We start from the raw sequence: 144179 nt of genomic DNA, 5'->3' as shown, positions 1-144179 counted from the left end.
GAACTCTGAACTTAAACTATTTCCACAAATTGTTAAACAGAAAACATCACAAATTTTCTTTGTAGACTGTCTCCAGTATTAATCAAGAAAAACAGGGGGGAAAGTACAAATTTTATAAAAAGGAAAAATCTCAAAAGGGAATAGAGGATAAAAGTTATTTTTTCTCTTAGTCATGCAATTGCCTGGCAAATGGACCTTCTTTGATTCTCTGTAACATAGAAAACAATAGTTTTACTCTGGGAGTTGCAACGGTCATGGTCTTGAATCTTGAGGTTTAATTGAATTTTTCATGTGTCCAATTTTTTATTTTATACGTTTTCAGGTTTTAAAACAAATATATAACAAATTTCCTATAACAGATGTGGGCTCAGAAAAGATTAAAGCAAATTTTAGACATGGAAAAATATAAGAACATGATAGGAAGTTCTAAAAAAATAATGTGGGGAAGGCAAGATAAGAAGATTTCATTGAAATTTAATTCATCATTGAAAGGGAATCCAATGATGGTAAGAAGATGAAATAATGATAATAATAATAACTTTAAAATAACAGTTTTACTTATTAACCACAGTCTTTAGCCTAACTTAAAACCTGCAAGAAAACATATGTTTAAAGATTTTAGATATGAAATATTTGAGAAATCATTGTGTTCATCCTCAGAGTGAACCTGATGAGGTGTTGGTCTGAGAGATTACGAACAGTATGTAAGTAAACAGAAATTTAAAATTATATTTCTCAAACAGTTAATTCAGTCTAAAAATTCTTTTGCTATGTATTTAAATCGTGTATGAAAACACGCCAAACTGCTTTAGATTCAGTGGCCCCCTTTAAGCTTAAGCAAGTTAAAGCCAAATCTGAACCCTGGCTGAATGAAGACACCCGGGCTGCCAGAAGAAAGTGCAGGAGAGCTGAACGTAAATGGAAGAAGGATCAACTTCAGGTGTCATACCAAATGTTACAAGATTACTGGAATTCTTACCAGAAAACTGTAAAAGATGCTAAGAGGAAACATTTCGCTACTATTATTCAGGCAAATTGTCGTAAGCCTCATGTCTTATTTAAGACTATTGACATGGTCCTTCATGCTCCACAGTCTTCTGTCGAGTCTTCTCAGGAAATTTGTGAAAACTTCCTACACTTTTTTATTGATAAAGTGCTATCTGTCAAAGCACAGACTTCCCAGTCCGTTCCCGACCCTTCTACCCCTGTCCCTAGTTCTGCTGTCTTTGACAGGTTCGAGCCAGTTTCCATGCTCTGCCTGCAGGAGTTGGTTGCTCACATGAAGCCCTCAGGTTCCCCTTATGATGCTCTCCCTCCTCGATTTTTCAAAGAGGTTTTTCTCACTATAGCATCAGCTGTACAATCCATTGTAAATAGTAGTCTGTCCTCTGGTGTTGTACCTGTCAATCTCAAACATGCAGTGATTCAGCCTCTACTCAAAAAACCTGCTCTTGATCCTGATATAATTGCGAATTACAGACCTATTTCCAAACTGCCTTTTATCTCAAAGATTCTTGAAAAGGTAGTTTACAAGCAATTAATGTCCTTCCTAGAAGAACACGGTATTTTAGAAGTTTTCCAATCTGGTTTTAAAGCTTTACATAGTACTGAATCTGCCCTTTTACGAGTTTTTAATGATGTGTTTTTGGCAAATGACTCAGGTGACTGTGTTATTATTGTGCTGTTAGATTTAACTGCTGCTTTTGATACAGTGGATCATAATATTTTAATTTCCCGTTTAGAGCAGTTGGTGGGTATGCGGAGTACCGCACTGCAGTGGCTCAGATCCTATTTGGCAGAGCGAACTTTCTCTGTGAAACTAGGGGAGTTTGTATCCTCTACTGCTTCTCTTCAATGTGGGGTTCCACAGGGTTCAGTTTTAGGCCCGCTTCTTTTCTCTCTATATCTCCTACCCCTTGGGTCTATTTTCAGGAAACATGGGATTTCTTTCCACTGCTACGCCGATGACTCCCAGATTTATTTCCCACTTAAAAAGATAAATGGCTTCTCAGTAGACCCGCTGCTCAGATGCCTTGATGAAATAAGGACTTGGATGGCTTTGAACTTTTTACATTTTAATGAACAGAAAACAGAAGTGATGGTTTTTGGTGGCGCTTCTGAGGCCACTATTATAGATCTTGGTTCACTGGCACAGTATGTTAAACCAGTCATCACTAATCTGGGAGTTAAAATAGAGGCAAATCTTAAACTTGAAAGCCAGGTCAGAGCTGTTGTAAGATCTAGCTTTTTTCATTTGAGGGAATTAGCCAAAATAAAGCCTATCTTATCGAAACAGCATTTTCAGACAGTAATCCATGCCTTTGTTACTTCTAGGCTGGATTATTGTAACGCACTTTATTTTGGGGTTAGTGATGCGTCCATTAGGCGCCTGCAGGTTGTGCAAAATGCTGCAGCACGTCTTTTAACTGGAACAAAAAAGTTTGAGCACATTACCCCTATTTTAATTTCACTCCACTGGCTACCTGTACATTTTAGGATTGTTTTTAAAATTCTCTTATTTGCTTTTAAATCTCTTAATGGCCTGGCCCCCCCCTACCTCTCGGAGCTACTACAACCATATACACCTGCCCGTTCCCTTAGGTCCGCCAATCAGCAGCTCCTTAAGGTACCGAAAACTAAGTATAAATTTAAAGGTGATCGTGCTTTTGCTGTAGCTGCTCCAAAGTTGTGGAATGATCTACCCTTGCATGTAAGGCAGGCCTCTTCTCTCTCTGAATTTAAAAGTCTTCTTAAAACATATTTATTCGCTGAAGCCTTTGGCATTGATTAGAGGGGTTGACTCAATTTGTTTTAACATGTTTCAATTTATTGTATCTATTTATTTTATCGTATCTCATTTTAATTTTCTTTACGTATGCTATTAACATGTACAGCACTTTGTGAAACTCTGGTTTTATGTTAAAGTGCTTTAGAAATAAAGTTGGTATGGTATGGTATGGTATGTTAATTTATCGTGTAATTATTTTGAGCTTCATTATATCGCTGTTTAAAGTGATATGGCAAAAACGGCTGTTCATAAACACCAAACAAACAAATGAGACAAACATATATTTATTCTTCAACTTCTGTGCAGGTTACATATCCATGTGTGTGTACCCATAAATGTACATATAACATGTATTGTGAAGTACACAGAATGTTCATAATGTTGTCAATTGTTTAGTGATCAACTACTACACATAATTTAATTAAGTTGTATGGATTTCTTGTAAAAAGTTAGATAGATGTTGACAATCCTTGTACCCTAGGCAGTTTACATAGTAAGTATCAACCAGACTGACTGACACATCTTGGAGGAGTTAGGGAGTAGACATACACAAGAACATAAGCTGCTATCATTATAGTGAGAACCTGCAATTTTGCCTAACCAGGTTGTGCCCCACCTTTCAGCCAACAACCAAACCACCAAAATCATAAATTGTAGAGAACCTTCTAGATCCTGAGTCAGCTTCAACAGTTTCTTGGAGCCACAGGAGAGTTGGGTAAGCGCTACATCTGCTATATGTGGCTGAAACTAAATTGCTATCCCAGCTATTACACACCAGCACCTTGTTATCAAATTAATTTGAAAAAATAAAAATAAAAGTTTGAATCTGAAACAAGGAAACTTCTGAGTAATTTCAGGTTTCTGAGGCCAACTCCTGCATGGTCAAACAAGTATGATTTCACATGGTGATTGTTCAAAAACGACAACGTTTTAATAAATGCTGACATTTTTTTTTCTTACTGGAGTCCCCAGACCCCTTGAAAATGGCCACCATGTTCTATTTTCAAAGGTTAATGGGACTAATAACCTAATAACCATATAAAATAGTATATGTGCTGAGTTGGGTACTTGGAGCCTTTTATGAAAGGTTCACCTGCAATGTTATCTGCACTGTTGATATAAGAGAGACAGAAAGAGACAGAGAATGCTGGTTCAGGATCTGTTGGGGTGCCTTAATAGAACAAGTGAAAAGTTAGAAACTGGATGGAAATTTGTATTGTAGTGTTTTCTGTTAGGAAGCAAAACTCTATAGGGCCTTGAATTAGACCAAGCGTAATCAAAGTTTTTGATACTTCCTTGCCACCTGAGAGACAATGGGTGCCAGAACCAGTGAATAGGTGACTAATGTGGACATAACTTATACATCATAAAAGCTCACAGCTGAAAACCATTTCTAAGAGCCAAATGCCTTCTTCTAGCATCTCAGCACAGGAAGTGGGTTTAAACTACCCCAACCCCCAGCAAACCAGCAAAATAAACTGACAAAGGGGAGTCTGTTTCCATGTCGTACTCCATCAGACAGACAGAAGGAGACAGACTGACAGAGAATACTGTGTGTATGTAAGATGATAGCCTGGTATTCAGTCAGGGGAGATGGGCAGATGGGTCGTCTATCTACACCCTAGCATTACAGACGGAGATACCAACAGAGGGGAAATGTTGGATTAGACAGCCTAACTCCATTTCATGAAATAAAAGTTTTTATCTGCAGGAATTTTTAGGAACAAGGTTGTCGGGGAGGATAATAATATCTCCTGAAAAAGGTGGATAAACTAATTTAACATGAAATTCACTACACTTATACATGATCTAAAGCATCAAAATGGTGCAAGCTGAGCAAGCCTTATCTCAAAGGCCCTGAAACCCTATTTTCTCAGTCAGCACCTTACGATGAGCGATGAGTCCTGTTAGATCACAAATGTTTCTGCATAAGCAAAAACACTTATGTGTGTTTTATGTGACAGATTCTGTATTTGTGGTTGTGCCTCAGAATCTCTAAGTGAGGAGAAACATCTAGGGGAGAAAAAAGTGGCCACATATTTCTGTACACAAGTACAATTGTATCACCATTTGAATCATCACAATCAGCTGGAATTTAGGCTGAAACTGCTAATATTTATAAGTATGACAAATTTAATGTTTAATAAACCTCTTTTACCTTTAAGAAGGGGCTGTTCCTAATAAGCTAATAAACATTTAGTTTGAGAGAGAGCTATTTAAAAATTCAGACTCAGATTTCAGGGCTTGTAATATCTGATTTACTCACCTTACATATTTTAGCCTGCAGAGAAAATAACTCAAGGTTTCTCTAATCTGGACAAGGCCACTCTTAATTCAAACCACTTAACCAGTCTCTTTAAAATGAGCAGGATAAGGGGGGCTATTATTCTGTTTTTCTGCTCACATTCAACTGACAGAAGTCCCAGGGATAGGGCAACACCTTCTGGGGTTGTGCTACAATGACTGTGAATGCCCAAGGATCCCCCAGGAAAAGTTAGAGGAAGTACCTGAAGAGACAAACAGGGTTTTCTCTATAACCCCATTCAAGATTATTTGAATAGAATTCATGCTGATACAGACCCTCCACAGTTCACAGATGGAGAGGGAGTATTAAACTGGAAATATGAGCAACACTGGTTGCACAAGGAATGAGCTTTGTGTATGAAAAGAAAAGTAGGCAGCTTTTTGATGATTTATTGGAAAAGTTTAGCCTGATTTCTCATACTGTAAAAAAAAAAAATTTGAGTTGTGTGTAACATGCTATGTAAATGGTCCAGTGTGAACAGTACTCCTAAGAAATGTCTGTTCTGTTCATCAGTATGATTAATGCTGTGTTCAATTTACCTCGGAAGTTGGATGTCCGTTTAAGGTTTACTGATGATAAGTTAAATGCCACCATCTTGGATTGTTAAGTTAGGGTTGGTGGGGCTACTCTGATATTCCGAGTTGGAAATCTGCCCTGAGGGGCCATTCTTCTTGAACATTCTCATTGAGAACGTCCAACTTCAGCTGGAACACAGTATTAGGTAGAGAATGAAACTAGTTCTTGTGAGATTTAACTCTTCTTAGTTTTTCAATTTTACAGTTTCTCCATGAAATAGAAGTCTGCATAGACAAGTGAAAGATGTTTGTCAATAGGACGCAGCACAGAATCTCTCTGTGTGACTTGTATTTTATTTTGAATCACATTAACTGTTCCCACGAAATCTTTTCATTTTCAAGTGTTGACAGACTGGGAGAGAGCACAAGTTTGGCTGACACTGCATGTCAGCATTTTCAAAATATTCTCTCCAAAGAGCATTTTTAAGATGCTTCCTTGCAGTGCACTTATAATTTAGTGAAAAAACATTCAGTAAAAGAAGTTTGGCTCTGTATTTCTGCCTTTACAGAAAGTGTGAACGCAAGGTTGTGGCTTGAAAACACATAGACAGTGCTACAGCATGGACATGCTGTTCTCCACTTTGGATGTCCCCTGTGACCTGAAACCCTAATGGACAAGTGAACTTTGGGAAGTATATGTGAGCATGTGTCTGTGTATGTGGGGTGAGGGTTAAGGGGTGTGCTGAGTTACACTGTCAGGGTCACCTCTGCAGCCCCTGGTGAACACCCTCCACAATAGGCCACCTTGAGGTAACAATGACTCCATTGTTTGTCCAGACAATGCTGTCTGAAGGACAGGGTTAAAGGGGTGGATGGGAGAGGAGGGCTGACTGGGCCAAGGGGACAGTACGGGGGCTCAGCACCTGGTAAAGCTGTGTGGATGGGAGTTGGAATTGAAGGGGGGAGGCAGGGTGGTCACACTCCGTCAGTCGGCAATGGCGGTTGGTGTTCAGGAGCCTTGGGGGGAAATGTGGCACTGACAAGATTGCTGGATAGGAAATCATGAGGATAAACTCTCTCAGAGCTTCTGTAGGCTTAATACTGTGGGTCAGCTGTGGTTGGTTGTGAAGAAGATGCTACATTGATATTTTGAACAGCAAATTTTGCTTTCAAGAGTAAATGAAATTAGCTACAAGTATTAGAAACTTGAAAGGGTTTGTGCCAAAAGTATATTGAATTAACTTACCAACTTTTAAAGGGCATTTTACAGCATGGTCTCACAGGTAAACTCAGAAAATGGGAAAAGGAAAATTCTAGCTTTCTTTTACAACAGGTGTTTTGCAACAGCTAAAAACATGTTGCATTTACAAATGAGTCTGAGTTAACCACATTCTGTCTTCATCCTTACAGTTGTTCCATGCTTTCATGGCTCTGAACAAAGCCCAAGTGTGTCATGGCTACTGAACGGACCCACGCGCAGACAGTTCTTTCAAGGAAACAAAAGGGGATTTATTTACAATAGGGATCACCTTAGTGCAAAATATATGTACAGTGAGTTGGGAGGGGGTCCAGGGCTCCAGGGAGAGAAGGGGGGGGGAATCCACACACACGCTTCCTCTTCCACTCAGTCACCGCCACCGCTCCTCCGCACACACGCACTCCTCTTCAGCCGCACTCGCTCCAACACTCCACACACTGCCCCACTTGGACAGGTCCGGTGATTCGGTCCAGAATCTACAGACAGAAGGTCAAAGGTTAGTTCCACAACATAAAACACGTGTAAGCGATTCTTCTTTGAATATGCCGCGAGCACGAACTCAGGTGGTTTGACGTTCCAGCGGTGAGCTGCTCTGTGCCACTGCCTTAAATAGCAGCTGGGGAAATCAGCCAGATCAGCCGCAGGTGGACACCATCCACAGGGGTGCGTGGGCCAAGAGTGAGAGCCTGTAATGAGCTCCACCCAGGCAGAGAGGAGGAGGAGAGACAAAAAACTAAAACTAACAACAACAAAACCTGTAGCCAGCGTGGGCCAACCAGAGAGACACGGGGACCGTGACACAAAGTGAGTCTCTGATGCAATGTGGGGATCTTGCTAGGGATCTTAATAATATACCAGGAGACCGTTTTGTATTTAGAGTTAAATTACATTTATGTAAGATTCTGTAATCATTCCATCTATCCATCCATTTTCTTAAGCACTTATCAGTTGGGCAGTGGTGCCGGAGCCTGTCCCAGCTGACAATGGGCAAGACATTGGGCAGGTCCCCAATCTGTCACATAGCTAAAGCAGATAGCAGTGACTTTTACAGAAAGGCAAGCATGAACAATGATTGAAGCTTAGCTCAGTTTAAATACTTTAGATTCAGTTAAATTTCCCATAATAGTTTATATTTTGTAAAATGATGTTTGCCTTTGATGTCCTATGAGAATATAGCTTAAAAAATACATTTTTAATTACCTCAGAAAAACAGGCTTACACCTTGATTTTAAAAAATGTATTGAATATATAAATAACAAAAAGAAAATTTAGCTGAATTAAAGGGCCTAACCACTGTGTGATATGGTTAAGTGTCAACGTTGATGACAGGATTAAAATTATTATATTTATTTATTTATTTTACTACCCCATGCAAACACTTTTCAGTGTATAATTAAGCCCAGGTGAGGGTTCAAACACACATTCAGCATAGCCTTCAGCTGACTGCATGATTTATAGGAAGGTCTGAGGATGTTATGTACTGTATGTGACTCACACATACACATGTATACAAACTCACTAAAATCCTACACTCAGGGCTGGAAAACAAATATATCCCATTATTGTTTGGAAATAATAGGCCTATTTTTCTCCCACACAGTGGTCTTTATGAATAGTGTATAAACCTGGCCACGCGTTGGATCCTTGGGGGGGGTTGACATTGCCACGGGAGGAGGAAAAAGAATTTCTGCTTTTTATCCCCACCCACCCCCTGATGAAGAACTCCCACTTATACAAACATACAGTAAGACACACAGGCGCAATCAACAAATACACTCAAACACACACATGCTGTTTGATTTCTCTTTTTTTCTTCTTCTTTTTGTAGTCAACACAAGACATCCGAGTGCTTAAAAGCTCTGTCTAAACATAGACCCAAGGCCAACAGTGAGTGCTGTGGTCCTGAATGGGGCTCCACCATTGGAGCACTCTGCTGCCTGCATGGCAGTAGAATTAGCCACAATAGCTTTCCCGTGTGCTGGGAGAAAAAGCACTTTCTTCCATTTCCTTTGAAATAACACTAATGGCTGAATATGCCTTGAAAGCAGACTCTTAGTTTTATGATATAAAAAAAAATGCCGAAATTCCATCACGTTTTATTGCTCCACTCCTGTTGGCAGTGGCATAGGAAGAGCATGTGGTGGTGAGTGTAAGGATTACTGAAGGTCTCGGTGTCTCTTGCTTTCTCTCTCCTCATCTTGTCCACTGTGTTGTAAAAGAAAAAAGAAGAAAAAAAGCCCCTTGTTGTGCTCTGCACTATAAATCATTTACAGGCTTTGCATAAATTTGTGTAATCTCCTTCGTGGGGGCTGGGTAGCCTATCTGATTCACTTAAAACCAGGGAGGAAGAGTTCATGTTGTGTGCATCACAAATATGCTTTTGGTGTGGAAACTGAAACCTGAGTACAGTTAGTTACAGTTACACCATCATCCTGTTTCTGCGCAACATGTGTGAAGAGATGGTCAAAAACCATTCCAGCAAATTAAAATACAATCATGAAATACATAAAGCATGTGAAGTGTTTGCTTCAGTGTTATATACCACACTAAATATACCATATATCACAATGGTTTTTATAGATCATAGGCTGTATATGAATGTGAGTACATGCTGTGAAAAGTAAAGCCAGTGTGGCTTAAAATTACATACTTTCCAATAGCCAGTAGGGGGAGATTCATGTGTTCACATTGCGTAGAAGTTCATGGGCAAAAATACCTCCTACAGCTTGCTTGATCTATGACCTCAATAAATTATTTCCTGACATCATTATTGTCTCAGTCACTTGTTTCAAGTCATACTCAATGAAACCTAATGTTTGTATTGTAAATTATGGTTCTGTCATGTGAAGGCTGTGTGCAGGCAGGAAAAGGACCCAAAATGCAGACTCACAGAAACCAAAGGTGAACTTAAATACAGCTTTAATGCTGAACTCAAAAAGTAGCAAACATCCAAATAAACGTACGCAGACAGACAGAACACACAACATGAATGAGAGCAGATTGTGACATGGACACAGAGAAACACAGGGCCTAAATACACAGAGGGAAACATAGCTGGGACAAATCAGGGCTGATGAGACAAAGGAAGCAAAACCAGACACATTAACATGAGACACAGACTTTCAAAGTAAAACAGGAAACACAGACTCACCTTTCACATTACTATGTGATGCCTATAGGCGTGACAAATTGTCGGTATGTTATGTGTTCAAGACACCAAGGTGGTGATCACTAAAAGGGTCAAGATGAAACTTCATGAAACAATTTGTGGTTAGTGTTTGGTTTAAAACTTGCTAGCCTTTGTCAGTGCAAATGTTACACTCAGTTTTTAAATGTATAAATGACAAATTCATAAATAAAAAAAGTAAACAGAGATATGCTTTGTTGAAAAGCACATTTAATGGATCAATTTACAAAGTGCTCATCTGTTGAGCAGGATAGAACCCGATAAAAAAAGACAAATGTTTTACATCCAATAGGTCACAGAGCAAAACAGCAAATACTTCAGCTTAAATAAGTATGAGAAAGTCATCTGTCTTCTCTAAAAAGGTTGACTTTTGTTTTATAATTGAAGGAGTTGTGTGTTTCTGAAATTATGCTGCCAGTGTAAGACTTGTGTATAGGCTTCATCCATGAGGTTCATTACCTGTACCTTTCAGTTCTGCAGGCATTTAGAAGGTAGTGGTGTTGTGGACATAAGAGGACAGTAATACCTAATCATCCAGTAGCTGGATCACCGGGAACATTTCAAACATTGTAAATTTAAACTCTCAGTGCATAGGTTGTGAGGTATTTGCGGTCTGTTCACCAACTTGTGTTTCTTTATGCAATTATATTATTGACCGGTTGCCAGTTACATTCATTCATTCATTCATTGTAAAATCCTCCTGCTGTTTATTTTAGTGCCATTCCATCCTTTTGTTGTCCCTTGCATTGATTTTTTTTTTCATTTTACATAGAAAGCAAACACAAAGATTTTATATTTTTAGTGATATTTAAGTAAATAGCTATTTTATATGAAACTGGTAAAAGATGTGCTATGTAAGGTACATTCACATACATAAAAAAGACGTTAAAAGCAAATGCAGACAAAAAGTGGTGGGGCATTTATGTGATTTGTTGTGAAACTTTGGCAGTAGATCATATATCCTTTAATTTTCCATTTGCTTATTTTTAATTATGGATTGTGTGACATATAATTTTATACTGTAGCTTGTTTAAACCTTTTGAGGGGAAAAAAAACTAATACCGGTAATGAACGAATGAATTGAAGAGTGTTTGAGCTGTGAAAAAGTATTACTGTCTCTGGAAAAATTAAAGTGGGCCTTTACTCTCTGAACCCTGGCTGGTTGATACAGCTCTGCCCTTCCCTCTTTTCCCTTAGCCAATTTTATTTTATTTGAATGGAGGGGATATTCCAGTAGAACCACTATGTCTGCAGTCACAGTGTCCTTGTAATTGTTCCATTATTCACTGTCCACAGAGGAGCTCCTGGATTTTTGTCTCTGGGTGACATCATTGCTACAGCCTGTCCCTCCGTCCTTCAGTCTAATTTCAAATCCATTAATTATACAGTAACGTACAAGTTGTACTATATTATGGAAATGAGATGAGAATTTTTTGTTGGGGGTTGGGGGGATGCTTTTAATAGCATGAAATCAAATTAAATTCTAGGGCTGTATGAAGACCGGTTTACTTAATTTGGCGAAATAATGCTGTCAACAAATAGATAGTTAATATCGGGGAAAGATTTCAATTAAATTACATTTTTGAGACACTTTTTTTATTATGTTCTCACGTATGTGTTCTCGTACCGTCAGTTTCTTTTGGTGCTGGGAAATACACACTCAAAGAAATGCACACACTCCGTCAGTGCAGTGCCAGGGCTGCTGTACGACAGTAAATCACTGAAAGGCGGAGCGCAGCGCTGAAAGCTCAGTGACAGAAGATAAACCACGCACTCTCAGACTCTCCACAGTGAACTGTGAGCACCTAGACCAGCTCCCTCCCTCTCTCCTCCGGGAAACACTGATGATATTTAACCAAGTAAAAACACCGCCATACTGTGTGACAATTTGAGTCACACATTATTTCCATCATATGTTAAAACAGAAAAGTGTTGACAAACGAATGCAGGATTATAAAATGTGTCCAATTAAGAGAGCCCTGTATTCAGATTAACCAACTCTCTTTAATACCATGAAAGTTCAGTGCATCCTCATCACTGTAAGAGAGAAAAAGGGAAGTTTTTCAAGTCGAGACAGAGAGTATAAGCATCAAAGTACTTACACAAATGGCTTAGCCTCCTGCTACTCTTTTTGACTGCTGTTGCTCTTGCTAATTGGCAGCTCATCACCCTGTTGCCAGTTCTGGTGCTCTCTCTATATTTGGGTCATTTGATATTGGGGGTAATTATCCTGTTGGTCTGTTTCAAGCTAGCTCTGTCCTCAGGTCACTTTCAGATGATGTTTGCATTGCTTTGCCCATTTTAATTAATTTATGCAGTTCGGGCAGGTTTTTCCACAAGCCTGTTTTAAGATCTTGCCCAAAAGTATGGAATAAAGACCTCAAGCCCAGATCAAATGAGATCACTACTGCAGGGTGGCTGAGGGAGCTGCCTCTTCATGTAATCCCACAATGTTGAGAACTGGGCTCTGTGTCGCTAATACCAGGATCATTCCTGTTGATGAAGACAGTTCTTGGACACTGACTGTTTGCTGGATTTCATTTCATGATTACTTACGAATTCAGGACCAGTCAGTTGCCTCTCTGGTGGTATCATGTGATAAATGGGAATCTGAACAAATAAAATGCCCTGAAGTCTTGCACAATACCTTATAACGCTGATAGAAAAACATGTACATGGAGATAATATAAGCCAATAATATTTAATAAATTGACTTATTAACAAACTAACCACAGTCTAATCTCTCATCACTCACCCAGACTGACACTTAGCACAGGTACTCCTCAGGGCAGCATTCTAAGCCCACTTCGCTACTCCCTGTCTCTACTACCTGTACACCCACCATTCCACAACACCAACACCAGCCAGTGCCCACAGGAATGAAGTATGCAAACTATCACTTTGGTGCTCCATCAAAAACTTGACACTCAGTACCTGCAAAACAAAAGAGCTGATCTCTCTTCATCTGGACGTATCGTTTTCAGTGGGAGAAACGTTTCGTCAACAGCATTCCGAGGGAGACTGGGGACATTGAGTCCGAATGGACCATGTTCAGCGTCTCCATTGCCGAAGCTGCTGCATTGAGCTGCGGCCGCAAGGTGGTTGGTGCCTGCCGTGGTGGTAATCCCCGAACCAAATGGTGGACACCAGAGGTGAAGGGAGCCACCAGGCTGAAGAAGGAGTCCTATCGGGCTTGGTTAGCCTGTGGGACTCCGGAGGCAGCCGACAGGTATCAACAGGCCAAGCGGAATGCGGCTCGGGCAGTGGCTGAAGCAAAAACTCGGGTGTGGGAGGAGTTCGGAGAGGCCATGGAAAAAGACTTTCGGACTGCCTCGAAGAGATTCTGGCAAACCGTCAGACGTCTCAGGAGGGGAAAGCGGTGCTCTACCTGCACTGTGTATAGTGCTGGCGGAGCGCTGCTGACGTCGACTGAGAAAATTGTCAGGCGGTGGAAGGAATACTTCGAGGACCTCCTTAATCCCACTGACACGTCTTCCGAGGAGGAAGCAGAGTCTGGGGAGGAGGGGAATGACCCGCCAATTTCCGGGGGCGAGGTCACTGAGGCAGTTAAACAACTCCTTGGTGGCAGAGCCCCTGGTGTTGATGAGGTCCGCCCCGAGTTCCTGAAGGCTCTGGACGTTGTAGGGCTGTCCTGGTTGACACGCCTCTGCAATGTTGCGTGGAGATCAGGGGCAGTACCTGTGGACTGGCAGACCGGGGTGGTGGTCCCCATCTTTAATAAGAAAGGGGACCGGAGGGTGTGTTCCAACTACAGGGGGATCACACTCCTCAGCCTCCCTGGGAAAGTCTATGCCAGGGTGCTGGAAAGGAGAGTTCGTCCGTTAGTCGAACCTCGGATACAGGAGGAACAATGCGGTTTTCGTCCTGGTCGCAGAACACTGGACCAGCTCTTTATCCTCTCCAGGGTGCATGAGGGTGCATGGGAGTTTGCCCAACCAGTCTACATGTGTTTTGTGGACTTGGAGAAGGCATTCGACCGTGTCCCTCGGTGTGTCCTGTGGGAGGTGTTGCGGGAATATGGGGTGTCTGGCCCATTGCTACGGGCCATTCGATCCCTATACAACCGTTGCAAGAGCTTGGTTCGCATTGCCGGCAATAAGTCGGACTCGTTCCTGGTGGGTGATGGGCTCCGCCAGGGCTGCCCTTTGTCTCCGGTTCTGTTCATAATTTTTATGGACAGGATTTCTAGGCGCAGCCAAGTGGCGGAGGGCTTTCGCTTTGGTGGCCTCAGAATCTCATCTCTGATTTTTGCAGATGATGTGGTTCTGTTGGCTTCATCGGGTGAGGGCCTCCAGCTCGCACTGGAACGGTTCGCAGCCGAGTGTGAAGCAGCGGGAATGAGGATCAGCACCTCCAAATCTGAGGCCATGGTTCTCAGCCGGAAAAGGGTGGAGTGCCCACTCCGGGTTGGGGATGAGTTCCTGCCCCAAGTGGAGGAGTTCAAGTATCTCGGGGTCTTGTTCGCGAGTGATGGGAGAAGGGAGCCGGAGATCGACAGATGGATTGGGGCTGCAGCTGCAGTAATGCGGACGCTGCACCGGTCCGTCGTGTTGAAGAGGGAGCTGAGTGTAAAAGCGAAGCTCTCAATTTACCGGTCGATCTACGTCCCTACCCTCACCTATGGCCACGAGCTGTGGGTAGTGACCAAAAGAACGAGATCGCGGATACAAGCGGCAGAAATGAGCTTCCTCCGAAGGGTGGCTGGCCTCTCCCTTAGAGATAGGGTGAGAAGTTCGGCTATCCGGGAGGGGCTCAGAGTAGAGCAGCTGCTGCTCCACATCGAAAGGAGCCAGCTGAGGTGGTTTGGGCATCTGACAAGGATGCCCCCTGGGTGCCTCCTGGGTGAGGTGTTCCAGGCATGTCCCACCGGGAGGAGGACCCGGGGCAGACCCAGGACACGCTGGAGAGATTATATCTCTCGGCTGGCCTGGGAACGCCTTGGTATTCCCCCGGATAAGCTGGAGGAGGTGGCTGGGGAGAGGGAGGTCTGGGCCTCTTTGCTTAGGCTGCTGCCCCCGCGACCCGGCCCCGGACAAAGCGGATGAAGATGGATGGATGGATGGATGGATGGATGGATGGATGGATGGAATTTGCCCTTTTGCATCTTAGGTTGATGTGGCTGAGCTCTCTCAACCAGCTCACATATCAGGCAGAGGAAGCACGTCTGACCAGACGAAGGAGAGTTCAGAAAATTGACAGCCACTGAAACGAGTCACACAGCAACAATCAAATAGGTTTCCCATCGGTTGTGAGGTAAAATGAGAGCTACAGCATGACACCTCATCGCCTGGGTTTTCAATCAGACTCACTTCCTATCTTACCTGTTCGCACATAATTGTAACACAGGCACGCACACACACACACGCAACACACAATGACTATCAGAATACACCATCAACCCTACCTGTCTTTCTCCCTTCCTTTCTCACACACACGCGCACAATCACACAGAAGCATGCGCAAATCACTTGCCAGGATCATTTTGCACGTCCTCAGTGGGAAACCCCATCAACTTTCACAGCAGGGAACAGCACAATGAAACACATCCCAGGCTGCCGTGACTAGCTCTCTCTCACACACACACGCGCGCGCACACACACTGCAGATGTAGTTACTCAGAGAACTACGGGGAGCCCAACACTGTGGCCGCACTCATGCACATGCACACCACGTAGAGATGTAGCATGCTGTGGGAGGCTCTTGTGAGGTCTGAAACAAGGAATGCCAAATGGCTCCCTCAGGTAACACTCATTCAGTCTGCCTCCAACAGAAATTACTGAACGCACATATGGCTTCAGTGTGCTGTAAAATAAAAATCAGACCTTAAAAATGTGCATGCACTGAGGAAACTTCTCATATGTGATGTTGAGTTGACGCTGTTAAATACCGCTTTCTTTATAAGTAAGCATCTACTGATCAGATTATGACAGAGCCTAATCCCCTTCTAGTATCTTCCTAAAGTCTGAAATCATTATGTGGTGTTAACTGGAACTACACTTTTACCATAAAATGCTGCTTCTGTGCGCAGTTTTTCTACACTGTCAGACAAACTGGAAGCATATGTTCCCTTGATTTAGTGTGTAGTTCAGCATCCTCCAGGAACACATGGCTGTATTAAAGAATAAATCAGTCTTGCATCCACTCTGACACAGAAATGGTGCTACCATGTAGCACCATAACAACAACATCTATAACTCTGTACACTTTAAATGATTTCATCATTTATTTTGTTAAAGTTAACACACATCATATGGCCCAAAATGCTCTTAGCAGCTGACACCCTAGTTGGACTCCTGGTCTGCTTGACCTGGATGTTTAGGTGTGGCACATCGTTCTAACATAAAGAGCAATGAATGAACCATTCAGAGACAGAGCCATTTAAACAAAGTCTGCTTACAAAAATATGTTTACATACTACTAAATTGGTTTATCTTTTATATTTTGGATGAGATGGATTTGCTATAAGGATTGTATTCAATGTAAACAATATTTCTGCTCTGTATTCTTGCGGCACATTAAAGAGATCGGTGCCCAGCTTCAGAGAGAGGTTTGAACAACAGGTGCAACAACATGTTGGTTATTCCTACCCCATAAATTCAAGAGCACCATCTCTGACTTATTGCCTAAAACTGAAGCAGTAAATATAGCACATGCATTTTTCAAAGGTTTGGTTAAAAACTCAGACCCCATCTCTCCTTACATTCTGCTTACAAAGTATAGGGAATGTAACATTTAACCATAACGTGTGTGTTTGTGTGTGTGTGTGTGTGTGTGTGTGTGTGTGTGTGTGTGTGTGTGTGTGTGTATTGTATAATCTATGGTTAAAACACAGATATATTTAAAATCCAGGTATCAAGTCCCCAAAGACCTCATGTATGTGTGGCACTCAACTGTTACCTCTTAAATACCCCAAAAAGATGCTCAACTTTTTGGGGTATTTAAGAGGTATTTTTACTGACATGTTCAATATTCACATTTCTGACAACCTCATAAAAGTTAATTAACAACATTTCCTCGTTACATTAGTAGAAATCATGATCCAGGTGGTGTCCTTCAGCATCTATTCACTGCAGCAAATTAGTTCTATATAAACATAATTTTCAGTAAACGAGGCCGACTGTTGTGTCCATCATCCCCAGATGCACATGTGTTTTGTGCCAAACTGCACAGAATAAAAGATGCATTTGCATGTGTAGGATAAATAAAAAACAGCCCTTCTTTCAGTACTATGGACCATATTCTCTTAAGGAGATGCAGCTGGAGCTTTCAGGTGTGAGTGTATGACTGTGCAAGAGAGAACCGATTTCTTTAAATATGACTTTCCTGAAAAAAGGTTTGTTGCAGTTGATGAAATCCCTCTTCATTGGCATGATCCACTTTAAATCCAGCTATTTTAGTTGAGTTCTTTGTGTGACACCTGTGACCCCCAGAAAACTCTGTAACATACATATTAGTTATTGCTCAAAATTCCACTAAATACTCCTTAACCCTTGTTAGAGTCATAGATACTGTCAGTGTGAAAATAGTTATGCGGTGCTACATCTGTTATTGATGATTCATAAGTGCCAGAAATCCTATTTTATTTACACACTGTAGAACAAACTGTTTTTAAATAAAAAATGAGTAACTAAGCATTGCTTTCAGACACAATGCACTTTTAATGATGCAGCCACAACAGAAACACAACTTGATGATCTCAAAACTCCATTACATTCTGCTCCATTCAACATGACCTATTATGCTTTTCCTTACTTGCAATGAATGGTGAGTGTTCATAATAAACATGGCCACAGATTCAAATAATTGAGGTATGTACAAGAAAGCCCCGTGAGCCAAACTCTAAGGCTTCTGGCTGCTCTAAACACTCCGTTTCCTCCTCTTGGATGACATCAAAGTCATACGGCTCAAACTGTAAGCACAGAACATGAATAAGGATTATTGTCTTTGAATTGTGAATCATACAAAGCTACACCAGTGGAGTCCAAGAAAAAAAAACATGGAGCTGGAAACAGGCCTACAGGCATACCCTTTAGGACTAGAGTCTCTGGAAAAGAAAGAAAAGTGGCAGCTGTAGACAGAAGTCCTGTCTAATTGTGCTAATGTCAAACTCTGCAGTGGCTCTAGAAAAATCTAATATACAGCCAACTGATTTTGACCAAGAAAACAACAAAGTAGACCGCAAGATATGCAGGGAAGACAAACTATTTGACTTAAAGCCCACTTGGGTGCCATGTGTGCGGAGTGATGAAATTTGTATTCCCTGGTTGTGTGTGGTTTCTGGAGGGTGCTGGCCGTTGATACTGTAGGTGAAAGAGGGAGCTGTGCTGAAAACGTCCCTGTGATTGCTTTGGCCATTAGCAGATTGCCACAGTTGCTGCACTTTGCATGGAAGACGCCAAGTGGTCTGCAAACACTCACTATCTACTCATGAGCGGTAGTAAAACTTGAGGAAGTATGACGCACACCCAAAGCATCACATTCAAAGTAAAACTTATACCTAATTGGTGCAGCCAGCATGTATCAAAATGTGCAGCTTATACAGTCTGTTTCTGTTTTATGTTGCACTTCTCACAGATTCACAGCCTCTTGGAGAGTAGTTGGCAGCTGTTTGCAGACAAGTGGACATCTCCCACAAAACTATGGGCAGCTGTGGCTTGCGGTTTGCATGGAAGATGTCGAAGGAGGTTTTCACAGCAAAACGCAGAAAGGTACTGTCAGATATTAGAATGGTCCAAAAAATTTTCTTGCCTCCTAGCTGCACACCAGCAGTCAATATGAATAAGCATTTCAACTCAACAACATGTACCTCTTTGCCAACAATTTTAACCCAAACCTGTGCATCAGCACTGGTATGGCAATAGAGGAAGCTGAAACTAGAAGCAAAGAAAAGAAATGTGAGCATCTGGGTTTTTTTCTCCAGAAAGTTTAGTTTTTTTAAGTTGATGCATCATTGAAACGAAGGCAGATGGAACACTGGAGTCTGCAACTCAGCCGTGCCCTCTGCATCAAGAGCTTAGCAAAGCTGAGAGGTGCAAAGCCAGCTGAAACAGAGTATGGTATGCTTCCAGGGATAATTTTAACATTGTTTAAGTGTGCATATTTCCTTTAATCTTATGTTCACAGGAATCATCCTCCTCTCTCTGCTTCTCTCTCTCCCTCTCTGCTGTTTTTGAGTTCATTGGCTTTCATCTGCAGTCTCTGCCCTCTTTCTGTCGCTCTGTTTTCTGGGTGAGTCTCTGCATTTGGAAGATCAGCCCTCACTGTCTGACCAGCTGACCTGCTGACATGCTTTTATCCCGTTGTTATTTGCTCCTTTCCCTCTCACTCGCCTGATCCTTAGAAGCAAGTGTAATGGTGAACCTTTGCACCCACAAATACACACAAGCACACAGAGAAGTGCTGTGTTTTCAACCCTTTTACATACAGCAGACAGAACACTGAAAACAGCATTTCAATATTAGCATTTTATTGTACAACAAGAGCAAAAACAAGTTAAAAGTCTAACCCCTTCCTGCCATTTATCTGCCCAACAAGAGGCTTAAAGTGAATTTCAAAAGAAGGAAGGATAAGTGGCTCTCATGCCAAATGACTGCTGAAAGACATCATAAATATTACTGGAATTTTTTTTAAATCAGTTTGTTCAGGCCATTGAATATGTAATGCACTGTCTGGTTTCCACAATACTAAGTGCGCCACATGCATATACCACACACTGGAATACATCATGTGGACTTACAGGCTTTGACTCATAAAACTGTGCATGGAAAATGCAGTCAGAGGACGGAAACAAAGTTATCACCGTGAAAGACTAAATAGTGGATTAATTGTGAATGTGCCTGCTCAGGTCATCACCTGAGGAGAACAGGAGCCACTTCAGCAGAGCAGCTGAGGACTGAGTGCAGCCCAGTGTTGTCCTCCTCTGAACTTCATCCAGTCAATTAACGTAATTTAATACACGCTCACTCCACGTGGATCACAGCGTGCCTCAGAGTTCTCCTAATTTATACGGTATTGACCATTTTCACACACGTGTGGGGAGAGATGGAGAGATGGAGCGGAGGCACACTGATTGTGTTGAATGGTTGCGAGTAAAGCTGGATCTCAGGGGTGGTGGGGCGGGAAATGAAGTGATTGTTTTATTTTTGCAGTTTACCACTGCTAAAGTTGAAAGGGGCTTGGGAAGAAAGAGACGGAGAGGAGGCAAAAAGAGAGAGACTGACTCACAGAGTCCTCTTGAGTGAGCCTCCGTCTAGCCTTTGGCACAGAAAGTGAGCCTGCATATTACTCAGTCTATCACAACACAGCAGGAGAATGGGAGGGGAATTAATACACTTGGCTTTCATGCCAGTATGCTCTCTTTTTGCCTTTCTTCTGTCCTACACTTCTGCTCCTCGCTTTCTCTTCAAGCTCCACTGGACAAAAGCACTTTATGTGCTAATAAAATTAGCTGGTATGTAGATTTCAGTTCCTCTCCCCTACTTTTTTTTTTTTTTTTTTATCAGTCCTATAACACCAGGCTGAGGAAAAGTGAGAAAAAGAAAACTTGAATCTTGAGATAGTATTCATTTTTGTGTGTTCATTTCTAAACACAAGGCTGGTGCCAGAAGAGTGCTGCTGCTGCTGCAGTGGCTCAGGGGCAAACATTTTTTTTGTCTGTGTGCATTTCAATGACATAAACAGTATCTAGCCTGCCATACCCTCAGCAACCATCTATCTGCCTCCCATAAATCTGAATGACATTAACATTTGAAAAACCTCAACTCCTGCCTATGTGTGGATGGGCCTCTCAGACAGACAGGCTTTTCGTTTTATTTATCCGCAAGGTGGGCAGTGAAGACAGACAGTGCCACAGACGGGCATAAATCTGTGCAGGTTAGAGCCGGTGAACCGCCGCGGCCGGTAGGTTAAGTGAATATCACCCTGTGCCTCCCGCAAGAAGCTTGCACTCCTATTTCCTTCTCCCATTAAATATGTGTTCCATTTCTTTTTGCCTTATTTGGATGGAAAGTCATTTTACCCTCTTTTATAGAAGGTCATAAAATATATAGTGTGGGGTTTTTTTTAGCACTCTGCATAACATTTACATTTTCTATTGTATAAATGTGATTGGCGCGGCACGGGGCTGAATAAAACATTCACAGCAAAAGCCATTTCTTTCTCTGACATTTGGTCCCGTATCTATCATCAGTTTTCTATATGCAGTCAGGAGAACAAACGCTGGTCAAATGTTTAAATGTGGCCTCTCCACATAAAATTTAAACCCTGCTTTCACATTAACACCCCCCGGCTAGTAGATGGAAATGCTTTTTTTTTTCTTTTTTTGCGCAGATAAGAGAAAAGTCAAATGGAAATGACTTGCAGGGCTGTTGTGGCAGTGGGGGGATGCGCTGATGGTCCTGGGAAATTGAAGCATGTCAGTAAAATTAGAAAAAAGCCAGCCCTGCCTCAACTGGCAGACATGTAAATGTGGTGGAGCCTCTCAGATGGGCCCATTATGGATAGTCCCACGCAGCCTTTTCTCATCAAAAATCCCATCAGTATATTAAAAGGTATAGCCTTGGCACTAACAAATTAATGCTTTATTATTATATATATTTTTTTTAGTCTTGAATGCTTTAAATTGCTGTTGAACTCAGTGATAGACAGCAATTGCAAAATAATAATTTCCCTTCATTTTGATTTGCTCTACCTTACGTATAATGATTTTCACCTCAAGATCCTCTGTGGTCACTGAGGTGAGGTGGAGACTGATTCAAAGATTCAGAGAAGGCTGCAAACATGGAGGTCAACCATAATATTTCAAAGAAAGGCTTTATGGGATCAAAGAATAAGCTGCAATAAGCAGTGAAGGAAAGAGGTGGCAGCATTTAAATTATCATCAATTATTTAAAGTTTGTCTGTAGGCAGTTTAACTCATGACCCACAACACACACTCTAGTCTAATAAAGACCAAAGAAAAAATATATAGTGATTTATTGTTTCATCTTTTTAATGTTGCCTAAAGCTGAGACTTTTAATAGCCTTCAATTTGCTATGAAAATGTTCACTTTATCCTCAATACTCTCTTCTTTCTTACAGGCTGTGCAGGTAACTTTTCTGAGTAGATTACATAGTTTGCTGCAAGAGGTTTCCCTTCACAGACACATGATAACTCCGCACTAACGTTAGTTTAATGAGACTATAGTTGAATGACTATGAGTAACACTGAAGGTCTACAATAACAGCGAATTAAGTCAAGGTGAACGGCCAGAAAACGAGACGTGAAGAGAACGTGAACATCGCGTGGCAGCAGCACCCTTACAAACAACAGCTTTAACAATATAATTCAGAACTTTTGGGGGGGGTCATTCTGTGCATATGTGGTGTACATGTGGTGCCGAGCTGTGAATATCCTGTAGATGTGATGCATCATTAACTATGATGGAAGTAGTTGGGCACCTCCATTTTTCAGAAGTGGACAATAACTTACAGCTGGCATGTTTACATTATTTGAAATGAGATTGATTGCAAGACAGAAAATGATTAATGCAGTTATCAGTTCACACTGAGTTACCAGTCAAAGCTACAGTCAAACTCAACAGCACAAACCCTTCGTCCATAAAGCTCTGTGCTGCTGCGCCCTGGAGACAGGGCCTCACCTGGAGGAGAAACTTGTAGTAAGGATTGCAAATGAACAATGAACACTTAGCAAACAGTGCAAAACACAGCACGCCATTCATTGTGCTTGAGCAGTGGATGTTTGTTGTAAACATGTCAGTATGTGGAAGCTTGGATTCAACACCACAAATTGCAAAAGACTAAAGGTGCTTTAAGACACTGATCGATTACCACTGTAGAGCGTTCACTGTTTTCTGATTGGGGTGGTTTCAATTGGCAAAATCAGTTTTTCAAAGTTAGTATGGATCATTATCTGGGGACAAAAAATACATTACCTTTCAAACCACTAAGGAAAGATTACAGAGTGATTATAAAATGTGGACCTCACATTGATTGATTTATTAAGCACTGTTTTTTTTTATTTTGTTTTGTTTTAAAGCAGGATATGACTAAAGGATACCCTGCAGTGTTGAACATTTGTGTCATCATGTGTCATGATTTATAAACTTTACAGAATATTGTATGAAATAAGATTGATAATACAACTAAATAAGAGAAAAGATCAAATTACACAAGAACCCAACAAAAAAATCAAAGCAACAGGTCTTCAGGAGAGATTAATCTAAATCGAGAGTACAATGCGTTTTTACAAAGAGTCATCTGTAACAACACGGTGGTGGCGCTGTCATGGTTTGGGACTACATTTTAGAGAGTGGTGTATGGGATTTTGTTAAATCTGACAGAATTATAAAAATAGAAATGTACCATCAGATTTTAGAATTGTACAAAATCTGTTCTTGCCTTATCTACTGCGCCTCTGTCAGTGCGCCCCAGGGCAGCTGTGGCTACAATGTAGCTTGCCATTGCCAGTATGTGAATGTGTGTGTGAATGGGTGAATGACTGAATGTAGTGTAAAGCGCTTTGGGGTCCTTAGGGACTGAGTAAAGCGCTATACAAATGCAGGCCATTTACCATTTTACCATTTACTGTATTTCCAAAAATACAGTAGATAAAAATATAAAAAATGAGAGGTGACTGAAGACTTTTGCACAGTATTATATGTTAGTTATATGATACAAGAGCAGGGGTGGACATAAGTGGTCCGCAGGTGCGCACGCGCTGTCAAAATAAAAAACACGCACCAGATAAGAAGTTGTCTGCTAAAGTGGGATTTTCATGGCACATTCTGCACCACATCTCCGTGCGTTCATCATTTGTTTGAAGCCAGCTCACCTCCTGCAACCACTTTTCCGAGAATACACGCTTGTTTTGCGGTTCGGACTCCTTCTGACATTTCTTTAGAGGTGGAGGAACACCAAAGTAATTGCTTAAAGGAGCTTGCTTCTTCGACATCTTTAAGAGTTCTAAACAAATGTCTGTCTTCCTCCAGAAAATCTTATGTATGCAAACGCGCGTTGCAACTTCTTATCTGGTGCGGGTCTTTTATTTTGAGAGCGCATGCGCACCTGCGGACCACTTATGTGCACCCATGTACAAGAGTATAGTTTGAATAATTGTGTTAATTCCCACTGAGCCAAACTTGATTTTTTTAAGATGGCAGATACCCTGCTTTGCTCAGGTGATGACAATAGAGTCTGTACCATGCACTGAAAAAGAGTATAATTCAAAGCTGATGGCACCCAGACCTTGAGATCAGATTATTTCTCTACACGAATGCGATATCTGATGCTTTATACCTTGAATACTGAAAATGTGACATCAGTTTCATGTGGAAATACATTTTAAACAAACAGATCATAGTAAAGGCTGCACACCATGAGAGAGAAACACAAAAAAAATCAAGATCAATCAAAAAATTGTGTTTGAAGAAAATCAAGACAAGCCTTTTTCCTAGACTTCACTTATACTTCAGAGAAGTGATAGTCGGTGAGTTAAACCCTGGTGATCAGGAAGCTGCTTTTACAACCAGTCAGCCAAGTTTCAGGATTTTCCCAGTTTGGAAACTGTGCTGCCCCATTTCAGGTTGTGTGATGGACTCCCACAGGTACTCATTAGTATTGTTTACTTGTGTACCCAAAGGGGCCATGCTGTCTTCTAATCATTGATTTTACAACACCTTCTACACTCTGGCACCATTTCCCACACATCTGTGATCTTATGAAAAAAATATTCCAGGTCAACATTTCCACTGATCTATGTTTCAGTGTGAGAATGTGCATGCTAGCTGATGCTCAAATACAAGGAAAGAGTGAGGCATACAGGTATCCAGTTTACCCATAAAAGATAAAGTGCATTCCTCTCAGTACTTTCCTGTCTGTCACTGCCAGGACAATCAGTTAGCTTCAGTATATATGCTTGTTACAAACAAGTTCAAGGTACAGCTACCAAAAGTATTGATTACTGCATATTTCAAGGAATAAAATCAACAACCTTCTTATTAGACCATGCCTGATATCCAAAAGCAAACCTTCCAGTCCACAGCTTTCTTCATGGCCAACTGAAGACACAGAGGGAGAACAGTAAATTTCGGAACCTGGATGGATGCTTCTTAGTATTTCAAGGTTTAGGTTTTCATGTTATGAAATATTCCTCAGATGAGTGTTTGTCATGGTGTTACTCTGTAACTAAAGGCTGTTTGGTAATCTGCCAAGTCTATTGTTAATGTTCTCAAAAGACACTGAATGAACTATTATAGATATTTGGATTTGTCCTCTAGATAATAAAAGACAAAGCATGATAATAGCAGAAGCTATATGTTAAGACAAAAACTTTGATCCAGCTTAATAAGCATGCATTCTATGACTTATAAATCATTAATTAAGTCATTAGGTATACTTACAGACTCTTTGTAATGTTCTTTAAAAAACAAAAAAAGTTCTATTTAATAATTTAGAATTTAGCTTTTTTCCAGGTAACAATCTTCTGTGCCACAAAAATGCATTAATTTAGATTTTAAATATTAATACTATCAGCCAATACTTGGAAACTTATATTTATTAAAAGCTAACTCACTTGACAACTCTTTATAAATAACGTATTTGCTACTACTTGTAATCCCTTTTATAAAGATCACATCATTAATAAGTTGTAGCATTTATACCAGACATACTTGTTTTCTTCCCCACAGACATGTATTCCCAGCATCTTTTGGTCGCCACATAAACGACTGATCAATCTTCAATAAATCAATTGAATATTACAACATATCACATTTTTGCAGTCTAGGCTCTATAAATACTTATATAGTTTGTAAATTAGCTGGCAGTTTAGAAACATGGGCTTAAAATAATAATTATGTAAATATACATTGTGGTTTAATAAAGTATTATTTATTCCAAAGCAACGTTGTTGTTACCACACACAAAAAAATACTCATCCTGTCTAATCATCTTTACTCATTTCATTCATTTGACAAGACTTGCCATTTCCGAAAGTAAGTGAATGCAGCATAGAGCGGGACTGCGCGAGCACCCTCCTCCTTCCCCGCCCTCCCCTTCACTTCTCCTGCCTCTTGCGTGTGCCCGCCGGTAAGGGCACGCGCACGGGAGGTGGCGGGGGGTTGTGCTTGCTCCTGCTCTCTGACCCCAGTGGCAGCTTCGACTCACTGCACTCCGGCTCCCCCTCCGTCAGACCCAAGCTGTTCTCGCGCTCTCTCTATCTCTCTCTCTCTCTTGTCTGTCAGTGTCTCTCGTCCTTCTCTCTGGCTTTTACCCCCTCCGCTCTCTTCTTGTCTGGTTTCTTTCCACAGGAGCCAGCAGAGGTCCCGTCGGGTCGAAGGTTCTGCCCTATCTGCCGCAACCCCCGGACGGTCGTGTACGAACCTGCCCGCTCTACTGCTGCTGCTGCCGCATGGACCCACGTCTCTCCGCCGCCGCTGCCGCCGCCTCCTCCGCCGCCGCTGCGTAGAGGGCGACCCCGACCCGACACTATTTTCTCCGGCCACAAAAAACACGCACAAAAAAAACCCACACGACGAAGGTAGAACAACCTTTCCGCTTTTCTTTGAGAACCGAAAAGGGAAGGGAATAAGGGGGGAAAGAGAGGAGACTAGGAGGGGGAAAAAAGCAACCCCTGACACAAAGCTGTCGGTTATAAGGTGGCTTGTCATTTACGAGGAAGAGCCAGAGGTTAGCGCGACGGTGTTGTGACACTGACCACCTTTGGGTGCTTTTAGTATCTCAGAAGCAGAGTTCAGGATTGCACGGACCTTTCTTTTTGTGTACGTTCCTGCAAGCGGCGGTGTTAATAGCGAGCGGCGCATAGAACGCATCGTTGTGTGAGCGTGTGATCAGAAAGGGTCAATTTATTCGCCTTCAACCCCTCCTCTGCTTACCGGAGTGATTTCTACTCCTGAAGTTAGCTATATGCTGGCGTACGAGCGCGCTACATATCCAAGGACTGCACCGACCATGTGTGCGCGCACCGACGTTACAGAAAAGCAGCTCAACGCGAAGCTACAGCGTGCATAATAATAATAAAAAAATCTATTGCCAGGGCAGGTTTAGCAGGCTAAGCTAGAGTGCTAGTTGCTACTACTGTAGCCATAAGGTAGAGACAGACAGGCGAGTTTCGGCAGCCCAACACACACATAGAAACACACACACACAAAATCAGAAGACTGTGGAGCATGCTGCACACAGATTTTCGGCCTACATTTGCAGAGAAAAAGCACATTTTCCGAGTAACTGCAGCAGAAGCAGTACTAGGTTCAGATTTTTTAATGATTGCAGAGGAGGTGAAGTGCAGGACATCCGATAGGGCAGTTTTGTACAGAAGTGCATTTTCTTTTCTTTTTTAAAATTTAAGGCCCAGGAAGATCAATACACTTGTTTCATGTGTAACAAGGATTTTAATGTGACTCTTTTTTTCCACACTTTGAAATGTAAAGAGTTGAGTGTGCAGTGGAGCTGCTTAGATTTTGCTCATGCATTTTTAATTTTTATTTATTTATTTTATTTTAAAAGTCTAGTTTAACCAGCTTTTTCTCGGCTGGCATATATCTTTTTGACTTAAATTTATAACGTGCATAATAGGAAGCAGGATGCAGCCGACCCAGAAAACATAAATCAATGCTTTAGTGAAAATAGGACATTTTCTTTAAAAAACAAACAAACAAAACAAAGTTTAAATTGGAGTCTTGTTTATCCAGCAGCCGCTTTCTTTGTTTTTATCTCACTTCTCCATCCAAGGATTTAACCATCATGTGAACTCTCGAGCTTTGTTGATTTCCCTCCAAAAGATATGACAGACTTGTTAAATTGAGGGCATTTTTTTCTCCCTCTTTCTTTTCTTTTCTTCTCTTGCTCATGGCTGCATCAGGAGGTCTGGTATAAAACGGCTGTCAAAGCCCACAGTGGCCACTCTACTATCAGTTAGGGAGGTCAGACAGGAGGGAGGCTCAGGGTGCAAGGAGACTCACAGCGGATCTGGTGAGTGAGCTCCAGGGATGCATCATAGCAGCATTTTCTTTTTTAAGTCTTTGTTGTACAGTGGAGCAGAGATGCCATAGCATCTCATTAATTGCTATTGGATCCTTTCAAAATTGGAGCATGGATATGTTTTTGTGCTTGGCTTACAGTCAGTGGGGAAGGAGACCTCTTTGATGCATGCATGCATTGTGAAGAATTTCTCATTTTATAGAAGCAATTGCAGCAATTCCTCACCAGCAGACATTCTGCCTGCAGCCTTTCTTTTTGTTTTTGTTTTTTTGTTGTTGTTTTTTAATTTGCTTGTAGTGATTGAAATTTTTTATGTAAATTTAATTTTTTTACATTTAAATATGTTTTCATTGAAGCTAATAAAGTGCTTTCCAGAGTAGAAATTGTTGCTTAAAAAGTCAGAGAAGAGTTTTTTGTAAACTTCACTCTTAAAAAATTCCCTTGCTGCTTTTAAAGGTAGAGTACATCTGCTAATTGTGTTTAAATTGCCTCATTGTATTTTTCTATTGAGGCTTTTATGAGGATGTGTTTGATGAGCTGTTTGAGGATTTTTTTCCTAGCAAATTTCAGGTGGTTTCTGTTCTCTGAAGCTGAATAAGACTGTACATGCCGTCACTGCATGCATGCGTGCTTTATCTTTAGTCTTTGCATTTACATTCACTTTAAAATGTATAAGTCTAACCTGCGATATTTTTTTTATTTTCTTATGTGAAGCCCTTACTCGTGAGTGTATTCAGAAGAAAGTGCACGTCTTTTTAAAACAGCTGGTGTGTGTGTCTCCTGTCGGTGCAGAGAGCAGTGTGTCGTGGTCGAGTCAGTCGGCTGGGTTGCTGCTGCTGCTGCAGGGAGGCTTCCTGGGCTTCTGGAGAGCAGCTCTGAAGGATGACCGCCGCACGGCTCGCTGCTGAATCTCGGTGAACGAACAGCATCTCATGTCCAAACTGTGGAAGGATGGCTCATGGCAAAGTGACCATCACTGTGGACGAGTACAGCTCCAACCCCACACAGGCCTTCACGCACTACAACATCAACCAGAGCCGCTTCCAGCCCCCACACGTCCACATGTAAGTTCACGCTCACACACGCACACAAATACACACACACAGTTGTTATGAGCTGGCAAAGTTAAATCAGAAAGAAATATTTTCTCTCTCTCCAAATGAATTTTATTTGTGATCTTTATTCCAAACTGAGTTGGTCACGAGGAACATTTAAATAGAATAGAATAGAATATATAAATGACACATTGCAGGAGTGTCATTTATAAACCTGCACTTTCTGTGACATTTTAAACTAATTTCAGAATCATGCATACGCTTTAAGAACAATACAGGAAGCCAGCAGGTTTAATGCAGTCTCTGTTGTTCACTGAGTGTATGGTGGTGCGTGATGTAACGCAGTACAAATCATTCTTTGTGAATAAAAGTTTTAGCGGCAGTGAAGCACTGAACAAAAGCGCAGCATCTGCAGACTAACACTGATTCTGTGCATCACACATACTTGCGCTGGTTTTTCTAACTTGTGGTGTTGTTTTATTTATTTATTTTTGTAATCTTTCTTGCGTGTGCTGTTGGTGCGTACTGCTCACCGGTGTGTGCTGCGGTCTCGCTGTGAGACGGTTATCATTTGTGCCATGTTGTCATTGCGGTATGTGGATGCTTTGTCTGCATTAAGGCGCTCTCCTTAGTTATTTATTAGACCAGTTACTTAGTGTTGCTCTTGTCTGATGTGGTTATGCTGCTCCTCTCATTAGTGGGTCAGAGCGCTGTGACCCATCAACCCTCGACACACACCCTCACACACAAACACACTTTACAACGCTGTGTTTTAGCTGTGACCAGATATTAACAGAGCTGCAGCTCACTTTGTGTCTTCTTCCAATTAGAGCAGTTGTGAGATTTTTCCAAAAGGTTGTTGACTGCTGGTTTTGTGTACACTGCGTGCTCGTGACATTTATTCTCTGTGTATGTTGTGAAGTTAACCTGCAGCAGGGCCAGGAAGAGATTGAAGAGCCTGTTTGTAGTTTCCATCATCGCTGTAATGGAGTTGTTTGTCATTTCTTTCTTTTCTCCTGTTTTCTTTTTCATTTTTTTGCCTTTACGTGTGCATTTATTTATGGGGAAAAGCACAGCCCATCAATTTATTTTCTTTTTTCTACATCGTGAGCGGAACACACAGGGATAAATGCAATTTATGCCTGAAATAAACATTGTAGAGCAGTGTCGATGGTGACGCTGCTTTGAATTTTTGAAAGTCAAAACACCAAAATGTACAATAATGTGAGAAAATCCAGCCCACGCCAAAACATAAGAGCGCTAACCAAAGCATTCTAATCTTTGTTGTAGACAGCTTTCACAGTGAGGTCTGTACAAATGTGCCGTTCCCAAGTCCTCACATATAATTACGTTGTTGGGGGTAAAATCACAGCAAAGCTCATGGCTTTTTTCCCCTCCCAGCTTTCCTTGTTAGCACAGAAAATGGTAATTATAAAATTGTCAGTTTAGGCAATGTTATGGTAAAAAAAAAAAAAAAAAAAAAACAACAACATATGATTGACTTGTGAGAATCCATTCAATCCCTTCAAAATCACATCTTAGAGATCGCTGAGACGCTGTTCCAGAGAGCTGCAGAGCCACGATTACAGATTTGTGCACACATGTTCGATCTTGTTGCGCAGTTACAGCGTTCTTAGATCACACTGAAATCAAAGGTGAAGCTGAAAAATCGGCAAATCAACGTATTAAGTGGAGTAACCACGTCACCTTGGTGTGTATGAAGCCAAATAAGAGGCCGGGAGAAGTCTTTGCTTTGGGCTGCAGATGTGGTGGTGGCACCGGGCTGAACCGAGATGACAGCTGTTGGGATTGTCGTGTAGGACTGGAGTTTTTTTTTAACTTAATTAATTAATTTTGTATGTGAAGTGTGAGAGGCTGAGATAATGCAGATATGTAAACAATCATAAAGGAGATGTTTTTAGTCAGTCCAAGATCTTCAACAAACAGCTGCACTGATTCACTTTAGGGAGCAGCAACATCTGGCAGACAAGTTTTTTTTTTTTTTTTTTTTTTTTTTTTTTTTTTTTAAATATCATTTGCCTGAAACACTCAGAGTCCCACAATCCTGTGTGTGTGTGTGTGTGTGTGTGTGTGTGTGTGTGTGTGTGTGTGTGTGTGTGTGTGTGTGTGTGTGTGTGTGTGTGTGTGTGTGTGCATAATAATCACATTCATGTAAGCAGGATTATTTTTGGGAGATGGAGTATTGTAAACAGCTCAATGGAGTTTTGCCTTCCTCTTGGTGTTGGCAGTGTTCTCACAATTGTGCCACTGTGTTGATTTGGGATTCCTCAGCTGCAAGTGGGGCTGCCAAGTACAGCAAGTGCCCGTGCTTCCGAGTGTGGTGAAAAGGGAGGCGACCTTACCTATCAGCTTGCGTTACATCAGTCCTGTTTTAATGGATCGCAAAGACAACATTAAAAATCAGAACAAATGCGCCGTCGTGAGTCTGGGTTAACACATGTCGAGCAGCACAGGATTCACCAGAACAGAGTCTGGTTTGATGTTTGGTGAGGCTTCCGCAGTCTTTGAAAAGGCAAATAATAGAACATCCACACAATATTTTTTCTGTCTTTATAAAAATTTAAAAAAAACCAAAGAAAAACAAACACATCCTCTCTGAGGTAACATTTTTTCTGAAATACCATGGTTTATTTTTGGATTTATTATTTTTATGCTTCTTGAATTGACAGGGTTTGTCTTTGGTTCCCTGGGAAGTCTTACTATGGTTTCTCCCTGCCTTTTTATTTGCAGTGCTGCAGCAGTTGTGCATAAGTTGAGTTGTGAAAGCCTTACAAAAAACATTTTTGGAAGAAAATGGAAAGAGGAGGAGGGGAAGAAAGCAAAGTAGGAAAAGGATGGATCTTCCTGATGTTTACAGGGAAACTTAAAAACATTTTCCAAAAGTGGTTCATCATCTTCATTCGTCACCTGGAGACTGTTTTACTTTTATTCCAGACGATGACAAACGAGAACAGATGCGGCTGTAAGAAAGTCGTTATAAGGTGTATTTTTGGTGTTATTTTGTGAAAGAGGGTCTACGGTAGGAGTTTCAGTTCAGTGCAAGAGGTACAGAGTGGAAAAAATGTAATAATACAGTGGTTGAAAACTTTGAGAATGTAATCTCAGTATTTATTCCTATAATCACTGTAATCAGGTTTTTTTGTTGTTGTTTTTGTTGTATTTTTTGCTCATTGTGGGGTTGTTTTCTTTTGGGGGGGGGGGTGTTTTAAGTCCAGTTTTCAGTGTGATTCTTTTTGGAGGTGAGCCGGTGTAGAAGGGGATGTGTTAAAGCCATGGGGCCTCTCAGCAGATATGTGTTTGGATAAATACATTAGGCTGTTTCCTGGCTTCCACAGAGCCTGCAGTGTTTTACCCTGTCATTCTTAAACTCGGTCTGGGAACCCTGAGATTACACGCGCTCACGCACACACACACAATCCTCCGAGCCCATCCCCCCACCCCCTTCCCTGCTATGTTTAAGTGCTTATAGAATACGAGCTCTGTTCGAGGAAAGTAAAGGTTTGTTTAGATTTGGGAGATAATAATCCGACTTGCTCGCCGTTCTCTCACTGCATCTGCAGTATTTGGACATAAATAAAGTTGTTGCTTCTCTGCAAGCAGAGAGAGGGGTGGAGGCTGGGGGTGGGGGGTTGCCCGCCTTTTGAAATATAATCCTCGCTCTAATGTTTTTTTCCCCTCCCGTCCTAGACAGAATATTTAGATTTCTCAGATGGAGTACAGCAGTGCCTTTTGTGTGGCGTGGAAGGTATCATTCCCTGACCCGCATATGAAAACATGAATGTAGAGCACGTAGAAAGTCACGCACGCACACAGTGGCGCTCATAAGCTGATGCTGTGGAACGGGACCCCGAAGTCAAAGTGGACTTTCTTCGGAGCATGGGACGCCCCTGCCTCTGTGTGAGTGAGCGACAGGCTCAGTCTGGCCCAGTTTGCGTCTGGTTTATTTTTCTGTGCCGACTGTGTTTCTTTTTTTTCTTTTCTTTTTTTTTTCTCCTTTTAACTCCCTCTCCTCAGCCCCCTCGTCATCGTCTTGTGAAATGAAATGCTCAGCAACTTGGAACATATGCTTCGAGTTGGGACACTAATGACTTCGTATCCAATTTGGGCAGGATCTGGGCAAGACTGTGGGAAGGCCTGACACACAGGCACATACAGACAGACAGGCAGAGCTGAAACTAAAAGGACTCCTGAAAAGCTCTTGAAAAACATTTACATTTCAGGATTTAATAAGACTTTAAATGATGTTACTGGACTTGGGGGGAAGGTTGGTGGCAAGTCATATCTCTTAACATTTTGACATAGACAGCTGAACTGGATTGCTCTTAACCTTTAATTTCTTCAGGTTCAAAGGGGAATTAAATCCTAGTTGTACTGCAAGAAATGATCATTTTTCCAATCAGTTACATGTTGATAGTGTTTTTTTTATTGTTATTATTAATAACATGAAATTGTCAAAAATGTAAAAAGTGCCCAACAAAAAATCCTTACCTTTGCTTACTTTTATTCCTAAACCTAAGATTTCGTAATCACATTTTAAGCAGTGGAGTGTGCAGGTGAGACATGGAAAAAAAAACACCCAGCATAAAACACTGGAGGGAGAAACGCGATCCAGGCCTGCAATAACGAGGAGTTAATCAAGTGCACCGGATTAGATTGGGCAGAGATGATGTTGTTGGTGGTTGATCTTGATCGCAGATGCGTTGGCATTTCTCGCTCGATGATTTAACTGCATTACGCCATTAACGCCTTTGGAGTGTTAATTTATTTAATTCCCACTGGATGTGCGTGCCATGCAAGCCAGCAAAACAGTGTCAGCGGAGAAAGCTTTCTCAATCACCACCAGGGTCGGTGATGGGAGACGTTTTTGTGTCATTAAAGATATAATCGGATTGAACAACATTATTTATCCATTCTTGAGGAATAGCCGATTTAAATCTCGAATTTTATTCCTTGACTTGTGATATCTTCTTTCAGACCCAACCTGTAAGCCCCGTTAAATCATGTTTGTCATTACGGAACGAGTTTCCCTGCATGGATTCAGCATCACTAACAAGAATCATGCTGGGATTTTTAATGAAGGCCCAATGGCAGTGCCTCAGGGAGAAGAACCTACGCTGCAAAGTTCTTGTCCATTCCTCACTCTGAGTTTTTTAATGGCACCTGAAAAGGGACTCTGCTGAGTTAAGAGCAGTCGGAGCATTTTTAAAACCTCTGTGAATATGGACAATGGTGTTTTTGCCTTTTCCTCTCTTTTTATTTTCACAGTGAGCCCGTTGTACCCCTCAGCTTTTCTTTGTGTTTCAGGTTTAAAGTGTTCAGTTTTAACTTTTGTCACAAGAACAAGTAAAACAAGCAAATCATTTCCCTTGCTATCCCATGGTTATTAAGTGGCAGATATAAACTTGACTTTCCCCATTACAGCTGGATAATTTTTAAAAATGTATTGTTATCAGCTGATGCACCTAAATAAATAATCAAATAGAAGCATTAGGAGCAGCCTGGAATTTATTCTTACATGTTATAATTTTTAGCATTTATTAGGATTTAAAGTGGTGTGTGTGTGTGTGTGTGTGTGTGTGTGTGTGTGTGTGTGTGTGTGTGTGTGTGTGTGTGTGTGTGTGTGTGTGTGTGTGTGTGTGTGTGTGTGTGTGTGTGTGTGTGTGAGTGAGTGAGAGAGATTGGAAAAAACAAATCTTGTTGCCGTCCAGAACATTTAAGCAATGGAGAGAAAAGATTTTTATATTGCTTTGTAATTCCTCGTGTACTTATATTTATTCAATTTCATCTTAATACAAAGCAGTGGAAATTACCTATGTCGATACTACCAGAAAAAATTATACTTTTAATCTGATAAATGAAAAGCTTTTCCTAAATTAAGGAAAATAAGAATTGCATCCATCTATGTGTATGTTGTAAAATGTGGCAGGATTTTGAAGTGTTTTTCAAAATTTTGAGAAAGCCAAAATTAAAAAAAAAGAATATAGCCAACCGGTACAGCTTCACACCCAAAAATCACTGGTGAATACAGAGATGCTCCACCCTCAAACGATGGTGAGGTTGTAGAGAACAGAGAGTCTTAAAATGTTTTCTTTTCCCTTGTGATGCTGGTGCTTTATTACTGTTTACTGTCTGTTAAAATCAGTTACTGGAGACACCTGAGCTCATTACATTGACTGCAATGCACAAAAATGGAATTTCCCCCGACCCCTCTACATGTGAAAAAATCTTCCACATTTAACAAAGTCCTTCTTCTCCACGTGCCTCGTTAATTATTCCTGCCCTGTGAATAATTGAGGAGATTGTAAGTATGAATCATTTACCGGTGCATCAATACACGTGGATATTCTGACACGAGCTGGTGAGGAAACGCCAAGAGAAGCACACGCACGGCTTTGACACTTTCATTTTCAGCACAGTCCTGGTTTTATTAATGAACTCCTGAAGGATTTTTTTATGTGCCATATTTCCTTTTTCTAGTCTGTTAGAGGAGAGCTGTAAAAGCAGCAGAGGAAATGGATTTTGGAACTGGATTTGTGCACAGTACCCGTTTCTGAGCCAATGCTGTAGTGTTTGCGTTTGGTGAAATTCAGCTTTTTTTTGTCAGTCTGAGTTGGCTCATTGCAAAGAGGGAGGTTGCTCAGTATGTAGAGTCACGTGACAGAAGAATCCTTTCGAGGTGGCAGGATGATAATTCAACAGGACGTTTCCATCTCCGAGTCAGTAATAGTAGCTTTTCCACCCATGTGACTCCACTTTTAACATGAAATGGACTGTGTCTCCATCCAGGAGATCCTGCTTTTCTTCGATCACATTGTGGATAAACAAGTTAAACCTTGTTTACGCGAACCCTTCAGCAGGGGGGTTGCTTTGAAGATGAAAAGGCTCACATAATTGGTGATATAATTGTTGAATAAATGTGTGATTTGTAAATAGAAAAGTTTTAAAGCTCCCTCCTTTTGTCTGATTTGTCAGTGAGCACAGCACAACAAACACCTTCTCCTCAGAGCTTCAGTTGGTCATTGCAGACCAAAAGTAAAAACAGGAGAAAACAGAATGTTTCTGCTTTTGATTCATGTTTGTTTGAGTTCTTGAGACGAACCAGCCATTTAGAACAACAAGGCTCTGTAGTGTCACCACCATACCAGCACATTAACCTAATATTATAGTCAGGCTGCAGCTTGCAAAAATGTTGGAATGGATAACTGTTTACTATATTTGATGTATGTACATAAAGATTTGACAGTATATATGTATATAGATATGCAAAACGTATCAAAAATGTATATACAGCACACTTTAGTTCAGCTGTAGGTAGGGATGGGTATTGATAAGATTTTCACGATTCAGATTCCATTTTCGATTCTGTTTAACGATTCGATTCTTTATTGATTCTCTTATCGATTCTTTTTAAAAAAAGGAGAACACTAAGGTCGATTAGCTTAGAACTTTGTTTTATATCTTCTCTTTGAACAAGATAATTTAGGAGTAACATGGCCTTACAAACCCAACAGTGAGATCTTAAGAGATCCTTAAGAGAGCCTACGGCTCTTAAATGGGGTGTCACAGGGTCCCCAGGAAAAAAAATTGTAAATGTAAAATAATAAAATAAATATTCTTCTGTAGCAATAACAAAGTACAACATAAATTATTCTGTAGCAAATACACAAGAATATCCAGTAATGTCCCTGCCTACAATTAAACACATTCACTTACTGAAAATCGGGGGCATCTGCTGTGGGTGCAAGCCTTTTACCACAAACTTAGTCACTCGGTGACATTCGTCTATCCTGGCCTGAAAAGAGACTCTACCGGTAGACTGCAGCGACAACTGCCAGCATCTGAGCCAGCCAGACTCTGTCTGTCTCATCATGGTCACCTAAATGCACAGTAATGGCAGGTTTTGTAATAAGGCAGATCGCGCTAACATAATATGCACTGTTGTTGATTATTTACCTGCCGCATTAACGGGAGAGGACGTGCAAACGTTACCGCTGCTGTTGGGTTGAGATTCACGAGTCCGGAGCGGAATTAAAAACACGACATTCATTTAAGGTCATCGCGTGTTTTGTGAGCAAATGCTTTTGCATATTCGTAGTGTTTCCTCCCTTAAATGAAATATCTACTTTGGAAGTATTGCAAGTTGCCCTGTTGTCATCCGTTCTCGTAAAGTATAATCAAACTTTTGAGTGTTTGAACCGCCATGTTTCCTGCCAGGTAAGCGACGCTCCGCAACATGGTGACGTCATTCGGGGCGACTGGAATCGATAAGGGAATCGTTTGCAAAAATGGCAAACAATTCCAAGGAATTGAAACAGTGGGAACCGGTTCTCAACAAGAACCGGTTTTCGATACCCATCCCTAGCTGTAGGTACGGTGGATGTTTTAAGTGTTGGGTGGCACGGTATAGTTGTTAAGGAGACCTAATATGCTTTTCCATCCTTTGCCGTATGTTGTTGCAGCGGTGAATTTTCACATTAAATGCATTATGCAGTCATCTTATGTACAAATAACCTGCTGCTCAGTTTCAGGGTTTTTTTTTCTACTCTCAACTCTCTATTACGTCACAGAGCATGGATAGTCGTAATCTATTTAGCTAAGCAACACAATAAAGGCTATGAAGACAGATGCCCCACCCCTTAATTTTTTTCCCATACACTGGATAAATAAATTGGTATTAATAAGGCTGCTCTGTTTAGAAGTAATTACTCCTAAAATACACTTGCAAGTGTTCTGGTCAATATTCAGGGTTTTGTTTGTTTTAAACACGAATCACAAATACTCATATTCCTTGGATTAAAGGTAGATTCTGTGGTCTTCATATTGATTTGCATTAATTGTATTTTAACTGAAATAATTAAGAAAACAGTGTGAGCTGAACAGGGTTTTAATAGTTTTGCAATTTTCATTAGTTTTTATTTTTTATTTAGTTTTGACTTCAGATTTTCAATTTTATATCAGTTTTAACTCATTCACTGCCAGCCATTTTCAAATCAGGTAACTCCTCACTGCCAGGGTTTTTGAGCATTTTTACTCATTTTTGAAGAGCCACAGAAAACTGTGTGTTATGATCATATAAACGCTGAACCTACCAAAATGAAGAACAGACTCTCTTCTTTCATCCAAAAAGAAAAGCTTGTTTCTACCATTTTCCATTCTTTAGTAATCAGCTGTAGAAGAGAGGTGGGTTCCACCAAAAATGCCTGTTTTGACCAAAAAAAGGGAGAAAACGAGCTTTTTGTGAAAAATACATTTCAAGCAGAAAAGTGCCTTTGACACTAATATTTCTTGCTTTGTGACACCTCTAACATATAAAATAGTTTTTCACTTCTATAAAACAGAAATAACACTGAGAAAGGTTATGTTTTATCAAAACAATTTATTTACAAATATATGAAAAAATAAAATATACATAGTGAAACATTTATTCACAATGAATAATTCACTTTTGTGTGGTAATCATTATAACACTCTCCGGGATGCAAGGGCACACAACGAGACTTGCACCACATTTTTGTCTCACTGCGCAATCCCTTACGTACGCAAACCCTGCACCTCCTTGCAGGTCTACTTTTACTGCTGGTGGGCTTCAGTTTTCACTGACAAGCTGCCCGAGGTTGTATTCTAGCCCCTCCCATTGAAAAACGTAATTGACGTCTATAGACGTCAATGGCAGTGAATGAGTTAATTAGTTTTTACCAATTGTTTGCTAGTTTAGTTTTTATTTTTTTGAAAATCCTTAGTTTCAGTTTAGTTTTGATTAGTTTCAGTTATAGTTTTAGCTGTGTTTGCAATAATTAAGTGCAACAAAATCCCAGTTTCATCATATCAGTCATGCTCTTCTGCTTAACCTTGGGTATGTTGCTATTCCAGCTACCATACCCTGCACCCTGGACAGGTTGCCTGTCTGTCGCAGGGCTAACACGCAGAGACAGACAACTCACATTCCCACCTATGGGTTCTTTAAATAAATAAATGAATAAAGGCAGATGAACAACCACTGATACCAGGCAACTATAAAATTTATATCTTGGCCCCAATGAGACTATTAACTCTTGCAGCATCGGGTGTTCGTAATTTTGGTTCAAGTGAATTGATAAACTTTTTGAGGGCAATTGACTCACACAGTTATGTCGATATCCCAGTCCTGTTGTCTCGTGATGCATCACGCTAGCTTGCCTGGGGTTAGCTTCTGTTTTCTGGGGATGAGGGTTGAGTGTGCTCCCTTCTCAAGGTAAGCTAGGTTAGCCTTCTTGTGTGAACTTTTCAAGTGCACTTTAAGGTTTGTGGGATTTTTTTCCCCTTTAGAAATGTCCCTCATAATTTGTCTCTTTCCACACTTGCTTTATCCAAAACACAGTCATGTTCAAAGTAATCCCAAATTGGACTCTGGCGCTTTCTCCTGACTTTTCCTGACATGATTCTGCGCGTGGACGGAGCGGTAACACAGACGACTCGACTAACGTACTGCCACCTGCTGGCATAATGAGACAGCAAGAAAAAAATCTGGAAACTAAACTTCATTTTCACCCTTGACTATTGTATGACACACACACATCTACCAAAAATAAACACATTTTTGCTATAAATTCAGTTAATTTTAGTTAGTTTTGTGAACACTCATTACAGTTTTAGTTAGTTTTCCTTTTTTGTTTTTATTTTTATTTCCGTTAACGGAAAATGTTTTTTCACTTCCAGTTTTCGTTATTTCGTTAGTTTTCGTTAACGATAATAACCTTGGAGCTGAACTAAGGCTGCCAGCTTGGGTAAAAAAAACTCTTATTGGACCAAATATGTTTAATTGTAGTGTTTCTTAAAGCAGCAGCTACACAGTCTGCTTTTCACTGGTGACTATTTCACTGCTGTTGTTGTAATGCTGTTATTTTTTATTAGTTTGTAGTTCACCTACACCCTGAAGGTAAACCTCTTTCCAGAGTCTGTTCCTGCTTGTGGTTGTCTGGTTTAACCAAAAGTGTCTCCAGATGACAGATGATGATCCACCGTCAGGAACTAAAATATGTTCAAGATTTTGTTTTGTCTGATGTGAGGCGCTTGGTGTGAGGTTTCCCTGCTGCTTCTTCACCTTTGTTTATTTGGGTCACATGGTTGTGATTTAGATCGGTTGTAATGGCAATGCTAGCCCAGATTTAGATCTCTTTAATCTCTACCCACGCCTTCGATTTATTCATTGATTAGAAAAAACAGCAAAGAGAGTCAGATGTTTGGGTGGTGCAGTCATCTTTCTGATGCACTGGTCCCTTTCTACTTTACTCTAACAAGGAATGGTGACAAGTGAAAATGAGATGGACGTAGCTGTACAGGTTGGTGTCCTCCATCTCCCCTATTCAGTCAGTTTGACCTAGCAGTCTCTGTAGACTAGACTAAAAAAAAACTGTTATTGAAATTATACATCAGGCCCTACTGAGAACAAATGGCTAAAATGAATGCATCAGCCTGAATAATAAGAAAGTGAAGAGCAATTCACTCGCATTATGAGACTATTGATTCGCCATAATCAGACTTTCCCAGAATTGAAAACGCCTCAGTAGCCTGTGTTCACGAGTCAGTGGCATATAAAGAGCTCCCAGCCTCATGTTTACCCCTGACCTCGGCATCCCTTCTTCTGTTTTAACCGCAAACAGTTTGTGGAGGAGCAGCAGTCACAGTCACAGCTCTCCTGAGAACAAAGCGCTAGTCGCGTTCGGTTGCCTTTTGTTTCTGTCGGCCTGCCACTGCTTGCCAGCAGGAGTGGAGGGGCTTTTGTAACAGGAGAACCCTCTGATTAAGTTCCCTCTCTACCCCTGACCTGCTGCTGGGGCCTGGCGGGATGGTGGTGGTGAGGGTTAAGTGACAGTTGACATTGGACAGGTCTCCTTTTCTTTCTTTCTTTTTTTTTTTTTTTTCCTTTTTGATGTCTTTGAGATTTTGGTCTATTCTTGCATGCTGGACCTGGCATCGCAGGGCACAATCGCTTGATAATGTCACGTCATCTTTAACATGAAGCACGCTCAGCCTGCAGCTTCTCAATGTGACAAGTCGTCCGTTTATGCAGTTTAAAGAGTGTTTAGCTTGACTTTAGCAATGACTCATTTGTATAGTCGTTTTATGTCTTTTCGTAACACTTTGTGGAAGTTGATTTTTATGGAAGATGTTCCTTTTCTTTTCACAGAGGTTTTTGTGAATCTGTGAGTGCATCCTACTGTTTTTAAGGGAGATAAATAACACATTTCTCTGTGAAAAATGAGGAAGACTGTTGTTTTTAAAAAGTGATGTAGTGTGTGTGTGTGTGTGTGTGTGTGTGTGTGTGTGTGTGTGTGTGCGCGTTATGGTATTTTTCAACTGAACGAAGCTGCAAAAATTCTTAAGGAAGGAAATGATATATGGCTCTTAACTGGGTAAGATAACTGGGTAACTGGGTATGAAGCCAATCAGATCTGCATGGCTAGGCTGTGGTTTTTAATAGTTCTGGTTGGTACCACAGTTGTTTCGGAGATCAAACTCTATCCTATAAATCCTAAAAAATTCTTGGCGCTTTAAATACATACATATGTATTCTAAATGAGACCTTAAAACCAGCTCTGCTCTTAGTCTTTGGAATAATCTTGTTATATTAAAAGTCACTTTTTAATACAGACTTGGTCCCATGTTGTCTGTCCAGGTGAACACGCAGCTCCACTACTTTATTCTCCCCGCAGTCTGCTGGTTGGTGTTTGGCCCCGGGGACCACGTCATGACCGTCTCCTCAGCCTTTTCTCCCATCAGCCCTGCAGCCAGGCAGACTGTCAGCAGCACAATTAAGGGCTGTGCCATAATGAAAGGGGCATTAGCAGAAGCAATTTATTTCTCAGCGCAGTGCCGGAAGGTTTCTCCAGCGCTGATATTCCAGTGCAGGCTTTGTGTGCTCTACTCAGCCATTAAGGGAGGGATAAGGAGGACACACACTAGCTGAACAAATGAAGTAGGGGGGGAGCATCAAAGCATAAGGCCACATTTCACCATTCTTGAAAATCAATTCTGATTTGAATATTTTTACTAATATACTTGTGTGTTTTCATTTTTTTTCTTAACTATTTCATAAATGCACGTTCTGTTTGTGCTTTGCCCCCTCTTGGATTTTTCTCGTCTCCCACCTTTGCCTCTCTTCTCTGCTCAGTTGTGCACCCCCCACCACCAGCGCCCCTTTCTCCATTATTCCTGTGTTCATTTTGTTCCTCTGAAGTTTATTGAATTAACGCAGACAGCTGAAACGCAGAAGATAAGAGAGGCGCTCAGTGCTCCTCTCAGAGAAATGGTATTGCAGTGTGGATGAGTGAGCGGTGTGTTTGTGTGCGACTCTTACAGCAGGGGGAGGGGAGCTGATGCAGAGGTTATAGACAGAGGAAATGGGGAGCATTGTGTGTTGATGTTTCTCCTGAAAGGGCGATAAAGGGAGTTTGAGAGTGGTGAAAAAGTAGTCTTGTTGTTGTCTCCAGTTTCATTGTTTGCCTGAGCTTTCCATTTCTTTTTGCAAAGTCGACACGTAATCAAATTTCTCTTTATATTCTAAAAAAAATGAAGTGCATTATCATTTGTCAGCTGCTATGATTTTTTTTCTTATGTCGTTCTACCGCACACTGCTCAGTTTACAATCAAAACAACTTTTGTGACCAACGGCATGATACTCACTAATAAACCAGTGTAAACATCACGTTGTTTTCAGTTGGTTCTTCTTCTTGGAAAGCGTTATGGGCTGCAACAGAAAAAAATTATGTAAAAAAAAAAAAAAAAAAAAGGTAAAAATGTTTTCTTGAAATGACAAATTAATGTTTGAGAAACTGAACCCAATCAGAGCTTTAGCCTTTTGCTTGAGTGGTTAATATAAATTGCTGATACCTTTTCAAATTAACAGCTAATTGATTATTGGAAACATCTTTTTAGTAGTACCAGAATCGGACATAACATTTTCAGACAGTAATTCAATCCTGCAGTTTCCCCTTTAATGTGGTTCTGTACCGCAAACCTCTGCCCTCTTCCTGTTTCCTACAGATTTCCCCAGCACTTGAAGCAAGATATCCTGAAAAGTCTATTTGCTTATTTTAATTTTGATGTCACATGGGAACATTTTAGCACTGAGTATACACGTTTAATCAGTTAAAACAAATATTAAAATAAATATTTTAGAGTCAAGCGGACATGAGATGCGTCTTTCAGCTGGTCAGTGAATCACTGAGTATACAAGTCGTGATCCTCTGTATCATGTATGGATAGGCTGACAAGTTTCGGTTAATTTGCAGACTATTTCCACATTTTCCTTTTGACCCTGGAGGTTTTAGATAACTCCACTCCACTGGTGGTCTCCATTGATTAATGGGACAACTCCATTAACAACTAAGAAACAGGAAGAGGCTAATCCTTTGGTAGCAGGTGGTAGCAGGTATAAAATATATGGGCAGCTGAGACGGAAACAAGGGGACAGCTCAGATGTCATTAGCTTTGCTGGTGTGGAGCAGATCCCAAATCAAAGCCTATTGCACCATATTGATACCTGTGGTTTTCAGATTTCAGGCATGCTCATTCTTTGCTAGACTAACTTGCTAAGTGAAGTTCATCCATTTATTTATCCATCTTCTTAACTGCTTATCCAACTAAGGGTCACAGTGGAGCTGGAGAATGTCATTGTTAACCCTTTAAAGCCGGTCAGAGCAGCATGCTCCGTTTTGTGTAACTATTTTTTTAAATCCCTGTAGAACCTGAACTGTGTAAGCTAGCGCAATAATTTGTTTTGCATATGAAACCAGAGGAGTTGTACTTACATCTTATGCCATCAGCTTGTCCTCGGTCTCGGTTTCCTTGCATAAAAAGCGCTTGCAGGAACAAAAACATAATATTCCAGAAACACGCTTTGCCGATCCGATCAGCTGTTCGTAACACTTCCCACAGTGAAACAGACGTCAGCGCGAACTGTCGCATGTCCGCCATTTCCTGGCCGAAACCGGAAGTGACGTCATTTTCGCGGAAATTGTAGTTTTTTACTTGTAGGCCTTGAAAGCCTACACTGGTCATGTTTGACTTTTCTGAATAGTTTCTGGGATGCTTAGAACTCGAATTGCACTGCTGGAAATAGTTTATTTTGATGCACCTGCTGTTTTCTTTGCAAATTTGCATCATAGGATTGTTTTTTCGTTTTTCCTGCAGTATATAAAAATTGCTGTATCTCCAAAATAAAACTATGAAGACAATCAAAATAAATTTCCTGTTGTTGTAAACTATTTTTTGCAACTTTTTTGTATTTAAAGCTTTGAGGGATAAACCTCTTAAATTTCTCCAAGTAGAAATATATGTAAAAAATACAAAAAATGATTTTCAATTTTTTTGTAGTTTATTGCACTTTTTTGCAATTAATGTAGTTACTATGGACTTAATGCATACATATTATTAAAATATGGGCTATAACAGTTGTATAGCAACTTGAAATGCTCCCACAAATGGCACTACAGCATGTAAAAATATAATATAAGCTCTGGCGGACTTGGTTCTATAGTAGGTCTTAAAGGGTTAAATAAATATCGTCAAATAATCGAGATCTCAATTTCAGTGAAAATAATCATGATTATCATTTTTGCCATAATCGAGCAGCCCTACATAATGTTTATTCTTGTATACAAGTCCAAAATCATAAAATCTCAGTAGATTAAAACTGATTAGTCACAACAGTCACTGATGGTGTTAAAAATACATTAAAAATGTTGAAAAGACTGACAAAATTCCCTGCAGTGCTTCTGTCTACTCGCGTCTTTCTGTAGCTGCGCCTGCGTAGTGGCATCTGGAAGACTGCTGCTAACTTCAGTGGAGCTTGGAGAGCGATTACCGTGACTTATTAGAAGCGTGACAGTCAAACATGGTTTTAATGATGATTAAAATTCGAAACGGTAACGCCTAGCAATTGGGAATTTAACCACGGTAACTATGGTAACTGTGTTAACCGGTAAGTGTGTGACAAAGAAAAACAGAAGCTCAGTTGTTATGATTTTGAATATCTTGCATAGATGTTTTTCTTCTTTCTAGTGAGAAATCAGCTTAATTCTGTGTATTTATGTTTAATCACATTGCATTATCCCTAAAAATGGCATAAAGTTTATTTCAAATGTCGGAGCACTCCTATTGGAAGAGGATAATTACAGATTTTCTAAACTACTAAAACACTCTCTTCTATTCTCCGAAGCCCATTATCAGTGTCCACAGCCAGTTTATTGAATCAGTCACTCTTCTGGCAAAATCTTTAACAGTTTTCACCACGTTAGAAATAATTTGCAGAATTTATTTGGCCTTTTTTTCTTTTTTTAAAACAATAACAGTGAGAAAGAAGTTAAAAAACAACTAAAGCACAGATGTCATTTCCAAAGCACACTTTGTTCACTCTTGCTGTTAATGATGTCAGTTGACCATTATACACCAGTGAGGGTGAGCTGAAGGTCAATAGGTGGGAGCAATTTGAGAAGCAGAGGAGGAAGATGAGGAAGAGCCAGATCAAGAACAGTAATAACAGATGAAATTTGAGCACCTGTGATAGACCATGTTTTTGTATATGAATGATGAACCACATGAAAAGAAAGAGGGGAAAAATATATTCTGGGAAACTTGGACGATGAGTGCCTCCTTTCACATTTTTCACCTACAACATAATGTTTACTTGATTCATACTAAAAGTAAGGACGGTAAATAGTCCTACTTCATGTTTCATAAGTCTTGTCGGATATCCAGTATGTATTAAATATAAACATTTACTGTGTGCTTTATTGTGATTGGTCTGTAAATAAAGGAAGTAGAGCAAAATGAACAACCTGGCCTAAACAGGTCATCTGTAGCGTCCATAGTAGTCTTTACTGTATTCTGATGTTTCAATGCAACACTTATAATAAGAATAAAAAGCAAAATTTGAGATGGGGGTGGCAGTGGTGGGTCCTGTTTCTGTTTTTGCATCCCATTTTTGTAGCTTTTGCAGAATTACACAAGAGCCACATGTGGTTGGAAAGATCTGGGTTTTGTGTTCTGAACACTGTACTGTTATTATTTTGACTGGCTCTGTGTGATCTAAAACACTACTGTGTGGTTTTGAGCATGGATAACACTGTTTTCATGCCATTCGTGCGGTTTTTGCCAGAAGGGTCAGGGGTTTTTGTTCAAACCCAAATTGGAAGTTGGACTTTGTGATTAGGAATTTTGAAGAAAGGGGTCTAAGGTTTCAAAAACATGAATGAACATTTGTGACAAACTGTAACTAAATGGCTTATAAAGACGACCGCAAAAACATTTGGACAAGCTTTTAAAACTTAGGCTACAAAAAAACATTTACAAGCAGATCAGTCAGAGCGCAAATGATTGCTCAGACTTTACCCATCTTTGATCTCTGACTTCATATTAATGCCATTCTTACTCAGAACTGCCTTTGTGTCACTTGCTATAGTAGGTGTATCCTATTAGGAACACATTTTGTCATCATTACGAACACGCACAGATTTCCAGAGTAAAACAATACAATCCCTGCTGTCAGAGCTCAGACATTTGAGAAAGAGGCAATAAACTCTCAGACTATGGTGTCTCTAAGAGTCTTGGGATCTTCAGGCTCACCTATCTCTCTTTTGTCTTTGTACTCTAGTTTCTTTGATAAAATAATGACTTTCACGGTGGCAATATTTGGGAGGTTACAGTTCTGCAGTGACTCCTGGTTTTTTTTGTTTTCTCCTTTAGGTTGTATACATGAAGTCATCTGTTTGTGTTGGACAGCAGGATTTAAATGTAACCGGCTCTTTGTGCTGTGCAGCACACACTAGAGATCTGTGGGGGGGGTTTTTTTCTCCACTAAGAAAAAATGAAAATGGAAGAAATGCAATCAATCATAATGATTATGTGGACTCCTTAAAGAGCTCAGCGAGCCAGGAGAGTGACAGAGATGGCGACCTTCTTATCTCCACCGAGTTAAGAGGAGCGAGCTCAGGCAGCACTTTGACCCCGTTTGCTTGTGTGTTTTTTCAAAAGGCCACGGAGCCAAGTGCGCTCAGTCAAACGAATGTCCTCCTACAGACATCAGAGAGCACTTCTCCTTTCCTCCTTTGCTCTCTCCCACACAGTTGTTTTTCCTCACAGTTGCACTCTTCTGCAATGACACATGTGAGCAAGAACTGTATAAGGTCCACGCTTTAGCTGCGCTTCACATTTACTTTGTTCAGTTTTCCTCTCTGCAAAGCACCTCCAGCTTGTGACTTTAATGCTGCTATTGTGAGCGCGGTATTTATGTGAGGGTTTTATATTACTCCAGACTCTAATGTTAATAATCACATCATGATATTGAAGTGATTAATTTACAAAGTCCTTGTCAAATTTCAATCTGCTGCATTGTGTGACATGAATAAATGACTTTAGAAGAGATACTTAACTTTTTTTTATTTATTTTTTTTAAATAAAGCAGGGAAGAAAGAAAAAACAAGCTGTTGTTTTGTTAGAGAGAAGAGCTTTTCAGTTCCAAAATGTAGATTATTTATAGTCATCTGCAAATTTTGTAATTAAAGACACAATAAGGGCATGACAGTAAGAATAAAAACTGTTGCAGCAGTGTAGTTGGATTTCTTTAAATTGACATTAGTAATGTGTTGCAGCCATAGGTGAACAGAGTTAATGCCCTTCGGTTTCCCAGCTGAAGGATCACAGGCATTTCTTCATCGCCGAGATATTTCTGCAGCCGCAAAGCTCGGTTTTGTGTCAGCTCCAGTGTCATGGCGGATTTCAAAGTGTGCTCCTGCCCTCCCCAAGTGCATTAGCATTTCTCCTCTCCCCCCACCACTCTTTTTTTTCTTTCCCCCCCCCCCTTCCACAGTCTTCCCTCTGATGTCACACCGAAGCTCAGACATGTTAACACAAACCTTCATGCTAACACAGTTCAGTCTGTCACTGGAGAATATTCTTTTACCTGCTTCTGGAGCACAGGAAGACTTTTTCATTTTCGCTGTCTCCGTTTACAATAGATCAGAGGCCTCTGCTGCACCGCTGAACTCCTGAACTCCTGTATACATTACTAATGAACCTCTGGATTGTTATACAGTCATATGTTAACAAGAAAGACAGGGGCGCACTCTCTCTCTCTTTCGGTGTGCGTGTGTATGTGAGACCAATGCATTACTGTCATGAAGGTTTCTTGGCCTGGGCCTGCTCTAATTGATAGGGGCTGCTGGTATTTACTTACATTCTCTGGGCGGATTAAATCTCAAAGGAAAGGGGAGGTTGTTTTTCTTCTGGCTTTGTTTTAATATCAATGCTTTTGAGTGTGTGTGTGTGTGTGTGTGTGTGTGTGTGTGTGTGTGTGTGTGTGTGTGTGTGTGTGTATTTTTGTCATCCCATGTGGTTCTGCATTTGTCCTTTCTCCATGACGAGAACTGTCCAATCCTGTAAAGCTGCATGCCGCCCAGGTACCACAGAGCACCAAATCTAATCAGCTGCTACAGTCAAATGTACACGCTACTTTGCTGGTTTTGTTTGTTTTTTGTTTGTGTGTGTGTGTGTGTGTGTGTGTGTGTTAGGAGTAGAGAGACTCATTTACTGCACACAGTCAATAGTAAATATCATTAACTCTGTGGCTACTTTTTAATTTGTTCAGTGTGTTTAATATGCAGTCGAGGTCTGCCTGGATAACTGAGGCACTTCATATGCTACAGTGTATCAGAGGAAAGCTGAGGTCTCCCAGCTGAGGCAGTGGAAGAAGGGACAGAAGCAACAAATAGCAAATGCTGACTGAGTGCAAAGGACATGCAAGAAAATGTAAGTCGAAGGCTAGATTCAGATTTCTGGTTGAATACTGCGGACACAAGCAACTGGTCAGACTGTAGTCAGTAGACCAGAATCAGGCACTGGGATAGGACTGATAGGACTCGATATTTTTTTAGCTGGATGGCGATACACAATATATATCTCGATATTTTTTTTAAAGCCATAAAGTAAAAACAAAAAGAGAGTTCTTAGTCAAAGCTGTGTCCCAGATGTCACACAGGCACTTTTATTAACATACGGGATAGATGTACATGAAAACATTACTCAAAAATAAATTATGAGCATTTATTAAATAATAATGCTCCATAAATAAAAGAAAACAATGTTGTTTTTGTGCATAACAAAAAGCTCACAATTGTGCTGTCAAAATGTAAACTAAAAGATGCTGAGCATGATAACAAAGACAGACAGATTTTACAGCTGCTCTGTTCCCAAGTTCTACTGCGTCATTGACAGCCTGGAGTTTGAAATCCTCTTTGTAACCACGTCGCTGAACAGGCGCCATTTATGGTTCTTATACACACACAGTACGGTAATATTACGTTGAAGTACAGTACGTATTACTCCGCGAGGCTCCTCGGCAGCCGTAATGCTCCGACAATCCATCAAGCGGTGCAGCTCCGTCGTACCAAAACATTTTTTGACAGAGTTCTGAGGGCCGTCTACCACATAAAATCGGTTCGCGGTCATCAAGCACAACCAGAATTCATACATAAGGCGCACTGTCAACTTTTGAGAAAATGAAATGATTTTAGGCCGTGCAGCCAGTGTTGCCAACTTAGTGACTTTGTCGCTATATTTAGCGAGTTTTCAGACCCCGAGTTTTCTAAAAAAAAAAAGCCGCTAAAAAAAGACGTGAACGTGCATATTGCTTTTACTCTCAACAAGCAGCGGGTGCTGTAACGCAGTCAGTTCTTCTTTTACTCTTTTACTCTTATGCTGTTTTGTGGATCACAAGGATTAAAACTACTTATAAACACACACACAAAGTAACTCCACCAGAGTGCCTATTTCGGGTCACTTTTGCCGGTCCAAGCCCGGGTAAAGGAGCAGGGTTGGAATTGTGACATTAAAAAAAACCAATAATTGCTAAAAGAAATTTAATTTGTAGCTCTAAATAAACTCTAAATGCATTTAGGACGTTTTTTACTCACTTTATGTCTCTTCCACGATGTTATTTCTCTCTCCAACAACGCGTAGATTAGATTAGATTTGGTCATGCTAATCTGCTTATGCAAATTAGGCGATGATGTCATTTAGCGACTTCTAGTGACTTTTAGGACAACCAATAGCGATTTTCCTTGCTGAGGAGTTGGCAACACTGCGTACAAACCCTGAAGCACGTAAAAACTCTGAAGCACGCACAAACTCCAAAACACGCACAAACTCCAAAACATGTGAAAACACGTAAAAACTCCAAAACACGTACAAACTCTGAAGCACGTACAAAAGATAACATAAATGCTCCAGGATGTTATGGGCAGTGTTGAACTTTTGTTACCTAGTGGCTACACAAGCCAGCAAGTACCAACGACCGGATTTGGTGTGTGGTAGTAACAGGTAAATGAACTTTTTTTTTTTTTATTTGACTATATATGAATGCTTGTGTATAAATACACAAACAATACACATATGCTTTCATGCTTTCAATTGTGTAATTTAAGTGATCTAGGTAGCTCTGTTTTGGAAGTTCAGTTCATGCTAGAAATGTGTTTTGGAGTTTGTACGTGCTTTTTGGAGTTTGTACGTGTTTTGTCTCTAGGGGCCACCGCATATATTTATATATAAACATATATAAATAAAACCACTTTTTTTTTTTTTTACATTAGTAATTCCTTTTGTGCATAATTTTATATTATTGTTAATAATAAATTAATTAAAGCAACAAAACAACCTGAAGAGCCGGTTCAGAGCCGAAAGAGCCAGTTCTTTAAAAAGAGCCGGAAATCCCATCACTATGGGGAAGGGGGAGGCGAGGCCGAATAACGTTGCGTAGAGACAAAAGTGGATGAAAGACAGGCAAACTTGCGGCTCCACGAGTGTAATTACGTAACTTATACTATATCGATATAAACGATATTGTCACATCTCATATCTCGTATAAAAATATATCAATTTTTTTTTTAAACTCGATATATCGCCCAGCCCTACACTGCAATGTACATTAAAGATCTAAAAATTTAAAAGGAACAATATAATAACTGAAGAGGTCTTTTCTCAAAGTTGCTCTTAGATTATTGGTATTGGGTGTGAATGGCATAGCTCTGCCTTTGTATTTAAGAACAAAAGAGAAGGTAAGTGAAGGGAAAGTTTGTTTCAGGTATTGTTAGTTTTGTAAGAGTCACAGATCCATGATTTTAGAGCTTTATCAGATGAAATACTGCACAGTGGTTTACTTGTAAAAGTATTTATTATTCTGCTAAAGTATGCGTGCCTTCATTTATCTAACACGTTCAAACAATGCAGCGCTATGGTTACCAGTGTCGTCTTGGATTTCAGGACCCATTTCATTTTCTGCTTTTTCTGTTAGTTTTGTTTGTTTGTTTGTTTGTTTGTTTGTTTTGGGGGGGGGGGGGGGCTGTTGGCTGGGGTCTGCAAACCTCACAACCTGTAAACAGCTGATAAATGGTGGGAATCTGTAAGCTTTCCTGTCTGAAAATCGAGGGGTTTTTTATGTAGTGCACAGTAGGGATGGGTATTGATAAGATTTTCACGATTCCGATTCCATTTTCGATTCTGTTTAACGATTCGATTCTTTATCGATTCTCTTATCGATTCTTTTTAAAAAAGGAGAACACTAAGGTCGAATAGCTTAGAACTTTGTTTTATATCTTCTCTTTGAACAAGATAGAAATTTAGGAGTAATGTGGCCTTACAAACCCAACAGTGAGATCTTAAGAGATCCAGAGCCTACGGCTCTTCAATGGGGTGTCACAGGGTCCCCAGGAAAAAAATTGTAAATGTACAATAATAAAATAAATATTCTTCTGTAACAATAACAAAGTATAACATAAATTATTCTGTAGCAATTACACAAGAATATCCAGTAATGTCCCTGCCTACAATTAAACACATTCACTCAAAATAGGGGCATCTGCTGTGGCAAATGGGTGCAAGCCTTTTACCACAAACTTAGTCACTGCTCGTGACATTCGTCTATCCTGGCCTGAAAGGAGACGCTACCGGTAGACTGCAGCGACAACTGCCAGCATCTGAGCCAGCCAGACTCTGTCTGTCTCTCTCATCATGGTCACCTAAATGCACAGTAATGGCAGGTTTTGTAATAAGGCAGATCGCGCTAACATAATATGCACTGTTGTTGATTATTTACCTGCCGCATTAACGGGAGAGGACGTGCAAACGTTACCGCTGCTGCTGGGTTTCACGAGTCCGGAGCGGAATTAAAAACACGACATTCATTTAAGGTCATCGTGTGTTCTTTGCATATTTGTAGTGTTTCCTCCCTTAAATGAAATATCTACTTTGGAAGTTGCCCCGTTGTCATCCGTTCTCGTAAAGTATAGCCAAACTTTTGAGCCTTTGAGCCGCTTAGGTACCATGTTTCCTGCCAGGTAAATGACGCTCCGCAACGTGGTGACGTCATTCGGGGCGACTGAAATCGATAAGGGAATCGTTTGCAAAAGTGGCAAACAATTCCAAGGAATCCCTAGTGCACAGCGACGTTGGCATGTCAGTCAGTGTTTAAGCATATTTTTTGCAGTACATTGAGTTCATGTAGTTTTGTAGAGTCAACAACAACAAACAGTTGTTCTACATGGAGATGCAGACATGTTGAGATGATAAAAGTTTGTCAGCTGGATTTAACTTTTCTGTTTCTATCAAAGCATTTCTGAATGTGCGAGGCCTTTTATGGTCAGTGCTACAAAGCAATGAATATGACTTTTGAATGATTTTTGCTATTCAGTGAGTTAGTCATTCTTTCATGTATTGATTTTTTAAAATCATATTGGTGAAAATATATTTGCACCTTTTTTCTTTGGCTTTTGATTTAAAAAATTATACTCTAAATCACAACATAGCACTTCTATGTAGGGGTCACTGATGGGTATGATCAAGCCACTAAATGAAGTCGCGTCTTTTTGAAGAGTGGTATTTGTAATGTTTTGGAGGTTGAATGCTGTGCATACGTAAGGTTTTCCTTTGAGGGTGAGAATTGACATTGACGGAGGCTAAGAGAGGGTTTCTGGAATCAGACCGACAGCAGACTGCACACTAGAGATGTTTGTCACAGACAGTGACCAGCTTGTTCACCATTGTCTTACTATTAACACAATCCTGCGACATTTTAACTCAACAAAAAGTGTTTTAAAAAGGGAGCAGCACCAGTATCCAGGCTGTCTGTTGGCTGGCCACGTCTAATATTCTGATCTGTGTGGCACAGAAAAAAAAACGTGAAAATGTGAACACACAAGTACAGCCGCACACACACACAGACCAGATAAGATGTTCTTTTGTGCAAAAGTGCCTATTTTCTCCATCTCCTTTAATGGCGTTTCCTCCAGTCTGAAACCTTTTGATTTCATCTGCTTCTCTGGCTGTTTCCACGCCACGTTTGTGCACACATGCAAGTTTAACTCTGTGTGTGTGTTTGTGTGTGTGTGCACATGCATACTTGTCAGGTTGGAGATTGCAGTGTTGATTATGTGTCTGATGTTGTCGACGGAGTGACATCCCTTCTAATGAAATAATGGTCTAGTGCCAGAGTGGTGGAGGATTGCACATTGTAGACCTCAATTATAGACAAGATTTTTTTTCCCTCCTGTCAGGAAAAAAATACAGGTTTTTCTTTCCTTTTAACACAAGTGCTTATAACAAACAAAATGCTAAATAAAGGAGTTACTTTTCAGCCAGACTTGGGTCTAAGTGATTTTTCTTTAGATAATGGATAGAAAGGACACAGAAATGCCTTAATTCACCATCTCTTTAGCCAATCTGATGCCACAAAACAGCTATTGCCCTCACTATGTGCCGAAATCAGCCACAGCAAACTGGTTGTTTTCCAGTCCACACTACACTTTTTTTGTTTTTTTTTTCTTTGTTTTTTTCGGTGCTCTTGTAATGTCCCCTCTTTTCTTTGAGATGGATTTTACTCTGCTACATGCATTATCCTGTGAGCCGTGTAATTTATTTTGCACAACAAATGATCTTTTTAAGCGTCCTATTTTCTGCTGTGTCCCTTCTAAAAGCTGCTGTGAAATTAGTATATATTTTCTTCTTTTAAAAAAATCAAAAGTCTTGTTTTGAGGATACTTTATATTTTATCACAAACGGGGAGAAGATTTTCAGATGGTCATTTTCAAAATTGGAAATTGAATAAATAAAAATCAGGTTTGACTACTTTCAATTTCATTATTTTTTAATTTTTTGTTAATGACACGGTAAATAGAAATTTCTTGAGAAAGTCGAAGCTCAGGTCCTACAGACAATTCAATTATTATTATTTTTTTAATAGACGGTAAAGTGTCTTCAAACAATCTCAGTATGTAGCTATTGTCACAAATGGTGGCAAAATGTATCAAATCACCATTTGTGACAACAGCCACACACTGAGATTGTACTGCGATCAATATACTGACTCTAATTAATCACTAAATAGTCTTTGGTAATTAATTCAGTTACTGAAAAAGAGCTAGTCAGGTCCCAGTCAGTCATGTAATGCAGCTTTAGTGATGACAACTTTCTCTCTGTCTTTTTCAGGGTGGACCCTATTCCGTATGACACTCCCAAGCCAGCGGGACACACCAGGTTTGTGTGTGTTTCAGACACACACTCGCGTACAGATGGCATCCAGATGCCCTATGGCGATGTGCTGTTGCACATGGGTGACTTCACTGAGCTGGGCCTGCCCTCTGAAGTTAAGAAGTTCAACGACTGGCTAGGTACTGAACTACTTAACCCACATGCTCAGTACAGCTGTTCTAGATCCATGCATTGTTTTTCTCTCTCACACAAACACGTACAAATGCAAAGTCTCTAAAGAGCAGGAGGCAGGGCCTGAAGCATGTTTAACTGTTAACCAGACAACACAATGAACCCCTCCGCCTCCCCTCTGTTTAGCCCCAACTGCTGTGCTAAAGTGTCCAGTTTAACCCCTTTGACCTAACACCCTGGATCAGTTAACCTTTCACCTCTCCCTCTGGCCCCATGCTGTAGGTAAATCTTTAGCTTTCATGTGTGTATGTGTTTTCCAAGTTGTGTGGTTTCAGAACCGTTAGCCAGTGCTTTGTTTGTGGACCCATGAAACCATTTTTGGCCCCATGTTATAGACATGTTTCACTCAGTAGAAGCACACATGCTCCATGCCTGTGCCTCTCACACTCTAAATCAGTAGGTACCACTAACTAGACTGGGCTATAGTACTTCAGGATTTTGAATTATTTTTTTCTTTAGTTTTAACTGTTTGCATTTGTCTGTTGATCAGCCAGAACAGTGTCCTGAAATTACATTTAACCTTTAAGCTTTATGACTGTGTGGCTTACACGTTCACACACCCCCTGGTCTCCCTGGTTCAAGACCAGGAGGGGGCTCAAGCTGAGCAGCTGAAAGAATCTTTAAACTTTGATTGCAGTCCCTGAGCATGTAGAGTGAAGACTGCTGAAGGAAATTGTTTGACGAATTGGAGTCCCTCACAAGCTCTTATGTTCTGAACTGTCGCACAGAGACAATTCACGATGTTGTCAAGCCCTACATAATATTTCTGGCCGGAGGGGTTTAATAAACATGGCCTGCAAAATCAGTTCATCAGCAAAAAAAAAACAACTCACTTTGTGTTCAATCAGCGCATATCGTTGATTTCAGTAGTTTGATCTGTGTGCTGAAAAGTGGACGGAAAATGGAAAATGTTGAACATGTGGCATTGGTGGTGGTGTTATTTAACTGTAACAAAAACAACGTTTAATTTTAGAGAATAAACATTGATTTTTTTTTTTTTTAAAGTTGATTTATGAACCTGTCACGACTTATTTTCATATTTTCAGAGTGGAAACCTTTAGCTTGTAAACCTTTTGAAGTAGTACTCCTCGAAATCTGTGTTTTGAGTTTCAAACACTTTGCCCCCCTGTAGAGTTGAAAGGTGGCTGTCAAAGTTGTGCCTCTCCAAAGATGACAGGGGCTGCAGTCAGTCTGCTTTCACTGCATTTACAGTGGATTCTAGCACTGACCCAATTTTCACAGCCAAATAAAAATCTAGTTTACAGAAACTTCTCAGCCCTTTCCTGCAGCATGATCCACTTCTCCAACACTCTGTATCCACTTTTTAATTCATTTTTAATAGAGTTTGGCTGAAAAGGCATTTTCATTTCACTCCTAATACACAGTCTTGTTGAGTTCACAGCCTACTGCTCTTATACTCCATGTAACATGTAACACATGACTGCAGATACATTGCAAATATTTTTATGGACCAGGGTTACTTTCCTGTCACTGTGTCAGTCCACACTAAGATTTTTTTTTTACCTTGGTGTGTATATATATATATATATATATATATATATATATATATATATATATATATATATATATATATATATATATATATATATATATACATAAAATATTGCTAGACATGATGAAGAGTAGAGGAGAGAGGACTTTCTACACTGAGACGCATCTTAAACAGTTCAAACTACAATGTGAAAGGCTGAATGTGAGTGTTGAAAGTTCAAAACCTGCTGCAAACGTTAAAAGTTGGTCAGAGCTGATAGAACACATTTAAACCTTTAAAGTCTGCATTTTCAGCTTTATGAATTATGAATGTGATTGGTTGTCAGTCACAGTAGTACGCCCACTTTGCCAGCTTGACTCTTTAAAGTACTCTCAGGTGCTTTGCCCTTAATTACCCTGAAACGCGCGCGCGCGCGCACACACACACACACACACACACACACACACACACACACACCATACATGCACTCATACCAAAAAAAAGAACAGACACACACACACACACACACACATCATACATGCACTCATACCAAAAAAAAGAACAGACACTAATGCTGGCTTTTACACGTCCCTTTTCTTTCCCCCTTAAACAGCACCTGGCCCCACCAGGAGGTTGTCCATCAACGCAGACAGTCAGTGCGTGTGTGTCTGCGTGTGTGTCTGCGTGTGCAGACGTGGTTGTGCGCTTTGTTCATCCAGAGTGAAAACAGAGATATTGGCCATAATGGGGAATCGATGCAGAGCAAAGTGGAAAATGACTTTGTGTAGTTGGGAGCACCCTGCCTGCTAATGCCTCATAGAAGACTGTGTGTCTGCAGACTATACACCTGGTCCTCCAACTCAAATGACTGATGTAGAGTGGAAGAGGTAGAAAATGGCAATGGGGTAGTCTAGCTGCTTGTTGGAAAAAACCTTTAAATAAATGAATTTAGTTTTCGGCATCGTTACACTTTTACATAATTAAATTTAAAATGGACACTATTTGATTGTGCTGTATTATTTTTTCTTTTTTTAATCATATTTATCATTTGCTCTTCAGATGACACACAGGTCTCTGCAGCCTCCACAATGAGAGAAATGTAGTTTATTTATCTTGTGGCTCTTTCATTTCTGCTGTTAGCTTTACATGGCTAACAGCTTCGAATGAATGTGAACCAAGTACTTGTCAAAGGTTTGATATTGGCTTAAAGGTCACCTTTGGACCTTGTTGATGTAGCAGAGTTTCAGAGAGTGAAAGTGAGACCAGGAGACTAGACCGTCTTTTACATTTGTCAGGCACAGCAGTTCAGTAATTGTTTTCAGTGTTTCTCAGGGTGAAAGATCCAGATTAAAATGTATGGAATGTTTGCCAGGTCAACACAGTTGCGTAACACAGTTTAATTATTGGGCAGAAGCGGCGTCCTGCAGGTAGGTATCTTAATGGTACAAAGCATTATTGAAGCTGAAACTGGGGGAAAAACAGAGGTCTCATCAGATAAATCTGAACAGATTTTCTGTGATGGAGGAGGAATTTGTTGTAGGTGTGCAGCTTTTTTTTTTTTTTTTTTTTTTTTTTTTGGAAAAGTCTGTGCCGCCTCATCTATCTGCTCCTCTCACACTACAGAGGAGACAGCAGTTTGTCCGGGCCATCGACTGCTGTTTGGCCTCTTGGAGGAGATCATTGGAGATCGATGCTGAGAAGCAAGATCTCCCTGACCCGGACTGTCTGATGGCTGAGCATTGACTCTGATCTCCTACTTTAAGCTGCTCCCAAGCTGCTCTGTAGTGTGTGTGTGTGTGTGTGTGTGTGTGTGTGTGTGTGTGTGTGTGTGTGTGTGCATTTGTGTGGGTAAAGAATAAATCATTTGGCCCAACTTAAAAACGTACAATCACCTCAATTACCTAATCAAGCTGCAAATAAACAAACAAAAAAACCGAAACCTCTCCAGTTTTTCTCAGTTGTGCTTTTTCCCCCCTGCTAAACAGCATTTGAGGTCATCATCTTAGAGATGTAAAATATCCACATTTTACGCCTCCAGCACACACATAGCATCATTAGCATTCATTAATGTTTTTTTCCCTCCAACGATCACAGGATAAATGCTTTCATTTGTTTGTTTTTTTGTGTTTGGTTTCTTTGCTCTGTTTTGTTCTCTACCAATGGTGGAGATTCAAAGAGAACCCAGTGAAAATCAATAAGGAATCGAATTGATAAGTCATATTGCTAATGCAATTCGAATCGCTAAATTCTTCTTCATTCCCATCCCTACTCATGCACCTCTTTATTTTTTTTTATTATTATTATTTTTTTTTAATTTGTAGGAATTTCAAAGACCCTTCTTTCACCTTGTCATTATAGGATATTGTGTGTAGGATTTTGTGGTGAAAACTGAATTTAATCCATTTTGGAATAAGGTTGTAACATGACGCTGTGTGGAACGAGTGAACCACAGTGAATTCTTTCCATATAGACTGTATCTACGAGTAGGTCAGCGAGGCTATAGTTAGGACAAGCTCCACTGCAATCAGACACTGGGGTTCAATGATGTCAGTCCATTGTTTGTTTTCTAGTAATTAACAGTTGCTGGGAAGATTTTGATGCTGGATTGTCATCATCTCTATTCACTATTTTCTCTTCTCCATGTCTTACCTCACTGACTACACACTGCTCTACCCTCCAGCTCTCACACACACACACACACACACACACACACACACACACACACACACACACGGTGACAGTTGAAGAGACAAACTATGAAAGGGACTAGCATGATCAAAAATGACTAAATTCATCTCAAAATATATGGAAGTAAGTAGGTAAATAATGTTAATGAGGTCGGTGGATTTTATATATCTTTTTCCTTTGGCTTCTTAGTAGGAAGGCAGAACACTGGAGTGTATTCTTGCCGGTCATGTTTACTGACATAGGCCAACTCTGAGCTGAAACCCTGATATTTAAATATCTAGATACTGACTAATGAGTGAATGTTTGTTTTGTTAAATAGGGGTATATTTTTTGTTTCGGCTCTAATTAAAATAGGTTTTTAAATAAAATTGCATAGCTTGATTACTCTGCATGTCTTAAGGGATGAATTTATAGAAACAGACAAAAGGATGATTTATTAAACTCCTATTCAACCCTGGCAAAGTGTGTATTTTTAGTGTTGCACTGTGGAAAACACTTTCTAAATGAAATGTTTTTAATGTGCAGATGTCGTCTTAAATGTCTCGTCTGCCTCTTTGAGAGGTATGACAAAACATTTCAGTGCTTCGTTTTCTTCAGAGTTTTGTTTTGATCTTTGTACTCTCCTTCATACCTCTGGCTGTCGGTGAAGAATGAAAAATAAATCCAGGTGTATCACAGCATCAGGACTCTGTTAGATGTATCACGGTAGCAATAAAAAGCAGTAGAAATTCCCAGTGGAGTAATGGAGACGGAGTTTGGTGGTAATTATGTTTTCCCCAGATTTTCCCTGCCTGGTGTCGGATGATTCGCTTTGGGTTTTGTGTGAGCGTACAAATGGATGCGTGATCCAGTTAGAGTGCTGGGGGACTGAGAGACGGCGCTCTCATTTAAGTTTACACTGGAATTTATGATCCCGAGATGCATCGAGAGCTAATTTAGAGCAGCGGGAATGAAACCTATAGACCGGGGAGCCATGATTCTTTCATTTCCAGTATTAGAGAACACACACACTCTTTTCCAGACATGCACGCACGCACGCACGCACGCACACACACACACACAGACACTTGAGCTGGATGTGGCAGACTTTTTGTTTGTCTTGAGCTGATGTCTTTTGATTGAATTTTTATTCTCTTGCATTCACTTTCTATTAGTTTTAGTTCCAGTTTTGGTCTTTGCCTCTGCAGAAATTGAGCAATATGCTCAATTTTTTTTTCTTCCACTTTCCGTTATGAATCCAAACCAATTTTAGTCAATAAATACTCTTTATTGGACTTTTTATTCAGCATTTTATTCAATTTATCCTCTTCGCTTGCATCACAGCATTCTTCTATAAATGGCAACACTTAAAACAAAGCACAGAAAAGCATTTTACACAAAACCGGGATCACCTACCTTCCTGTCAAACTCCATTTTTATAGATGGATATAGACATCTCACTTATAAAACTGTAATAGCACTGTAGTGTTACACACACTGAATTTCTACCATTTTTGTTACTGAGCATGTTTAGCAGATCTCCTAAAGTCAGCTTAAACCTGCTTGAATACAAACCTCTGTCTTCATCTGGACAACCAAGGGATGCTGACTGCACAATCATCCGTTTAGTGTCATTTTTGTGTGTGTTTCATCTCATATTTAGACTGTGTAACATCTGCAATTACACAACTCCTTTTCTTTTGAAGTTCCATATATTAACGTTCACAGCTTGTTAAATTGTGTATGCATTATGAAACAAAAACCAGACTCGTACCTTGTTGCAGAAGGCCACTACAGTACCAGGTATGAACAGTCACTCTTTGACAGAACTATATGGCATGACAGCCAGCAAGTGTGGCAGCGTGTGTTAAGAAATGTACTTAAGTAATCAGGATGAATTCATTAGCATACCAACAAGTCAGTATTCATTTTATCCAAACCTTCCCACTAAAGTAGATCCAATACCTGACAGAATGCGCTTGGAAATGATTGAAAATTAATCTGGAAGGATGTTAATAATTGATTTATAATTTGTATAATTTGTTAAGCAGAAATGCCAAACATGCATTAGCTTAGACTCGCACGTCTGCTTTTTTTTTTTTATTTGATACTGAGCATAAAATGTTTGGATTTTGGAGGTTGGTGTAACTAAACAATGAAACTTGTTGAAAGACTTTTTGGCTAAAGAAACATTGTCTAACATTTTGTAGACCAAACAGTTTTTAGATAATTCAAGAAAATCCCAGGAGGTTAATCTGTTATTTTAAAACAAAAATCATTAGCTGTGGTCAGATTGTGTGTTTTAACAGTTGTGTTTGGGGGCGGCAGAGTACTACCGCTCCCTCAGAGCTCATTCTTCTCATGGCTTTTTCTCAACTGACTATACAAAATGAGCCTGCATATTAGTCTATACATATTCCGCAGGGCATTCAAGAAGACAAAGGAAGGAGGACTGGAGCAAGAGCACCAGGAAGCCTAAAACACAGAATCCAGGAGGGGGGGGGGGAAGAGAAATATAGAGAGTGAGTCGAAGGGTGATGAAGGCCAGGCCCTTTTGTTGAGTGCTCAGTCGGCTGGAATAAAGTAGTAAGTCAGTTTCTTGATGGCGAAGGGGTACCAGGACAAATCACCTCGACAGAGGAGAGCGAAAAGGGCACAGCAGAAGTTGAAAGATGAGGGGATGAGAATTGTAATAGATGTTCTTCGCTATTTAGTTCAGGTTCATGCCTTTTCCAGCTGCCTGGCATCTACAGAGATAGACGGTAGTCTGTTGGGGTCAAACTGAGCCGTCAGCTGTGGTTGTAACCTCTTTGACTGTCTGAATTGAGGGTATTTTTCCCTCCAATTATCTGAGTTTCTTTCCAGCCCTGATCTGTACTCAGGGTTAGGTATACAGGGAGCGATTGAGGGAGTGTATTCTTTATATACAAACTATTGGGATAAACTGCTGTTTCTGTAGAGAGGGAGTAGGTGGAAAATACATACAGCTACTGTGTGATTTTTATAAAATGCTGTTCAGCCTTAAACTGCTCGATATAGATAAATTAACAGCCTTTAAAAAAACTGCTAAATCTGATTTGACTCAGAACACCTTATTCGATCTAGGGACTGGAGGGCAAACTCTAAGGCAGGGTACACAAATAACGTGCCAAGCCTTGGTGTATGCCATGTTTGTATAACTCCCATGAATTAAAAAAAAAAATTTGGTCAAAAGAAAAAAGGTTTCAACTTTTCTCAGTTTAAGTGAACTTTTTTAATGTTTCTTTCATTTCTCATTGATTTAATATTGCAGAGGGGCACTAGGAGAGCAGCAAAGCTAGTTTTAAAGAAAGTGATCCAGATCAGCATCAAAAGTTAATGAGTTCTCGCTTTGTTTGGCCTCCACCTCTCCTGCAAGTTTCTCGAAACTTGGTTTAGTGGTTTGTGTATAAACCTTGATGTTTCTCAGCCTCTGCTTTGGCAGAAGAATAATATTAAGGCTGAATCACGTATTGTGCTCATAACAGATCTGCAACTGAAGGACACAGGATATTAAAGCCTTTGACAAAGATCTGTACAGAAACGCACAACAAATCAATTTCAAAGGATCAGATCAATTTAAATGTTATCCATACTCTGACCTTTAGGTCTCTTTAAGTTTTTACTTTTGACACTATAATGCTGTCGACCAGTGATGTTAGAGGATGAGAGGCTCTCTTTAGATTGCATCTACAGGAATAAAAAGACTAAGGTCATTATTAGAGTTTTAGCTCTAACGTCCAACTTGCTATAATAAGCAAAACTCTGAGAGATCTATCTCACTATTTCTTAATTTTTTTGGTCAAAAATATACCACAAAAGTCCCATATCACTACACTTAGTGTTTCGGAAGTGCTAAAAATGTCTGAGGAAGGCAGTCTTGCCTATCGAGCCCCCGAAAACAATTCCAACCAGAGCTTAGTGTGTAGATTTATGTGTGGATTTGGGACTTCAGCTCACCATCCTCTCCCTGGCTTCTCTTCTATCTTCTAGGTGGCCTACCGTATGAGTTTAAGGTAGTAATCGCGGGGAACCATGAGCTGACCTTCGATAAGGACTTTATGGCTGAGCTGGTCAAGCAGGATTACTACCGATTCCCCTCAGTGTCGAAGCTCAAACCAGAGGACTTTGACAATGTCCAGTCGCTGCTCACAAACTGTGTGTACCTGCAGGACTCAGACGTCACCATAAAGGGATTCCGGATATACGGGACACCATGGTAAGCGTGCCACCTGTTTACTTGTTTTTTTTTTTTAATGACTAAAACTGCTCTCCTCACTGTCTGCCCAGCATAACCGCTGAGTCACGTTTCTGTCTCATCGTGCTGTGGATCCCTGAGGTGACAGTATGCCTTCTCCAAGTCTGTCAGTTTCTGGCTGCTTTCCAGCTACTCGCTGCAGTAACTCTGTAGTCTGCTGCACGCTCACAGCAAGGGACCTCTCGTACATGCAGAGCGTTATTCCCAGAACGCACATTCCTTTATGAGCTCAGGACCTTCGCCTGCACCTCGTGCTTATGTTACACCGGTGTTTTGACACAGGGTTAAGTGATACGTGTGGTACCAGGACGCTGTGAATAGCCTCTCAGGTGTGGGAGTAATGCTGGAAGGGGAGCACGTTGGGTACGGAGATGGTGTGAGAGGCGTTCATTCAGCAGACGACTGCAGAGGGGAGTTCTTCTTACAGTGAGAAGTGTGTGCGCAAAGAGTTGAGGATGAAGAAAACTCTCCTGAGATTACTGCTGAATCTACTGTTGTACTTAGTAGTAGCATTACACTGTCCCTTTTTTTTTTTTTTATAAATATTCATATAAAGCATGGATTTTTGCACCATGGAAGTAGAAATCCACACCAGATAAGGATTTGTTATGTGCGTGTTTTATTTTAATACTTATATTTCATATTTTTAAAGAATGCTATCATCCATTCGCTAATTGATTTTAAGAATTTATAGTTCTCTGGAGGAGATCTTTTAGGAAGGTGAAACTTAAAACACACACACCATACATAAAACCTGATTAAGCCGAATGGTAAAGCAAATATATTTAATATATGCTATATTAAATGTACATCTATATGAAAGCAGCCCCATAACGTACAACCTGCAGTAAATCTAACCATCGGTCATCTCTGCTTAAAACATCGCCACACTCATCCACCCTTGAGTTATTTTTTCAGTGATTCACTCCATAGAAATGTCCATATGTGTCTGTATCTGTTAATCTGATAATTAACTAATTATTTTAGTCTTAAATTAAAACAAATTATCAAATTAAATCTAATGAATCCCAGAAGCTGCAGTTTTGTCCTGGTGATCTTGGACCACTGCTCCTTCTTTGCCAGTATCCTGTGTCTTAAGGTCCTTTTTATTGAGCTATCTGATCCATTTGCCTTTGCTTGATAAGCCAAATAGAAAGAAACCTCTGTAGCTCAGTGTGAGCTGCTGTCATCTCCCAGTATCTGAACAGTCTTGCAGTCTGACCTTGGCCCGCCTGCACTGCAGCTGTGTGTCTTGCTGTGTGACAGTTTAGGCTGGAGCTTTCCCCGTCCTGCTGTGACTGTCTCTGCTCTCTTTGCACAGCAGACCTAAAATAACTATTGAGGTCACACGTTCATCCTTTAGCGGCTATAATTAGCAGGTTTGCAGCCTGGCTTCAGAAGTGGCAGAGGAGAGTGGCAGGGAAGAGGCGGGGGCAAAACGCAGCATTCCTCAGACATCACAGGAGCAGGAAGATGAGATTACACTCTTTTTTTTTTTTCTCCCCTCCGTCCTTCCTCTATTCCATCCCTCTGTTTGAAAGGGGAAGGATGCTACCCCTCCCCTTCTCCCTGGTGGGTGTTTAGTGTGAGGCCTGGTAAATGTCTGTTGTGACAGCTGGGGGTCTCGTGAGAGGCCGAGTGGACAGCTTGGCCTCCCCCCCCCACACCTACTCCTGCTCAGCTTCCTCAACTCCTTCACACCCATATGCCACCGTGGCCTGAGGTCTGGACTCCTTGTCCAGTGTGAGGTCTCACTTAGCCCTGCAGTGACCCCTCACTTCATCAACAGCTCGCCATCTCGCCGCCTGGGTGGCCGAGCCCCTCCGAGCCTTCAGCGGTCTGCTGCTACAGGCCGGGACCCGACAGCATCACTCAGGAAATGTAGCGTGTAACAACCACCTGATAAATGCGGCTCGGGGTTCAGTCGTCCTCTAAGCTGCTGCTGCTGCTACTGCTTTAAAAGCAAGTTGATTATGTTTACGTGAGTGAAAACCTGATGTGAAATGAATATTCAAACCTGAACATCCATCAAAGCAGTCAGAGCCACAATAAAGATCTTTGCAAAGAAAATGGGGTTTTTTTTCTAAATGTCCTGTTCAGGTTGTTACAGAGTAAAAAGCTGAAGGTGCACAAGCAATTTGAAAGTACTCACTGTAAAGAAATTAACACTGTGCTTCTGGCTCTCTTCCGCAACCTTCCTTCACACCCAACCATTTTCAGCAGCTAGCTGCCCTCCCTAAACCACCTCCTGCTTTAACGGGTTTCTTCTTGTTAAAAGGGAGTTTTTCCTTCCCACTGTTGCCAAGTGGGTTGTCTCGATTGTTGGTTTTTCTCTGTATTATTCCAATCTTTAATTTGCATAAAAAAGGTCCTTTAGGCAACTGTTGTTGTAGTTTGGCCCTATACAAATAAAACAGAATTGAATTGAAGTGCTATTTATCAATCTTTATTTGTCACTATTTTCCAGATTTTAGATAATTACATGTCTGAGCAGTGAACATTTTCTACCACTGCAGGTTGTCCTTGTATTGTCTGAACTAACCTCTCCAGTTTTGGGTGGTTTAACCAGAGAAATTGTTTTAATGAGCATCTGTTTTCATTCATTTTCTTAACTCATTCACTGCCATTGACGTCTATAGCCGTCAATGGCAGTGAATGAGTCAATGGGTTTAACTCATTCACTGCCAATGGCTGGCAGTGAATGAGTTAAATGTCCCTGAAAATACAGTTTGTGGTGTGTGTGTGTGTGTGTGTGTGTGTGTGTGTGTGTGTGTGTGTGTGTGTGTGTGTGTGGGGCAACTTTTAGTCTCATGATAAATGCCACTAGCCTTTTTCAGAAAATCATGCCTTTTAGATATTGCAGTTTTCCCATATATGTTAATAAATAGTTCATTTGTTCATATCCCCAGTGACCTATTTTAAAAACACGTGAAATGTAATAATAATTATTATTATTATTATTGCTGCAGCAGCCTTGTCTAGTTAAAATATATGTATTGTTAACGACGGGTACAAAAAATGATCGAAAGGCAGTCTGGATGTTTCTTGTGATTTGAACTTCTGTTTTCAAAAGCTTGTTTGCTCCGAGAAGAAAAACCTGATTTTTAGTTTTTGAGTCCACTTACCACTCTCTGCATGTAAGATGAAAGAGCTGATTGTTTTCACTTTGAAGGCCTGGCCTGAAAGGAGACGCTACCGGTAGACTGCAGCGACAACTGCCAGCGAGCGCCAGCCAGACTCTGTCTTTCTCTCTCATCATGGTCACCTAAATGCACAGTAATGGCAGGTTTTGTAATAAGGCTGGGTTGAGATTCACAAGTCCGGAGCGGAATTAAAAACACGACATTCATTTAAGGTTATCGCGTGTTTTGTGAGCAAATGCTTTTGCATATTCGTAGTGTTTCCTCCCTTAAATGAAATATCTACTTTACAGTATTGCAAGTTGCCCTGTTGTCATCCGTTCTCGTAAAGTATAGCCAAACTTGAGCGTTTGAGCCGCCATGTTTCCTGCCAGGTAAATGACGCTCTGCAACATGGTGACGTCATTCGGGGCGACTGGAATCGATAAGGGAATCGTTTGCAAAAATGGCAAACAATTCCAAGGAATTGAAACAGTGGGAACCGGTTCTCAACAAGAACTGGGTTTTGATACCCATCCCTACTTAATATTTACTATACAGTAATGGACTTCTATACATTTTACATCAGATTAAAACTTTCAGTGTAAGATTCAGATAATTATTTATTAAAAGCTAGACATTTTAAATGAGAATAAGAAAGAAAAGTATGTCTTTGTGCCCCCTTTTCCTGTTAATGCCCCCCTGGCTAAACTTTGCTAGAGCCGCCCCTGCACAGTTACCATGGCTGGTAACTGTGCAGGTCTTATTCATGAAAATGAGATTCTACGACAGCATAATCCGTTTTCTATTTGTCTGCAGCAGGTCATTAGGTTTCCATTTGCAGTGAAAATATTTGGATCAATGACTGAAGAGCAGCTATCTGTTTTTTTTAATTAAGTAATATTCCCACACAAATGGATTCAAGTTTCTAATCTCCTTAAACTGAGAAGTAAAGTTTGTTCTGAACTCAGCTCTTCAGGGATAAAGGTGGATTTGAAAAAGGTCGAGCTTCACCACTGACATAGCTTTGTGGTTGCTTAATTATGGGGTAAATTTTTGCTGGCAACTTGGATCGGTCAATTAATTCCGCTAGAGTATCTGAAAACCAGCTATGAAGGAAAAAATGCCCCAGATTTTTGATGTGTCTCCCGTGCTGCTCGTTTTATTAGTGAGGGGGGGGAAAAATGTATTGAGAGATGAGCAGAGATGCAAACTCCTCGCTATCATGCAGCTCCAAAGAGAAGTGAACTCTCTGTGAACTGTTATTTTTCCCACTGATATTCTGAGATCACCCCCCTCACTCTGCCTCTGATTGACTCTGACATCAAGTTTTTTTGTTTTTTTTTACTTTTACCATCTCACGTACTCCTAACCCCTACAGGTGAAAATCATTATTAATAGTTATAGTTGATGTGTGTTGGTTAACTAGCTGTAGGAGTTTGGGAGGTAAATTTGTAACATAAGTCTGTGCTTTACTGAGAGGCTATAACATCTTGGCCTTCTGCAAGCTCTGTGATTTTTAGAACCACTGTACAGGTTTTATGTACTTCATAGTATTTACAAGTCAGCATGTAAAGCAGAGGTATTTAAATTCTGCCCTTAGACCCTGTCGGCCTTTTTCTAGCCACAAACCTTTCTTAGCTTTTCTTCCTCACTTCGGTTTCTTTACCGGACTTATTTTAGAATGAAAGATTTAAAGATTGAGCTATGAATTATAATTCATTCAATCCTTTTATTTCATTTTATCAGTATTTAGTTATAAAATTAAGTTTCTCTTCCCTTCTTGACACCATTTCAGTAAAGTCAAAAGAAACTGGCTGGCCTTCATAAAGTTGAATTGATCCTTAATCTAAGAACTCCTTCCTGCCATTCTCCTCCCCTAAACAAAACTCTGTAGTATTTGCTGCACATGTCTTTTATGCGAGAGAGAAAAAAAAGTTGACCAGAAAAATCTACAAAATAAATTCTTTGGGTTTTTTTGCTGTCCTGTGGGTTGAACTATTTCCACTTGTGGCTGAATTAAGGGTTTGAATTACAGTAACCTCCTTGAGAACAACAAAATGCAGCTCCTGAAACATGAAAAGGAAGATGGTGAATAAATGTTGTACAAATGTCTTCTATAAGAAAAGATCCTTGAGCTTTCAATGGCAAAGAAAAAGGGGGTGATGTATGGAAGCGATTAGCAAGAGGTTACACAAAACAGTTCTTGTGAAAGTGCTCTTTCTTTGTCGTTTGAGCTCCTGATTATTATTTTGTAAATTGGCCTTTGAAATGATCACACCTGCACTTTCCTGGGTGACATCTACTTGCTGATTGTTCGGTTCAGCTGGAAATCAAAGCAGCAGCTCCTCGCAGTGGAGAAGCTGAAACCAGGAACAGTTTGAATTGTTTGATTAAAAGATTAGCTTTGGTGATTCTTTAGTCGTCAACGTCCTTTCTGTTATTTTTTGTCAACCATTTGCATTTTGATATCCGCTCTATGAATGCAACTTCTGTGTTACAAAGGACAAAATGTTGTCAGCGGATGCCCACGTGTCCGTTACAGTGTGTTCTAAAACAAACATGTTCCACCTCTTTCCTGTCGTTATCAGAAGCTAATTTTATTTGACTTGGTAAACACTCTAATGCCTCGTGGCTGCCGGTGCTGCGTTCGGAACATTTTGAGTAAAGCCGTGCTCGGGCCCGGTTCACTCCTGTTTGGAAAAGAGAGGTGATTGGAGTGAAAGCAGTGTACTGTGAAAGACACACAACTCGCACTGTTTAATGACAGATGCTTAACAGACCGAATAGCTAAGCCTCCCCTCCTCGTATGTGCACACTGTGGAAGGATGAGCGGGCTTCTGCACCTTGTCAATCAAAACTCTTTAAGAGCAGCTGAAGGTCTCGTGGAGCTGGACAGTTTGGGATTTTCTTCAGATGAGGTGTTTATGCTCCGGGAAAAAAATATTTTAACTAAACAGAAAGTTGTTGAGTTTCAGAATTTGCTTTATATTAATCTACTTTTTAAATACCAACATCATTTCCATTTTTCTGGCCTCTCTAAACGGTATAAAAGTAAAGTCCCGTTCCTGCAGTCTTGCGGATTTTGCTTTAGGTTTAAAAACTTGAAATGCTAAGATCTGCGCTGAGACACTGAAGAGCAAAGACTTTGATTCTGCCTTTTACCAACTACAGATCAGGCGTTATATTTGGACAGCTTTTAAAGTATGAACAGGGTCTTTTCTCTGTGTGAGATATAATTGAATAATTTAGCGCCATTAAAATATGTGGCTCTGAAATCTTGGCGACATTGTAGCTACTTACAAACTAAGCCTTCTTGTTGGACGCTCTGTTCCTTCAGAGGTCAGCACTGTCATCAAATGGAGCTTTTCAGCTGCTATAAAATGTCCTTGCTCACTCTGAAATATTCCGAGTGACTTGTTTTTTCCAGGTTTTTTTTTTTGACTGTTTGCTGTATTGTTTTGGGTTCTGTCAGTGTTTGTCAGGCTAAACAAGCTGTTTAAACATAATGTTGTAGCGGTAGTTTTTGTTTTAAATTAGAAATGGATCGTCTTCATGCACCGCGTGATCAGCGCACACATTGGTAGAGGGGTGGGTCGTGCATTCAGACTCTGATAAGCTCTGCTCGCTGTAGAGACAGGCCTGTTTTGTGATTCTGGACTTGACCACAACTTAACTCTTTGGCTGAAGGTTAAACTGTTAGTTATCCTTGTGTTCTCTCTCCTTTATCCTCCCAGCCCTCCTCCTTCTGCCATCCACTTTAGAGTGACTAGGTTTCTCCTACTTTTCAAATCTGCCCCCCCCCCCCCCCCCCCCCCCCGTTTTTTTTTCTTTTTCTCTTAATCTTGTTCCTTTTTTTCATTTCTCCTCTGTTCTATTTCATTTTCCCTTTTCTTCATTCTCCCATTGTCGGTCTTCTCAGCACTTATTCTGTTAACCAGCGAAATCGCAATCAAGGTTTGCTTGGTATGTTCAGTAGCAAATCAGTGTGTGCCAAGTGTGTGCCTCCCAGAGGTGGCAGATTAAATCCGACTGCCCTCATTTGACTCTCTGATGCACACCTCAGGGAAACCTGGAGGGCCAAATGCAGATTTGTCATTTGCAGATTTTAGCTGTATTCATGTATTCATTTTTCACTGTAAAGGTCAGCCGTGTGTGTGTGCGCGTGCATGTTCCTCTGAAGTCATTTTTGCCTCCTCTCCCCATCTCCCCAGATAGATACTCTATACAAACACCCTGACCACATACTTTTGTCTGCATTTGATCCAAAGCTTTTTACTTTTTACTGCAAATCGTTATGCTACAGATTACATGTTAAACAATACTGTGTTACTTGACTTTGTTTTAAGAGAGAGCCTTTCTAACAACAGTTTGGTTTCTATCCACCTCTTTTTATGCACACCTTGATCCGTCCTCATCTGCTTATCTAATGCAAGGCCACAGAGGGGCTGGAGCCTGTCCCAGCTGTCGTAGGGCAAGAGGCAGGTTATTACAATCTTTAATTGGTCCTTAAACCAAAAAGAAGGCTGAAAATCTGAAAATAAAAATGCATGTTAGCTTAATTCGGTGATTCTAAATTGGCTGTAGTTGTGAATGTGTGTGCACATGGGTTGTCTGTCTTGTCTGTGTTAGCCCTGAGATAGATTAGCGGCCTGTGCAGGATGTGCTTGGTAGCTAGGATAGGTTACAGCCCTGCCAGGTTACAGTATAGCAAAACTGCACAGTGGATTTATTTATATCAACTAAATAACTACAGCACATCAACCGAAATGTGTCAGCAGTATCAACTTTACTTTGGACTTTGATCCTAAAGTCCTACATATACCACAGTTCCCTCGCAGTGTGACGCTGAATTCTCCATTTAACTTTTATGTCTTCTTTTTGTCGAACTAGCTTTTCCTTCTTAGGCCCAAATCCATCCTTATCGGTTGGGGAGGTCGTTATGGGCCAAATATGCAATGTTAAGGATTTCATCATTTCTATTAACAGCATACACTAATTGGCACTTAAAAAACTAGAGTCATGTTTCTCTTTTCTCTCTTTACAACAATTTCTTCACAGTTACGCAGTTATTTCCAAACTTTAGTAAGGTGAGTGGAGGCAGTTTTAACTTGCGCTATTTTCATTTGTCCACGTCAACAAGATCTGGCATTTGTGTTGGCTGCTTTTAGCTTAATCACCCCTAAGTCACCTCTCTGTTGGCGCCAGCCTCTGTTAGTTTTTGTTGGCCGTCTGCCCACCACATACACACAAAAAAACACGCACGCACACACATGTGGTGACACACTATTTTACCTGTCAGAGTGAGAACACATCTCCAATGAGGCAATGGGCCCTGATAAATGTCCGTCACCAAAAAGTCAAGGGCTTCACAGCCGTTCTGCCCTCTTTCTTTTACTCTGCAGAGACCTCACTCAGTGAAACTTTCTGAACCTGACGCGTCACATTATGCTCAAACCACGCAGTGGTAACAGCAATTTAAACACTTCATCTCTGTGTAAATGCATGCCAATGGCTTTGGTAATTTTTTATCCAGAAATTCTTGTAATGTCATAGAAAACAAATGGATGGAAGCAATATGTCTTAGAAAATTAATGTACAGCTGTTTGATAAACTACCTCATAAATTAAAATGCAAATCATTCTCTTCTCAGATTTCCATGAAAAAAAAATAACTTAGCTACTAATCTCAGTAGCTAACCCCTCTCACAATGGGTTAAAACAAGTAATGTGAATATAGAATAAGACTGTCGGAACCAGCAACCTATGAACATAAACTCACGGTAACAGTCTAATACTTACCAGGGTTTAAAGACATTTTATCTTTAATTTTAAAGAGTTTAACCCATTCAATCCCTGTTGCAAAAGCCCTCTTTGTCTTTTTAGCATCTAAAGCAATTCATCAGATTTGACTTCAGTCTCAAGACTCTGATTCTTATAGTCATGCTCTTAGTTTCCCTTTTACTGAAGTGGAGCGATTCATTTATTCTTTTTTTTTTAATTATTATTATATTAAAGCCTATACATTCTGTTAGTACTAAATTCCTTCTGAAGTTTACATTTAGTGTAGTGCGAAAAGTTTACATAGAGTTAAAAATTAGGTGACCATCTGAAACTGAACTATACCGACAACTTTTATATCTAAGGATCTAAAAAATCATAATTTTTTACCCAGACTACAGACTTCCAAGTGTCCCATTAATTACTGCAATATTTCAGCTCATTAATGAGCTAATGATTTATTGATGTTCAAATGGTGCCACCTTAGCTTAATGGCGCATAAAACAGAAATCATCAAGCATCTGTTAGCTGGGCTCTATTGTGGTGGATGCGCCTGCTGTATGTGCGCACCCATGGGTGCTACTACAGCTGCAGAGTTACAGAGATGCAGACTGTGTGGAGCCTCCTGCAGCTGGTGTTGGAGGCAGGATGGGGGCATCCAGGTTAGCAGCTGTGTAAAGTGTTTCCAGTGTGTGCGTCAGAAGAGTGAGTGAGAGGGTCACTCTCCACATTATAATGGCTTCTAGTGTTTCCTTCCAAATCACTCACAATATACATACACATGCAGGCACGTATATTTGTCAAATGGGCATTATGCAACAAGAACATCAAAAGTAAAATGTGTAGTGTACTAGGGGGAAAAAAGTACAACTGTAGTGCACATCCTCACAGCGGTGTGTTAATACAGGCCGACTAAGTGTTTTACGTCTCTCTGACTGCTTCTGGTTGCACCTCCCATCCCCAGCCCAAGGTGAGCCCCCAATATGTCAGAAGGAGAGTGATGGGTCTTTGCAGTCGTTTAATAAAGCTCTCCTCCATGGCCTCATGCGTATCAGTCACCGGCTGGCCAGGCAGAGGTCTTCCACGCAGCGGCCGGCCGCTCCATCATACACTCGCAGGCCTGGATAAAGGCTGACACAGCCAAAATCCTGCTCTGGATCTCTGGGCTAAAGTGCAAGATTCACTTGGAAAAAGAAAAGATAATCCATTTACTCTGGCTTTCAATCTTGTCAGCTTGTTAAGTTTCAAGTTTGCAGAAATAAGATCAAGTTTTTGTTTGCAGTGAAATCACAATGAATTTCATTCCAGGTGACAGCTGTTTTACTTTAACATGGCATAACTTAAATCTGCTCCATGAAAACGCTGGCACGGCTGCCAGATTCGGTGTAGAGGTTTACAGTTTTTCAAGAAGAAACACTTAGACATTTATCTAGTGTCATATCAGAATCTCCCAATGGGGACAACAAGAAGCCCGGCTGTCTCCATCTGCTTTGATCCAGCCCATTTCGTATCCAGACGCTGTGGGAATTGTGGTGACGTTTTCTTGACACTTGTGGTGGATCCAATAAAAGACACATTAGTCATTTAGTTTGGTATCGATTTAGAAGCCTCTCCGGACATCAGGTTTTGGTTTGTATTGACTGATTGTTTTTGTTATTTTGGATTGAAGCTGTTCTGTGTGTCTCTGGTTGTAGGATTTCTGTTTTCATCAGAAAATCAGTTCTGTTAGAAATGAAAAAATATAAAGTTAATGCATAATAAACCAAAGTTGCCCTTGATTTTGATATTTAGTGTCACATTTTCCCTCCTTTTCTCCAAGGATGATGAATAATTTCAAACGTTTGCTCTGTTTATGTTAGCGGTACAGTCATGAGTTAGCTGTAAAGTGGGCAAAAAAAAAAGTGTTCTGTGTATGAAACTAATAATTTTATATTTTGCTGAGCCAAAGCTGTGTTTCGTCTCTCATGGTGTAGCAGACTGTTGGTGCTGCTGAGGTCAGGTTGCTGTTGGTAGTGTGGACAGGCTCTGGTTGCAGAATGCGCAGAGCCTGTGGCTGGAAGGTAATTGTTCCTGACGGTTTGCTGGTGTGTGTGTTTTTTCAGAAAGTGTGATAGCTCGGTCCACACTATCCGAGATGGCAGTGACCTCATCCCTGGGATAGAAACTTCCTCCTCTTCTTAAATTTGTGAAGCCAAACTTAAGGAAAATAATGCATCTAAAATGTACCTGAAATATAGAACACAGTCTCTACTTAAAAAAATGACATCAATCCGCAGAACTGCCTGCTATGAGTCACCTGGCTCTTTTCACCTAATATGGTTTCCATCTTTTATGTGGAAGCCCTTGATTTTTTGCACAAGGGTGAGAAATGCCATCCATCTGTGGCTGTGAGACACTTAACAGGAGGTGAAGAGGAGATGCATCTCATCTTAAGCTAAATTTGGTTGCGTTGACAGAGATTGATGTGTTTCTTGGACTCATTTTCATTTTGTCTGTCTTTCTGATCTTTAATAAAAATATAACCTACCAAAAGAAAAGTTTGCATCCTATATAAATATATCCATTTTTTGAGAACGTGTTTTTCTGGCTTTCTGTGTCTCTCGTTGTGAAAGAGTAGTAACCTACTCAAGATGTGCCCAATATTCCACCACATGACATCTGTGACCTTAAGTGGGATAAATGATTGAGAAAATGGAAGACTGGATTGTGTTCACTTATTTCTTCTGTTCCACAAATATTTATTTGCTATAAATTTAATAAAAAAAATGTGTAATAATCTGATGTATTATCTGGATTCATGCTGATAAATATGTCCCATGTCCCATCCACCCAGCGATGGGTGGTAACTGTAACATCTGATCCAATACATTGTAATTTTGCATTCAGGTTGTCAGTGTGTTTGCATGTGTCTCCATATCAGATAAACCACCAAACTAGACGAGACTAGAATAGGATTGAACACGTAAATTCACGTAAAAGAAAACTACATTTAAAAAAAGAAAACAAAGAAAACAACACAATAGTTTCTGGGTAGGAAAGTGTTAAGCTGGATGTTAACAACCAGCAGCTGATCTTGGTTTGGAAAGCTAAAAGGCAAAAAGAAGTAGCAGTGATTACTCCTCTGCAGCCTGTCGTGGCTGACCTCCAGGGTCGGCCTGTTGCTACAACTCTGACCAGTAAACAAGAGATCTCTGAGTCCGTGTGACTTGTGTTTACAGCTCAGGTTAGTTTTCGCTGGACCGAATTCATCAAGGAACTTTCACGCTGCATTTGAAGCAGTTTCTGTCCTCCCTCCCTCACTCTTTTTTTTGCATATATATATATATATATATGATTGTGATTGTGATTAAATGGACCTCTTTGATGCAGTTGTTCTCCTTAGCTCAGCATCCCCAAAGAATTTTTCACTGTATTTCAAGAAGGTCCTGTTCCACTTGTCTCTTACAGAACAGATATGTAGAGGTCAACATTGTTCCTTTGTTCTGATGAACACACTGGATCATTCACATGAGAGGAGCGTGCAGCAGTTAACTGCTTCACCTACAGTATATTTATTTTTCTTCAGACATGTTTAGCCCTCTGCTGATGGCCTTCAGAGAGATGGTTCCCACACGTTCATACCTAAAAGGCCTCTGAAGTGCGAGTTTCCTATAGATGTTCAGTCATTGTTTAAAAGCTCTTCCGCTTCCTCCCCTTGCTCTTTTCCTTTTCTCCTTTCTACTCTTTCTCCTATGTCAGGACGAGATAAATGCATGAAGGCAGGCTTCCCCCCCACCCCCCACCCTTTTTTAAAGACAAAACTCTGAGAAGCAGTAGAGGAAATTGAAGGAAAAGCAAAGGAGAAGCAAGGACCAGGGAAAGTGTCGAGCTAAATAAATGGGGGAAGGGAGACTGTTGGCGGGGGTTGCCTTTCAGCCTGTTTCACAGTGGCTGAGTACCTGCTTGTATCAGGGGTTGGGTGGTGACCTTTGACCCTGGGATTGGCAGGCTTCAGTTGGAGCGTCAGGTTTAATTAGAAAGGCACACCACGCAATGCTCTGCAGAGCCTCTGATCCTAGACTGCTAACCCTCAGATTCAGGCCTGATCGGGCAGAAGGGACAACAGATGCATGTAATGAGTAAAAAATACACACAGAGCACGTGAGGTCATCTGCTATCAAAGGCCCAAGAGAACAACTGGGCAGCAATTACATTTTATCAATATTTAATCAAAATGTATCTGGTTCTCATTCTTGAAACCAGTATATGTAGAACAATATAACCACTACATCATAGAAAAAAATTATCTTGTTATATTCCTGTTATTGTCTTTCCACATTTTTAGCCTTTACAGTGAACAGTGCTTTCTTCACATGCTTTATGCAAAGCACACTCTGCTAAATTTACTCATTTTGTCTTTAGGGTTTCGCTTGTTTAGCAGCATGGCTTCTTCACCTGTCCCTTACGCAGTTTCCCACTCAGTGTGTCAGATGTTGAGCTCCTCCTCGGCCTTCTATAGTAATTACAATACTTGTACGAAATGTAGCCCATTTACAGCTCTGGAAGCCATGCTCAGTGAATTGGAGACCCAGCTCTGCATGCACGCTTGAATATCTAGCAGTGGCTGCTCAAAGGAGGTCATCTGATGGTTGTGGTTTTGTCTGTATTATTATAAAAGCTTTACCTCACAATATAAAGCACCATAAGGCAGCTGTTATTGTGAGTTGGCACTATATAAATAAAACTAAACTGAATTGAACTGAGATGGAAAGAAAATGCAGAAGGGAAAAGGGATGATGGAAAAACTGTGGCGGTTGAGAACAGACAGTATAGTATTCTTATGGTGCTAGCAGAAAGCCCTATTATGACCTGTTTTGTCCAGCAAGCTAACGTGTTGAATTGTCTTCTGTATGCTCCACTTGGCTGGGGTCACAAGGACTTGGCTCTTGCTTTTAGCACTGAGTTCCTCTAACCTGAAGCCAAAGAGTGTCCGTTCTGATTTAATGTTCGTACATGATTGCTGGTTTGTGAGCTGTAACATAACGACTGTTCGCCTTCTCCACTCTTTACTTAATGATGATGGAGTAGAGATGAGTAGACCATGTTTTTATTGTCTTGCTGCATTTCAGCTTAGGTCCAGCATGCAGCTGCAGATCGCCGGTCCTGTTTGCATCAGGAATTGGTTTGTGCTCGTGACAAAAAGTCCTTGGTTGTTCTCAGGGCCATGCAGGCCCACGGCACAAGTACCAGCAGTAAATGCACTCAGGCTTACTACAAAGCTGTTTGCCTTCATTATTAGGTAATTCTTTTGTTTTGTGACAGCAAATGTTCAAACATTCATTCAAAATGGATGACACATAAGCAAACCCCTTAAAATGTACTTCTCCACCCTTCCTGTGTGTTTTTGTTTTGTGTTTCATGGGAAATTGTACTTTATTGTGCATCTGCGTCATTCTTAGGTTTGTGATCTGTATCTGCCTCAGCTGTTAAGCGACTGTCGCTGTTACTGGTGTCTGACCCACAAACTTTTCCTTTTTCCTGCAGCAGCTGTATGGTGCACTGAATTTCCAAGAGGATTATTTCAATTAAACAGGCTGTTTGCTGTGTTTGTTTTCTCCTGCAGGAAAGTGTGGCAGTGGTTTGGGTTTTTGTTTTGTTTTCTTGTCTTTTCCTAGAGAGAATAGTGAGAATCAGCCACATTAAGGAATAATGAATGGGTTGGTTGGCGATTTGGAGCCTATGAGACAAGATGGTTGTTTGTGGCTCCAGCATGCAATCATGCAGTGTTGATTTACAGAGTGTGCACGCATGTTAAACGTGCACCCACCTGGTCAATCTATTAGATGATTTGTTTTTGTTTGTTTGTTTGCTCTAGAAGCACCTTAAAAGAGAAGAGGACTGTACCCCAGTGCAAGTAGAATATAGAGATACAAGACACAGAAGAGAAGCTTACTGAAATAACAAACTAAAAAACTCAAGACATTTGTCATATCTAGCCTGTAATAATTTTGCAACTCAGGTATGAGTTAAAGTGCCCAGGTCACTCTAAAATACATGAAAAGCTGTTGAGAGCTTGTGTGTTTAACCAGCTTTTGCAGTACTTGCATCTGTCACGACAAAGTCTGGCTTGCACACAGGTTTACTGGGAGGGATGGCCAAGTCGGAATGTCTTAATACTTTTCCCGCCATGCCTTATGCACCATCTGCAATATCAGCACGTAATATTAAACAAGTAGTTATATCCATTGTCAGAACATTGTTTGCAGTGCAAGTGTTGTTAGGGAAAAGGATATAAAAGGCTCCAAAAATAGTGATACTAGCTATAAACTAGAATCAGAATCTTGCCGAGAATCTTCATTGTCACAGGTACAATGAAATTAAAAATGGTCCCCGATCATTGCATCATCCCTAACGATATCAAAATATAAATAAAGCAATAAAATTCAATAATAAAATAAATAGAATACTTAAAGTGTTAATAAGCGGTATCAACAAACATTCACATACATCCCCACATACATGCTTCAGTTAGCGCATAGATTAATACAAGAGTGGCATGATGGACATTTTTTTTGTAGCAGTATTCAGACGTGTTATTGCAGTTGGATAAAAGCTGTGTTTGAGTCTGTTAGTCGTTACGCTAATTGCTCTGTACTGTCTGCCTGAGGGCAAGAGTTCAAACAGGGAGTGGCCAGGATGTGAGGTATCTTTTATGATGTTTTGGGCCTTTTTAAGACAGCGGGTGTTGTGTAGATCTTCCAGTGTGGGGAGAGGGCAGCAGGTGATCTTTTGGGCGGTGTTAGTGATCCCTTGGAGTGCTTTCCTCTGAGCCACTGTGCAGCTAGTGTACCAGATGCATATGCAATAGGTTAGAACACTCTCAGTGGTGGCTTTGTAAAAGGACTAAACACGTATGTTAACAAACGATGTGGGAGATGTGATATGTTAATTGTTATATTTTGACAGTAGGAATATGAGAGTAATGAGCAAAAACATAAGAATAAATTATTTGGCTGAAGGAGGGGGGGAAAAGTAATTTCTTCATGTTTTTGTGTTAGTTACTAAAAATTCCCATCTTTTCCCAGTTCCATCATGTCTGTTAGTCCCTAATGACTTTTCACAATGTGTGTTGGATTTTGTCTTTCATTTTGACCTCCAGTCTCAGCTAGCTTGCTACACAGTGACTTTGGCTTGTTCACAGTGGAAGTGGAATTAGCAGCAGTTAAGCGTGAGCGGGGCTCACCTTCTCCTTGTCAGTTTTGGCTACCAAGGTGAAACTGGCACAGTTCACAGCAGCACAGGTAGAAGAATTGCTTCACTGTAGGGTGCAGTTTTTCTAAAACATAAACCTTTATTCTACACTAAAATATTTGTTGAGGCATTTATTTAAAATTGTTCTTTTAGCCCTGCAGTCAGAGGTTTAAAGATACGGTCAGAATAAGAAAGAAAGACAGGAAACCTGGAAGCATTGGCAGTGTCTTTTTAATTAAACCAGGGAGAGATTGTTGTCAAGCAAATGCAGCGAGAAGGGGTGAGGGATGAAAAGAGAGCCAGTGTTGGGGATACAGCGGGGGATTAAAGACAGTGAGCGAGTGTTACAGACCCCTGGCCAGCTTGCTGCTGTAATGAACATTAGGGCTGCGGCATAAATTTAATGACCTGTGAAACAAACAGCGTGGCTGAGACCAGTGCCTCTGAATGCTAAGTGGCTCTATTATTAATACCAGCTCAGAGATGCCACTGTGTAAACACACTGTTAGTCTGTTTCCCCTGTGAGGCCCGTTAACCACACGGCGGTCATGTGATGGCACCGCACCCAGCTCACCATGGCTTTCTGAAATGGGGTCACGTCTCTTTGTACCTGCAGAATTAATGGCACGTCGCCCATTAACAGCATACCTTCACTAACTAACAGGATATGAATAGCACTGCAGCTAATGGCTGTGCGGGTTAGTCACCTTGATAATAAATAGCTTAGCGATGGGGCAGGTGAGGATGCGGTAATAAATGGGTTCCATGAGGCTCACAGTTTAACAGGTTAGAAAATGCAAATGAATAACACAATTTGTCTCCCAGTGTGTTAAAAGATAAGTGATTCCCCCAGCAAGCAGTCTGCCAAAGTTGAGTTTTTTTTTGTGATCAACATTTTATTGATTTAAAACGGGGGGGGGGGGTACAGACATATACAGCACAACTGTAAACTGCAGTAGCAAAGCAAACATTAGCAAACAAGGCATAGGGACAGCAAAGAAAAGACACAAATACACAAAGTTAAAACCAATTATTGCCTCTTCCAGGAGATAACTCTGGATGAGAAGATTTTCCAAGCGTCAACAGTCGTGGGTCGAGCTTTCAAAGTTGAGTTTTAAAGATCAATCAAAATCTTTTTCTTTTTTTTGAGGGGGGGGGGGGGGGGCAGTGTTAAAATAAAAAAAACTTTTAAAAAACTTGACAGATGTTTTGCAGTAAAAAGGAGAAATAGCTCAAGAAGTGTTAATTCATTACTTCTTGCTTGCTATAAAAAAAACAAACAAACAATATCAATAATGTGGAATTTACGTATAATAAAAGACATAAAAAAAATCAGAAACGTTTTATGCATTCTGAAGGAGGACAGTGTAAAGAGCAAAAGGCTTTCCATTACATGTTCACACTGACAAAATAACCAGATCAATATCTTCCTTTTTTTGTAACCTGTAAATAAGATTAACATTTGAACAGAAATATTAGATTTAAAGAATTTCTATCTGATACACTAGACACAAAACATGTTGGGGATAAAAAGTCATGGTGGCAGTTTTCTTAGATATCAAACCTCTAACCTCTCAGACTAGAAGGGACCTGCTGCAGTGGTTTCATTTGTTATTCCTTTTGTTGGGGTCAGGAAGTTGGGAAGCAGGTCTGGAGATATGGGGTAGAGGTTGGAAGAAGTTCTGAGTCTGATTACAGGCGATGCAGGCTTAATCAAACGATCCAGCACAGCAGGGAGCATAGAAGTGACTAGAAGAGCCCAGAGCTACCCAGATGTCTAATACATGATGAGGGATACATAACATGAGGAGGCTGCTCAAGGCTATAAAATGCAATCAGAATTGCCTGGATGGAAGCCCGAGATGGCTCAACAACCGGCAAGGGAATAAAGGCAATCTGTCAGCAGACGGTCCTCTGGTCACCCCCTGAACGCGACCTCGGGCTACCTGTTCATACGACAGAACTGGCTGCTACTTCATAGCAGCTGCCATCATTATCAGCGCTGTAATCCTGGTTAAAAACTGGGTGCATGTATGTGTCCGGATCTGCCCATCTGTTTGTTTTTTCGCTGCCGTGTTTGTCCTGGTGTATATGTGTGTGTACAGTGGCAGTTCCTGGGCCCAGCAGGACTCCATCTTGTTTTCTGTCCCATGCTGTGCCTCGCGCTATGAGGGGATAAATATTTGAAAAGCAGAGGAAACCCTGTGTCCCCAGCTGCCGAGGCCCGAGGAGTGGCAGACCTGCATTAGCTGCACTTTTTACCACAGTGTCTTATTTTTTTCCCACCTGAGCATAGACTTCAGCTCAAAGTGTACCTTACTGTCCTTGCCATTATTGTCTGCAGAGCTTGGTGTGAAAGGTCACAAATCTAAGTGGCAGCGCAGCTGAATTCAACAGCCATAAAAAGCTGAAATAAATAATAAATACCATCAATGACAACAAGTCTGGACACGGCCCTGCAGATGCTAAGTGCTGCAAGGTTTTTGATAGAGTGAAAAAAGGTGCACTGAGTTTTCTTGCAAGTTGTAAAGGAAAGAAAACATGAATCATTTAAGATGGAGCGAAATGTGAAAGGATGAAGCAAAGGCTCAGCCAGTATGTTACTTTTTCACAGTAGCTAGTCTCTAAAAGTACACCACCATCAGGTTCGGTCCTTTGTATGAAAGTTCACATTAGTGTGTGAAGATTACACCTCAGTCTTCTCACTAAAGATAATTAAGCTAAGTTCTGGTGTCTGGACAAAAATCTACTCACTTTTTGAAATGGAGTTGGTTTTAATTTGTTTGGGTTTCTTAGTGCTAAAGAAACGACTTTCAGTAACTTATTTATGCACAAGGGGGCGCCATAGTGGGCGACTCTGAAAGTGCTTTTTTGTGTGCGTAGTTCCAGTTGAGGGAAAATTTCCACTTACACGAACAACGATATTTTAGACAATAGTGCTTCCATTTTTGTTGAGGCTGTTTTTTAAAGCCTCTTTCGTGTTTGAACACAAAGCTAGGCCCATAAATAAAAAATGCCATAAAAATAAAACAGTTTACTGGCTTGCACAGATACTGACCTGAACCACATCAAACACATTTGGGATGAACTTCTCCCTGATCTCCCACCATCAGAAACATGCTAGGTTAATCCTCTTATTCCTATGGCCTTGACCTAAGGAACTGGCTTTAATCTAAATTTAGCCCATGAGCTTTTTATGGTGACTTCCCACTTCCTCTAATTCTTATTAGATGAAATTAATATTCCACTGTCCATATAATTTTAGCCATCTAATTTTTTGGATTACTGTGTAAACATTTTTATGTATTTTCTTTTTTAATTTATTTTTAAAAGTTTAGGATTCAATTAGGAAATTATTCTTAAAGTGATATATAGATAATTAAAGCTGGCCTCACTAGACACGCAAATGTAATATCGTTAGCTAATTTTAACATACAAAAAAATGAAAGAATAAAATTCATCAAATTTGTTATTTCACTCTTTCACACACTTTGGCTTTTCCCATTTGGTCTCCCACCGTGTGGCCCATGAGGGCGATGTGGATTGTCTGTAGTGAGCCATCAATCACAGCAGTAACGACAGCTCTGTAAACAGAAGGGCAGCCTACCGACTGGTCTCTGCTCGGCTGTGATAGCATTCACTTTGTCCCGCATTCACTTCCCTTCCTTCCTGCTGACCTCTGCACAGCTTCAGTAGCAAGGACAGGACTCTGCTTATCTCCACTTGCTGAATTTAGACCCCCAATGGTGGTGGTAGGAACACACAGGTGTCAACAAGGATGTAATGTCGTAAATAAAAAGGTGAGAAAAGTGTGACCTCTGTTTAGTTATCAGGGTCAGGCAAACAAGTAATAATGGAAGGAGAAGTTAAATTAAGGTGGAGTATTTGCTAAATTAGTGGCAGAATTTAGGCTACGTCCACACAATAGATTTGAAAACGGCGTTTTCATGTGAAAACGCTCCGCATTCATGCTATCGTTTTCAGTTGTTTTCACAGAGTTGTGCATCCACATTGAAACAGCCGGAAACGCTTACGTTCCAGTACTGCGCATGTGTAAAATGCACGACGATTTGACCTGCCTCATTTCTGTCTGCTGTTTATTCACTTTCCGGCTCTTTGAAACGTCGCAGCAATGGGTCGAGGAAAAGCACCGAGTTTTTTAAATGGACTAACAATGAAGTGGAGTTGTTGCTGTGAGTAACACAAAAGTACAAAGTTGCAAAAGCGAGTGAGAATTAAAGAATTTGAAGAAAAGCTATCTGGAGCATGTACAAACTGATATTAATCTTTAATAGGGCTGTCAAAATTGAGAGCAAACAAAACAACTGCTGTATAATACCCTCCGCTATCTTAGTTTAATTGGTCACTTGACTGCATCACATGACTAAAATGTGTCATCATTTTCAAAAAGTCTCAGTTTTCACTGTCCACACTGCGACGCAAAAGCACCGTTTACAAAACGCTGCTTTTTCCTTCAGCGAAAACGCCATCTCAGTGTAGACGGGAGGCCAAAACGGAGAGAAAACAATGCCTTTTTGAAACAAAAATGCATTAGTGTGGACGTAGCCTTAGTGGCTCTGAGGTCAGTGGGCTGCCTATCGAGTTGTAACCAGTAATTTTTAAGTTTAAAGCAGAAAATCTTCCCAGTTTTGCTTGATAGGTTACTTATTAATCAAATATCAAAATGTTTTCCAAGGAAGTTTACCTGCTCCCTGATATCTAGATATCTAATAAATAGGATTTGTTCCCCAAAAAGTCTGTATTTACACAAACTTGCTATTTTGCGGTTTATATTTTATGGGTGCATCTGCATAACTCCTACGCTCCGTTGCACTGGCTGCCCTTTTCAGCCTTGTGTTTTATTTTGTCTCTGTTCTGGCTCTCTGTATACAAACCCATGAGAGTAACAATGCCAGTTTGTGTGCTTTCCGGTGCCTATTGTTGCCGCTATGTTTCTGTGCCCTTGGTAACATCCACTCGTTGTAAGGTCGAGACAATAGCTGCAGACAGAGTGCCATGTATCTGCACCGGCTTGACCTCGTGCCCCTTCCTGTTGCCTTTAACACCATCCCTCGTCCTCCTCCCTTGGCCTTTAACTTCTGCAGCAAATACTGGTCGGCCTGTCATGTCACGACAAGGCAGGTTTTGCTCCAGGCCTTTTGACAGGACTGTGTGAAAATGTGCTTCCTTCTTTCCCATTAGTCTCTGAGTCTCATTCTACCCTATGGGACAAACAAATAGCAAAAATAATCAAAGCGGGTAATTTGATCATAAACTAGATTATCATCATGTTAAATGAAGATTTAAAAAAAAGAATTAATTAGCGTCCACCCCCTTGGCATTTCTCCATTTACAGGATTTTTAACCGTAGCATATTTGATAAAGGTGATCTGAAATGTTTAAAGTTTAACTGACTGCTGTGTGGAACTGACCTATATATGTTACTTATCCTTTTCCGTTTTGTTAGTGGGTCCAAATTACATCATTTACCCATTTTTGGCCAAGCAAGCAATTTCATGTAATATTCCGAGTTTCTAGTAGCAGCCTTTGATGGCTTATCACACTCCAATGGACCAATATAATGAAACAATTTTGACATAGGTTTGATCTTAAGGATCTAATAGTTTGTGTTTGTGCATGACATTGCAGCACAAACATGTTGATAGACTGGAATAAATAATGACGCATCAAACATTACATAGGCTGCAGTGAATTTCTGTGGATGCAGGCTATTGAGCTTTGAGGTTCCCAGTCAAATTTAGCTTTGAAGCACATGTTAAAAGCACTTTTACTCTTGTATTTTTCATAAAAAGATACCACAACCAAAATATTAACTCTAGAAACAAAAACAAAACCCAATCACAGGACATTTTGCAGAGTTCAAACCTGCAGCTGCAGCGCAAACAACAACAAACACTGTTTGTAAACGTGTCCTGGAGTTTATGCAGGTGCAGACAGTGCTACTGCTGTAAGTAAGCCTAACAGCTTCCAGATCATTTATTCTAGCGATATAGCAAGAAGGTCATCACTGCTTCAAGCACTGCCTATATGATCTGGTCAGAGAGCAAGGACAGCAGCAGTCCTCTCCCCTTGAAGAAAAGACATCTGCCCAAGATGAAGAAACTTCCTCTCCAGAAAATGAGGGGACAATCTCCAAAGAGGCTGACTGCATCACCACTGATGTTGAGTACTAGCCAGTGCCTGAATCCTCTTCTTTGGGTAGGATTAGGGTTGGGGGCATGGAGGTGGAGGCCGAGCAGCTGATGGAAAAGAACATAGGAGCACTTTCTGAGACCGATCTGCTGTGCACCCTTACAAACCTGCACGGGAGGCGAAGGTTTGAGGATTGGAGGATTATAGATGAAGTGGAGATGTGAGCCTAAACCAGAATAAAACAATACATAGCATGTTGGATGACAACACTGGAAGTTCTCAGGAAGTAAAAAAGGGAAAGGGGTTCAGACTCCAACTGACGGAGGAGCTCCAAGGACAACGTCTTTCCTTCGGTCACCTTGGCAGAGGAACCCCTCAGATGAAAACTGGCACAGGGGAAACAACCCAGAGCTTCCTCCCCAGCTCCTCCAGTTGCATCAGAGGAAGATTTTGTTGTCTGTCTTTGGCTTCACCAAAACTACCACGGCGATATCCCACATGCCAAAGCAACGTGGGAATGTGCTTCTTTTGACAGCAACACACAAGGAACCAGTCAGTGATGGGGAATAAAGGAGCAATCCTGCAAGAAGCAATCCTGAACTACAATAGGCACAAATATTGCTTGGATAACTTAGAGCGTGTTGGCACCTCGAGTTGTAGGAGGAAAACTAACTGATGGCTGATGGCTCTTTTCTCCAATCTCCTGGATGTCTTGGGATACAATGCCTTTGTCCCGCCGGAAACAACTTCACTGAAGTGGGGGAGTCCTCTACAACTTACAAATGAAGAGTGATCCTGGGAGAGCTGGGACACATGCTGGTGACCTCAACAACTGCAAGACACTCTTCTCCTTAATTCTCAGCCACTTCTGCCATTGATCTCACGATACAGTAGTCTGAACCAGAGTGTGACCCACACCCCACCAACAAAATGAGAAGAAGGTGCAAAAGGTGCACCTCCTGGATTGGAACAGCAGCCCCTTGCTCCAGGTGTAGAAAGTGTGCCTACAAAAACCACTCTACTGTGGTTAGTACATCTTGCTGCTAATAAGGATGCACACAGAGGCACACACTGGAATATAAATTTTGATAATTTTATTGGTCATTTCAGTGGCTATATGGTCATTAAATTGCCTTTCTGGCCACTAACACACCATTTGTGATTTTCTTTGTGGCCATTCATTCACAACCCCCCCCCATCTTCCCCCCTAAAAAAAAAAAAGTAAAAATAAATCATTGTTACTGTTACTGACCTGCCATGATGATAAAAAGAAATATTAGGTTTCATCATTCATATGCTAAAAAATGTGAACTTTATTACTATTACTATACTTTATTACTATTTTTACTATAATAGTACATAATCTGACTTATATTCAAAGGGTATAATATCTGAATTTGAATTATATTTTGGTTTTCATGACTAGGACTGGTGCTAATTTAAAAAAATCAAGTCAATGAAAGTAGAAAAATGTTTTAATATATATTAGTTTTATAGTATTTTGTAAACATATACAGGGGGTGGCCATTTTTGGCCACAAACAAGCTGAGAGGGAGTTTTCTGGTTTTTCTGTCACTGTACAAAAGAACAAAGATGCATAAAACTCATTGATACTGTTAATTATTGCTATACATCTAACCTTTACCATGGTTAGAAAATAAATCAGATGGCATGTTTTATTTGGAAAAAAATCGGAGTTTTATGATTTTTTTCCATTTATGAGTTCCTAGGATTATGTGATCTAACTGGTATTTAAAGGGTTAAAATTCTGAATTTGAATTTTTTCTTAATATATATGAATTTTATAGCATTTTGTAAACGTAAACAAGGGGTGGCCATTTTTGGCCACGAACAAGCTGAGAGGGAGTTTTTATGTTTTTGCTCTCCCTGCACAAAAATAACAATGCATTATAATCAATGTTGATGTGAATCAATTACATGTCCCAGACTCTACTATTAATAATACAAGAAATTTCAGTAGCAATGCAATTATATAAAATTGCGAGATTTGGGGTTGTCTTCCAGCTAGTGCAGTGGACAAACTGGTGTTTAAAGCGCTAAAAATTTAAAAAGTAATAACTATTTTATATTTTTGAAAAGAACTGAAGTTAGTCAAAAGCTTTATGCAGAAAAAATGGCAAAAAAACCCCATAAAAATAATAAAAATTACAGACCTAATCTTTTGGTGGCCACTTTTGGCCACGAACAAGCTGAAAGGGTAGTGATTTTGAACAAGCCCAGAGGGTTAAACAAGCAGCTGTTTTTTATGTGCATTAAAGCTATATAAAAATTTAACAGTGCAAATGCAAATTTCTTGCTGACAGTTTAACCAAAAAAGATTTCCAGTAGAAATGGGCTGACATATCCTGAGCATAACCATGTATAATATCCAATAAAGTTAAAAAGAGGTGCTTTGCAACATTAAACTGCAGTGTGCCAAATAAAAAAGTCAAATACGTATTTTTCGGACCGTAAGGTGCACGGGATTATAAGGTACATTAAGCAAAACAAAGCAGTCAGATAAATCAAACTTTATTCAACTCACACTTCTGCTCTATTCCCATGTTGTTGCAGTATATTAACAATAACCTCGTATTGTGGATGAATTATCTCAGTTGTTCTCCTGACTGAAGTTTGGTTCGTTTACAGCATCCTGCCATGCGATTGCATTTGTCTCTAACCATCAGGAACTCTCGCGTTAACTTTTATTGAGTGGAAAAGTGTTAGCGTTCATCCTGCAGCTTCACTGTTTATGTTAAGCTAACATAGCTGTGTCGCTAGCGGTCACGTAGCACATCATTACATACCAGCTAGCCTAACTTCAGTAACCCTACAAACATCACTGCTGTTTAGTTTTCTGTCTTCATTTATGTTGGAAGTGATAGCAGAGCTGTATGTTTAAATTTTTTCAGTAATCTCAGAACAGAACATGGTATATCATGCTTAGGTAACTAGTGAAATTAACAAGCTAACTTCCGCTAACTTCTTGCTAACTTCTAACTCTGTTAAATGTAATAAATTCTGTTTTCATGGATGCCTGGATATTAAACTTAATTGTTACACCTGGTAAAGTGGCAATGCTGATCGTTTTATTAAAGATGAAAGAATTTAGACAGTTTTTAACTCAGTGATGCCGCAGTGTTCGTTTAACTTTGGGACCCTAAGTGGATGGAGTTTTGGACCCAGATTACTGCCATTTTACGAGCACCTTAGTCCAACAAATATGGCAATAACAACGGCCCGCTTGCATGTTCTACAAAAAAATGTGCTTTGGTGGGTATCTGACAGACAAACACCAAACCAGTTCCACATCACTGAAGTTGCACCATTTTTTACAAACCAATTCTGGTTCATCCGTTTCACTCAACAATCCGCTTTTCCCCTTCTTATTCTCCGTTGCCACCATGCTTTTTCGGCCATGTGCGTATGAAAACAAAGACACTGCACATGCCCGCTTTACCCATATTCTATCGCGATATTTAATTTATTTATTGTTGCCTAACATTGTATCAGTATTACCGTGAACGGTATAATATCGCCCAGCCCTAGTTGTATGTACAGGTCGAGTAGCAGTCACCATTAACTTTTGAGCTTAGAAATTAGTGAAGATGGTTGGAGTAGGGGACAAAAAGAAGAAGAAAAAATTCACTTTGAAGTGGCACTTGACGTCAGTCACCAGAATCTGACATTACCCTGACCGTGAAGCTTCCGTAAAGGTAGAGGCCATTCAGAAAAGTGTCCTTAAATGCAGGGCATAAAAACTAGCATTGCAAAGTGCCTAGTAAAAGAATGCACAGGGACCTGGGCAGATAATACAGACCTGACGTTTTGAAAAGTGATTTATTTTGAACACCGTGTGTCTTTTTCATAAAGAAACAAGGATTTGAAGTCCAAATTCTTCTTAAGTTATAACTTTTCCATGTCAGACAACTCAATTTATTTTTCATTATTCTTTGACTCTGTTTAAATTCTGTTCATGTCTGATGTGCAGCAGACCTTCAGCTTTAGGCCTGAATTGGTACAACAACTGGCAGAGGCCAAAACGCACAATGGCTGTCTTTAATAATTTCCTTTCATGTCTTATCTGCTGTCAGTATTGTATGTCAGAAATGAAAGTTCAACTGTTCAAAACAGCTTTTTCAGTTCTTTTTTTTCAATTAACTTGTAGACCCGGAGCTGTCGTCTTTGTGCCGAGGAAGAAAAGCAGTAAGACTTTGTAATTGTCTGAAAGACACACCTGTGCGACTGCGTGCATTCATTCCATTTTCACCTTGTCCCGTTTTGAAATGCGTAGAAAAAACGCTGCAGCCATGGTCCTTGGAGCAGAGCTGGGTAATGAAACCTTGCCTGTCAGTTATTGTCACAGAAGAAAACTCACTAATTTCCCAGAGATATTATCCTCTCCCCTTACTCCTTTCCCTCCCGCCGCCCCTCCCCCCCTTCATACATTGTTCTCCAGGATCAAGTTCGGTGAGGCCGGGGCTGGAGGAGGGTAATGGACCCTTGTCCCTGTGTCTCAGGGAAGGTTGAATGGGTCTTGGCCCCTGCCCCCAGCTCCCATACAGCCTCTGAATAGGACCCAGATTCCCTCTCTTTATTAGTCTGGGCTACAGTTTCTCAGACCAGCCTTCCTTCCTGGCGGATCCATATTTCAAAGTGTTTGGACTCCGTGTTCCATGTAGTCGTGTCTATGTTCCCATAACACCTAACTGCTCACTCCAACCCCACCTGAGCTGTCCGCAAGCAGCTCTTATACCTTTTCTCATCTTGCTACTACAGCTGCTTCACACAAAGCCTTGTAATAAGCATTTCACAGGCACCAAAACAGATTTAAGTTGAGATCTGTTGGAAATGTAACTTTACTGCATTGTTACATTAAACTTCAGTGGGACCAATGAAGGCAAATGATGGTCTAGAAAACAAAGTCACTACAACTAACAAACATGTTTGCATTCATGCCTCAGAAGAGTAACGCTGAGTAGAAACTGGTCCTGTGAACTGGACTTGAAAGGAAATTGGTAAGATTAATAAATCTGAAAAGAAATGTAGAAAATGTTAAAACTGAAGCAAAAATGATTATTAAGTTATTTTACAACAGTTTAACAATCAGTTAATAAGCATTTTTAAGGCGAAATTAAAAAAATAGTTTTTGCCATTTTTCATTTTATTTTGATTATCAGTCTGAAAATCAAGTAAACTACGGTGGACATTTTCTCCGTTTTTGAGATAAAAAAAAAAGAGAGAGAGAGAGAGAGATGTGTCTGTTTCACCCCTAATATTAGATTGGGGCAGAATTATCACCCAGTGCCACACCAGTTAATACTGACACTGAGGTCGATCTATGGTTAGAGTGGGACAAAAAATGATTGGTTAATTTACCATAATGCAGTGTAATGCATTATTGATACAATTGTCCTACAGTGTATTGTTTGTGCAGAATTGGTGTTTTGGGAACCAGAATTGGTGTTTTTGATTATACTTATTTATTTTATTTATTTATTTTTAGAAAGAGGGGCAATACATATTAATGAACATTTTAACAAATGTAAATATGCCAGATTATAGCCTTGGGCTAATTTCCATCTGCAGACCCTCTGGCAGGTTGGTGTTAAACATAAGTTAGTAAAAACATACAGAGACACTATTTACAGGTCATGTGACAAGGACAAAAACAGTGATCACATTATACTAGAACAAACAATGACAAGGAGAGTGGACACAGAGGACAGTATAGATAACAATAACGGAAACACATCAATTATATTGCACAAACCCCAATATTGTACATGCCCTGACCGTCGTGATATTGTGTTCACCCATTGAACTAACAGTTGTTCCCTTTTTGTAATACACTAACTCTTTTTCCCGTCCAATATAAAACATGATTATTAAACATGATTACATGTTTGTGTGTCCCTCAGCCGCCCTTTTAAGTGACTCTTAAAGATGGGTAGACTTGTACTTTCCCTCACTGACAGTGGAAGACTATTCCAGAAGCTTACACCCTGATATGACAGAGCATTCTGTGAAAAGGTGGTCCGCCTGAATGCCATTTCACAATCACCTCTAACAGTGGCTCGAGTTAGTCGAGACCCGGCAACACTGCTAGACTTTTGTTTAATAAAATCACTCATTGGTGGAGGCGCCAGACCATGTATAGCTTTGACAGACAGATTTAAATAATTTGAAATTAGTAAAATTCAAAAACTTGTATTTTTCTAAAATTTGACAATGGTGATATGAAAAAGGTTTTTTATCTAATATTTTCAATGCTCTTTTGTAGCATACTTCAATTGGCCCAGTAGCAGCAGAGCTCGTATAGGACCAACTTGTAATACAATATTCAATATGAGCCAGTATCATAGAACGCAGGAATGTAATCGCTGCTGTGTCTGTTAATGATGTGCGGATATGTCTAAAGTTCTGTATATTAACATTTACAGTTTTTACTACTTTTTAATGTGTTTTTTAAAGGATAATTTAGAGTCTAGTAGCACTCCCAAATATTTAAATTCCTCAACATTAATTAATTCTTGTGCACCCAAGCAGACTTTTACTGCAGCCACGGTTGTTTTAGGTTTACTAAAAAACATTGATACGGTCTTTTTAAAATTAAGGCACAAGCCTTCTTACATTGTAATCAAAATACAGAAGTCAGAAGTGTCTGAGGCGTTTATACCAGCAAAAAAAAGGCAAATTGTGTTTTGATTTTGTTTTTCTATTTTTGTTGAATAGTTGTAAGTCACCATTTTTCTGTGGGTTGGATGTAAATCGTTTTAGCACTCTTGGTTCCATTATATTAACAACTTAATGACTAGTTCTTACATAAAAGCCACAGCTTTCCACATTCTACATTCAGTTCTTGGCAAAACAGACAACATATACACACACAGACACACAGATGCATTGCATGTATTTTCATAGACGGGCACTTTCAGGTTCAGTTAGTGGAGTCTGTGGAGTCTTTGATGTCTGTGCTAATCCATTGTACCTACGGCTGCTGTTAGGCTGTGAGTTTGTGCTGCAGAGCGAGGCGGGGGGGTGTTAGGTGTTTATTGAGGAAGTCTCTTAGATGTAATAATGGCAGGGGATACACTCTGACCCTCTCTACTCTTATTTGATTTCCTGTTACATCGTTGGGCACTGGCCCTTTGCCGTTTCTTTTCCTCTGTTTCTCGTGCTGGGAGCTGCCGGGTCGTCGAGAGCAGCTGTGTTTGCTGTGAGGTGTCTGCAGTGCTTGTTTTACATTAGCAGCCCGCAGGTCAAACTGCAGCTGGCTGCATCTCGGTGTGGAGACGAACCCCTGGGAGACTGTGTGTGTGTGTGTGTGTGTGTGTGTGTGTGTGTGTGTGTGTGTGTGTGTGTGTGTGTGTGTGTGTGTGTGTGTGTGTGTATAAAACAGCCGGTCCCCATGGTTATAGCCTTTCCTAAGTGAGCTAAGTCTGGTGGCTAACCCTTAGCGCCTCTGTGTTTGGCAGCATGACTGCAGCAAGATTAATCCATTCCACACTCCATCAGTCACCAGGCACAGGTTATTAGTGCTGGAGCAGAGCTCAAACACGCACACACTCTCCCACTCTCTCTCTCACACACACACTCACACACACACACACACACACACAACAACATGGCCCCTTCACCCTTGTGACTTCGCCTTCTACCTTGTCCCCAAAGTTTGCAAAGGTGGCCTTGGTGTTGAGAGGCCATTTGTCAAAACCCAGCCAGTCTCCACTTGGCTCCTTTTAATAAGGCTACCTGGGCTCTGGGATTGTGCACACACACACACACGCACACACACAGGGAATGAACTCTGCTTTGCACATACTCATACGGCTTTCAGTGTCAGGCGGTGCGTCCCGCGGGGCTTATAAAAGTCCCATTAACATGGCCCTCCTCATTGGTTCTGACAGGTTGATCAATTAGACCCCTCCCCCTGCTGACCCCAGGGCTGCTCTGACTCAGAGGTCAGACACGATGGATCGCTGGACTTGCACACACACTCTTAACTCTCCCTCCTTGTTTCTGCTGTTATCTCTGAGCTGGTCACAGGCACCTTGTTGGTCCCTGTTTTGTGTTCAGCACCCAGCTGATATCCCAGTGTGCAGCTGTGCTCCTGCTTTTAGCCAGAGTATCATACTTTACCTGTGACATGTTTCGAGCTTATCTCTGCTCTCAACATGACCAAAACACGCACACGTGTATGCACAATTTTTCATCCTGCTGGAACATTCCTTAGGGGTCTAGTTGAGTGTCAAGCCCTTATTAAGTATGGAAAAGAAGCAGAAATCCTCTAAATGAAACACACTCTTGGTTACTGGGTAACATGGGTACGGTCACACACTGACCTGATTTTAGAAAAGGGGACAATACTGTTCGATACATTGAGAGTTTGCAGTATTTTCACCTGTGATTTTGGCAGTGTTGCTCAGAAAGAGTGTGATAACAGGCAATAACTTAATCTGAGCCCCTTAAACTTGATTTTGTTTGCAGCTTCATTGCATGCTGGTCAGTTTCCTACTTCTCTGCTTTCACAAATGATTGTCTATTTCTGCTTGTGAGACTTTCTGTGAGTGCTGAATGCAAATGCCAACTAAAAAGAAGCATGTCCTTTGCTTCTGACATCAGAAGTCTCTTTATGTCAGTGTTTGTGTGTTTTTTAAAACAAATGTTAGTGGATGCTCATGTATATGAGATGGCAGCCATTGATCGGTCTACCTAGCAATAAATACTGGCCAGATTTCCATATAATTAGGTAAAGAAACATAGAATCAGGTTAGAATTTTTGCGGTCTCAAAGTGACCAGTTTTTAATGTTGTTTATGGCGGCTAGCTGCCCTTCTCGTTGATAAATCCATTGGTGTGTTGGCTTGTCTTGTACACAGGAAATATATAAAAATGATAGGTGCTTATCATCATTTGTTGTCCTTAGATTACAAATGAACACTTGGTATGAACATAAAACAGGTGCACCAAAGCCTTTTAGGGCCTGATGCAGTGTGTGAGGAGCCAGTCTTTGTTCGGTCTTTGAGCTCAAAGAATAAACAAGGTGTAGTGATACAGTAGCACAGTGTCAGTGTTTGCCTAATGTTTCAAGCATCATCATGTTTGTTCTTAGGTCTGTAGCGCCGACTCAAATGTATGTCGAGTGAGATATGACAAGAAGTGGCTGTGAGTCTGTACTGTGTTTGGTAAACAATCTCTTTGCACACGGTAAATGCAGGTGTGTGTGTGTGTGTGTGTGTGTGTGTGTGTGTGTGTGTGTGAGAGATTTAGGAACATAATGGAAGAGTTTGACCTTAGTTTAGACTGGGTGGATTTACAGTCATCTTACTGCATTATTCTTTGTGATCTATATTATGAAGGCCAAAAAATATGTTAGACTGCACTAAACAAAGAAGCTCATCCGTAAGAAAAGAAGCTGGTGTCGAGCAACAGTGTCAGTTAGTCAACATGCTGCTATAAGATAAGTGTTGTAAGATCAAAAACCTGAGTAGATGTCTTTGGTTAAAACAGAAGGTGCACATTCAAATATGGACTAGCAGTGATTGGTTCTTTAGGTACAGTTTTTGTCTGATATGAAAACCGAACGATTGAGACTTCTTTTGGCTCCCCTTACTGTGACTTGTTCTCTCCTTCAATAGAGTCTTTTTTTTTTTCCCTTCTTCTTGCTGTCTGTACATTTTTTGTCATGGAAGCAGATTAGAAACCAGGTTATGTGTAAACACGGCACAGAAATCAACAAGAGGGTGTCGTGTAGAGCAGGGTGATATGACCAAAAAAAGAGGTTATACACACACAATACCATAATATTATGTTGAAGCACAGTACGTATCACTCCGCGAGGCTCCTGCCTACTTCGGCTTCGTAGCTTAGCAAAGTCAAACATAAACATTTGACAGATTTTCGAGCGCCGTGTACGACATAAAATCGTTTTGAGGTCAGTAAACACAACCAGAATTCATACATAAGGCACACGGGATTATAAGGGGCACTGTTGACTTTCAGAAAAATCAAAGGATTGATTTTAAGTGTGCCGTATTTTCCAAACAACACGGTAATAAAGACGGCCCGCTAGCATGCTCTACCAAAAATAGTGCTTTGTTGTGTATCTGACGGACAAATGCCAAACCAGTTCCACACCACCGAAGTTGCAGCATTTTTACAAACCAATTCTGGTTCATCCGTTTCATTTAACAATCCGCTTTCGCTCTTCTCATTCTGCGTCGCCGCCATGTGCGTATGTAAACATAGGCACTGCGCATGCGCGTTTTACCCATATTCTATCGCGATATTTCATTTTCCTATCGTTGCCCAAAATTACACCGGTATTACCGTGAACGGGATGATATAGCCCAGCCCTAGTGTCGTGTTTCTCTAATCTCCTCCCCTGAGCGCATGATGTTTCTTGTTTACAGGACGCTAACAAATAAGCTTACCGCACTAACCTGATTACTTATCTGTTAATTAATACTTTTTTGTAATGGTGATAATCACTGAAAGTCTGATATCAGCTGTACTGTCACAAAATCACAGTTTATTTCAAACTATTAACATAAACACCAACAACACGTGTTGGCTCATCATGATGTTACTGAATAATGTGGACCTTTACCATTACCTCTGTCAGTGCACCCCAGGGCGGCTGTGGCTGCACTGTAGCTTGCCATCACCAGTGTGTGAATGGGTGGATGATTGTGTATAGTGTAAAGCGCTATACAAATACAGACCATTTACCATTTACCATTAAAAACAGCTGATCCGATGAGATGTGGTGAGAAGGAAAATGCTTAAAATGATCCATTTAGGAAGGGAGGAGTCAGAATAAAAGATGTAATGAGAAGAATCAAGCATTGTGTTTTTGTGTGTGTGTGGGGGGGGGGTCCTGTAGCTTATCACAGGACCCAGAAAGAACAGCTCGGGGGAGTACAGGGGGTTAAGAGTGGTGTCACGCCCATAGAGGCTCCGTGCTGCCGTCCTAATGATGTCCACCGGCCTAATTGAATATTGGCGTTCTGCACACGAGGGCTAAATGGCTTCTGTCTGGTTTACCTCTTACTGCCAGCTAAGGCTGCAGATTTTTAACCCATTGGCACTGTTTGATTCCCTTGGGGGTTGGGGGGGGGGGGGGGGGGGTCGGTTAATGTTCCTGTTACTATGGTTACCCATTTCTTGTGCATTTAATGCAGCGTTTCTTTTTGTTTTGCGTGTTGGTGTTTGAAACCAGTGGTGTTCGAGTTAAAGACGGTTCACCTTTCCTGATGATTTCGTGACGTTTGATTATCCTCCCGCTGAACTTAAACACTCGCTTTTCCCAAGTTTGCACAAAAGCAACCTGACAACATCTGACAGGTGAACTTTTTCATTCACTCTCCACGTTATCTGCACAACTACTCCTCCACTTTCTCTCCCATCTTTGCGGTGTTTGCACATCCTTCCTCACTTCCTTCTCCTTTTCTCTTACTTCTGCTTCTATTTCTGTGGCTGTGTTTTACTTCCCACTGCGCTTGCCTCCAGACGCTTCTCCTTTGTTGCCACGGTGACGCTCTCCAGATGGCGAGTGTCAAGGCAAGACTGGGCTCAGAATGTACACACATACACATGCATTGGCCTGCATATATGCAGTCAGGAAGGAGACTGGTAGCAGTACATTTTGTTTGCTCACATCCTACTCGGAAGCTTCTTGGATGCGCACTCTGCCCACTACACACGCACACATACACTCAACAGTACAGTATAATAAAACCTGTGTCACAGCCACGCAGGAAACAGTCTCTCCTTTATGCGACTGGGATGTCATTAATCTTGGCAGAGGTTAACAAATGCACTTGCATAGAAGGTATATTTCATAGGCAGACAGCCGACAATGGGGGCATTGTGGTGTCGATCTGTAGCAGCCAGTACTGCATTCAGTCAGGACCTTTCAGTTTGGCTCTGGATCCACAGCTCATGTCGGGAGTTATGTTTCATCTCTCAGATGAATGTGTTTATGTGAGAGAAAACATGTGAAACACAGAGCAAAATCAAGGGTCCAGATGTTTATTTATTTCTGCTGCAAGAAACCATGATTTATTTTACTGGAGGGGGGAGGGGGGGGGGGACCAATGTGTCTGGCTATTTTTCAAAGTTTGGCCTTGTCGCTATTAGTCAAAACCTGAGGCAGACAAATGCTCTGCTGGTGCGTTCTGTGTGCAGCAAGCCGACCAGGCCAGCTCTGCTCTGATTCACCAGCTTTCTAAGTTTGTCCACACCGCAGCGGCAGCACTGTTTCCATCGGAGAAGTGGCGAGTCTTCCCAGTAATCCATTAGACTTCCATTAGCTCCGATTTGTGTGATTAGTTCTAATTAATCAGTTCAGTCTGTGGCCTTCACTCCCCTGCGCACTCCTCACATTTCATTTTTAACCTCATTTCTCAGCTCTCCACTGAGCGAGAGAACGAGGCAACGATTGAGTGAGCAAATCAAAGAGCAAGCTTCTGCCGCCGCCACTGGCTTTTCTTTTTTTTTTTTCTTTCCAAGCACATAAGAACACTCGATACTCCAAACAGGTTGAGCTGGAGCTTAGACTGCATTATAATGCTTGTTTCTCTCACCACAGTGAATTAATAGGATTTTTTTTTTTAAGGCTCTTATTTTCAGCAGTGTAGTTTTGTTGCTCAGTTGTGTTTTAGAATGATCCGGGGGGATTGTGATCTTATGTTTTACACATCTCAAGTCTGTGCTAGCTCTGTTTAGCCCCTCTTGGCCCTCCTCTGGAACAGTAGGTATTGATCTGCGCTGGAGCGTCCATCTTTCACTGTAACAAAGCCTATTGATGTTTGTGGAGCCCTGATTTCCCCTCGGTCAAATGCCATACCCAGCACCACTGCTAAGTGACAGGAAGCTGGTCTAAACTCTGCAGTCTGTCCCAAAGTAACCTGGGAATGGTGTCATCTTTTCATCAGTGACTCTGCTGCACTGAACTAAAACCCTAAAATTAAAATCAAAAGATTTTTTCTTTCTTTCTGGGTTTCTAGCAGTAGGTCAGCTTATATACTGAGGTATTATGTGATGATAATCTATCTTCCTTTCCTGTGTTGTCAGCCTTCTTCAGCTATTACCACTATTGTGATAAATGAAGGCTCAATTTATCAACCAGCCTCTCCTCGATTTCTGTTTCTCCCTTTGGTTTCCACAGCTCTGCTTCTATATCTAACCCCTGTGCAGTTCACTTTATTTCTTCATCTGTTTCTACCCCCTCCATCCATCCATCCAATCCATCCATCTATTCCTCATTCCCACTCAGCCAGATCGAGGCTCTTTGTGTCTGCTGGGGAAGGCTGAGATGCTGCCTGTCACCCCAGAGAGGCAGACTCCCATCCAGGCTGCTGGAGGTGGCCCGGCTGCTGTCAATCAATCTGTAGAAAGGAAGCAGAGGGAGTGGGGGTTGACATGTGATGTGGATCCCTGCTGTTTAGAAATTCACTTTTTTTTTTCTTCCTCCTACCAGGCCTGCACAGTCAGTCATTTATTTTGGCTTCTAACATGAACAAATCAACGATTGTGACCCTTTGAATTTAAAGCTTCTCCAGTCCTCCAAACTAATCACTCCCATGTTCACGGGTAAACAGTAGGGGTGCAACAATATCGATATTGAACCGTTCGATACAGTGCTTTCAGTTCGGTACGCATATGTATCGAACAATACAAAATTTTTAATTTATTTTATCAGCTTTCCTTCTGACGATGCTGTCTGTGTTGAGCGCTCAGTGGATCTGCGCTCGACAGTGCAGCCTAGGCGGAGTAGTCGAACGCAGATTCACTGAGCGCAGGGCAAGCTAGCGAGACAGAAGTTAAGCTCTCCTTGCAACATGGCAAATTGAACCTCCCCCACCCTCATTCAGATCTGGCGTTTGGAACTATTTTGGTTTTCATGTGACGTATGACCCTGAAGGTAAGCGAGTCATGGACTAAAGTAAAACAGTATGTTGGATGTGCCACGCAATGCTCAATTACATGCGTGGGAGCTAGTGTGTTAGCGCAGTTAGCTCATTAACGTGTTGGCCGTCCAGCCCCATGCACGGGGTGGTCCGCGGTAACTCGTTAACGGAGATTTGCCGTGTTGTGGCGTTAAAGTCATTTCAACGAGATTTATGCTGACAGCACTAGTGGGAACACAACGAATATGACTGCACATTTACGCCGACATCATCCTAGTGCAAAGACAAGTGGAAGCAGACAAAAACAACAAGCACGCATGCTACAAACTTTACCGAGTCATTTAGACAGCCGTTAGCACATGATTCTCCTTATGGGGACCTGATATGTTTAATATGCTGCTGAGAATATAGCCCAGAAGAAGTATTTTGGAAAGAGCCATTTCTCTGTAATAAACTCTCTTTTCCAAAGATGAGTGATTCCTCAATCAGATACAGGGTTCGCAAAATCGCTAGCCCGACGTCCCGGGGCTAGCGATTTTTCCAGTCGGGCTACCAAAATCCAAAAATTGTGTGTGTGTGTATATATATATTTATTTATTTATATTTCTTCATACATTCTTATATAGTTCTATACTGTGTATTGTGTATTTTGTTGTACAGTAATTTTATTTTTAACTTTAATTTATATATTTTATCTTATTCTTTCCCAGTTAAATTTACCCTTCATTCTAATTTGTGTTGTACAGTTATTTCATTCTTTATATTTTATATTTTATATTCTTATATTTTATTCCTTCCTAGTTAAATTTACACTTTTTAATTTTTCATATTTATTTCCTATCTTATTCATAGCCCTTTCCTTTTTTTTTCTTTAGGTCACGAGCAGTTGTCTAAGCATTTCACTGCATATCGTACTGTGTATGACTGTGTACGTGACAAATAAAAATTTGAATTTGAATTTGAATTTGAAATCTATCTCTGCCCTGCCCGTCGGCCTATTGTAGGAAGGAAAAATATATGTCAATGCTTTTGCATTCTTTCGGAAATGTAGCTGGATAATTATGTCATTGGCATCGGTGAGCCACTGTCAATATGTGACATATTGAAATCGCGTTTGAATTTGCGCTTGTTTTTTGCTTTCACTTTGCAATCGCGCAAACTGTGTATAGAGAGCGACAGCACTGATTGGTGAGTGATGATAATTTGCACACCAATTCCTCTGACATCGTCTTATCAATCGATAGCTTACTATGCAAACATGACAAGTGAAATCTCCTGCAGCAAGCTTAAACATGTGAGAGGTTGATCGCGCAGAGAATCGCTGAGCATTATGTGAGTGCGTGTGTAAAAGCAGCAGGATATATATTTTAGTTCTGCTGAGCCAAATAAGACAGGTCAGGGTGAAGAAGTGACAGCCAAAGAAAAGCTTACCACAAAACGTAATGACAAATCAGACTATAAGGCAAAAAGAAAGTGCAGCTTTATGGTTTCATGGACAAAAGAATTTCTGTGGCTGCAATATGACGAGCTAAATAACCAGGGCTGCACATAAGTGGTCTGCAGGTGCGCATTCGCTGTCAAAATAAAAAACGCGCACAAGATAAGAAGTTGCAACGCGTGTTTGCGTACATAAGATTTTCAGGAGGAGGTCAGACATTTGTTTAGAACTCTTAAAGATGTCGAAGAAGCTCCTTTAAGCAATTACTGTGATGTTCCTCCACCTCCAAAGAAATGTCAGGAGTCCGAACCACAAAAGAAGCACGTATTCTCGGAAAAGTAGTTGCAGGAGGTGAGCTGGCTTCAAACAAATGATGAACGCACTGAGATGTGGTGCAGAATGTGCCGTGAAAATTTAATAAATGACAAATTAAAAAGGCATGAACATTTTTTTTTGTATCGAAAAAATATCGAACCGTGACACCAAAGTATCGAACCGAACCGTGAATTTTGTGTATCGTTGCACCCCTAGTAAACAGCAAAACTGGTGTCTCACTGCTGAAACCACCACATTTCAAAAGGGGAAACTTTTACTTTGAAGGCAAATGGTCTCACTCTTTGGACTCTTCAGTTTTTGCCTAGCGACCAGTCATTGCTAGGGGTGCCGACCAGTCTATAGGCCTATGTGATTGAGGCCTTAATGGGACAAATTGAACTGTAGTTATGTGTTGCACAACTTCCTGGAGTCGTCTTATAAGAAAAACCCTATCCTGTTCTGTAGTTTGGAAACATTTTAGACTTAAGTTTGCATTATCGTTGTATGAGCCTTTTTGCCAGTTGTTATTACTACTATGTTACCTTTTTCTAATCTTTGGTTTGGTTTTTAACTGGTTAAAATGTAGCATTTACATAATATATTAGTCAGTGGAATAAACCGGGACACAAGATGAGATGTGCTTTTATTAAACAGCCATTTATCTGCTACACTGACTTGGTAATGTTGCACAGAGGTGCATACATTTTGTGGTATTTATTGCCTTCTGATATCATCTTTGCTTTGCGTAATCATGGTGCAGTTGCTCTCCCGAGTGATGTTAATATGATCTCTTCCCCTCTGCCTCTGCAGGACTCCGTGGTTTAACGGATGGGGGTTCAACCTGCCTCGAGGACAGTCTCTGCTGGATAAATGGAACCTCATCCCCGAGGGCATCGACATCCTGATGACCCACGGACCTCCACTCGGTGAGTCCAATTAACCAATCACAGCCCCTGCATTGCAGTTTCTAATGAAGTCGGGGCTCTTTCTTCAAAATGCATGTGAAGTCACTGGTGGCTTGACAGTAGGTCGTCTTTGAGCAGATCTCCGCATGTCTTACATTATAATCAATGTTGTTTCCATCTAAATCCAACAGTAACTAAAGTGAACACTCCGACATGCTTCATAATTCAATGTTTGTGTTTGACTTCATGAAAAACAAAGTGAATATATATATATTAGTTTTCCTTCTGGTTGTTTGGGTCCTGTTTTTGTTTTTTGTTGTTTTTTGCTATGTGTTTGTGTTGTTTTTTGTGTTTTTCTCCTTGTGCTTTCCATCTGGCTTTATTGAGTGATTTCCTTTCCTCTCGCCTACGGAGGGTTGCTGCTGTTGTTGCGGCAGCCACTGTGGCTGTTTGATTGCATGGAAACTCGATTTCACAGCAGTGTGACAGATGCTGCGAACAACTGGAGAGAGACCGTAGGATAGGAAAGCAGCACTGGAGGAAGGGGGCAGCTTAAGATGAAAATTTAGGATGATTCTCCAAAGATGGAAGATCCAAAACAATGAGATGGGAAAAGAGGGGTGTTGCACAAGTGTGGAGAAAAAATATGGATTCATCAGACACATTTTAAAGCTATGAAATTCAGATATGAACCCAGTAAATGAACAGTTGTTTTATTTCTGCTATTACATAATTCTTCTGAAATAAGACTTCTCTATTGTGGTCAAACAGTGCCAAAAGTGAGCCTCAACTGGTAGTTTGAGTTAATAAAAGCTGTGCGTGAATTGGTAGTGATTCACCGAAATTTTAATATCTGCTGAAAAAGTTTTGGGGGGAAAAAGGTCCACTCCCGATTTGACCTGTAGTAGTCATAATGCTCTGAACTGCTGACTCAAGTAATTCAAACTATAAGGGAAAGTTTATTTGACCTTGTGCATGGAGACTATCTCAGCACTCGTGATAAATGGCTGCTAATGTCAGCATGAATCTGCTCAACATAAAAACCCATTGTATGTTCAGAACATGATAGATGGAGATATACGTATATTCACAGATATTTTTACTGTAGAGCTTAGTGTTGGCCATATGGAGTCGTCCAGTTAATAGTACTGAGTGATATGTGTGTGCGCACATGTATGTTGGTGGTGATTGTGTTTTTTGTTTGTTTCCACATTTACATTCACGCTTGAGACATTTTGTTTTTCAGCTGTTCTTGTTGGGGTTTCACGTCATTAATGCTAACTTACATCTTTCTGCTGCTTATTTTAAGGTGATGTGTTACAGGTAACAGTTGTTTTGATCAAATGGAAGCAAAGACAGTAACACCAGGACTGTTTTGACAGCTGTGAAATCTTTCTGCAGGTTTCCGAGACTGGGTTCCTAAGGAGCTACAGCGGGTTGGCTGTGTAGAGCTGCTCAACACGGTCCAGAAAAGGGTGCGACCCAAGCTTCATGCCTTTGGAGGCATACACGAAGGTACTGGGAATAAAACCCAAACTGTTAACTGTCCTTGACTCTGGGGACCTCAGAGGAGAATACGTTCTGATTGCATGATGGGGAGGTGGCCTTTGGCAAGTGCAAGTGTAGAAAAAGGATCTTTTACACACGTGCACATGCTCACAATCAACAAATTGTGCTCTGTTGATTTTAAAATGTGTCAAGACAAAGGAAGATGAATCTAATGTTTCTTACCTTTCTAGGGATGCACAGATTCAGGGCCCATGAATTTCAGGAAAAAAAATAATAATTTGGACAGTAATCATTTACTTATTTAATAACCACTATTTTTTTCTGTTGGTCTATTTTGGTGCCAGGGAACACACAATACAAACACATTAGCGCTTTTTGCAGACCTTAGTCTACAAGGTGAAGCTTTTCAGGGTGAAGACCTGCAGCCAGTTGGCTGTTGTGCTGTTGTTTTGTGGAGAACTGCGCACACATGCAGCTGTGTTGGTTGAATAGCCAAAGTCCTTCATTGTGTGAAGACAAATACACAAACAAGCACAAATGAGCTACTGTGATTTCCACTTGACCAAAAACCAAACAGAACTAATCACATAACTTCCTTGGCAATGCGAATGATCAGTTAACTGAGAACACAATAAGTAACGTTGATTGACTCATACCAACCCCACGGGCCAAGTGCTGTGACATATTAAACAATCACTTACTGCAGTCTAGGTTTTGGTTGCAGGAGCAGTGGGTCACAGAACTTCATCTCCCAAACACTGATGCTTGTGTGGTGCTCCCCCACAGCATTAGTGAGCACGAGCTGCCTGTGGTCCAAGGAAGTAACACAGCAAAAAAGCAGGCATAGCTGGAGGGATGTGCTTGAACAAGCCTGATCCACTGCCGGTCTCACTCGCAGCTTATAGGACTTAAAGGATCTGCTGCTAACGTCTTGCTGTTTGATGCAACATGCAAAGAACCTGCAGCGTATTCTGACCACGTGTGTATGTGTGTGGTCTAAAGTGTTTAACCGCTGCATATTAACTGTACCCAAATCAAACAGTTCACAGCAATTAGTGGCAAGATGAGAAGTAGAATAAAGCTGAAAAATGAACCTTGTGAATTCATGGAAACACTCAAAGTAAATTCAAGCATACAAATTGCTAAACTGAGTGTGTGAAATTGGTATATTGAGTGATCAAAGGACTGATTTGGTAAAAACAGTGTATTACAAACTCTGTTACATGATCGAATGTTACCTATTTCTGGCACTCATTTTCCCCTTCCCGCCTCCCCAGGGTACGGGATCATGACAGACGGCTACACGACATTCATCAACGCTTCAACCTGCACCGTCAGCTTCCAGCCCACCAACCCCCCTATCGTGTTCGACCTGCCCAACCCTTCCAGCTCCTGAGATCAGAGGATGGGGGGGCGGGGAGGGTCAAGGGCTGGAAAAACAATTTCTTTTCAAAAAATATGTCAAGTTTAAAAAAAAATAAAAAATAAAGTTATAAGTGGTTCTTTGGCAACTTTGAATCTTCTCCAACCTGTTGTGAGACGGAGAGGATTTAAAGACAGGGTGGGGGTGGGAGCGTGTGTGGGAGTGTTAAAGGAGAATACCATTGCTTTTTATTTAGGTTTTCTGTTTTGTTTTGTTTTTGAGCTTGTGCCAGCAGTCCCGGTCTGTTTTTTTTATTCTTGTTGTTGTTCATCTGCACACAGTCAGAACAGTTGGAGATATCAGGGCCCGTTTTCCTCCAGAATGCTTTCCAGCTTTGTTCGATATGAGAAACGGCTTTGACAAAGCAAAGATAATCCCTGAAGAAACTTTCTTTTGTCCTGATTTTGACTGTGTAGGGTCGAGTGTTTATTATGTCGGCGCAGCTTCATTTCACACTCCGCTTCCTGTCAGCCACAGGAAGAATTAATCCCTCAAAAAGATGTTGCCTTAGTGCAGAACGGCAGATGAGAACAATGCTTTCAACTTGCACGCTCTTAAAACACTACTTGGCCACAGGGAAGAAATCTGTGATCTCAAATTGAATTTTATCTTCTTCTTTTTTAACTAAATTAAATGTACGGTATATTCTCTTTCAAGGCTTCCATACCACCACATGGTTTGTTACAACAGAAATTTGGAATGTTTGAATTAAAAATATAAAAATGTTTTAAAGTCTAAATGTGTGCAGATTTGGAGGGACTGCTGAGCTATGAGCCTGGCTGATACTGGTATTCTCCTTTTTAGGGGGATTTTTGTGATTAAACAATCTTGCTCTTGATAAATAATGGTCAGATCTGTAAGATAAATGATGCTATGTGAATTTGTATAATTTTTTTTTTTTTTAACGTTTGGTTTGTGTTAGCCAGATAATGCATACCATGGATGTGTCATCACGATATTTCATATTTGGGTTCTTCTTGTTTGTTTCGAACCTCTTGTCAGTTCCTCTTTTTTTCTTATTGGCTGACAGGGACGCTGCCTTAAACTAGCTTTAATGTTCTCAGCTAGAGCCCCCCTTCTCTGCAAGCTCAGAGAAAAAAGTCCTTATTTATTACCCATCATCCCCGCAAAACAACACCTAACCAACGCAGGGACAGAAGACTATCCAGTTACAGCCGGAAAAATTCCCTTTGTATTGCCCCGTTATGGATTTCTGATCTGGAAAATGTAATGTATAAAAATATATATATTATATATTCATGTTGTAAAACATCTGTACTAAAAGTTGTTTGACAAAAAAAGTGCATTTTTTTCTGTATGCACCTGTATGTTTGCCATGTTTCTTTAATTCTCTCGTTAAAAATCTCTTGAGACGTTTCTTTAATGATTTTTGTATCAATTCTCCCAGTAGGGTAGATGTTTATTTTGGATGAGAGAGGAAAAATTTGTCACAATCCAACAGGTGCTGATTGTTCCCAACAACACACCTGCCTAAACATGGTTAAGTTGTCCTTTAAAGTGTAAATTTGATAGTATTTGTGTTTTATTGCTTTTTTTCTAATTTTGCACTGTGTGTAAATGCAATCTTGCTAGCACAAAAAAAAAAGTTGCCAATAGTTGTCTCAACTTTGCCGCTGTAAATGCTCTTTTCGTGCTCTGTTCCTCTCTCGCTCTTTCTCTGATTGTATCCCTCTTCATGGAAATGTTAGTTCTCTCTTTCAGTTCATTGTGATATATTTAGCTGCCTTTATATGCAAATAAAATTGCAAGATTTTTACTTATGAAACTCCATCTTTGTTTTTATTCCAAAAATGGTTAGCCACCACCAGTTTGTCCGTCTGTATCTGGAAGTCCAACAGGCTCGACCATTCTCCACCCCATTGGTGTCTCCCATTTTGACCTGGGGACTTCCAGGCCATACTCAGCACAGATGCTTCTGTATATTATGGCACTTAGTTATGGCGTTCCATGTATTCCCTGATGTTATGTGCCATATGTATATCCACTTTTACTGTGGCAACAATCCACTTTATGCAAAACCAACCAAGAGTTTTGCTTTTTTTTTTAAAAAAAGGAAGCTGAAGTTGTATGAAAAACGATCTTGGTTTGTATCAGCCAGTCAACACAGCTGCGAGCAGGCTTGGCCTACTTTCTAATACTTATTTGAATACTTATTTACAAAGTAAATGTATGCTTATCTGTACAGCCTAACCTCACAGCAGGTGTTTTGCCTCAACAGGCAGCACACCTGCCAGCCCTCTCTGTGGTGAGGCCAGAACAAAACACTTAGAAGTCTTGACCCCACAGTTGTAAATAAAGTGAAGCGGATTTTTATTCCTGCTGTGACTGTTTAGATTAAAAAAAACTGCTAAAGCGAAATTATCAATTTGTTTGCACCCTGAACTCATCAGCTTGCTATATGAAAATGACTTCATGACTACAGGTAAAATATTGGATTAGTCTTACGGTTTATTAGTGAAAGGTAAGATCTGTTACTGACGGTTATATGCTTTGAATATCCACAGCACTCAATCAATATGCTGACATTTCAGGTGCCAGATTTTAAAAGACTACATACATTTAAAAATAAAAATAAAAATAGTTTTTTTAGTTGTATCACAAACGATGCTTGGTAAAAACAGAGATCAACAGTTGACTCTAGATGCCACAGTAAAGTGACAGAGAATTCAAATATGGCTCGCGTTTCTCCCACACTCATCTGAATATTCACAGTGTTTCAGCTGCAGATCTGCACATTGGTTTCATCAGGTTTCATTCCTTTTTACCACTTGCCAGCACAGATCCCTCATAGGCCAAAAATAAAATGGGCTCGAGTTGTAGAGCGCCTTTGCCAGCCTTTCCCACCAACCCCATTCTCTCATCACCACAACATCAAAGCATCCCAACCAATTAACTATTCCCCGAAACGAGAGCAGCAAGGCATCGCCCCACACCCACCAGATCCCCCAGCACATTACCATAATCCAGTCTAATCATATTAACATAGGCCACAGATGAGCAGGAGGAGACATGGCTGCTCTGGCTCTGCTGTTCGGTCTCTTAGAGCGGGTGTGAATGCATGTGGGCACTTTTATTCAAATCGTGTGTAGGCACATGTTGTGGATCTGCAGTGTTCAGTCCTTTGATCCAGACCCTCATATAGTGTCAGTATATATGAAGGCAATATGATTGTTACAGAGCAGTACAATTTGAATTAGCTTTAACATGTTGCCTGTTATCTAGCCAACTGCACCTGTGTTAATATGTTGGAACTCCAGTGTTAATGTTAAACACTGAACAGTCAATGCTAATTTGATGAACAACATGCTCAGCTAACAAAGGTAAATGTCCGAACGTGGACATTTGCACATTTATAACATCAGTTTTAAGTCATCCACATATAAAGCAATGAGCTTGTCATGCACCACTTTGTAACACAGTCGGTGGTAATGTACAGTAGGGGAAATGTTTTTTTGATCACTTGAAAAGTTAAAAATTGATTTGCATGTCATTGAGTGAAATAAATATGTTCGAAGCGAAGCATAGCTGAGTAGTTACTCAAACTTGTAGTTGGTCACCAGATTTCAGGAGGGATTCTGGCCCACTCATCTTCACAGAAACTCTGTAAATCCTTTAGGTTTACTGGCGGCTGCTTGGCAACTTAAAGCTTTAGCTCCTTCAACAGTTTTTCAGTAGGTTTGAGGTCTAAAGAATGGTTTGCCCAACTCATGATCTTAATGTTCTTTTTTTAGCCACTCCTTTGTAACTTTGGTGGTATGTTTGTGCTCTTCAGTGTTCTGGCTGAGGGATGAAGATCCATTGAAGATCCATTGGCCCCTCAATGCAGTGAAGTCATCCTGTACCCTTACCAGAAAAACAACCCCAAAGCATAATGTTTTCACCTCCGTGCTCGACTGTGTGTTTGTTGTTCTTTGGTTGATTCAAACTTAAGAGGGGCTTTTAAATGTGCCCTCTTGAGTAGGGGGATCGTGCAGGCGCTGCAAGATTCCAATCCATTACGCCGTTCTGTGGTCGTTCCACCACCTTTGTTATGATCATCCTCACCCCATGAGTCAAGATCTTGTATGAGTGCGATTTATGATCAGATTTATATTTCTTCAATCATACCAACAGTTGTCACCTTCTCACTAAGCTTCTTGCTGGTGTTTTTGGTGTGTGCAACTCTATCTTGTCCCTGCTGTCCTTTGACATTTTTGGTCTTGTCCATGGTGGTGGAGAGGCTGGAATGAAATAAAATGGTTCTATGAACGTGGGCTTTATACACAAAATGAGTTGAGATCTATAATTAATTGATTGTAATTTGTGGCAGGCACACAATATGTGGGAATCTGAATTCTGGGTGGTTGATACTTTTTCACTCCATGGCGTCAGTCAGCTTATATGGTTTTTGTTTTGTTTTTGGCTGATAGTCTTTCTGCATTAAAATGAAACAAACACGATGATTATTACTTGTTTATTACTTTGTAAATGAGCAAACTTACAAATTCAGCGTGGAATCAAATAATTATTTGAGCCACTGTAAACTCCATGTTCTGGCTGGGGAGGTAAGACCTCCCATTCTGGTAATAATTTCAATTGTACACCTCTAAGTTTAGATAAATTCAACCTGTTACCCACCCAGCATTGGAGCCATATGCCACACAACCACATCTCTACTACTGGTATTTGCTATAATAGACCGTCTAAATTGCCAACTGTTAGTTTGCCTGGCATTTCTGCAAGTCTGTGAATTTCATTTCCATTCCACTTATCTCTGTGTCTCTTCCTGGCAGTCCTACGTAGGCAACACTCATTAGCGCCATTACCATGAAGAAAATGCCAGTCAGGCAGCGTATGTGAAGAGAATTATTGCTAAAATTACATTTAGGAGTCAGTACTTTAGATTTTTTTTTTATTATTAAAACCAAATTGTGCTGCTGAATTTACCTGATTTTATTTTATTTATTTCCTTGGTAAAGTTACTCAGCATGAAGAGTTTACATATATCAGCCTTGGAAGTGCTCCAAACAGTCAGTCAGCTAACATCAACTATGCAGGAAATGAACAAAGGATTGTCTTTAAAGTGGATTTATCCTTTGACAGTGATAATTACGTTTGGTTTTCTTAGTGTGTCGCAGACAGATCTGTTCTGTTTCCTGGATTATCGTTGCTTCTCCCTCTTCCTTTCTTTGTCTCCCTCCTGCCCTCTCTGTTAATGATAGTTTCTCTGTCAGTCAGCCCTTGATGTCTCAGCGTCAGGACATTTATAGCTCCGCCAAATTGCCGGCTGTATTAATTATCCTTGCCTAGGCAGCTGCTGGTAATATTGGATGTTTGTCAGGTTAGCCTTCATCTGCTCCTGACGGATTCGAAGGAAGACAGGGTGAAGGCTCCGAGCGCCCACATCAACCTGTGGGAACGTGTGTGGCTTATCCTGGTGCCAGCGCTCTGCATGCGCTGTTTATATGGACTTAATTGCCCGCTGGTGGTATTATTGTAATCTGGAGCTCATTTGGCCTGAGTGGGGTTGCTGTGAAATAATTCTCTAAATCAGAGGCATGCAGGCTCATGCTTTCCATTTGCTCATCTTTCCCACATGGTCTTACTTAACATCTTTCATACCAAATGTTTTATTATAACAGTTTACATTATTTGGGGTTTATTTGAAGAAGCTAATTGAAAATGGGGATTAAAAAGAGAAAAAAAGAGTTTTGTGACGTTTAAAAGAGAACAAAAAAGCCTTTTCGCATTTCCTAAGCGAAAAGTGAAAAATGGCGTGCATTTAAAATGTCACCCACAGCTTTGTGCAAACCAGACACAGGCACTGCTTCAGTTTTAATTTAGCCAGTTCCAAGTGTAAAACTTGATTGAATTAAATCAAATTGAAAGTTCACTGGGTGATTATTTTCCCAAGTTAATTATTTCCCCCGCAGGACTGGATTTGTGCAGCTATTTCTCTTCGCACTCAGAGTTTCAAAAGAATCTCTGAGAGCTGATTGAACTGGAAGAGATTTGACCCCCCGCGACCCCGATACAATGCGTGATTATCACAAGTGGATCTGCTGACTGACTGGAGATGATTAGCGCCTCCACAGTTTCTTTACATCACCGCAGAGACAAAGGCTAGATTTGTCTAATGGTATATAATTTACCTCCTTCTTGATTTTCACCGTCTCGCTCGTGTTCTCCTTTCTTGCTGCCGTTTTGTAGGCGCCTCATTGAATAATTGTGTGGGGTTTAGTGAATTACCGTAATTACAGTTATTGGCCACCGTTGTCCCATTACTCACTAATCAAGAACATTGCAAATGGACAATCAGAATTCGTGACAGTCAAATGCATCAGTGTAGCTTTCCCATCTGACGGTAAATGTTTTGATTTTGCCAAACAGGTAACAGACAAATTGTTGCCAGCAGCAATAGTGAAGCTGTTTTCACTTGGTGAGCTTGTGTATGCATGTGTGCGTGTCATCATAGGAAATGGCAGTACTTGTAACACATGCTATAGGATGGATGACCAGAAATTACTCTGAGAAAAATCTTCAGGTGCTGAGCATGTGTTTTCAGTGGCCACCCCTGTGGGAGGTTGGTGCAAAGCATCACTTGCAGTGATGTAAAGCACGCTACCACTAGTAATGAGTCTGGGTTTTCCAGTTGCCACGAGAACGGTACTTGTCTCGATCGCATTGTGCAAAGTGTAATGTTTGTTGAGGGAGAATTACCTACCCCCTGGAGTCTACCCCCTTAGCCCCCCCCCCCCCCCCCAAAAAAAAAAAAAACATTTGCAGAGACTGTATAATGAATAATGAAGTCCAATACACAAACATTGAAATGCAAGAGTAGAAGCAAAGACAGGAAAAAATACATAAAGACATCCGGTGTACGCTTCACAATCTGCAGAGGAAACATCAAGAGTTACTCGCCATCCATGACAAAGTACAACAAACAACAATAACATGCACGAGGAAAAGAAAGTTCAAGAAGAAAAATATAAAGAACTGCAGGAGAAAAACAAAGAACTCCAAGAAAAGAATAAAGAAAAGCAACCAAAACCAAAAAGCACAGAACAAAGATCTGCAACAACTGCACCTGAAAATGAAGAAAAAACACTTCAGGTTTTTTGGAAGAAGAACTCTGCTGCTTCTTCAGTTAAGCCTGGATAAGAGTAGCCCCATATTCCTCCAACAGGGGCAAATTATACAATAAATTTACTGTGCTTTAGGATCTTATTCAGTGTTAATGTTGTTTAGAAACATTACTGATGGTACTTAAGAAAATCTGAATAACTTAAACAGAGGTGGCCCAGGAGGTAATAACGAAGAGAGTCGACCGCCCACTGGATGGCCAGGCACTCGTTCTCCACCATACCACCTGGCCTCCCACTCACACAGTTTCCTGCTGATGTACACAATTGGGCGGTCAACCGCCCCACTTACCTGCTGGGACAAAACTGCCTCCAGCCCTCTGTTCAAGGCGTCAGTCAGCAGAATAAAAGGGAGGGAAAAGTTTAGAGCAAAGGTTCCCCATAGAGAGACTTCCTCACCTGCACGAACGCCACCTGGCACTGTTCTGTCCACCGAACCAGATCTGGGGCACCCTTTTTGGTGAAAGGGCTTGTCAGCTCTGCAAAGCTAGGTACGGACCGGCGGTAGTAACCCGCCAGCCCCAAGAATCGTCTCACCTCTTTTTTGGTCTTGGGACATGAGCAGGATGCAATGGCTGCTCTTTTATCCATCTGAGGGCACACATGCAACCTCCCAAGTGGTACCACAAATACTGTACCTCCCTCCATTCAGCAGCACACTTCTTTGGGTTGTCCGTGAAGCCCTGCCTGCTTCAGGGACACCAGGACCACGGACCATCCGCTGCACTTACTCCTTTCAGGTGGCACTGTTCCATACTTTAAGGAGGTTGAGGTGATATATCTATGCAGCTCCTTCCCTGTCCAACTGTACTACTTCACAGTCAGCGTCACCCCTTATTACATCTTTGTATCTGTGACACCAAAACTCAACTGTTTCCTTTTTCCAGTGGAAACTTTCCAGCTTTTCAATACATTTCAAATGCATATCAATTATCGAATGCAATCATATTAAAAAATATAATATGAGGAAAAATGACAAAATAGATGACAAAATAATGTTGTTTTTCATACTATTACACCAACGGCCAAGACTAAACCACACCACCGCACCACACCTGCTGCACCACATTTCCATTTTATTAAAAAATGAAAAATGTCTTTTCCATTGTGGATGATGTGGATAATTTATTTTGCCTTCTCAAATACAAAACTTAGCCACAAAGTCAGCTTTCATGTCAGCACCATAAAAAGCAGATCTTGAACTATCAGCCTTCCAAGGAACAGAGCAGCAGGTCGATGTGAGTGGAGATGTAAACAGGCAGGCAGACACCGCGAACAGCAGTGCAGTGCAGAGGTTAATACTTCGTTAATGTCTGATTAATGTCTTCAAGCTGATTAATTCAATTGAGCCCTTTATTACAGTGTGTGTATTAATAGAAATCAAGGAGTCCCTCAGCAGGAGATGTTGTCTGCCATATGGAGAGCATTATGGCTGTGCTGGCTGATGAGGGTGCCAACCACAGCACTGGGAGGGTCAAGAGGGCACTCTGGGAAAGGCTGGTGCCTTGGCAAAAACTTGATTTAAAAAAACAAAATTGTTTTCAAACCTGCACCACAAACTGGCTGAGGAGCCAAAACTGGAAGATGCAAGCTCACACTAAATAAAGCAAGGAGTCAGACATACTACAAAGAAATGTATTCTTTTCTGTTTTGGGTTGAGGGTAATTTCAGGGTAAAACTGCCTCTTAAAGCCTTACAATATCATAAGACAAATGACAAGACTTTTAAATCCTGGAAAGTAATGGGAGAATTTTATGTGTGGGGAAAAAAGGTCAAATAAGCAAAGTGACCACACCAAAAGACAAGTAGGTGTCATTTGTGATGGCACAAAACATTTGAAGACTTTCCTTGTTGTCTTTTAAAATATAGTGAGTCATTTAATCGTTTATGAATGTCAGAACCATGCTGAGAAACAAGAAAGAAACAAAAGAGAAAAGCTCCCAAGGACTTCCAAGACATTTAGCATTAACGAAACATTTCAATTTCTGCTGCAGCAGTTCAGTCACATGCAAACAGCAAACAGAATTAGAGACTGATGAGACTTAAGATGGTCAGAGAATCTGAAGAGGATTTTTCTTCTCGTAATCCTGAAGAATTTCTCCTTCTGTCCTGTGAAACCCTCCGTTGGCGCCAGAGTTTCTTCTTTTTCCCTGATGACGCAAATCTCTGGCACACTCTCTCTCACACACACAGACACACACACTGAGACTCACTCAGACGCACTACAGCTGTTATAGTTGGCACACAGTGTCAATTGTGTTTGCCCTGAGAGTTAACAGCAGCCACTCGACATGAGACACCGCCTCGCCCTCGGCCCCTCTGCCTTCTCATGACAAAAGATCTGTTTCTCAGCTATGGCGGCTTAATTGAGTATGATAACCTCGGTGTCACAGTTGTTTATCCAGCAGCTCTCCTTTCTGCACTGCCACGCAGTGAAATTCAAAAGGATTCGGCAGAGAATGTGAAAGCATTTGATGTCTTTTGTTAGATGAATTAAACACTGTTTCTTTGGCAAATGCTGCATAAATACAAACAAGGTCTTTAAGGATACATGGCACATAATTAAGGCAACATTTGCACTTCATTAAAACTAAACCCTTAATAGAAAACACGTCTCGTTTGTGACTGAGAGCAAATTCAATGAATTCTGCAGCAACAAACACCATGAAGTTCTAATTATTTCTTTGCAATTTCTTTGCAATTTCCTCAGACTTTCTTTTGAAAGTGAAAGCTAAAATGAATTCAGTTTAATTCAATATATATACTGTAACAAAAAATAATTTCCCCCAGGGATCAATAAAGTATTCTGATTCTGATTCTGATTCTGAATTAAGCTGAATTCCTATAGCACTCCATATTGTAAGATAAGCATTTGTAAGGTAAGGTATTGTAAGCCTATATAATGTCTTACTTATTGATGTACTGTTAAAACGCATAAAACATGTTTCTCTGTCCCAAGTTGTCACTTCTGATCACTTCTTGCTGATGCATAATATTTTTTCTTACAAATAAAAAACATAAACGTTTCCTGTAACCTATTACTATTTAATACAGGCAAACATCTTCCCACTTGGAAATATCTGACCCTTTACACACCGGACACATGAAATTCATGCAAATATATTGTGACTTGAAAAATCATTTTCAGACTCATCTATTCTTAATGAATCCTTTCACACCGCCCATGTAAATAAACAAATCTGACCAATCACGCCACTGCATTTGGCAACTACAGCTCTCGTAGCTCAAATTGAACACAAGTACTGAATGTACAACAATGTGGAAACAGTAAAATACTGTTTTACCTCAGACACCCCACACTGTGATCTGATGATTTTTCTGCCTCCTCAGATGTGGTCCCAAATCTACCAGCCTGGCATATGTGCAAAAGCGGTTATGATAAAGCTTCAACTCTGGGATCAAACCATGAAATGGTTAGAAATTCCAAAAGCAAGTGTTTCAGGAAAGGTAACTTGAGTTACTTTACATTGTTTTCTATTACTGTCACGAGGAAACATTGTTTGCTTCAAGTCTCTCCAGTCTTGCAGTACAGATATCCCCTTGCAGTGAGACGAGCATCATTGTACTTTTTATGTTTGTCGGTGTATGGTTAGAGTTCAGGAAAGACCATTGTCTGCTATACGGTAACAATATTGACGTTTCCCTTTAAAATAGCACCTTTAAAATCATTTGGAACATACACCTGGAATAGTGTGGAATACATTTTCTTTTAGTTGATTAAACAGAACTTTAAGCAAATATCAGAAAATCTCTTACCAGCAGAAACTTATTAATGCTTTTTTCCCTTTATTTATTCACTTATTTTGACTGTTGTGTTCCTCCGGTGTTGATCAGAGGATTCAGCCGAGGGACGTCTCTCATCTCTCTTTTTCTCAGTGCGGTGGCCTTGAGTCAAGGTTTAAATCATTTAATTAACGATTCTGCTTTCTTTTTCTTTTTTTCGTAACTAGCCGTGTAGGTGCATGGCCTCCTTTAATTGAATGGCCTTTTGTGTAATTACTGTCTTTGTGAGCGCTGGGTAGATAACAAGGATATCCTTCTCTCTCTCTCCTGTGGAACTCAGTGAAGATGAGCAAACCTGTGGCACCCAGAAACACACAATGTCATTTTATCGATGTCATCTCGGTAAACAAGCTGGATGTGAGTTTCCATCAAGGTGTCTGTGTGTTAGGAATCAAAAACCGAGTGTATTTAAGGAAAAACACTAGCCTGAGGAAAATAGGAAGTGTGTGCTCACCATGTGATGCACACAAATATTTTGAACCTGCAGAGAGAAGGTCAAGCTGTCTTTGTTCTCTGACTAATTAAATCCTCAATTACTGCGTTTGAGAGGACGTCACAGGAAAGCAGATGAAGAAAAAACATTTGTGCGGAATATAGATCTACAGCATCTGCAGACAACGTTCATCAGGTTTTATTACAGAGCCGTTGTTATGACCGTCATCACGGCTGCAATTTGATCCAGGGTTTTTTTTTCCAGCTCATTTACAAAGCTCAGCTGTTAGGTTCACTAGCAACAGAGAGAACAGGAGCTCAAAGGGCTGAAGGAGCATTCATTATTGTTCTTGTTGCTATGCAACTCACTAATTAGCCTTAGCTAGCTAACCTGAAGCAACAAGGGGGACCAGGTAGATAAAAAATAAAAATGGAAGAGGTAATAAAATAATTGCCCTTCTTGCTCCTGACATGGAGGTTGAAGAGCTCCCCCTGGTTCGAGATTATTATTGGGTTTTTACAGCATCTGCATGAAATTCTACTTCTCTGTAAATTACTTTCAGTGAAATTGGTTGCAATTTCATCTCCAGTGGCAGTCAGGGAAGAAGGACAGCTCCACAAAAATCTCTCTCTCTCATGTGTGAAGTGGAGTTCATCAGTGAACTCCACCTACTCTGCATTTACAGCACCCGGAAGCCTCCCTCCACACTCCCTGGCCTACTTCCATCTATAAAACATCCAAGATCTCCCTCCCATCAACATGGCATTCACTCTCTGTTCCACTACATCAATGTAATCGCAATGACACTCTCACAGACAGCCGCATCTATTGCACCAGAGACTCTCCTAAATCTGCATGCATAAAATTTCTGTCCCCTTGTTCTGTCCCAGAATTCGTCATCTTTACATAACAAGCCATAAACCCAGAGTGTGGCTCTGGAGTTCGAAACAGTTAAAATCATCAAAAACTTCAGTCATTTACATTGACATTGTTTCCTTCAAATTGTGTGTCCTACAAGAAAGTAGACAAAGGGAGTCATCTTTGTCAAAGTTAATGATGAACACATGCAGAAAACCAAAGGCCAGCTTGTGTGTGTTACAGGTGTTAAATCAGTCAAGATAGATGCGGTATGATGTTGTGGAATGATTTTCAGCCTCCCAAGCTGAAAAAAATGAAGCCAACTTGGAATTAACAGAAACTTATGTCCACTTGAGGCTGGCTCCAAAACCGAGTCAGTCTCCATACATTCCCATGTTAAAATGGTAAACTTAACAGCATTCAAAATCAGGTTTACAGCCTGGTAGAAATGATGCTTTTGAACTTTGAGGATAGTTTATCCCTTCATAACAACCCTGAGTAGGGGCAATTTTTTAGAACTCTTCCTCGATAATGGAGCAATGTGCAAACGCGTGTCCCAACTAGAGATGGCACGATACCACTTTTTTATGTCCGATACTGATATCATAAATTTGGATATCTGCCGATACCGATATGAATCCGATATAGTGTGTTTCAACAAAACTGTTTTTTTTAAATATCTTGCTGCATTTTGTATAAGTTCATACTCAAGTTTAAAACAACAACTACACTAAAGCTATTCTGTTATACCTGTATGCAAAAAAAAATATTTCATAGTTCAGCAATACTGATCAATCTAATAAACTTAAACCTACACCATCCTCCCTATTCTGGTATTTTAAAGAGTACTTAGCGTAAATATTAAGCAACCTAACTAATAGGGTTCCAACTCCCAGCAACAACAAAAATAAATAAATAAAAAATAGGGAACCACCCCTCACGCTCCACCTCATGATGCTTAATCGACGTAATCAACCTTAATTTGATGCAGTGTGGAAAAAAAATGCACAGAAATCAATTATTTTTCAATGTATTAAAATATTAAATAGATTCAACATCTTTCTTCAACAAAATTGCAGACTGCACAGATGGTGCCTTCCCAAAGGAAAAAGTACTATAGCTTACTAGGGTATATTAGACTTAATAGTTACTATATACAGTAATTGACTTCTATTCATTTTGCATCAAATTAAAACTTTGGGTGTCAGATAATTATTTATTAAAAGCTAGACATTTTAAATGAGAATAAGAAAGAAAAGTATGTCTTTCTGCTCCGCTCCGCTCAGCTGATCATTAAGCAGTTTCATGATTGAAGTAGCAGCAAGAAGAGGCAGTCGCTCCATATATCGGTTGTTAAGCTTAACGCAGGAATGCTTTACAAACATTCAGAGATGGACTTACACACTTGCTTTACTTCTCTCGGGGATAACTTTGTCGGAGATGAAATGCCGGGTTGCTAGCGAAGCTCCAAATGCTATCCAGACCACCGACAGGTCCCGCATGCCACAGCCGCTCTATCACGTGATGCATACTGCTCCGACGTGCTAACGTTCTGAGGCGAGTTACGGCGTGTTGCAAGTTTTGTGAGGTGCTTTTGTGATATTTAATGGATCGGATTACATTTTTTATTTTTCTCCGATATCCGATCCAGTAATTTAGGTCAGTATCGGACCGATACCGATACGTAATATCGGATCGGTCCATCTCTAGTCCCAACACAGACAGCTGTAGTTGATTGGAGTTTAACTAGGCCTCATCCACTACTTGAAGTTGTTAAACTGGACCTTGTTGCTCTAGTATTTTATTAGACCATTACTTCACACTAGTTCAAAAACAGTGGGTGATGTCACCTACTTGATATTTTGAAACTTTGAAAGGCTTTCAAAGATTTTCCTCAACAACTTTCTCAAGACTTTAAAAATGTTGGAAGCAAAACATTTGCACATTATTATATATCTAAATACAATTTAAAGCTAAAACCAGTAGCTCTTCATAACATAGCCTTCAGCCAGGCTAAATGTTTCCTCTGTTTTTGGTCTTTATGCTAAAAGATTTTTGTGAATGCAAAAACGTCATCTTTGGTCATAAAGTGATTGGGTAAACTTTTAGACAGTCAGTACTTGGATATATTCTTGGTGTTTCAATGTCTTACTGTGAGAGCTCACACATATTGATGTGCAGCCCAGTGTGATGTTTAATGCCAGCCCATCAAAGACATTACACAACTCTTCTCCTGTGTGCTATGCTTTATTCATCAGGGTGGTGACACACTGTTCAAATCGTCCTTACTTTCTCACCGCTACATATGTGGCATGGAGTTTGAAACACGAGAATTTTTTGACAAACACAACAACAAGCTATCAAAAAGAACCAAAGTTGTTCCCATGATGATGTGAAAGCAGCGTAATCTGTTAAAATCCACCGGAAAACAATCTCTGTATTTTAACTTTTTTGCAGACACAGGTTGTTGTTGCTTCATTTTTGTGTTTTGAACAGAACATTGTCTCAGAAAAGCATTTGTTTCAATCTTTGCCTTAGTATTTAAAACAAAATTGTTGGTCAAACTGAGCTCAGTTCTTTTTACTTTCTTGCCATTTAAAAGTACCTAACTAAAGGGATGAATCTAAGCTTTGTCAACATATGAAATTCTTTTTGGTTGGAAATGCCAAAGATGACACCGTTTGACAGGCATTAAATAGCCGTTTTATACATTAAGGTATTCCCAACGAGTTTGTAGCCAGAAACTTGCCATATCTTGGTGTGGTTGTCATAGATGCCAGGTAGGACTTCAAATCTTACAATTAGAAGTGTATTTATTTACAGTCCAGTCACCAGGTGCTATATACAACATTGCTGGGAAAACGGGACTCCAGAAATCCAGGGAAAAGTAACTCACGTCTAGGCTCCACACTCTTCACCGACAGCCACTCACCGCGGGAGGGGAAGGACATGTTAGAACACAGAAGCATGACAATGGAAGCAAGAATAGGTGCGAGAGCATTTCAGCTTTGCTTCTGAGCAACCTGTATTTCCATGTTTGTTTCCATGTTTCAATAATGCACTTATTTCCAAGTTTTCTTGCAAACTGTAAAAGAAAATAGGGCTAACTCAAGACTTTTGCACAGTACTATAAATTATAGTTTTGATTAAGCTCTCGGAAAGTAAGAAAGAGTATTTGAGAAAATGTTAAACTACTCCTTTAATCCTCTAGCAAAGGTTTTGTTGTGTTCGTAAATTCATGACATTACAAAAAGGCTGTGAGAGATTACTGGTCCTCTTTTGAACATTTTTTTGAGACCATGATTTGTAAAAATAACAAATTGCTAGTCAGGGCAGGGGCACAGAGTTGGAAGTGATCACGTGTCTGCATGCGTGTTAGGAGTTAGCAGCAGCAATCCCAAAATTTGGCTTTCCTATCATTAAGAATGAGACTCACATACCCAAGGCCAGTTGGACCAATCTGTGATTGGTTGGCAGTCTTTGTTACCCACAGCAGTCCTTTCCAAAGGCACAAAAGGTCAGGCTTGAAAGCTCTTATTGGAAGGGGAAAAAAAACACAGAAATGATGAAAGATGGGCAACAGGGAGAAGCTACAGATTGATGGTCTCCAGTACGGAGCGGAGAAGAGGAATCGTGTCCTGGAGAAAGAGACAAATGTTGAAAGAGTTGTTTGTTGCACTGATTGAAAGGACTGTGGAGTTCACAGAACATTTGGTGCACAAGGCCTCCTTGCTGCTTTTCTGCCTCCTGCAACTGGTTTGCTGCTTTAATGCCTCCCTCCTGTGTGTATTGATTCAAATTATGTGCAAACACAAGAATATGCACGCACGCTGGAAAACACGGGCACGCGGACATACACAGCAGCTCTTCTCCCTGAATTTGACATGTGTTTTTATTAAAGTAAGCAGCTGCTCGATAGTGCTAAGGAGTAATGGGGATTGACTCTGGCATAATTATACAAACCCCTGCATGAATTTGGTCCTAATGGAAGCTGAACACTTAACCCAGACTAAATGCAGAAGGGCAGATCAATGCTGAGGGGTTTTTTTTATCCTCTACTCGCTTGAACAACTGCCAGCTCGCTCCAAAACAGGACATTTACATATGCAATGCATCTCCTTTAAGATAATCACAGCGAGGCGGAATCCCTGGTGCCTCGGGACCCGTCAGGTGGTGATACCTTACAGGGCTTAGGAAATGAAGATGCATGTCTGAAAAACCTGCTTATGAGAGAAATATACTCTGGCACAAAAACATTCCAATGTGTTCATGCATGAATAAACTGACTGCATTCTGGGTAGACTCTATATCAAACACACTATGGAATCAATTGAAGTCGCATTACTCCAAGAGTGCAGAAACCCTTCTTGTGTTTAAGGTTCAGGGACAACTCACGCCCCTGCTTATATTCAACCAGCAATCAATATCTCTAATCCCTGTCTTGTCCCACATAACCCATATGGTGCCCCCAGTGAAAGAAAAAAAGAAAAAAGAAAAAAAGAAAGATTTGTTTTATTTGTTTTTCTTGTGCAATATCAGGTTTTATACGCTGCAGACAAACACAGTCAAACATTGTCTACAATGTGCTTTATTTTATTGCTTAGCGTGCTTAAATAACATACTGACAGCTCTGTTCAGTATTGGAAAAGTAAATAGAGCTTTATCCAAGTTATCCAGGTTTCTGCAGAAGTATACAAACCCAATACCGTAAATGTTGGGACGCTGTGTAGAATGTAAATATAAACAGAACGCAATGATCTGCAAAACTTGGAAACAGAGGAGCATAGAAAATGTTAAACTGAGTAAATGTAAATTTAAAAATATATATATATTAGCATATTTTGAATTTGATGACAGCAACAAGTCCAATGTTTGCACTGTGTAGCATCTCCTTGTCTTTTAACAATAGTTCGTGCATGCCTGGGAGACTGAGGAAGACCAGCTGATATAGATAATATTCTAGCTGCTGCACAGTCCTCGGTCTCCTTTGTCATACTTTTAGTTTCATTAAAGAGTGGAGCTACAGCAAGATGGAGGAAAAAGTGATCACTATCACTAACTGATAGTGATCAGAATCTGGCTGACGATCCAAACAGGATTTTTTTTCTACAGATTTGACAGTTGCACACCACCCCAGCAACACAAGGAACCCTTTTGGCCCCATTGCTGTTCACCATCTATATGGCAGCTTGCCAGCACAACACTGACAGCTGCTTCCTTCCAAATTTTCCTGACGCTACAGCAGTTGTCGGCTTAATCAAAGGAGGTGAAGATGTGGAATACAGAGGAGAAATTAAGGACTTTCTAGATTGGAGTGCAATCATCTCCATCTTACCATTGCAAAAACCCTCTTGGGTTGTGGAATTCAAGAGGGGTAGGAGAAAGATACAACAAACACCAATAAACCATTTGGTGCACTGAGAAGGAAGTGGTCTTTAACCACTGGTGTCTTGGTCTGCAACTCGATAGTAAGTTGGACTGGAAAGCCATATGTGTGCGGTAAGGGACAAAGACGAATTTATTTATTCCCTGATGAATATCTGCTAACCCTTTCTTTTTAGGGTCTACCATACAGTGGTGGCTAGTGTGCTGCTTTTTTGTTGTTTGCTGTTAGAAGAAGGTGGCATAGCAGACAGGAATAGGAAGAAGAAAAACTTATCAAGAAGGCTGTGTCGTCAGGTCTGAACTTGAGACAGTCCAGCAAGTGGCAGAGAGAAAAAATCTGTGTGTGCACTGCTAATAATAATTTGACTTAATCCACATGTTTGCATATGTTTCTTATTGGCTGTAATTAGGAGTTAATATTGTTTTCCTGTTTTGTTTCCTTCATCCATTTTAAATGAGCTTTGGCTCAGAGTAGACAGCAATGTTTCCGGATCATGTTTGTGTATGGGTCTTTTGCATGAACGAGCTTTAACTTGCATTTGTGGATGACACGGTGAACTGTGTGACTTCTTTTAGTGTTCCTGAGTGCATGCATTTCTAGGACAAAATCATGGTTGTTTTTAATGCAATGCCACCTAAGGGTCAGAAGATCGCGAGCATCCAGTATTGATTATCAGTCTCATCCCTCGCACGCAGAGATTTCTCCAGGTTTTTTTTAAATTTTTGGTTAAATTATGTACTGTAGGTGACGAATGAGTCTTCACAACTGATGAACATTGAAGAACAGTCTTCTGAAATAGTTCAACAATTTGTAGACACTGTTCTTTTTTATACCCAGTCTTGTTCCTCCAGCTGATTTTTGTCCAAATTTTTTGAGACGTGTTGCTGCAATCAAATTCAGAATGAAACATGATTTTTCATGAAATAGTAAAATACATTCTAGTGTGAATAAAATATGGCTTTATGAAATTTGCAAATTATTTTCAGATCACCTTTTTCAGAATTGGTTTTGGAACTTGTGACTTGTTCACTTTGTGCACAACCTGATGCAACACTGCAGATTACGTTAGTTAGAAGTATTAAAAGCGTATGTTCAATTTTTAATAGAGGTTTCTATCAACCGAGTTGTTTGTCATCTTTTGTTTTTTAATTCTACATGGCTTCCTAATTTTTTTTGTCCACTTGAACTAACCAATGGTATCTGAGAAAGCTCTGGTTGCATGCAGGTAATCATGTGGAGAGCAATAGAAATAAGGGATTTTCTGAAATTCACTGGATAAACACCCTTTGTGACGGCCATGCTCATGAAATTTTTTTTTATTTATACACATTTGCAAACATTGACTGGTGGCTTGTGGACATAAATGGCCTGGACATTTTCTGGCTACATGGGGGGGGGGATTGGCAGACTCGCTGATCGGTTCACGGATTGAAGATCAACTGTCTGATCTGAAAATCCAGGATTTTGCCTCACAGATCAGAGGGGGTTGTGGCACATTTTGTAAAGCCACAAGAAAATGCTGATGATACCTTATCCTTGGCAAAGAGTTTCTTTATATATTAATAATCCATTTTAAATATCCAGAGGGACCCAGCACACAAAGCCTCTTCGTCACCACAAATTCAGTGTTACAGCCACTGTCTTCAGAACAGGAGCAGGCACACTCTGCCTCCTTTTTTTTGTCTGGCCCATTGACATGTAAATGTCCTCCTGCTATAAGGCATCAGCAGAGAGCAGTAGGAGAAAAAAACCCCACTGAATTGAAATGTCAATAGTAATTTTTGGCATGCGAGGGACATCTGAGAGTCAGGGGCTGCCTCCCAGGAGAAATGTAAAAAAGGAAGAGAGTGAGGGACGTACTGAGAATCTAGAGGGAGGATGGTGTGTGTAGTGTGTGTGGTGTGTGTGGTGTGTGTGGTGTGTGCAGTGAGAGATGGAGAATTGGAGAGGGATGGAAGATGTAATAGAGGGGGCAGATAAAGTGGAAGTCGAGGTGATGGAGGAGAGGAAGAAGGGGGAGTAATAGTAGTCACAAGGTGAGCCGTCAGAGGAGAAGCAGAGTGGGAACAGCCGGGGGGGGGGGGGGGGGGGGGGGTATGGGTGAGTGGGTGAGGCAGCCGAGCATTGGTCCTCCTTTGGGAATCTCTCCCCATCCTCCTCTTCCTCCACTGATGGACAGCCTGAAATACCGCAGGAGCCACCTCCCGTAATGACTTGATGAATGAGCTTCTCCAACCAAACCCCGCACCCCCATCCCAGTAACACCTTTGCACCTCCTCTCGGCGTTCACATGCCCTCTCTCTCTCTTTCTCTCTCTCTGTCTCCCATTATAATATCACACCAGGATGCAGCAGTGTCTGCATTTACTCTAAAACATATTTACATACAGCCCTCAGTATGAAGTGCTGCACCTGTAATTCTGTCCCCCGGTTTAATTCAGTACTATCGAAGTGATACCATGAGTAAACTAGTGGAGTCAGATTTTATTATTTTCATATGCATATTAGATCGTATTGATACTGAAAGTAATTCAAAGCAAACAGTGTTTACTTTGGTCTGATTTGATTCCTCGGGTGATTCTGCTGCAATAACACTGTGTACTGTGCTGAGCAAAGTCATTAATACTGGATTTTCTAATCAATTGCTCTGGCTCTGTCTTGTTTGTCAAATCAATGTTGTATGTACTTTGATGCTGCTTTTATTTTATCTGGTGTCCCCGTGTGTCCCCTTCTGTTTGTTTCTATACTCACACAAAGCAAAGAGAAAATGTTTCTGAACACCTCTGTTCATCTACTAGTATCATACTATAATGATGTATGCGTTTATGTATGTTCCCTGTCTCCTTGTAAACAAGTGGACCCTATAGGAAACTGTGAGCGCCAATCAGGCATCGTGTATTTCAAACATTTATGTATTTATTTATACACTAGTATGCAATGCGTATTACATAAATATATGTGCACTTTTTGACAGGATTAGGTGAGAACAGCTGATGTTAAGATTTCTAATCTAAAAATTATGTCACATTTTTAATGATCCACTGCAGGACTGGCCAAACCTGCCTGTATGAAACATAATTCTATTTTATTTTATTTATACACCACGAAATCACAACAGCAGTCACCTGAAGGTGCTTTACATTATAAGGTAAAGACCCTACAATAAGACAAAGAAATACCCAACAATCAGACAGCCCCCTATAAGCAAGCACTGGGCGACAGTGGGAAGGAAAAACTCCCTTTTAAGAGGAAGAAACCGCCAGCCTCCAGCAGAACCAGGCTTGGGAAGATAGACTGAATATATATAAATACACTGACATAAAATGAAAATCTGTGAAATCTTTTATGTAATGACAATATTAAAAAATTAATCATGATTTTCTTGATAGTTATTGTTGGCCAAGCTAGCACCAAAGCAAAAATAACATTAGTTAAGAACATTAATTCCAGTACATAAATATGGAAGCGTGAAACATATGAAAATGGACATCACATCACAAGCAGAAAAGGCCAACCTAAAGTGTAAATGGTTATGAAATGAATATAAAAAAATATTGTCCGTAGCATCTGTCCAATCCATATGTCCATCACAGCATACATTTTATAGCTTCTTGCTCAGTGTCCAAAAATCCTCCCGGTATCAATACAAAAATGTTTGCAACTGGAAAAACACTGAGTTCAAAAGTCAAACATTTACCATTGTCTCTGTCCTTCTCCACAACAAAGGTTACATTTCCAAAGGCCAAAAACCTTTAAAGGTAATTGAAATGAAATGAAATGAAACGCTGAGAATCAACTCTAAAACAGTGCAGCATGAGACAAATCCAGGAAACAGCTTATTGATTTCTCCTCTTTAATCTATATTGAAACCACAGAAGGAGGCGGAGGAGGAGAAGCAGGGAGAGAGTTGTAGTCTTGAGAGAACAGATTGCATAGATAGATGCCACAAGAAGTTCCTGACAGTAAATGCTCTTTAGTAAATATCCTGCAGTGTTGCTCAGGTGTTTGGCTATGTTCAGTTATGTTTGTGTATGCTTTGTTTAAATAACCTTTTACACTGACTGGCCACTTTATTAGGTACACCATCAGTCTGTTCTTCCACTCATTGATGCAAATATCCAATCAGCCAATCACATGAAGGCAAATGGCAATCACATTTAGGCATGCAGACATGGTTAAGATGTTTAAACCGAACTCCAGAATGGCAAAGAAAGGTAGAAAGGTGATTTAATGGACTTTAAGCATGGCATAGTTGTAGTTGTGTAGTTTTCAGCAGCACTTGTGTGATGCTATCATGTACCAGACAAGGACCAAAATCTCCAAAGAATGTTTCTAGTTTCTTGTTGACAGTTCTGAAGGCAAAAGGGTCCAACTCAATTAGCTAGCACAGTACTAGCAAGGTATAGCTAATAAAGTATGTAGCACTTTATTAGCTACACCTTGCTAACTAATAATGGCTGATGCAACAGAGCAGAAGTTGCATCACCCTCATTCACGTTCGACATTTCACACAAGGATGCCGTCTAGGACAGAACACAGGATGACCACTCACTCACAGAGAATTCAAATCTGCACAAATCTGTGCACTCTGGCAGAGGCTTCATAATATGGAGCTGGCAGGTAAAGACTGGCTAACAGTTGCTTTCTTGCATGCATCTAACTCTGGTAAATGACTACAAAAGTTCAGGGCTGCAGTCTAATGTGTGATTAATGCCTGAATTGTACTTAGCAGGAAATCAATGTAGTTACTTACAATGTTACCAGAAACCCCTCTTAACCCTATGCCGTAATCTTCCACATGAGCAGACTTGTTGTGGGCTACATCAACCTGACATGTAGCTACATTTCTCAGGAGGTGCACATTAGGTTACATGGAAGGTGATGACAAAGGGTTAATACTAGAGGGGTAAGTCTTGCTTTTCTCTTTTGCTACTGCGTTAGAGTTACAGAAGCTTCTTGGCCAAAGTTATCCAGCTTCTGCCTACAAGAGTTACACAGTAATGGTGGAACTGGAGTGTATGGATAACCCTGCAGTACATCAGCTGGTGTGGGTTCGTGTGAAGAGAACTGGTGCTGGTATGTGTTTTCATAGCACTGTTTTCTTTAGCCTGCTATTGATATGCCAGTTTCATCCATTATCATGCAAGCACAGGGAAGATTGGAAATGTTGCTTGGGATAAAATCAGAAACAGATGATTAAAGGTGAAAAAAATAATAATTGGAAATGATTTTTTTTTTCTTAGTTGTTGATGGCAAAAAGGACACATAGTGAGCCACAGATTCATTATTAGCTGCCTAGAAATAATTATTTTTCATTCCACAATCTGAACAGCAGCAGGTTGCTCCCTTTGAGGCATTTGTCCCATTCCCTTCGAGCAAAAAGAAAACACACACGCACACACACGACCCATGGGGTTAGCAATCTAATCCTAAAGGCTGCAACCTGACAGAGGGCAAGGTAATCTCCAGGACAGGCCACTTCAGGGCATTATAACAGAGTGCACTGTGTCTGTATGGAGCAGCTGGTGCTTGGGCAGATTGGGAAAAGACTGAAGATGAGCGTGGAGAAGAGATGAGGGGGAGAAGGAAAAAAAGAAGAAAATGAGAGCGAGCAAGAAAAATATGCAGTGGAGGGAGTGTTTTAGCGGGAGGGAATTACAAAAATAGATATGAATGAAGAGGAGAGGAGTGGAGGGAAAGTGGAAGAAAAGGTGAACGTGAGAGTGAGCAGGGCTGTGTGAGCGTATGCATGGTGTTATCTCCTGCAGAAGCAGATGTGCTTTATCTGCCAGGAAACAGGAGGCAGCTTCTACAAAAGCCTCTTTTTCACAGGTGAAACCCCCGTCTTTACTTACAAGACTCTTATTGCCAGTTTGGCCTTTTTGAGATTGAACCTGAAACAGAGATTTTGCACACATACGTACACACACGTGCACGCATACACATCAGCTATAAGGCATGCCAGTGAAAGGGACACTCGTCCACCTGACAGACGTTGTGTCCACTCTGGTTATATTTGCACACCATCCCTGCAGGCGGGAGCAGCTGAAAGTGGAGAGGCATTCTCTGTGATACACGGGTGGAAATTTGTCATTTTAAAGTGTGGGTCAAACGGCCTCTCAGGCTATTGATTGGGTTGTCCTCCTCTATTACCCCTGTGTTATGTATTGCACCCTTTGTCAGAGCCGCGACAGCCACAAACACATTAAAGTCAAGCAGCTTCGATCCGCCATAAAGTGCCACAGCCTACCGGCCGGTGAGCAGCTCTCTGTGGAGATGAGCTACCAATCAAGGACGTGGTTGTAATGTTCTCTGCTCTTTTCTGCTTTCTCGAGTTACGATCCCAAGTCACAGAGGCTTGGCCAGAGAGAGAATCTACTGCTCCCCTGGCTCCACATGCCATCATGGCATCAAGGTCACTCACTGCTCAAGAGAAACCGCCTGCACATGAGAAAGACAACCTGTATTAGGTGCTGTGTAGAGCATCCAAATACTGGGCAGGAAGGTACCACAACCCTTTAGTCAGAGGGGAAAAGGTTATATGTGATTATGGAAGCAGGTACAGAGCTTATGGTTTCTGGATTTTTCCATTTTTTTTCCAAACATTCCTTTGGGAAAAGAAGCAATAAAACACCAAAAACACCTTACGACACATAAAACTGTATTATTGGAAAATTGTGGATAAAGATAAGATAAGATAAGATAAGATAAGATAACCTTTATTAGTCCCACACGTGGGAAATTTGTTTTGTCACAGCAGGAAGTGGACAGTGCAAAAGTTATGAGGCAAAAATTAGAATACAATAAGAATAAATACAGTACACAACTGTACAGAATAGAATAAAATACTATATACAGTAGAATAAAATAAAGTAAATATACAATAAGATAAAAATAGAATACAAATACAAATACTATATACAACTGAGTAAAAATACAACGATGACAGAAAGGATTATTGCACTTAGTATTATTGCATATGTATGGATGTGTGTGCTTGATCAGTTAAAGTCTTTATTATGGAGTCTGACAGCAGTGGGGAGGAAAGACCTGCGAAATCTCTCCGTCCCACACCGTGGGTGCCGCAGTCTCCCACTGAAGGAGCTGCTCAGTGCTGTCACAGTCTGCTGCATGGGGTGGGAGATGTTGTCCAACAGGGATGACAGCTTAGCCGCCGTTCTCCTGTCACTCACCACCTCCACTGGGTCCAGAGGGCATCCTAGAACAGAGCTGGCCCTTCGGATCACCCTGTTCAGTCTCTTCCTGTCCCCAGCAGAGATGCTGCCGCCCCAGCAGACCACGCCATAAAAGATAGCAGAAGCCACAACAGAGTCATAGAAGGTCTTCAGGAGTGGGCCCTCCACTCCAAACGACCTGAGTCTCCGCAGCAGGTACAGCCTGCTCTGCCCTTTCCTGTAGAGGGCGTCTGAGTTATGAGTCCAGTCCAGTCTATTGTTCAGATGAACACCAAGGTACCTGTAGCTGTCCACAGCCTCAATGTCCATACCTTGGATGTTCAGTGGTTGCAGTGGAGAATGCTTGTGCCTGCGGAAGTCTACCACCAGTTCCTTGGTTTTACTGGCGTTGATCTGGAGGTAGTTCTGCTGGCACCAGTCCACAAAGTCTTGGGTCAGACCTCTGTACTCCTTGTCGTCCCCATCAGTGATGAGGCCGACTATTGCAGAGTCATCAGAGAACTTCTGCAGGAAGCACTGGGTGGAATTGTGGGAGAAGTCTGCAGTGTAGATGGTGAAGAGGAACGGAGCCAGAACCGTTCCCTGTGGGGCCCCCGTACTGCAGACGACCCTGTCCGACACACAGCCCTGAGTCCTCACATACTGTGGTCGGTCGGTGAGGTAGTCCAGGATCCAGGTAGTGAGGTGATGGTCCACTCCAGAGTTCACCAGCTTGTCCTTTAGAACCGAGGGAAGAATGGTGTTGAAGGCACTGGAGAAATCAAAGAACATGATTCTCACAGTGCTTCCAGCGGTCTCCAGGTGAGCGAGGGAACGATGTAGGAGGTGAATGACGGCATCATCCGCTCCAATGCCAGGCTGGTAGGCAAACTGAAGTGGGTCCAGTGATGAGCTTATTAGGCGCCGAAGCTGAGCCAGGACCAACCGCTCCAGGGTCTTCATCAGGTGGGATGTCAGAGCCACCGGCCTGTAGCTGTTGAGGTCCTTGGGGCGTGAAGTCTTTGGCACTGGTACAACACAGGAGGTTTTCCAGAGCTGTGGGACTCTTCCCAACCTCAGGCTCAGGTTGAAGAGGTGCTCCATCACCCCACACAGTTGGTCCGCGCAGGACCTGACGACCCTCGAGCTGATGCCATCTGGACCCGCTGCCTTCTTGCCATTAATCCTCCTCAGTTCCCTCCTAACCTGGGTGGTTGAGAGAGACAGGCTGGAGCCTTGTGTTGAGTGTGTATTGGATGCTGCAGTTGGGGGTGGGGGGGAGTGAGCAGGGTGAATAGAGGAGGTGTGAAGTGTCTGAGGTGGAACAGCAGCAGTGGGGGTGGGTGAGTCTGCAGCCGATGTTGCAGACTGCCTCATGGCTGAATCAAATCTGTTGAAGAAATGATTCAGTTCATTTGCCCATCTCACATCCCTCCCAGGCAGAGAGTTCTGCTGTTTGTGGCCCGAGATGGTTCTGAGGCCTCTCCAGACTTCACCAACGTTGTTTTGTTGAAGCTGGTTCTCCATCTTCTGCCTGTAGCTCTCCTTCCCATTCCTTATCAGTCCCCTCAGCTCTCTCTGCACCCTTTTCAACTCCTCTTTGTCTCTGGATTTGAAGGCCCTCCTCTTCTGCTTGAGGACGGTTTTAATTTCTGGGGTAATCCAAGGTTTGTTGTTGGAGAAACACCGTACAGTCCTGGTAGGTACAGTGTTATCCACACAGAAGTTTATATAGTCAGTAATGCATGTAGTAAGGCTGTCGATGTCCTCTCCGTGGTCATCACAAATCACCTCCCACACAGTCGACTCAAAACAATCCTTAAGAGCCTCCTCGCTCTCCTCTGACCATCTCTGTACTGTGCGGGTGGCTGGTGGCTCCCTGCGTACTAAGGGCTCATACACAGGGACAAGGTGCACCAGGTTGTGATCAGATCTGCCCAGGGGAGGGAGAGGTGATGAACTGTATGCCTCTTCTGCATTGGCATACAGTAAGTCCAGTGTTTTATTGACTCTGGTTGGGCAGGTCACATACTGGGTGAAGGTGGGCAGTGTGGAATCCAGTGAGGCATGATTGAAGTCCCCTGATATTATGAGAAGGGCTCTCGGTGATTGTGTTTGCAGTCTGCTGACCACAGAGTGGAGAGAGTCACAGGCTGCATCCGCGTTGGCCGAGGGGGGGACATACGCTGTTATCGCGATAACATGCGAGAACTCCCGGGGCAGGTAGTACGGACGCATGCTAACGGCTAACAGCTCAATGTCTCTGCTGCAGAGTTGCTCTTTTACAGTGATGTGCCCAGGGTTACACCATCTGTCGTTCACAAAAACTGCCAGTCCCCCTCCTTTCCTCTTACCGCTGTCTCTGGTCCTGTCCGCTCGCAGCAGCTGGAATCCCGGTAGTGTCACGATAAAGTATCAAAAGTAAAAATAATTATTCTGCAGAAAAATGTTCCCCATCAATATTATCAGGATTACCATTACTGATATTATGACCTCATTTTAAATACTTTATATTTTGTCATCATATGTTTGCAGTGGCTGTCCTGTGAGGACGCAGACCTACATCTCAACTTTTAAAAAGTATGTTAAAATATTAATAACAAAATAATCAGCTGACTTAAAGGTTTGACCAGTCTGTGACATGGTTAGTTGTCAATATCTTTGGGGGGATTAAAAATGTGAATGAAAAATAAATAAATGTGGACGGTTGGCAAAGCAGCTGGTTAAACATATTACATTCCAACATTCTCATAGATGCTAATCTGAACCTTGTCAACTTCCTGGTCTGTTTTATAAGAATAGACATAGAACTGCTGCCCCCTCTAAATCATGGTCTGAGCTGTCCTTGGTAATGTACTAGAGAAGTCATTAACAACTTTTTGTGTACATCACACATGTTGGCTAAGACGGTTAGCAAGAGGAACCTCCTCTCTTACGATGATAAATCGGTGAAGGTCGTTTAACTTGTAACTGCTGATGTCAGAGCAGTGAAAGCTGAACCAGCAACCGCTTGCCTCGCACGCTGGTCTGATCAGTTTACCATGAAAGACCAGAGGTTTATCCATAATCTACCAGAAAAAGCTTCCAGCGTCGTAGCTTGCTCAGCTAAGTCATTGTTAGTCTCTGTCTCTGTATTACAAACACTTTGTGTCACGGTCCCCGTGTCTCTCTGGTTGGCCCACGCTGGCTACAGGTTTTGTTGTTGTTAGTTTTAGTTTTTTGTCTCTCCTCCTCCTCTCTGCCTGGGTGGAGCTCATTACGGGCTCTCACTCTTGGCCCACGCACCCCTGTGGATGGTGTCCACCTGCGGTTGATCTGGCTGATTTCCCCAGCTGCTATTTAAGGCAGTGGCACAGAGCAGCTCACCGCTGGAACGTCGAACCACCTGAGTTCGTGCTCGCGGCATATTCAAAGAAGACTCGCTTACACGTGTTTTATGTTGTGGAACTAACCTTTGACCTTCTGTCTGTAGATTCTGGACCGAATCACCGGACCTGTCCAAGTGGGGCAGTGTGTGGAGTGTTGGAGCGAGTGCGGCTGAAGAGGAGTGCGTGTGTGCGGAGGAGCGGTGGCGGTGACTGAGTGGAAGAGGAAGCGTGTGTGTGGATTTCCCCCCCCCTTCTCTCCCTGGAGCCCTGGACCCCCTCCCAACTCACTGTACATATATTTTGCACTAAGGTGATCCCTATTGTAAATAAATCCCCTTTTGTTTCCTTGAAAGAACTGTCTGCGCGTGGGTCCGTTCAGTAGCCATGACACTTTGTAAAGTATGAAACAAGCGCATCTTTCAATGGCTGACATACGGCCACAAGATGGCAGTAACATAAAGGCTGGATACACATATTAATTGTCATTAATATGCCAGCACTGTCTGAGATGCTTGTCCTGACCATATTCCATAGACTGAATAAAAAGGCTGTGCCATCAATTTGTCTATAGACTAGCGTTTTGGGTTTTTGCAATGCTTCTGTCAGCATCTTGGTGACCATCTTGGGATGAGAGGGTGGAATCCTAAGCTATCCAGTAAAACTAAGTAACTAGGTCATCGAGGTGCTTTCATATACTGTGTCACTGTATTGCATAAAGACAGATTCCTACAATTCAAAAGTAAAACAGAAAATACTGCGTACAAAAACCTACACAATTAACCGCTCAGCGTATTATTTGTCAGGAAATTTCAGTAAAAATGCTCCAGAAGGCAACAGCTAACATGGTAGACAGGGCCAATTCAGTGGTGTGAAATAGCTGAGGTGTGCCTAACAGAATGCTAGCAGCTATAGGCACCCACCTGTCACTTAAAACAGACAATCAAAAATATGGATGTTTATGCATAACTTTAGGTTGTAACACTTAATTAATTTACATTAAATGTAAGAAATGTGATTTTTACAACTTTAAGTAATCTATGGATCTTGCGGATCTTCCACTCTAGCTAATGTAAAAACACAATGCCATTAGAGTAACCTTCTCATTAATGAGTTTTTAAAAAACACTTGCTCTGAGAATTATATTCATTGGCAGATGGCTTTCCTCTGAGATTTGAGATAGAGCCCCACATGATGAAATTAATTTATTTAGAATTATTTTAAACATGTTTCTCATGTCACAAAAAAACTCTGACAGAAGAATAATGGAGGGTCTTACAGTGACATGTCAGGGTGAAATGAAAAACCCAATTCACCTCAATTGAATAAGCACAGGGATGCCATAAAGACAGAAGACAATCCAAATGAACTTGTATGCTGTGAAATTACCTGTGTTGATGAGAAAGATAATAAAGTATAAAGTAAATAATTTACAGAATGGCAATAGTGTGCTGCTTTTGTAGCTGGGAGCAGATGGGCACGGCAGCAGAGTTCACATGAGCAGATTAAGTGCAACTTGAACACTGTCTAGCGAAGACTGTTGCCAACCCTTCACTCAGATCCCTTAGCTCAAAATTCCTTTATCTCACACAAGGCGTTTAAAACCCTTGAGCTAAGCTCACCTCATTTGTCAGCTCGCTGCGCTGCAGCAAATTTACATATCCACCAAAATGTGTTTTTATTAAAGCAGATGAGCTAGCAATGTGACAACAATCCCATGTGGTGAAGTGGTTTTAATAAAGGTTACCTGTGAAGTTCATCTCTGACTGCTTCATGTGCTAATGTGAATCATTACTATGCTGAGAGAGTTCATGTCCTCTGGGCTTAATATGAGCAGTTTATCAACACGTACATGTAACAATTGTCAGATTTTTTAAAAGGGTGAAATTTACTTTAAAATTCTGTCTGGCACTGTCAGTTTGTTGTCTGGTAGATCATTTGGGAGCTGTTTCGCTTACACTGGTACCTTCATTTCCAAGAATGTCCGTTAATAATTATTTAAATTGACTGGAGCTGATTGGATTCATTAGGTGATTCTGGACATCTAATTAGGCTGCCTCCTGGTGAGGTTTTTCCAGGCAAGCCCGGCTGAAAGAAGACCTAGGGCAGACTCAGGATTTGCTGAAAAGATCATTTCAATTATCTGGGTTGGAATGGGAAAATGTTGCTGGGGAAAAGGACATCTAGGATATCCTTCTTATCCTATTGCGATCACCACCCAAATACAATGCTCAAAAAATGAAAGGAACACTTTGAAAACACATCAAATCTCAATGGGAAAAAATCATGCTGAATGTCTATACTGATATGGGCTGGGTAATGTGTTAGAAATAAAAGGATACTACATCATTCAGTGGAAATGAAAATTATCAACTTACAGAGGGCTGAGTTTAAAGACAACCTAAATATCAAAGTGGAACAATGATGTGGCAGGCTACTCCATTTTGCCATAATTTCATTGCAGCAACTTAGCAGTTTGTATAGCCCTCATGTGCTTGTATGCATACCTGACAATGTCAGAAACATATCGTGTCCTGGGGGGGGGGAGGGGTTATAAATTTCTTTTTATTTTGAATTTAGGTCAGGTGAGCACGAGGACCAGTCAGTAGTATCAATTTCCTTAATTCTCCAGGAGCTGCCTGCATACTCTCACCACATGAGACCAGACATTGTTGTGCACCAGGAGAAACTCAAGATCCACTGCACCAGTGGGCTCTGACAATGTGTCCAAGGGTTTCATCCCAATACCTGACGGGATATGAAAGGTGCTTCTCCGGACCCTTTCACCCTGAGCACGCGTGACACATGCTCAGGGTGAACCTACTCTCATCTCTGAAAAGCAAAGGGTGCCATGGGTGGACCTGCTAGTTCTCTTATCCTATGGCAAATGCCATTCGGGCTCCACGGTGGCAGGCAGTGAGCACAGGTCCCAGAAGGGGCCTCAGGCCATCCTCATGAAATCTGTTTCTGATTGCTTGGTCAGAGACATTCACACCAGTGGTGTGCTGGAGGTCATTTTGTAAGGCTCTAGTGGTGCTCATCCTGTTCCTCCTTGCACAAAGAATCAGATACCCTCCTGCTGAAGGATTAAAGAGTAACTGCCTGTCTCCTGGAGTCTCTTCCCTGTTCTTCAGACTGTGCTGGGAGACACAGCAAACCTTATGGAAATGACACGTACTAATGTGCCGTCCAGGAGGAGTTGGACTGCCTGTGCAACTTCTGTAATTATTTTGAGTACTGCAAATGTGAAAAAGAATTGAAAACTCTTCCTTTCTTGTAGTGTTTACATAAGAGTAGAAAGCCTGGAGTGCTGAGCAGAATTGCATTTTGGACAGAATGTTTTTTCAACCTAAGGGATCAATGATTCTGAACACTGGGCTACGCTTTCACTCCAGCCTCATCCCTGCCTGACCCCACTGTCGTGTCAAAGAGCATCCCAGTCTGTGAACGTCCTGTTCAGCCAGCGCAGGGCTTGTTACATAAATCATGACCAGAGACGACACGGCAGTCCGAACTCTGCTGAATCAGCAGCCGCTTCTACTTCTGCTGCTGCTCCGAATGAACCAGGGCCCACAGCGTCTGCTGAAGACAGCCGGCCTGAGCTGCCCCTCACCCCCACCCCTGAGAAGAGCACTTGATCACCAAAGTAACCTTTTGCATGAGTGCACTCAATCTGCCACTCACCAGAGAGCCACCGCAGACTTGGGGCAGACAGCGGGCATTAGGTGGGATTATCGCCCCCGCTGCCCTTTGTTGTTTGGATGTCCCCCTCTGCCCAGTTCACCCTCCCCTCCTCAGAAATCCCCACCATCCCCCTGACCACACCCCCCATACCAATCCTGCTCTGGCACTGCTACAGACAGTTCAATGGCAAGCCGAAAGCAGGAAAAACAACCTCCTCTTAGTAGCCCTCTTTCTGTGCAACATGCAAACACGCTCTCAGACAAATGAAACCAAACATAAACACACACTGTGGATTTATAAGCGACTTTGGGAGCTTTCTCTTTTTAATGAAGGACATAATGGAGTGAATCCAGGGTAAAAATCATCAGTGCTCATCGATTCCCTTTATTTTATCAAAACTGGGTGAGATGTCGAGAAAAAGACGGGTTTTCAACAGAAGGAAAAGATAGCGAGTCTGCATGTCTAGCTAAAACTTAATCGAAACCTTATAGTTGTTGTTGCAAAGCAGATTTTTTTAGCAGGTAGATTGGCCTGCTGTAGTCAGAATATTAAAGACAATGAAATCATTGCAGATCCTTCATTTTCACACTGGACGTTTTGAGCGAGTCGATTACTCGAATCTACAAACATCGTTGTCAAGATTCACAGCCAAATCTGTTTAATGTTACTTTCACCATTGTGGCAGAAATAACAGGTGCACAATCAAATTCGCTGTTTGCTGGCAGGAGGCCAACCTGCCTGCCAAAATATCCTGGAAATCTGAGCTGTTTGAGCTAATCTCTGTTTCCAGAGACGAACGTGTACGGCAACATCATTAGTGGAGCGAAAAGTAAAGAACTTCAAGACAGATTCGCAAATTTTCTTATGTCTTCTCACAGATGGCGTGGCGATCGCCGCGTAGCTTTCAGAATGCAAACATTTGGAAGGAAGTGAAAATACAACTAATGAACAAGACAAACAAGCTCAGGTCTGTTTAGCAGCTGCTCTTGGGCTTCAGTCGCGTCACGTGATCTTCGTCGGCAGATGGAGTCTAACATGAACAAGACGCTCTTCAGATGCTCGCAAAAAATTCTCTACAATTCATGACAACTGAGCAAACAATATTAATATCCTCGTAAAGAGCAATATGGGTGAAAGTTCTACAAAGCCCTGCTTTGTATGACTTTTAAGGTCAAGCTAAGCCAGAGTTCAGTCTAAAGAATACAGGTACATGCACTGTGAATTTTCCAAACTCTCCTCACATCTGTGTTCCTGCCTTGCTTAAACCAATCAGATTTTTTCCACAATCTCTTAATCTGAGACAGGCATTTGACTGTTTTTAAAATTGTCTACCTCATATAACCCCAAGAGTCCATTGATCTCATCCATACCAGACCAGCCACCTCACTCCTGTGGACCATCTCGTCCCCTCCAGTGATGTGACCGATCACTGTAGTGTCATCTGCGAACTTCAGTATGATGTTGTCTTTGTTGGAGGCGACACAGTCGTGTAAATGTTTTATTTGTCCTTCTGTACAAGCCCATATTTACGGTGCACGGTGTCTTTCATTTTACCTTTTATTTGCATTTCATAGGTTTTAGTGGGTCCCCTTAGTTGTGTTTTGGTGAGGCAATGCTAAAGATCAATTACCCATTAAACAAGATCACAGCATGTACTTTTATTTGTTGTTGCATATGAACCTCTGCGTATTTGCTAGCATTTGTATTATTTAACGCTGATTCGGTCCCCAAACTCAAAAACAAAGGGCAAAAACAAATGGCAAAACAAAGCTCACGCAGGCCCTGACTGAATCTTGGCTGGCAGCCTCAGTGTCTTTCATTCACTGTCATTCTTAAGTGTCTCTGTATTTTAGCTTCATTTATGAGCTCCAGCCTTGTAAATGCCCCACTCCACGCAGACACAACTGCGCGTCGTCAAACTGATTTACATCTGCGTGTGTCTGTAACAGTCTTTTAAAACAGAATCATTTTAAACATTACAATCCCCCCTTCCCACTCTCTCCTGCTTGCTATCAGTATTAACATACAACATGCTAAAACAAAGAAGAAGAAAAAAGGTCACACAGGGTTTTAGTTAAAGACCTTTGTTCTTTTGGTCAGCAGTGTATGAGGCCGACCTTTGACCCCTAACGGCTTTGGACCTCGAGTTCAAATGCAGACCGTAACCCTGCCATTGAACTCCCAATGGCAGTGAGGAGGAGTAGGATCAGCATGACAGGAACATCCTACAATATCTACTGCTTCTGGGGCTTTTTCCCCCCCTCGTGTTTTTTAGACTCGGAGAGTCAGACTCAGTCCGATTATTTGGATATAATGGCCTTGATTTTTTTTTCTCTTTTTGTGTTTAATTAAGAGGTGCGAGTATTTGACAGGATAGCCGGGAATAAAGTGGAGTTGCTTTGTTGCAGAGAAGAAGACTTCTCCAGCACAGTCAGTATTCTTTTTAGTGTCTGACATTTAAATGAAAATCCCGTGCTTTTAATGGCTGCAAACCATTTTTCAGACTATTCTGTTCAATTTATTTCAGGTGTCTCTTGTAAAACAGGTCACTTGTTATATTTATCTATGAATTTCTTCCCATCTGCTTCAGTCTACGGATCCCTACATTTCCCAGAATCCCCTGAGAAGGACTGGGTATTGGTTACTCTCATCAGAGGCAATGAAAAGACACATTCATAAACACTTACACAACAAGGTACTTTTATTCTTATGTTTTTTGTTCTTTCCCGCAAACCAAATTCATAATAGACAGCACAGTCATGATGCAACTTCCTGTCTGACCTTGGTCATTAAGCATTTGCTACAGTCTTCCTGAAAAGGTTTCCTTAGACAAATAATTATCTAATATGGCCTTTATAAATTATTAAATTTAAATTATAAAGCATGCTAACCACACCTCTGACGAAGGTTGTATCCCATGGCTATGATTACAGACTTACAAATGTCATTGGGCTTTTAAATGGAGTCTTCTTACATGTAGAGGAAAACAAAGAAGTTCCAGCTTTACTTTTTCCCGTCTTTTGTCATTTTTATTTTTAAATTTTTTAATCATGTTACTCCCTGTAAAAGTTGCTGTCTGAAATTAGCAATCACCCAGTGTTATCTGTGCCACTGTAATGATGTTACTAGATCAAGGACAAGACAGTAAGAGTTTGGCCTAGTTTCAGAACCTGCCAAGCCTATATCTTATTATGGGAATTATCTGAGTCAGCAACACAGGCATCAGAAAAAATTCATTGACAGGAACAGGAAGGAGACTTCTTTAACCTAAATTCGACCGACAAAATAATTAAACCTCAAGTGCCACCCTCTTGTAACCTTAATGACAGAGCCCAATGCACTCTTTTTCAGTTTTGTGAAACAGCAGTAAAAAGCAGGACAGTCGGTAGGGCTGGGAAACTGCAAACAAGATGCAAAAATCAAACTTTGTTTCAATTTAGTTTTAGAGTTACAGTGCATTTTTTGTCTCTTTTCTGGGGCAAAGAACAGCCTCAGTCTGAACTGTATGCAACAGAAACATATTTTATGCATTAGTGAATGTGTTTTGGCAAAATGTGCAAGGCTTATCAGTAGCAACCAACACAGTTAACCATTTTGGATTAATCACTCACAAAAGATTCTGTTTTTATTTAAATATGCACAGTAAATTTTGCATCATCCGTTTCTTCCCAGCTCATCGTAATGCAGTGGATGTGTTGTGTTGCTCACGCCCTACCTATTTTTAAGTTCCTTGATGATCTTCTAAATTAATATTTTTCATACCGACCTATATCTGTTATATAGTAATCGTAGCAATTGCATTACTTCTTTGTTCTTCCCAGGGTTGAGGAGACGCCAGTACTGATGGTGCGTGCTGTAGCGGGCTAGATTCGAGCAGCGATCCCCCATCAAAAGTAATAAATCAGTATATATTAGCTGTTGGTCCTCGTTCAGACTAAACTAAAAAACATCCTCTTGCTTAAAGGAATCCTGTCTTCTAGACTCCTCGTTATAGCTGAATTAGTTTGAATTCAGCTTACTAATTGCATAACCAAGCTTAATTTAACACTGCGAATCTGTCAGGGCAGTTTGGGCCAACATTGACATTTGAAATCAATTAGTTGATGCACGGTGGCATTGCACAGTATTAGATGTTGCTCAAAGTGATGCAGAAAAACATGAAGTTTTAAATTGCTGACACATTTGCTGCTGCTATGGGGCTCCATCTGGATGCTTCAAATATCTCCCTTCATTTGCAGCCAATGGCTGTTTTTAGCTGCTATTCTCAAGTGGGTTCCCTTTAGGATAAGATGAGTAAGGATAAAGTTTATTGACTCATTTCAGAGACGGAGAGATGCATAGAGTAAAATTATCCTGATTTCCCAGTGTTCAGTTTATCTCTGATTGTCATATTGTTCAAGATAAAGCATTTACATCACAGCACTTCTTCTTTTGTTTTATGAAACGGCCAGCAGAGAGTACAACAATCGCAGCAGACTCAGTTCAGTCCCACACGCCACCGCTCACTTTATTACCGTAATTAACTTCCACCAGTCGGGGTCTTCTCACTTCCATATCTGCGAGTGTCTCTGGAGAGCAGCTCTCACTGAAAACACGGCAGGGTTCTCAGCATATTACTCACTTATTCATTCTCAGTGCAACTACGCTGAGATGCGTTGTGGGGATTAAATGTGTTTTTCAGGTAATCGTGATAGTTCTTGAATACTTGCAAATCCTTTTAATGTTTGTCTCATAAGAGTTGACTCTCACTGAACTAATTCAAAGCGTCAGAGTCACAGAGATTTATCGCTAACTCTCCTGCCCCCCTTAGCTTTACCGAGCATTGTTCAGGTTACTTTTCATTACATTAAAAAGAGTTAAAGCCAGAGCTGTGATTCAGGCAAGGGCTTGCATTTTTCAGCAAGACAATCTCAAAATTAAAACTACACTTCTTACATTAGCGTGGCTCTGCACAGCAGGAGTCTGGCCTGCTTGCAATCCAGCGCTGTCATCCACCGAAAAGTTTTGACTTACTCTAAAATAAAAATATGACAAAAGCAGGCAGTGAAATTTGCTCTCAAGCTCCACTAGTGAAATACTAAGATTTCAAAACTACAGTGAGTTACCAAAGACTTAAAGACTCGTGTGGAAAGATGAGGTAGTTTGACAAATTAAAAAATTGAAACACAATCATGTCCTATTCTCAGAAACATTCCCTTTGGATACACAGAGAACAGGTAGTGGTAAGTGGGCTGATTCTTATAAAGTGCTTTTCTACTCTACTGGCGATTCACAACATTCACCCATTCATGCAAGCACAATTTCTCAGAACAACACCGACTAACATTCACACACATTCATGCAGATGCAGCAGCCACAAATCAAACCACCAATCTTATGCTTAATAGGTCACCTGTGCTACCTCCTGAGCTACAGCCTTCCCCTTTGTACTACTTCCAATTAAACATGGGTTTCATCTGATTTTCAAATCAATGAGTGTTTTTTTGTATATATATTTCAGGGAGTTTCCCAGCTTTTTGGAACCGTAGTTGTGTGTTATATGTTTGTGATAGACCAATGAAACAGTAAAGAAGTTCCTTTAGCAAAGCAGCCTTAAACAAAAACATCTGTTAGTAGCAAGGTGGCTGTTGTGCATTGTTGATATGAAACTGAAGCCAATCTTTAACTCTAATGAGCTGATTTTCCCATGACAATGAAAACTGAACAAAATCAAACAATCAGTTTTAGCGACTGTTGCTGGGGACTGTGTTGTTCTTGTGCTTTTAGATTTGACAGCTGCGTTTGATACCGTGGATTATGCCATTTTATTCTCTCGTTTGGAGCACTGGGTGGGCATTAGGGGCACAGAACTGGAGTGGTTCAGGTCCTACTTGACGGGGCGAACTTTTTGTGTCAGCCTTGGTGACTATGTGTCGTCCTCCGCTCCCCTCTTGTGTGGTGTCCCACAGGGCTCAGTTCTAGGCCCCCTCCTCTTCTCTTTATATCTGCTTCCTCTTGGTTCTGTACTGAGAAAGCACGGCATTCCTTTCCACTTTTATGCTGATGACTGTCAGATCTATGTCCCTCTAAAGAAAAAAGGCAGATACCTTACACAGCCATTACTTCAGTGTCTCGTTGACATTAAGACTTGGATGTCTGTTAACTTTTTAAAATTCAATGATAAAAAGGCAGAGGTGATGGTTTTTGGTAGCCGCACTGAGACCCCCAATGTGTATGTAGATTACCTGGCACAGTATGTTAAGCCAACTGTCACAAACCTGGGGGTCAAAGTGGACTGTGATCTGAAGTTTGATAATCAAATTAAGTCAGTGGTAAAATCTAGCTTCTTTCACCTCAGGCAGCTGGCAAAAATAAAGCCAGTTCTTTCACGGCAGCACTTTGAGACAGTGATCCACGCCTTTGTTAGCACTCGGCTGGATTACTGTAATGCACTTTATATTGGGGTCAGTGCATTATATATTAGTCATCTACAGAGGGTGCAAAATGCCGCAGCTTGTCTTTTAACTGGCACTCGAAAGTTTGAGCACATTTCCCCTGTTTTAGCTTCACTTCACTGGCTGCCCATTTCTTTTAGGATTCATTTTAAAATTCTTTTATTTACTTTTAAAGCTCTCCATGGCCTAGCTCCATCTTATCTCTCTGAGCTGCTACAGCCTTATACACCCACCCGCTCTCTCAGGTCAGCTGATCAGCTGCTACTGGGCGTAAACTTAGAGGAGATCGTGCTTTTGCTTTAGCAGCTCCAAAACTGTGGAACGAGCTTCCTTTAGAGATTAGACAGGCCAGTTCTTTATCTGTTTTTAAGTCACTCTTGAAAACCCACCTCTTTACCCTGGCCTTTGACACCACGTGAGATGGCGATCTCAGCCCCTGAGAAAATTAGATTTTGTTGATGTCGCATTTTAACATTTTGAGTGATATTCAAACAATTTAAAGATCCACAATAGAAACAGAAGAAGTAAGACGCAGAAAGAAATAAAAGAAGACAAAGCACCATGTGCTGCACACTATTATCACTGTAAGAGTCCAATAAACAAAACACTTACAAGCTTTTACTCTTTTTAATTTTAGTTTTTCACAAGCTGCCAAAACAATAAAAATACCCCAAATTCCATAAAGAGTTTTGGGAGCAAAGTCCTCTCATTCAACGGTCCTCTGCTGCTCATTCACCAGTTAGTAACACATCCTCTACAAGTTTTCATTGGAATGCCCTGTTTC

At 40.9% G+C, this 144179-nt stretch overlaps 1 protein-coding gene across 2 annotated transcripts; it reads left to right on the top strand.

The window, feature by feature from the left end:
• Positions 1-26167: 26167 nt before the first annotated feature.
• Positions 26168-105254, top strand: mpped2a (metallophosphoesterase domain containing 2a). 2 transcript variants are annotated; one of them, XM_086294429.1, is made up of 8 exons: positions 26168-26611; positions 27953-28062; positions 28864-29135; positions 54660-54841; positions 63064-63289; positions 102089-102204; positions 103585-103698; positions 104970-105254. In XM_086294429.1, exons 3-8 carry the CDS (start codon positions 29023-29025, stop codon positions 105086-105088), a joined length of 870 nt encoding a protein of 289 aa, XP_086150555.1. In that variant the 5' UTR covers positions 26168-26611; positions 27953-28062; positions 28864-29022; the 3' UTR covers positions 105089-105254. The 2 variants fall into 2 exon arrangements, with proteins under 2 accessions (XP_086150555.1, XP_086150554.1); XM_086294428.1 differs by lacking the exon at positions 27953-28062.
• The last annotated feature ends 38925 nt before the right edge of the window (positions 105255-144179 follow it).

This window comes from Aulonocara sp. 'chitande type north' Nkhata Bay, linkage group LG1 (genome assembly GCF_057382095.1).
Source record: "Aulonocara sp. 'chitande type north' Nkhata Bay isolate Kocher_YH1m ecotype deep benthic linkage group LG1, A_spYH_male_GT1.1, whole genome shotgun sequence".
NCBI classification, from domain to species: domain Eukaryota; kingdom Metazoa; phylum Chordata; class Actinopteri; order Cichliformes; family Cichlidae; genus Aulonocara; species Aulonocara sp. 'chitande type north' Nkhata Bay.
This window is presented reverse-complemented; position numbering and strand designations above follow the sequence as displayed.

Coding starts and splice junctions, on each gene's coding strand:
- mpped2a (XM_086294428.1), top strand. CDS start 29,023: ATGGCTCATGGCAAAGTGACCATCACTGTGGACGAGTACAGCTCCAAC. Junction 29,136..54,659: donor CAGCCCCCACACGTCCACAT/GTAAGTTCACGC, acceptor TGTCTTTTTCAG/GGTGGACCCTATTCCGTATG. Junction 103,699..104,969: donor CTTTGGAGGCATACACGAAG/GTACTGGGAATA, acceptor CCGCCTCCCCAG/GGTACGGGATCATGACAGAC.